This window comes from Labrus mixtus, chromosome 11, assembly GCF_963584025.1.
Source record: "Labrus mixtus chromosome 11, fLabMix1.1, whole genome shotgun sequence".
NCBI lineage: Eukaryota > Metazoa > Chordata > Actinopteri > Labriformes > Labridae > Labrus > Labrus mixtus.
Genome location: NC_083622.1, coordinates 21,388,472 through 21,528,105, shown reverse-complemented (window position 1 = coordinate 21,528,105; position 139,634 = coordinate 21,388,472). Strand labels below are relative to the sequence as shown.

General features: G+C 40.3%; 17 protein-coding genes across 21 annotated transcripts in view; 3 read left to right on the top strand and 14 right to left on the bottom strand.

Annotated features, from left to right (window-relative positions):
• si:dkey-34d22.1 (discoidin, CUB and LCCL domain-containing protein 1) overlaps positions 1-9,166 on the top strand; it is an 11,487-nt gene extending 2,321 nt beyond the window's left edge. The window contains exons 2-15 of one of the 2 annotated variants that reach the window (XM_061050896.1): positions 432-656; positions 1,259-1,396; positions 2,403-2,454; positions 2,544-2,616; positions 2,710-2,843; positions 2,986-3,023; positions 3,935-4,126; positions 4,618-4,730; positions 5,968-6,142; positions 6,242-6,334; positions 6,499-6,592; positions 6,796-6,833; positions 6,913-7,020; positions 8,283-9,166. In XM_061050896.1, coding sequence (XP_060906879.1) covers positions 432-656; positions 1,259-1,396; positions 2,403-2,454; positions 2,544-2,616; positions 2,710-2,843; positions 2,986-3,023; positions 3,935-4,126; positions 4,618-4,730; positions 5,968-6,142; positions 6,242-6,334; positions 6,499-6,592; positions 6,796-6,833; positions 6,913-7,020; positions 8,283-8,677 — 1,868 coding nt within the window. In that variant the 3' untranslated portion in view covers positions 8,678-9,166. Of the gene's footprint in view, positions 1-431; positions 657-1,258; positions 1,397-2,402; positions 2,455-2,543; positions 2,617-2,709; positions 2,844-2,985; positions 3,024-3,934; positions 4,127-4,617; positions 4,731-5,967; positions 6,143-6,241; positions 6,335-6,498; positions 6,593-6,795; positions 6,834-6,909; positions 7,021-8,282 lie in introns of both variants that reach the window. The other variant, XM_061050895.1, reaches the window with a different exon arrangement.
• si:ch211-79k12.2 (uncharacterized protein LOC568844 homolog) lies at positions 8,967-12,347 on the bottom strand. Its single transcript, XM_061050897.1, has 3 exons — positions 12,140-12,347; positions 11,720-11,975; positions 8,967-11,637 (listed from the first exon to the last, which is right to left on the bottom strand). Exons 1-3 carry the CDS (start codon positions 12,161-12,163, stop codon positions 10,148-10,150), a joined length of 1,770 nt encoding a protein of 589 aa, XP_060906880.1. The 5' UTR covers positions 12,164-12,347; the 3' UTR covers positions 8,967-10,147.
• A 548-nt stretch (positions 12,348-12,895) lies between these two features.
• wu:fe05a04 (zinc finger protein 236) lies at positions 12,896-18,650 on the bottom strand. The gene is made up of 4 exons (XM_061050863.1): positions 18,268-18,650; positions 17,577-18,126; positions 16,295-17,256; positions 12,896-15,848 (listed from the first exon to the last, which is right to left on the bottom strand). The coding sequence occupies exons 1-4, from the start codon at positions 18,358-18,360 to the stop codon at positions 15,087-15,089; spliced, it is 2,367 nt and encodes a 788-aa protein (XP_060906846.1). The 5' UTR covers positions 18,361-18,650; the 3' UTR covers positions 12,896-15,086.
• A 519-nt stretch (positions 18,651-19,169) lies between these two features.
• Positions 19,170-23,794, bottom strand: znf576.2 (zinc finger protein 576, tandem duplicate 2). Its single transcript, XM_061050862.1, has 5 exons — positions 23,637-23,794; positions 22,518-22,709; positions 22,313-22,428; positions 21,473-21,616; positions 19,170-20,982 (listed from the first exon to the last, which is right to left on the bottom strand). The coding sequence occupies exons 2-5, from the start codon at positions 22,672-22,674 to the stop codon at positions 20,140-20,142; spliced, it is 1,260 nt and encodes a 419-aa protein (XP_060906845.1). The 5' UTR covers positions 22,675-22,709; positions 23,637-23,794; the 3' UTR covers positions 19,170-20,139.
• Positions 23,795-24,603: 809 nt separating this feature from the next.
• On the bottom strand, positions 24,604-35,201 carry LOC132984166 (uncharacterized). The gene is made up of 9 exons (XM_061050855.1): positions 34,661-35,201; positions 33,567-34,070; positions 28,921-32,579; positions 28,562-28,832; positions 27,556-27,738; positions 27,363-27,455; positions 27,093-27,279; positions 26,372-26,579; positions 24,604-26,278 (listed from the first exon to the last, which is right to left on the bottom strand). The coding sequence occupies exons 1-9, from the start codon at positions 35,151-35,153 to the stop codon at positions 24,998-25,000; spliced, it is 6,879 nt and encodes a 2,292-aa protein (XP_060906838.1). The 5' UTR covers positions 35,154-35,201; the 3' UTR covers positions 24,604-24,997.
• A 2,275-nt stretch (positions 35,202-37,476) lies between these two features.
• Positions 37,477-47,941, bottom strand: si:ch211-261d7.6 (zinc finger protein 501). Of its 3 annotated transcripts, XM_061050853.1 has the most exons (3): positions 47,555-47,939; positions 43,705-45,270; positions 37,477-39,118 (listed from the first exon to the last, which is right to left on the bottom strand). In XM_061050853.1, the coding sequence occupies exons 1-3, from the start codon at positions 47,670-47,672 to the stop codon at positions 37,845-37,847; spliced, it is 2,958 nt and encodes a 985-aa protein (XP_060906836.1). In that variant the 5' UTR covers positions 47,673-47,939; the 3' UTR covers positions 37,477-37,844. The 3 variants fall into 3 exon arrangements, with proteins under 3 accessions (XP_060906836.1, XP_060906837.1, XP_060906835.1); XM_061050854.1 differs by lacking the exon at positions 43,705-45,270 and having other exon boundaries at positions 37,478-39,118; positions 47,555-47,937; XM_061050852.1 differs by lacking the exon at positions 37,477-39,118 and having other exon boundaries at positions 39,950-45,270; positions 47,555-47,941.
• Positions 47,942-48,469: 528 nt separating this feature from the next.
• On the bottom strand, positions 48,470-54,175 carry zgc:66448 (uncharacterized protein LOC327401 homolog). Its single transcript, XM_061050850.1, has 2 exons — positions 53,739-54,175; positions 48,470-53,462 (listed from the first exon to the last, which is right to left on the bottom strand). The coding sequence occupies exons 1-2, from the start codon at positions 54,127-54,129 to the stop codon at positions 49,891-49,893; spliced, it is 3,963 nt and encodes a 1,320-aa protein (XP_060906833.1). The 5' UTR covers positions 54,130-54,175; the 3' UTR covers positions 48,470-49,890.
• Positions 54,176-54,423: 248 nt separating this feature from the next.
• On the bottom strand, positions 54,424-58,834 carry si:ch211-261d7.3 (uncharacterized). Its single transcript, XM_061050851.1, has 3 exons — positions 57,710-58,834; positions 56,981-57,406; positions 54,424-56,878 (listed from the first exon to the last, which is right to left on the bottom strand). The coding sequence occupies exons 1-3, from the start codon at positions 57,963-57,965 to the stop codon at positions 56,019-56,021; spliced, it is 1,542 nt and encodes a 513-aa protein (XP_060906834.1). The 5' UTR covers positions 57,966-58,834; the 3' UTR covers positions 54,424-56,018.
• Positions 58,835-60,612: 1,778 nt separating this feature from the next.
• Positions 60,613-61,923, top strand: LOC132984161 (trypsin-3). Its single transcript, XM_061050849.1, has 5 exons — positions 60,613-60,707; positions 60,849-61,005; positions 61,131-61,384; positions 61,459-61,595; positions 61,694-61,923. Exons 1-5 carry the CDS (start codon positions 60,668-60,670, stop codon positions 61,841-61,843), a joined length of 738 nt encoding a protein of 245 aa, XP_060906832.1. The 5' UTR covers positions 60,613-60,667; the 3' UTR covers positions 61,844-61,923.
• A 2,911-nt stretch (positions 61,924-64,834) lies between these two features.
• On the top strand, positions 64,835-66,155 carry LOC132984160 (trypsin-3). Its single transcript, XM_061050848.1, has 5 exons — positions 64,835-64,974; positions 65,116-65,272; positions 65,398-65,651; positions 65,726-65,862; positions 65,961-66,155. The coding sequence occupies exons 1-5, from the start codon at positions 64,935-64,937 to the stop codon at positions 66,108-66,110; spliced, it is 738 nt and encodes a 245-aa protein (XP_060906831.1). The 5' UTR covers positions 64,835-64,934; the 3' UTR covers positions 66,111-66,155.
• Positions 66,156-66,454: 299 nt separating this feature from the next.
• Positions 66,455-73,241, bottom strand: si:dkeyp-84f3.9 (zinc finger protein 184). The gene is made up of 3 exons (XM_061050847.1): positions 72,967-73,241; positions 71,468-71,592; positions 66,455-70,955 (listed from the first exon to the last, which is right to left on the bottom strand). Exons 1-3 carry the CDS (start codon positions 73,004-73,006, stop codon positions 67,671-67,673), a joined length of 3,450 nt encoding a protein of 1,149 aa, XP_060906830.1. The 5' UTR covers positions 73,007-73,241; the 3' UTR covers positions 66,455-67,670.
• A 1,122-nt stretch (positions 73,242-74,363) lies between these two features.
• On the bottom strand, positions 74,364-76,762 carry LOC132984158 (uncharacterized). The gene is made up of 2 exons (XM_061050846.1): positions 76,558-76,762; positions 74,364-76,089 (listed from the first exon to the last, which is right to left on the bottom strand). The coding sequence occupies exon 2, from the start codon at positions 76,029-76,031 to the stop codon at positions 74,418-74,420; it is 1,614 nt and encodes a 537-aa protein (XP_060906829.1). The 5' UTR covers positions 76,032-76,089; positions 76,558-76,762; the 3' UTR covers positions 74,364-74,417.
• A 2,676-nt stretch (positions 76,763-79,438) lies between these two features.
• Positions 79,439-85,536, bottom strand: im:7147486 (zinc finger protein Xfin). 2 transcript variants are annotated; one of them, XM_061050843.1, is made up of 3 exons: positions 85,301-85,536; positions 83,912-83,973; positions 79,439-83,013 (listed from the first exon to the last, which is right to left on the bottom strand). In XM_061050843.1, the coding sequence occupies exon 3, from the start codon at positions 82,958-82,960 to the stop codon at positions 79,964-79,966; it is 2,997 nt and encodes a 998-aa protein (XP_060906826.1). In that variant the 5' UTR covers positions 82,961-83,013; positions 83,912-83,973; positions 85,301-85,536; the 3' UTR covers positions 79,439-79,963. The 2 variants fall into 2 exon arrangements, with proteins under 2 accessions (XP_060906826.1, XP_060906827.1); XM_061050844.1 differs by lacking the exon at positions 83,912-83,973.
• A 2,596-nt stretch (positions 85,537-88,132) lies between these two features.
• Positions 88,133-97,033, bottom strand: znf1035 (zinc finger protein 1035). The gene has a single exon (XM_061050842.1). The coding sequence runs from the start codon at positions 97,007-97,009 to the stop codon at positions 88,820-88,822; it is 8,190 nt and encodes a 2,729-aa protein (XP_060906825.1). The 5' UTR covers positions 97,010-97,033; the 3' UTR covers positions 88,133-88,819.
• Positions 97,034-112,672: 15,639 nt separating this feature from the next.
• On the bottom strand, positions 112,673-122,512 carry si:dkeyp-84f3.5 (uncharacterized protein LOC334144 homolog). Its single transcript, XM_061050841.1, has 2 exons — positions 122,385-122,512; positions 112,673-114,828 (listed from the first exon to the last, which is right to left on the bottom strand). The coding sequence occupies exon 2, from the start codon at positions 114,704-114,706 to the stop codon at positions 112,796-112,798; it is 1,911 nt and encodes a 636-aa protein (XP_060906824.1). The 5' UTR covers positions 114,707-114,828; positions 122,385-122,512; the 3' UTR covers positions 112,673-112,795.
• Positions 122,513-124,207: 1,695 nt separating this feature from the next.
• Positions 124,208-128,275, bottom strand: LOC132984153 (chemerin-like receptor 1). Its single transcript, XM_061050840.1, has 3 exons — positions 128,212-128,275; positions 126,930-127,002; positions 124,208-126,583 (listed from the first exon to the last, which is right to left on the bottom strand). Exon 3 carries the CDS (start codon positions 126,567-126,569, stop codon positions 125,481-125,483), a length of 1,089 nt encoding a protein of 362 aa, XP_060906823.1. The 5' UTR covers positions 126,570-126,583; positions 126,930-127,002; positions 128,212-128,275; the 3' UTR covers positions 124,208-125,480.
• Positions 128,276-130,141: 1,866 nt separating this feature from the next.
• Positions 130,142-133,567, bottom strand: fpr1 (formyl peptide receptor 1). Its single transcript, XM_061050839.1, has 2 exons — positions 133,449-133,567; positions 130,142-132,799 (listed from the first exon to the last, which is right to left on the bottom strand). The coding sequence occupies exon 2, from the start codon at positions 132,786-132,788 to the stop codon at positions 131,646-131,648; it is 1,143 nt and encodes a 380-aa protein (XP_060906822.1). The 5' UTR covers positions 132,789-132,799; positions 133,449-133,567; the 3' UTR covers positions 130,142-131,645.
• Between the last annotated feature and the right edge of the window lie 6,067 nt (positions 133,568-139,634).

Here is a 139,634-nt window from a genome sequence, read left to right as displayed (position 1 = left end):
GGATTCGAACCCGGGCTGCACGCTTGGAGGACTATAGCCTCCGTATACGGAGCGCGCGCACTTACTACTACACCACCAGCGCCCAGTTAGTACCTTTTTAACAGGATTGCTACAATCTGGCAACTGAAACAATCAGGCAACTAGTTCAAATTTATTTTTGAATAATTATAATCATTTCAGTGATTAAACTTCAACAACACTTAAAACTCAACATTTTGTTTCTCTAAAAGTTTAAGCCAGCACAAAAAAACTCATGAAGAAGTTTATTAGGTGATTCTGGACAAACATGACCCATCGCTTCAACTCTATGAGCCATTGCATGTTCATAAGAACGTGGTGTTGATCTAACTCTATAACAAACCTACCCCTAAAAACATCTCCTGATGATTTACTTTGTGAACTGTCGGCTTGTTGTCCTTGCATTGTTTCAGGTAATGGCTGTGGACACACAGTGCTGGGCACAGAGTCTGGCACGCTGGCCTCTCAGAACTACCCAGGCACATACCCCAGTAACACCTGGTGTATGTGGAGGCTCCGTGTGCCAGAGGGGCGAATGCTGCGACTGCTGTTTGGGGATTTTGACATCGAGAACAGTCCGGGGTGCAGAAACGGCTCTCTTGTGATCACAGACAAGAACAGAGGGGAACAGATTCTGGGTAAGCTGAATGTTAAACTAAAGTTTGTGTCTCCTCTTATGTTAATCCTTTTCTAAAACAGCCCTGAATTTTTGTCTAATGCTATATTTAATTCTTGCCATGATTGTGGAATACACACTATGCATGCCTTTCCATTGACACAGGCAAACCCGTTTTATGCAAGAGATATGTGCATCACTTCCAACCAGGTGTATCAAGTTGTGCCTTGAGGGCATACAATTCTGACATCGCACTAAATTAAGTGTTGAGAAATGCAGGCATTACAAATGTTCTTTTTGGCTGCCTTTGTGTCCATTATCACATTCCACTGATCCTGGCTCAAGGTTCTTTTTATTCAGTTTTCTCTGATGAGAAGCTGTTCCTACATGCAGATTTTCAATATTATAGTATATATAGCTTTACAGACCAATATAGCTTTGCTCTTTTCTATACAGCTGTTATGGGTTACAAACAAATCAGGAAATGATTGTCATGGTAACTTAGCCTTCAGTCATCCACATCTGTTGATACATGTTAGCTTGCAGTTCATGCAGATGTCTGTTTAAATGTTTTTGTGTGCTCTTATGGATGTAGATTGTGGGTGTGGGTGTGTGTGTTTACAGGCCCAGTGTGCGGGAGGCTCGATGCATCGCAGAGGAATGTGACACTTAGGAGCAATGAAGTGATGATTACCTTCAGGTCAGGCCCACACCTCTCAGGACGAGGATTTCTACTGTCGTATGCCACAGACCAGTACCCAGGTATGATATTTAGAGCCGGTTAGTATTCTTTTGAAAGTTTCACATGCTCATAATTTTGTCTCTCGTCACATCAGCAGTTCAGTTATAAACATCCAGAATGTAGCTTGACTTACTTGTAGTTTGACTTGAACTTCAAAAATATTGTTAAACACACACTGACTGTGTGAACATTTTCCAGTGTGTGTTGTGTGTGAGTCACTTCTTATTGGCATTCATTCTCCATCGCTATCTCTGCCGTGGTGGGGTTGCTCAGAAAGCCAGAGACAGGCTCCTTCTTCGAGGGCTGAATGGAGTGAGGCCTCAGGCCTCGGTCTATCCCATGTAGGGGCTGGATTTCTTTTCTCAGCCCACAAACACCCCCCCACTCCCCCCCATTTCATCAGCACAACAGCTCCAGTCCAAGACTATTACACATTTACTCGAACCGAGAGGCTGATAATTTAGCATTAGTTTCTGCTCAATTTAACTTTTTTTTTTTAGAGCTCACATACATTTGTTTAGGGGTTGAAACTTCAACATTTTAGAATAGTGAACTTAAATAACAATAAGGTTCTTCCTGTGTATCATTTTCATAACCATGTGGGCTTGTTTTGTCTGAATACTGGTCTATATTTAGAGATAGCTTCCTTTTGGCTGAAGTCGTCTAGTACAATATGTATCATAGTTTCCTGTTTTTACCGAGTTGTTTATGAAATCTGGCGGTGTCTAGGTGTCTGGAGCTAAGCCCATGTCCAGACGCACAAACCACTGTCTGTTAACTCTGATCGCACGAGAACCATCCACTGTACTCGTGAACTGTGACAAAATCACAGAAACAAAGGGCTTAGTCACATGAACAGTGACGACCGCTCATCCCCCAATATAGAACACATAGAACATGCTAGACTGTCTCACACAGAGTCTGATTGTGTGATGTTTGGTGAATGCAGGGGGAATAATGTAAGCTTGGGATGCATGATATGAGTTCAAATTCTGTGGAGTAATATTTTTTTTTCATCTGTAACAGATCTCATTTCTTGTTTACAACGAGGATCTCATTTTAGCTGGCAGCATTTTAGGTAAGTGGTTGACCTCTAGATATGTTGTAATAAAATCAGTTTCAGTAGAGCAGTGAGTGTTACTTACATGTCAATCTGCTGTTTCTTAGCATGTACTGCCCTGCTGGATGTAAGGATGTCACGGGAGATGTTTGGGGGAACTCTGAGCAGGGTTACAGAGATGTAAGTAATCCACATTTCATTTATACCGAGCTTTCTCCTAAAGCATTTTTTCAATAATGTCTAAAAGTGCTCCATATGTTCCCTCTGCTGCAGACCTCAGTCTTGTGCAAGGCTGCTGTCCATGCTGGAGCTGTGGCTGATAGTCTGGGAGGTCATGTCACAGTGAAGCGTGAGAAAAGTCTCAGACTCTATGAATCCACCTTCGCCAACGGAATCCTTTCAATAATGTGAGTTTGCTTTTATTTTGTTTCTAAAGCCATAATGTGATCAAGTCAATGCCATTGTGAGTGTCTTAGAGTGCAAAAAAAAGGGTTTTAATTGATTTTTTGTTTTTGGTGTACTGACCTTTTAACTGTCCTCCATTGACAGGGGATCAATATCTGAGAAGAAGCTGCTCTTTAGTCAAGGTACAAGTACGACATTACCTTATCACTACATGTTACACTTTTTGAAAGGACAGACCCAGTGTTTAGAATATTTGAACACATTTACTATAAGAAGCATGATTATTTTCAGTCCCGCTGTCAGGTTCTTAAGGGCGCACTCACACTAGGCAAAGTTGTCCTGTACCGGGTTTAACCACGATTTAACCCCCCCCTCTTCATTCTCCCGCTGGCCTGCACTCACACTGCTCCAGGACTAACCGGGCCTGAGCACACTTGTACATAACGTTGTAATACAACACATGAATGGCTTTATGTATTTATGAAGCATGCTTAGTTTACCAGACAGGCGGACTCGAAACTGAAAAATAAAAGGGACGTGCGGTCGAGTCCACATCGGAGAACAACACAGAGAACATGACAGCTACTTTACTGACTTTGTGTCTTATTTTGAGTCATTTTAGTCAGATACAGCCAAAACACTCATTAATGAAGGCTGTCAACGTTGTGTACGCGTGCTTGTGCTCGTGAATGAACTGTACCGTGCCGAAGCACATCTCTTCCAAGCGTGCCAGGGCCAAGGAAGTGTACCTTACCTGAGCACAGATCTAAGCACTCACACTATCAAAGGAACTGGACTTTAGGGGTGCAGCGTGCTTAGGCACATTATGGATTGCCTAATGTGAGTGTGCCCTAAGAAATACTCAGACCGGCATTCCTTTTACGATGTTTGAAAAAAACAAAAAACATCCTGATTGATGCAATTCCTTTGGAAATGTCCAGCCCTAAAGGAGCAACATGTCACTCTGACACATAGCGTTTCAAATGGCTACTTCAGTAGATGTCTTACCTTTAAATATTAATGTTAAATTTGAATAGAAAACTTTCTGGGTTAACTTGTATATGTCTGTCTTTTTCCTCTGGTCCACAAACAGAATGCAAAAACATCCTGAGTGTTTCTGGTTTGAATGCCTCGTCTTTCCGTGATAAGCAGAGCCAAGAGGGAACAACGTTCTGGTCCTCCAGAAACATGGGTACCGGCCATGAGGCCCTAACCTGGGTTGCAGACAGTAATGATCCAGACCCGTGGGTGGAGCTGGAGATAAGTGATCGAAGCACTATCACAGGTAAATAAAAATAATATCATTTTTTATTTTATTTTACAAAACATGCTGATTTCTTTTTTTCAGGAGTGTTTATGCTGTGTTAAAGGATAGGTCAGGTGTTTTTCTGGATATATTTCATTGTCAATAAATCCTTCTACATTAGTGAATGGATCAGAACAGATAACAAGTATTGTATTCTTATTTTAAAAAGGGTTATTTCTCTTTGCCACTGACCTCCATCATTGTCCAAAAGCTATTACTACACATCAGTGAGTGAAAGTTGTACTGGTTGGCATTTGAGTGTAGAGAGGTCAAACAGTATAGACAGGTGGCCCCACACGTCTTGGTCTGTTTAAGAGATTATTTGAAAGAGAGAAACTGAAACACAATTTACTCAGATAATATTGAAATTGTTTATCAGTTTGTTAATTCAGATATTTACTTCATTATTATGTGAAACTATCATCAAATGTTGAGCGACAAACTAAAAACAGCGTTCTCTTTTGTTTCAGGAATAATTACAATAGGATCAAACGAGTACTACATCGAGTCCTTCATTCTTCTCTTCAGCAAGGACAGAAAAAATTGGAAGCTTTACAAAGGCGCCCTCAGCAAAGAAAAAAAGGTGCTCATTGTTCTGCATTCACTGATGTTAGCTTTTTGGTTCTTATTCAGTCAAAAAGAAAAGGGGCCTTTCTCAAACTACTCCCTACACCCTCTCCATGCACACACCCCTCCCTTTGTTTCACTGAGGGCAGTCCAAAACATCTGACGGTGAAGTGAGAGTGGCTTGTTAATCCCTCCAATAACGAGGCTGCATGATGATGGCTTACAGAACAGGTGTATGTTAGATTGGATGGTATTAATAACCAAAGCAATACAAAATAAGAAAACAAACAATTAAATAAAACACTTAATGAAGCATATTTATTTGTCAAACCAAACTGAATGTTGACATTAGCTGATAAACATATCAAATAAAAAAACAACCCAAATATTCAAATAATGGAAAAAATAAAGGAGTTTCACCTTATTGTTGAGGGAGGAAGTGACGCTCACTCACAGTGTAACACACCATCGTTGTCATGGGAGACGCTCCATACAGAAAAATTCTGCATTATCAGCAGAACAAATTTACACACCTTCCAAAAAGATAAAAATAGTCAAATTATATAAATGTGTAAATTAAAAAAGTTAACATTATACTTCGGATCTTTTTCTAGTCTTAAAGAACGGTTCATGTGTTTATTTGACAGTGAAGTGTTTTGTTTACAGGGAGTTACAAAAACTGAGCATTTGATAAACAGCAGATTGAAATTATGTTAAAATTAGAAACCCCACCAAATATGTAGGATTGAATTCTGTCTCGAATTGTTGAGTGGTTTGAATGAGTCTGCTTGATATTTATTTAGACAACTTATTATTTGAGTTACATAAAATCATGGTTGTCTAAAGTTCCTGTTTCCATGGGAGTGAGGGGAGTTCTTCCCAAACCTTGACGAAGGGTACTTCATTCAGCTGATGGCGTGACGTCAGATGTTAAATCGGTGCTGGAGTGTGAGTGGAGAGGAAGCAGTTTGAAAAAAGGCCTCTGCTGTGCAAACTGAATGAACACTAAAATAAAAACAAGATACCAGTGTACACAGTAGACAAATATCTGTTGATATGCCTAATTATTTGTTTTATTTAACGTTGATTTGTGTCGTTGTTTTGACTGTTTTTTGCTTAATTTAATTTAATTGTAAAGGCACTTTGTAACTTGTATTTGAACAGTGCTTTATAAATACAGTTGTTATTATTATTGTTGTTAGTACTTCCTGGTGTTCTCTGGGATGATATAACCTGGTTGTTGTGGTCCCCAGGTGTTTAAGGCCTACACTGATGGCCACCTCAGGGTTCTCAACAGCCTCTTTCCTCCTGTGGTGGCTCGGTTTGTCCGTTTACAGCCGCTGAGCTGGCATGGCCGAGCCTCGACTCAGGTCCAAGTCTTGGGCTGTCCTGTTGCCAAGGTCACCCCAAGGTCACGCTCAGGCATTGGTTTGTAGTCCCACCTTCTTATCCCCCCAAAATCTCTTGACAGTATCGATGTCCTTGTGAAGAGAAGTCTGTGCTCATGATATTGTGATGTGAAAACAGAATCTCCATCCATCAAAGTGAACATGGATACACCACGACCCAGCCCCACTCCTGCCACCACTAAGGGCCCAGTGTTAGTGGAGACGAGACTAAGTGTGTACCTTTTATAGCTCCTAAGCTCTGTGTGTTCATTAACTTTTAATATCAAGATACATGTCAAATGAGTAAAACCTTTGCAACATGTAACGTCAATAAACTGCATTCCTTCCTCACATTTGTACAACTTTTTGCTCACTCTGTCACTTCCTGTCCTGCAGGCTCCAGTCAGCCCGTCATCGTGGCAGTGGGAGTGGTCCTGGCCCTGATAATGTGCGGCAGCTGTTTGTTGGCTGGAGTCTGGTGGAAACGAAGGTACCACATTTGAAATAGATTCTCATTTTCTCAAGTATCATGCTCAGATAATCTTTTGAGTCATTCATTACTGAGACAGGCACAAATACATTTTTCTGTCAACCATTAAATCCACTAATCATTGTCGCTCCTCTAGTGATCGCACACTTAAGAAACTATGTCCAGCTCCTCAATGCTTTCTGTCCATCTCTTTATCTGTGCAGGAAAAAAGAATCACAAATGAAGTACTCTCTCCCCACAAGTAAGTCGAGTGCTCTTAAACCATGTTCCTTTTTTCAAATGTGAAATCCTCTACATCTGTATGCTTATGTGTCAAGTAGGTTGTCAGAGTTTCCAGGCAAAGAGTCTCCCCTGCCCTCAGTCAGAGCTCATCTCCTACCCTCTGGAAAGAAATGTTCACGATGCTCTACCAAGCCCTCCTCTTAACGGTGAGTTTTCATTCTTAACTACTCTCTATTTGCTGACATTTTCATCAGCCATTCAGAGTTTACTGGTGATCCAAAGTTTTGAGCCCTGCCTTCCCTCCTCCATGTTTCCTGCCCTAACACTCTTGGCTTCAGTGGTCAGTTTGAGAAGCTCCTACCAGGCCTAACAGGCAAACAGTCCTCTCCACGGGTGCTCCATTCTTTCACCCCAGCTCAGCCCATCAGCCAGCCACAGTATAAACATTCCTTTCTTTGGTCCACAGAGCCTCTCTGAAAGAGACCCTTTAATTGGAGCTCGATAAAGGGCGCTCAGCCTACTCCCTGCCCACCACCACCAGTTTCCCGCCCTCCCCTGCCTCCTCCATCCCCTCCCCCAGCAAGGGGGCCCTTCACTGAGAGGTGCACTGATAAACAGGACAGAGGGTCAAAGCTAAGACAATCAAGCCCTCACTACAGCCTGTCTAATTAAAATAGTTCTGGTTCTGTTTAGCACAAAATTCAAAACTCCACCAACTCATTTAGTTCCACCATTTAACTGAAACTGGACTATTGTAAAGCAACCCTAACATTCTCCTGCGCTCTTGCTACTCTCTTCGTTTCCATGGTTCCCGTATACAAGCTACTTTGTAGTATGGACATGTACTCATATGTTTAAAGAAATTAATTTATCATGAAACCAGTGAAATGTACTTACTCCACATCCACTCCATATCCTTACCCTGTGGATATGGTGCTCAAGATAAGAGTTTGAGAGTTACTTTAATCCTGGTTAATTAGTTAGTTAGAAAGTTAGTTGTGAATGGTTATATTGATTGATTTAATCGTTTATGTACAGAGGAATTTCTCAGAATATATAGTAAGAAGAGTTATTCTTGTGGCTGGCAGCTTTTTGTAGCAAAAAGAAAAGAGTAGAAAATCAACCTGACAGCACATCTTCGATTCACACATTATTTGTTTGTTTGAACTGAAAAAAAATGTTGGTGTAAAAGAAGGTTTATTGGCCACTTTACGAGGGGTTGTTTGTTTTTGGCTGAGACCAGTAACTTCTTGTATTCTACACTGGTTGCCCAGCAACTGTTCAGAGCTGTCAGTGCCTACAGAAGTGACGTGGACATGGAAGTGAAAAATACTACAATGAATACTAAACAGATCAATACTGGAAACTGAAATGTTTTTTTTTAGCTGAAACCAATGCCAATATTTCTTTAATCTCAAATCACTATCATGCTGGTTTTGACTCGTTTTCTGTTTGCTCATCTTTTCAGACTATGCTGAGCCCGCTGTCGGACAGAAAGTCGGGTCAACATTTAGACCCTCCTCGGATGAGGGCTACACCACCCCGTTCTCTTTCAGCCATTATGACACTCCTGGGAGCCTGCCAGAGTACGCAGAGCCTCTTCCCCCGGAGCCCGAATACGCCACCCCGTTCAGCGAGCAGCCCTCTGAGTCACATGGACCTCCTGTACCAGCACTCAGCGCTGGTACCAGGACGATACCCAGCCGTTCCCAGTATGACTGCCCCTCACACAGGATGCTGTCGAATGGCTACTGCACGCCCGCTCTACACACCAACGGCCCACGCCCAATCAGTGTGGTCTACGCTGAGCCCAAGTCATGTGACTCGTTACTACAGAAGCACACATATGAGGAGCCTTTGTAAGCAGCTTAGACATAAAGAACAAGACTCTTATGAGATCAAATGTGGCGGGACCAGAGGGTGAGCTCAACTGGACACAAAGCTGGACAGTGTTGTCCAAAGTGTGCTCATGCTGACAGAGCTGCACTCCAGTGGTGAGCCAAAAGTCTACAAGTAACAGCGAACTACTTTGCATATATAGTTCACTGATCTGAGAGACATATGGATGCAAATATTTCCTTTACACGTTGTACAACGGAAATATCCTGTGATGCACTGAAAAAAACAAACATGTTCAGTGGTGCCTCAGAGACAGTTTATTAATGAAATGTTTTATCACAAGCTGCACTTTCAGAAAACATACACGTATGTTTTGACCTACTTAACAGTTAAGTGAAAAAAGAAAACCTACTGAATATGTTACTTGTCCTCACAAAACATTGTATTTATAATGTATAATTTCAACATATTAAAACAAAACTTTTATAAAGCACTATAAATGGTACAAAGTAACTAAGTGGTTGTAATTGTTTCAGAGGTTGTGCATGACCACTAGGGGGCTCTCTTGAGATGTATACCTGTCACAGTAATGCCATTATTTGTCTGCTGATTCTAATTCTTTAGATCATTTTCATCTAATTTAACATAACAAATATTGTTTTAAAAAAAAGACAGCAGACAAGGTGAAGCTGTGTACACGGCGAAGGACTTTCCTTCATATGGAACAAAGCTCCTGGGATTCAGACCACTGCAGTATCCTTGAAGTATCCTACAAGACACACATACCTCAACAAACCTCAGAGCTGTTCTTGCCATCAGTATGGAAAAGGGAGATAATTGTGTAAAATCAACTTTTAAAAACAATTCTAGTGTGTGGCAGTCATGTTATTTTTTAGGCCTTTGCCACTTTACTTTCTATTACTCCATTCAAGGTTGTGTGATTTCTTTTTTTAATTACAGGTCTTGAACACATAAAATCCCTAAAAAAAACAGTAGTAATGAAGAACTGGTGTTGTTTACACTGATTCTTAAAAATGTAAATACTAAAAGGAATATTTGAGAAGACAAACGATTGTAATTTTTTCTATTACAAGGCCTTTTGTTACATCTATAAATGTTACGAAAAGACCCTCAAAAATTTGTATCTTCTAAAAATCCTTCATGATGTCACATTTGTTCCATGTTCTCCACGGCTGAATACAGCACAATAAAACAACTTTGATAACAAACTGAAGTTTGACTGCGGCAGTAGGGTAGTCAGGTCATTATCAAATGGACTAAAAGACAGGTAGTGATGTATTTTCAAAAACAGGCCGTTTGTAATGGGGGGGAAAACTGAAGAACAACTTTTAAAAAAAAATAACATCAAAGCTTTTTCAACTTGAAAGGAGCCTAAATACAGAATATATATTTTTACACAGGTAGTTTACAACACAGTTAATGTTTTAAGCAATGATTCTGGTTTATTCCTAAATTCAGCTTTTTGTAATGATTTCACTCTCCACTGTTAGCGCAGACCCTCTCATTTGTGCTGAAGTCCTTCCTCTGCCCCTCCTCCTCCTCCTCCTCATCTCTGCCCTCGGAGGAGTAGTGCATCAGAGTCTGGTGTCTGTTCCTGGAAGGTGCATCCTTAAAACGCAGGCCACAATCTTCACATGTGTACAGGAGCGCCTCTCGGTTACTGCCTGGGTCTGACGATCTCTCTGACTGAGATTTGCTCCCGTTCCCGACAAGAGGGGCCAGACCGGGACGACCAGGGGAATCTGTGATATTTGAAGCTGCATGCATGTTGCAACCTAGGTTGTTGGGGGTATTTAGGCCAATGGTGGCTTGAGGAAAAGTCTTTGGACGCCCAAGAGGAAAACCATGACCAGGTCCAGCTTCTCCAGCATGTTCAGGTGCCAGTCCGTGGACTGTGCGGTAGTGGAAGCGGATCCCAGAGCGGTTGGAAAAGCCCTTACCACAGAGGCTGCAGATAAAGGGCCTCTCTCCTGTGTGGATACGGGTGTGGATCTTAAGAGCTCCTGACTGAGTGAAGCATTTCCCACAATGGCTACAGCGGTAGGGTTTCTCTCCTGTGTGGGTCCTCTGATGGGCACGGACCCCTGCAAGATGGGGGAAACCCCTGCCACAAAATCGACAGGAATATGGCCTTTCACCTGTGTGAATCCGCCTGTGGATCTTCAGAGCCCCCGACTGGCTGAAACTCTTCCCGCAGTCAGAGCAGGAGTACGGCCGGGCTCCAGTGTGCACATTGAGGTGAATGCGGAGGTTGCTGTGCGAGTTAAAGGCCCTGCCGCACTCTGTGCAAAGGAAGCCAGATTGTTTGTGGGCGTGCTCAGCGCGCTGATGCTGCAGCAACTGTGATGGTCTGGAAAAGGAGGCAGGGCAGTGCATACAGGGATGCTGTGAAAACATGGTTGACACTGCCCCGCCTCTTTCCTCCTGTTGTTGACTGTGAGTTTGTCTGTGCTGATGGTTGCTCAACTGAGAACAGGTAGGAAAGGAGCGCTGGCAAGACAGGCATGGAAAAGGGCTAGAGAGCTGAGGGCAGGGTAAACAAGAGGTTAATGGACAGTGGTGATGGTGAAAATGATGATGGGCATGGGTGTGAGAAAATGGAGAATCTACTGAGCCTTCATGGTGGCTCAGTACCTTGCTGCAGGTTTGGAGGCTGTGATGGCAACACAGACAGGGAAACATGGAGAAGTGGGATGAGGAGCCAGGGTCAGCTCTAGTGGGAGGTAAGTCTGAGGATGTTGCTGGATGTTCTTTGTCTGCCTCCTTTCTGTTGGGGCGGCAGGATGGTCTGGTCTCTAGCTCGGACATAGAGGTGCTGCTTGGTTCAGTGTCTGGTAAGTGAATACTGAGGCTCATTGGAGCAGAGCTGCTAGAGGCCAAAGATTGTCTGGCTTTTAATGTCTCAGATGAAAGTGGAGAAGTGGAGTATGGGCAGCCAGGGCAGGTGCAGGCAGAATGCACATCTAAAGGAAACATGAAAAACAGTTGGATAATGTAAAAAAAATAAGAAAAAAAATGAAGATTAAATTGATGTCAGGCTCTTACCTTTTCTAATAAGTCTCGTCTCTCCTTTGTTCTGTGATGCTGCAGTCTGGATCTCTTTAACAGGCTCTGTCTCTGGCTTCTCTTGAGTTGGTTTAAGTCCAAGTAAAGGACCCCTGAACCCCACTGCCTCACTGGCGCCCTCAGCACCGACGTCGACACCGCCCCATGCTGCGCTCAGCACATCAGGCTGATTCTTCGTGCTGTTTCCAGATGAGACAAGGTCACCGATGAAGTGATGCATCTCCATCCAGGAGGACTGACCAGAAAGTAACGAGGCATTTTTACAGAGAGGGGAAAAGTTTTGTTTAAAAAGTAAAAAAATAAAAACTATAACTCATGTGTTTCATAGTCATAAAGTGAGCTATATTCATGGGTTACCCTACAAATCGCAAGATGAAAATAAAGGGGTTGTGTACTTACAACGTCGCTCTTGCCTTTCTCCATGAATGTAAACAAACGCTGCTGTTGTATCCTGGTCGATCGATTTACTTCATCGATTACTTTTATAAGATTGTACAGAACTATGTTAACTACAGAAAATAAGCATTTTCTTTATTTCATGATTACATCGCTACAGTTGCACACTCCTGTCAGGTCATCTCGTTCCCTAGCATACATTGTGTTTCCGGGTTCCACGATCACGTGACATGAGTTGCTTTTTTTGTTGTTGTTTCCCTCCTATTTGCCCTTGAATGTATTGTTTGGATGAAACTGAATAGCTATGCTACCGTACTATGAAAAACGACATCGTATTTTATTTTATTTTATCAAAAGAAAAACTAAAAATAGGTCGTTATTTAATAAACAAGTAAAAAAAAAAAAAGGTACATTTTTAAATATTAAAAAACATTAATAATTACACTTCTCGTTTCCAGTTAAAGGAATACCAAGAGTATTAGATGGTTACCGAGAGAAAACTGAAAAATTTACAATAAATCCAGGAACAAAAGCACAAGTGTTAAAGACTGAGTAGTCAAGTCAAACTATCTGTGTGAAGTATGCTGATTATACTGAAAGTTTTAATGATCACTAAAGCACCTTAATATTTTTTTATTTCCTGTAAAATAATATCATTACACCTACATTTTGGATCTATGTAAGTGTTTATTTACCTTAAGAAAAAATGTAAAGATATCCGCGGACAGCAAAGGATCACAAACAGAAGAGGACACAATGTCATGTTATTGATCACCATCCTTATTTGCATGTACACAATAATCCATCAATCATGTTTACAGCCGTATAACCATAAATCCAGTGTTTCTTTAAACTTAATACATATAAATAAAACCAAGGAACCAAGTATATATTGCTGAGAGACATCCTGCTGAGAGAAATATTGCATGGACAGGACGTCTATCATCACAAACATTTTTGCTCCAGTGAGAGTTACAAACGTTCGTCAAAATGCAAACAAAGCAGAAACTGGAACTTGGAATGTATTCATTGGACAATTTATATGAAAAAAAGTTCATACTCAATAACCAAAAGCCACACAGTCAACGGTTATGTCAATTTATAATTGTAAAAAGAGTGGGAAAAAAACATCATCATATAGAAGTACAATGGTGGACAAACAGACAAGTTATACTGCAAACCTAAACTGATACAGAGGATGCTGCATTCAGGGCCCAGTTGTTCAAAAAATGTAATCTAGTAAATTATCTACTTGGGAATTCACTTTTCTGCTATCTGTGATAAGTAAATCCATACGACATACATCTCTGTTTTTCAAAGAACTGGTTTGGATCAACCATATCCAGATACAGTACTGACTTTAAAACCTTATGGACTACACAAAACACTTTGCACCACAGACCCAAAATCCACACAAACTAAAAGTTCCTCAATTCCGTTACATTAAACATTTAGATTGATACTACTTTTATGATGGTAAAATCATTCTAATTTTGTTCAACCAATCTGTAAAAGGGTTGCATTTTACTTAAATGTTTTCTGACATTTTGCCTTGAGATCCAGCCTGAACACAACTCTCTGCTTCGATCAGGATACTCTATTTTTGATTTTTTGGATGAAAGTTTTTCAACACAAACTGGAGGTTTAAACCCCCCCCCCCCCCCCAAAAAAAAACTGATTTAATACAATGAATAATTCTGACTTTATTATCATTATTTTTTCTCTCTTGAATGGATCCGATTCAATAACTTCAATCCAAGCAGTTCACTCTTGAACAACTAGGCCCACTGTTTGTTTGCTTCTGCTAACAACCACACTAGAATTTTACACAACAGATCAGCCATACAACTAATAACTGATGATGCTTGGTCCCATATTACTGCCAAACGCCTTTGTCAATGGAAGTATTGCAGTAAGAAAACTGATTAGGCTAGAGTCGTTTTCTTCTTTTTAATTATGGGACTGTGTCAGAAAAATGTTCAGCTGTACTATGGAAGAGCTGAACGTGGATGAAGTACCGAGAGAAATATAATCAATCCAAATAAAAAGTGTAACAAAATAAAGATTTATATGTACAAATAAATCAGATAATAAAAAATGAAACATTGGTCCCAACATAAGCATCCTGAGCTGCGCCTATACCCGCTCATGCATCTTGGCCTCCAGTCCCTCAGGGAATGGTCCGCTCCCCCCAGTTGTTCTTATTTATGTAAAATACATTGACTTACAAATTTGAACAAATTTTATTTATTTTTCCTCTATTGCCTTACATGCAGCAAAAGATCAGTTCTTTATGTTAATGCTATTTTATAATTGCTGTTCTTCATAGCTACCTGAGTAGGGAAGGTGGAACACCATAGCTTCATTTGGAAGATGAGTGAAATGATGCGTCATGTCCACTGTTTTAAGAAACGGTTGTAACCCTGTCATTGAAACCCCTTTTTTTCTGATTGAGTTTTTGTCCTACCAGCTAACGAAGGAAAGCCTGAGTATGTGGTGTTGTAGTCAAGACCACAGTAACCAAGACCAAGTATACCCGAGACCAGAGTGCTTAAGGACCAAGACTTTTAGGGATCAAGACTGAGACCGAGACAAGACCATAAATATCAATGAAAAATCCTCCTCGTGTGTGCAGTGTGTCACACTTTTAAAGCGAAACACCGGGAAGGTTGTAGCTGTGAACTGGGGGGGGATCAAAACTACAAATGTTGTTTAAGAAAGGGTTGTTTGCCTTCTAAAAACAGTAATGACGTGGAAAAATTGCCAATCAGTGGTGGTCTTGACCGCCGGTATTAAATAAAAATCAGGAGTCTGCCGAGTCTGAGGATAAGAAAAGACAGAGTAAAAATTCTTTCAATTCCAAGACAAGACATTCAAAAAGTTGTCTCGAGACCAAGACCCATCTCAAGAACTACAACACTACGATTATGTCACGTTTGTAGTAGGTCTCTCAGGTCTCCTTCTTAATGTCCTTTATCAGTCCAGTGGAAGTTGACAGATCCAAAGGGTCCATTTTGCAGTTCTTCACGTCAGTGTAAGTATCATTTTTGATGTTTTTCAATGCACAGCCTTGAAAGCTATAAGCCTCTGCTGAGATATTAGATTCTTCAGGCTCATTTTTAACAGAAAGGAGAGGAACAGCACTCAGAGCAGACCTTTTCGACAAATCAAATGGTGCTACATAATTTGGAAACTTCTTAATCTCTGTAAACAAATCCATAGGGGCATTCAGCGGCTCTCCAATGGCACCCACTGCCCTGTGTTCATTTGAAACAAGCGGGAAAGCTACTTGAGGCTGGACTATCACAGCTGGAGCTGGAGGTGTTCGACTTTCCGAAGAGGGGAGTGGCAGGCCATCGGTTGGTGTTGTGCAGACAGGAAGAAGCAAAACAAGTTCAGCAGCTGGAAGAAGAGGTTTGTCAAGAGTTAGCTTCCACAATCCATCTGCTGTATTTGAACCAGCAGACACACCCTCAAGCACAAGTCCAGGGTTATGAGACACTGGCACCGATGCAAAAAAGCTGTCTGAAACATCAGCAGTTGCTCTACTAGTTTTACGACCTGATGATTTAGGTCTTGAAGTGCGCCTTTTCATTATTTTTTTTTCGCCTTCTTGAAATGGAGTCGGTGAGTGTGGATTTGAATTGACTGTCTCGGGCATTGTGGTCTCGGATGAAGAGCTCTCTGGGGCTGGGCGTTTCTTGGCAGAACTCTTAAATGAGAAACAACAGATACATCAGTCATTTTAATAAATTATACAAAACATAAGTGAGACAGGTCAGTATAATCAGGGTGGAGAACACCAGAAACTGCCATTTAACGTCAAACCAGACATCCTAAGTCTGCCAAAAAACATCATAAACACTTATTGTTTTCATTAAGACCTTGATTTGGTGTTTCCAGCAAACAGTAAAACCTGAAGGAATCTGACTCTTAAAAAACAAGCCTGGGCCTTCACACATTTTTTAAGCTACCGTTTTAAAATGTCTTTGTCAAAGATGACAACTCAAACCACTCAAAAACCACAGTCCTCACATTCCTTGTTCAGGGTGGTTGTGGTCAGATGTTTAATACTGCTCGTCAGCCTGGAAGTTTTACTTGGCAGATTTAAGGTGTTGAATTTAAGGGAAGGCAAATCATTGAATGCCTCACACTCACCTTAGGCTGAGGTGCTTGTCCACAGGTCTTAAGGTGGCTGTCATAGTTCTGCTGGTGGGGAAAGCCTAGTCCACAGCTTTGACAAAGGCAGGGTGAGTTTCCAGCATGACCACCCATGTGGGACATTAAGAGCAATGCCGATCGGAATCCCTTTCCACACTCAGCACATTTCAGCACCCTCTGGTGAGCCCCGGCATGCTGCTTTAGCTCTTCCGACGTGTCAAATCTCTGTCCACACTGCAAACATCTGATCTGATCCCCTTTTGGCTCCTGATTGCCCCAGCAGCCCGTGTCCTTTTTGTGCTGCTCAAAGTCCTTCTGACTGAGAAACTCCCTCAGACATGCCACGCAGTGAATGCGTTCAGGTTCACACTTGTGTTGCAGGTACAGTTTTGCCAGGCGGAAGTGGCAGCGGCATCGGACGCAGGTGTAAGGCAACAAACCAAGATGGGAGAAGCTGTGTTTCAGGAGGGCATTCTTCTTGGTAAAGGACTCCTTGCAATCAGTGCATCTGAAATTGCGATTGCAGGTCTTCTTCCTGTGGCGAACAAGCTGCTTTGTAGAGGAGAAACTGCGGCCACATAATTCACATCCGATTTTCTGCATACATGCACGCTGCTTCACATGATATGCACACGCCTCCAAGGAAGCGAACACGCGTTTGCACAGGTCACACTCGTAATATTGATCCTGAAAGTGATTAATGGCCAAGTGATGTTTCAAATCCTCCTGGTGTGAGAAACCCCTGCGACAAATACGACACTGAAAGCTCTCCGCTCTGGTCTGGGCATGGGTGCGCAGATGGGCACGGTAGCTGCTAATCTGGCAGAAGCGCTTTCCGCATTCAGCACAGCAGTAGGGGCGGGCTCCGGTGTGCAGGTTCATGTGGTCTTGAAGTTTGAATTTGGAAGTCAGCTGGAGACCGCATACGCTGCAGCTGAAGTCACCTGACTGACTCGTGTCTGCAGAAGGGAGAAGGAAATGTAAAGTTTAAACCAGTGGTAAAAGTTCAACCCATTAACGATGTACACTCGGCATCAGCAGAGAAACCAAAAGGCATTATTACAATGCCCTAATCCAGCAACGGTGACCTGTCATTGTGTTTGTTTTTTTTTATAGATTTTGGGAATAAAAGATGTTTCTGGCATAGGAAAACAAGCTGTGCAATTGTTATGACACTTTGAAAGTGTAGTACAGAAATTCCCCACAACTCAAAGTGCTTAAAACATTGTGAATAATACTCCACTGTAGGCTAACAAGTGTACAGGTGATTGAGTCATACCACTGTTTAGTTCATCTTCTTCCTCCTCGTCCTCCTCTTCCTCACACACTTCTGAAACATCACTATCAGAGTCATTCTCTTCGTCGTGTTGCTCTTCTGTCAAACCCTCGGGCTTTCCGTCGTCGACAACTTGCTGTTTACTGTGACTCTGTTCAGTTGTCGGCTGCTCTGGTCCAGAGTTGAGATGGTCTGAAGGAGACGCAGGTTGTTCAGGAAGTCCTCCGTCTTCTTCAGCTTGTACATTTTGTGCAGGAGTTAGGTTTACCACAGGTGGAACTAAACCCACTGCATTTTGTTCCAAACTTGAGGTCTGTTTGACTGAACCTGCGTCTGTCCCATCGTAAGACTGATGGCCCGTGACCAGTAGCCTCTGTTTGAGTGTGGTTGAACGAGTAATAGGAGGGTGACTGGGTGGTAACGACTCATTAGATGATGTGGAGCGGATGGGTGCTTCTCCAACCGAAGTGTCCCGGACATGTAGGGTGTCAGCCGGAAATCCCAACTCAGTTAGCTGGATATCAATGGTGTATTCAATGGACATGACTGCAGGCTGAGGACACATGAAAGATAGCGATGAGCAGGTGCGGAATAAACATTCGGTACTGAAAATTATTTAACAGTTTATGAAAAAATACGCAACTTTTTATGAACACATTGAAGACATTTTCACGTTTAGTGTAATTTGACTTACCTGTCGGGAGACTGCATCTGTGGCTGTGCTCCTGTGTCGTCGTTTTACTTCTCTTTGTTCTTTGTTAAAGAGCTTGGCAATCAAGATGTGCATGCAAATCCACCTGGGACATGCCTCACTGTGCTGTTTCTACCTCGCACACCTGGAAGAGAATGAACTGTGGTGGCAATGCGTCGCTTTGCTTCAGACAGTAAGCTTTACCCTCGGATTTATCCTTTTATCCATGGCAATATTGCTGGCACATTTGATAAGACACAGGAAAAGATTCACCAACTCAACGTGCAAAATGAATGACGACGGATAAGCGTTTTGCAGGCTACAAACTCTCACACGACACAATGGTTAAGGGGAAAGGAAAACACAAATGAGCGTCGCAAGAGGAAGTGGCTGTCGGCACTCGAGCACACCCCGTGTCTTGGGGCGGTATTACAAGGCTTGACCAGCAAGTCAAATTTACACTAACTTGCTGTTTCTGTGGTTTTTTCTTCACGTTTTGTCAAGTCTGCCCGTTTATACTTCTATGCTCAATTTGAACGGGGTAAATTGTACCTTTACTATAGAAGAATTATCAATATACATATTGTTATACTGAAAATGCATGAACATAATCACATCTAGAAACCTTAATTGATGCACATTAGTTTCAAGTAAATATTCCTTAAGTAGATCTAATACAAAAAGGATTTACTGGTGCTTAAGTAATGTATCAACCAGATCGTATCAGAGACTAAACATCTGACATATTTTATATATATATATATATATATTAAGCACAATTAAAACACAATTAGCCACACATACAGCCCTGGTTTATAGATTATAACCTTGTGATTCCTGCTCTGTATGTTCTTCACATTTCAGGTGTGGTCCCAGCATTAAAAATATGACAAAGACAAATAATACAGCTTATATCTTCAGCAGCCTCCCTTAGAATAGCATGGTTTATTACATGTTTTGCAGTGTCCAGACACATTGCAGTGGGAAGAGAAACAATCAGATCAGTGAATAACACATGATATACACAGTTCCCTATGGGACTTTTAGGCATTAAAGGGCCATGAGTTCCATTGAAGAAATGTCTAAGACACAAAATAGTTCTAATGAATAAAAAAAATAACAGGACATTTGATTGTAAGACAAATCAGTTTTATAATGGATGATTTCTGCCCATGGGCAAAACACTCCACACGTTCATCTGAAACAATTGTTTAAAAATTAATTTTAAGCAGAGGTAAATCATATTATTTTAAAATTATTCCCCAATCTGACTTAATTTAGAAATAAACATCAAAGTATTAAATGTAAAAAAAAAAATGCAAAAATGTGGCCCAGAAGCTGTACAGTACAATTCTCTTTTGACAAATTTTCTAAACATTCAAACATAGTATCTCTATTTTTAATAATTGGCTTCAAAATGTTTACTTACCAATCTGTAATGAAAAATAGAAAAAAAAAAAAATGTTTCCACAAGTTTTAAAACTCAAAACACCGAGTAATAAATTCACACCACACGCATTCCAAACTGTAAAAAAAACTGAAAGAAATTATTTTAAAAAGGTTAATTAAAACATTTTTTTTGTTTTTACAAATAAACTACGCGTTGTGACAAAGGGTGAAATAGATGGATTCAGCAACATCTGGTTAGTCAATTTAGGAATTTTTTTTTATCTCCGTCCATAATTTCAACAGCTCGAGATCAAAACTCAACTTTAAATACAAAACTTGCTAAAATGTCACTCTCGAAACCATCTCATCTGAAAAGCATCATCTATCATCTGTAGCACCCGATCTCTAATGTTAAAAGAAAAGGGACATGTCATGACTAAAATCTTCAAAAACAACAGCACTTTCTGCAAGGTCCCCAAGTCTCAATTATCTCTTGGCACTTGGGTTTTCAGGCTTCTCCTCTGGGTGGCTTTTCTCATGATTTTTTAAGGTGCGCTCACGGCCAAAGCTCTTCCCGCAGGTTGCACAGGCAAAGCGACCCACAACGTGAGCTCTTGACATGTGGGCATCCAGCTGCTCAGGACGGGCAAAGCTCTCCTCACATTCTTCACAGGGATGGGCTTTCCGCGGGGTGTGTTTCTCCTTCTTGTGGGCTCGGAGCTGGATCAAGCTGGGGAGGGTGAGGTCACATTCAGGACAGGGGTGCTGACGGGCTGGAGCAGGAACTTCTTTAGGTTTCTTCTCTTTTGCAGAAGCCTCACTTTCATCCTCAGGACTCTTCTTATCTTCTGTTTCTGATTTTGCTGCAGCTTTAGCTGGACGGCCACGCTTTGCTGCACCTGCTTTTCCTTTTTCCTCAGCCAACGGAGCTGCTGACTCGGATGTGCTGCTGGCCTTCACCTCCTCCTCAGGCACATCTGCTTCGTCCTTCTTTTTCCGCTTTCCCTTCTTCTCAGTGCCCGCAGGGTCTTCAGTTTTGGAGGGCCGCCCACGTTTCTTGACAGATGGAGCACTACCGTTGCATTGCTGACCTTCAGGATACTTTTCCTGGTGTGCCACCAACTCCGGCTCTGTTTCAAAGCCCTGGCCACACTTAGCACAGCGGTGGGTTTTTGTATGGTCCTCTGGCTGTTCTGCAGGTTCGACGTCTGGGCGCGGATGCTGGGTAAGGCGATGAGTACGCAGCAGTCCAGCACTTCTGAAGATTTCATTACAATCTTTACATACCAACTGTTTCTCTGGACACACCTGTCTTCTATGGGCAGTCAGCTGCGTTGGTGAAAAGTACAAAAACAACACTTAGTATTAGCTACAATGTGCTAAATATTAATTCATTCATTTTTTTAATGTAATGTTTCTGTATTTCTTTTTAAATATTATCTAATATTTTGATATTGAATCTTCACTGTGGTTGTTAATTGTTTGTTTTGGTGATTTTTAAATTGTCTATTTGAATTTTGCTTTTCCCTTTGTCTTGATGCTTTTGATGTCTTGCGTAAAGCACTTTGAATTGCCTTGTTGCTGAAGTGTGCTATCTGAATAAACTTTACTTTTAATAATTATTTTGGCGTGTGTGTCCCTGATTTACTACTCTATCTACTGTCCTCTCAAAAAAAAGGTATGGAGATTGGAGAATGACATGCAGGAGAGGAGCGAGGGGTCGGACATGCGACCTACCTGCTAGGACTCCAGCACCACTGATGTTTTATTTGAATGCATCCAGTGACAACCATTGTAAGTATAAAAACATTTTACTCACCTCAGAAAAGGTTTTAAAGCTCTCCTTGCAGTGAACGCATTTGAAGGGCTTGTCGTCCTTGCTATGTGTTGGCTGGTGCTGTGTCAGCTCCTCAGAGGACGGAAATGTTCGATCACACACGTAGCAGGTGAACAAGGTGTTTCCCTGTAGTAAAATAAAAAACAAGATTAGAGGGACATGGGTAAATTAGGTCCAGATTTAGACCCCCCACTATAGTTTTTAATGTTAAATCCACGTTTAAGGGAATTGAGTTTATTTTCTGAAGAGATATTGAGTTTTTAAACTGACAAAGTAACAATGAAAACAAACGTATAAGCTGTGAATATAATGTGCTTCATCTTGAGTAAAACATCATTCCCAATAAATCTTTTATACAAAATAAATATTAAATTCACAATAAATCCAACAAGATATAACAAAAAAATGTGCTTGTTAGCTGTCTTTGGGTTTGGCCATTTATTTTCCCAGTTATTATAATGGGCAACAAGTTTAAAAAGAAAGGATAAAAGATCACAGATGAAAGTTACAGAATGATACAGATGGTTCATTTAAACTTTATCAGGGAGAATGATTGAAAAATAATGTGTGCCTATTGCTTAAGAGACACACTTTCACAACTGGTTGAGGACTATTAGGCACAGATATAAGAAAGGTGAGAAAAGATATGAACACTGCAACTCAGTGACAGTAAGGATGAAAACTAATTGTTCTTATGACATCTCCAAATAAATTTGCGTCAAAGTGTTGATACTTGAGTGTTCCCAGAATGTATTTCATCCACATGGGATTGACCTTTACAAACACAAAAAGAAACATTCTAGTGAACTGTGTGAAGCTTACCTGCTGAAGCTGTTGCTTGTACTCTTCTCTGTGACTTTTCTTCATATGTCTTTCCTTGGCTTTGGCACTGCAGAAAGTGATGAAGCACTGGAAACACTGCAGATTCTCATGCTGGTCTGGAGGGACATAAGAAAATTAGAGATCGGGGTGAGACAATGTTAGTTGTTCAGCTTCATCGAAAAGCTGTGACCACGATCATACTTACAGGGTTGAACAGTTGATGCAGGAGGTCCATTCAGAGTGATGGGCTTGGGCTTGGGCTTGTATGGTTCAACAGGCTTTTCTGGGGGGACCTCTGGGGGTGGATCTGGCAGTCCCCGTCCCATCACTATCTCCTCTATGTTCAAAATTTCAGAGTCCATCCTGGCACTCTACGCAAGCCTTCACAACAACTTTCCTAGATGAAATTTAAAAACAAGATAAAATTGAAGAAAGCATACATAAATAAGGTTCTCAACATTTTCGTTTTAAAACAATAAAATCTGTTTTTTTAATGATCAATAGTAACTTAAAGTACTAACACTCAAAGAAGATACGATAATATTTGAATGATCCCCAGAAGGGAAATGCAGATTTTGCAGCAGCGCAAAAACAAGTAGTAAATACGTAACAGAATAGATGAGATAAATAAAACGTTTATAATCAGATGTATACACAACTGGAATATAAAGGAGAGCACATAAAAGTGTTAGAACCACTGTGACATTTTACCGCAATAATAACTTATATTCAACAGATGAAAACGTCAATTTCAATAATAACTTGTTTGTATTTGCTAGCTGTTATAAAAAACATGTTGTAAGGAAAGCACAGCGCACACAGCCTGTGGGATGTTTAAGTGTTTACCTTCAGTTTGCCTGAAGTAAAACTCAAGTTTCAGCTAAATGTGGCTGACGTTACGTTACTGTCTGTTAAGGCCGCTAGCTAATGCTAAGCTAACTAGCTCAGTGCAAGCTTACGAGCATCCGGCATTCCGTTTTCTGGTAAAAATGTATAAACTGCTCTGTCTTGGGAACTGGAAACGTTTACAGAAATTGCAACTGTCTAAGTGCGACATCTGTGTACGTAGCTAACAATACTAATAAAAAGGATCACAAGATTCTGAGTTAGCAAACGCTGGCTAGCTTGCTACTGGTTAGCGCTAACAACACTGGCTGCCATTCAAAAAGAAAGAATACTTTTTGAGGCTTTTCCCAACACCATGTTTTAACTCGTTGTTTTGGTGCTTGTATGCATCTATGATATATTTAAATATGATGGAAGTAATGTAGTGTACATATATGAAAGGTTTATAATAACATGAATACTGAACATGCTACGTTACCTCTGCCCGCTCTTTGAACGTAGTTACTGAGAGAGTTGACCCCACAGAAACACAACGGATAGATCGGACACTTCCTGGTGTACGGTCGTGAGAGCGGCTGCTACAAATAAGATGGCTGCCGGGGGACTGCTCGGTACTGTGTTATTATTTAATGTTTAGATGGAAAAAAAATATCCATTCATCAAATACCACACTATAATAACTACAAAAATATCCAAACAAAAAAAGTATGCTTTCTTTGTGGATTTGTACTTGCCTCCTTTTCTATTCAATCCGAATCTATGGCTGATTTCCGTCACGTGACCCAGACCAATTTAGTGAAAAGTGTTAATTGTAGTTTCCGTACTGTAATTGTTTTGTTGTGTTCCCTGCATCCCTTTCTATAAAATCTTAAATTGCATGGTAACCCACAAAAACCAACTAGATGGTCCGTTTCTATCTTATAGGCACTTGTCCCATCAATATTATTCTATATTTTGCATATTCAAATATTTATTTTTAAATTTTACACTATATTTCTACATTACTGTATATATGTGTATTAGCAATTTGAGTGTTATTGCATGGCCTTGCGGAACAGTCTTTACATTTCACTGCACATCTGTATGAGCATGTGACAAATAAAAATCTTGAATCTTGAATTCGTATCACAATGTTCAAATAATGTGTAATTTAAAAATAAATTCTAAGCCTGCATTATACCTAGTTCAGGAGTCTGAATACAGATAGTAAATTCACATTATTATTATTTTCAATTTAATCAATGATCAATGATAACCAATGATGATTGAATAATATTTTGCTGCCTTTGTCTCAGAATGCTGCTACTACAGATTCTTGTTCAGCTTATATTACATAGGCTATATGACCAAACCATAACCAATGTAGTAGCACTTAGCAGCCATGTTTTTCCTACTGTAATGAGTCAAAATAGCTGCTTGAGAAGGGTCTTTAAAAACAAGCAATGAATTTTTCAAAGTATTTTATTGTTTTGTTTAAATCACATAAATTACGTTTTCAATTCATAGAGCCAAATGAAAAGCTCAGTATGAAATGCAAATGAGGTCAGTTCAGTAACACAAAAAACATGGTCATTGCAAAATCAAATACTTAAATTACACCATTTCTGCAGCACAAAATTCATGGTTATGAGCCATTTTATCACATTTCCTTTCGAAGGCAAATTCATTTTTAAACATGCTCACAGAACAAAGCATGTTTTTTGAAACTGCAGCACAATTATTCATCAATACAATGACAAGGACAGTGAAAGGCATTGTGGAAAAGTTTTAAAGACATAAAAGGTAATACCATTTTTTGATACACTGGGTTTTTGTACACCAAAAGCACAGATGTTGAAACTACTTTTCTCCCAACCCCTCTTGACTATGAAAATTCAAAAAGCAGTTGTGGTTTCGCGAGATACAAAGAAATACACAGCACTTAAGGCATAGCACTCGAGATGTTCTCTGACAGTCCCCGTAACGACATCTTCCCCCTTCTCCCTCGACAAGTTGCTCTGGCCAGTGGCCTGAACCGTCGTACCGCGTGGCTGCATCTGGGAGAGGATTTTCTTCCACCAGGCCAAGATTTGTGGTTTCATGTGTTGCATGGACTTTCTCTACAGGGGGTTGAGGAGGAACTGAATCCTGGGTATCAGAGTCGCTAGATAGGATGAAATCCTTGGACACCTCCAACCTAAAGGCCATGAAAGACAAAGGTGCAGAGGCCGCCACGTGATCCTGTCTGTAAAGGAGCCAGGAGTTGACCAAAGCCATATCTGTCAGGTACCAGAGCACAGCTTGAGGCCAGCAGGTTGAAGCGGAGGCAGTGAGGGGGATGGAGTAAAGCTTCAGCAGGTCTCTGTTGAGATGAGTCGACATCTGGGCCTTCTCAAAGTTGTCAATGAGAGAAGCCATGTTCCTTTGGCCATTCCCCGCAGTAGAAAGTATGAAGCCGCAGTGTGATCTACGCAACATCAGCTTCCCATCTGAGCTCACAAACTCATCTCCAATCTGTCCTCGTGCCCCTCCCACCCTGCCTGCACCATGTACCCCAGCAACTAACAGACGCTCCAGCATGGCAGGGGTGGAGAGTTCCTGTTTGCAAAGAAACACCGTACTGCCCTTTGGAACCATTTTTTCAACAGCATCTTCTTTGCCAGACGGACCCAATTTAAGATCCACATGTAAGAGCAAACCACTGAATCCAACTAATGTAGTGCAGTGGAGAGAGAGTTTCTTATTGTGCTTCTTCCCAGTCAAAGGTAATGGATATTGGTCAACTGCATACCCGCCATCATGTCTCAAAGACTGGCACCCAGCTATAAATCGACAAAGTATTGGCTGCACTTTCCCCAGGGGATCAGTTTGGGTTTTAGAACCGTTAGAGTCATTTGGTGTGTGAACTTGCCTCTGATCATCACTGGATGGATAAATATCACTTTGCTTGCTTGAGAGTGTTTTACTGTGATGTAAATCACTATCATGTGTTCTTTGTTGAACGTTTCTGTCAAGTGGATCCCTTTCAGGAGAAGCAAGCTTCAACATACGAGACAGCTCAAGGAAACGAGAAAGGGGCATCGCTTCAGCAATCAAGGGCACCTTTGTCAAGTCCTCCCAGTAGAGCCTCAGACTGGGAAACTGGAGAAGAGCAAGAGACAAAGTTAACTTCAGTTTGACAAAAAAAAAAATGGAAAGGACTCAAGAAAAAATAGTTGACCAATCAGCACAAACCTTTAAAGTTCCCATCGCAATGTGGATCCCAACAAACTGTGCAACCGCTCTGGCTGTAACAGGATTGGTCGTGTTGGAAAGTTTATTTGTGCAATTTGCAATTTCTACCCAGGTTTCCCAACCAAAATACTTGGAAAAGTAATCAATGGGCCTTCTGGTCCGTTCTCCCTCTTTATGTGCCTGAGAATGGACCTCTGAATCTGGAAAACTAAGAGAGAAGAATAAAAATTACATCATATGCAAGGGTAAAACAATTATCATTTCATAACAAATACAATTACATGAGTGGGTTTTAATACATAAAACCTTGAGTTCATCTTTTGTTGTCCAATTAAAGATCACAATAAACTATTATACACACTATCCATTCATCCATTATCTATTCAGCGTATCTCGTTTGATCCCAGCTTTGACTGGGTGAGAGGTACGGTTCACCCTGGACTGGTGGCCAGTCAATCACATACACATAGACAAGCAACCCCTCACTCTCACATCCACACCTCACTATGTCTTTGGACTGTAGGAGGAAGCCTGAGTACCCAGAGCAGTCAAGCAAGCATGTGGGAGAAGATGCATAACTCCCCACAGAAAGGCCCTGTTGATACGATGATACTAATCTAAAACCTTCTTGCTTTGAGTATTATTTAATGTTTAAACAACATTAGTAAAATGTATATTTTTTTGAAGGGTTTCAGACTAAAAGAAGTCAAGTGTTTCGTACTTTTTTGATGTTTCATCTGGCCGTTGTGCGCTGTTTGTGTGGTTCTTGTTGAAATAGGACATCACTTCTGCCTCTGAGTCAAGCTGAGGGTCAGCCAGTTCAAATCCAACCGTATCCTCCTCATCGGAGCTCTGGAGGAGAAAGTCCTGGACGTCTGGAGTATGCTGCCATTCAGCGTCTGTCTCAGCTGAAAGTTAAGATACAGATAAGTCAGCTTTTGGTTGTCAATAAAAATACCTATATGTAATGGTCATTTTTAAATAGGCAAACCTTGTCCGTCTGCAAAGTCACTCTCTCGAGTATCTGACAACAGATGTCTAACTCTCTTTTTCTGGTGGTCTGGTGCAGAATGGCGCCCTCCATCTGGTGGATACATATTCAACATTACAACAAAGCTCTTCCTTTGAATGTTGGTTCACAACAACTATCACTGAACATCACATTGACTCACTTAAATTACTACCTGTTGCTTGAAGTTCTGTCTGCTGGGTTTCACTGGACGACCCTGTAGATAAATCTTCATTGTTGGTCTGAGCAGCACCCACAAGAACCTCCCTCTCCTCTTCCTTCACTGGGTAGAAGATACACTGGTTGGTGCTGAACTCAGGGGTGACGTGAACATCTCTCGTTTCCCCTCTATTCATTACTGAAAAGAAAACACCATAGACATGCATCTCTTTAAATACAAAACACTCACACGGCCAGCTTTCCAAGCAGGAGCAAGGGGATGAATAGCTTTGCTCAATTCTATCTCTAATACTGTATATATCATTGCTCTTAGTGTAAAAATCATGTTGTTTTTTTTCAAAGGTAGGTACATGGTGTAAAAAAGGTAAATTATCTGTACTTGTTATCTGCATGTTTGCTGCATGCTTCCTTTATGGTGACCTTTCTGTGTTCAAATCTCTACAACAAGTATAAGGACGGTGCTGTGGTACAAACACAATAGTTTGAAAACGTAACACTGGCAACTGTGGCAAGCAGTAAGAAGTTTAAGCTACAAACTCTGCTAAACATCAACAAAGTCATCATCCCATCACCCCACCCACTTGCTTACAGTGAAGCTTCCAGTCCAGGCATAATTATAGGGTTAATACATTTGTCCATTTGTAATGTCTTTCATTTAAAGGGGTGCATTTGTGTTATGAGCTCAAGACTCAGAAAGTGACATCCTTCCCTTAAATTAGAACTCTTGTTGTGCTTTTTTGTCAAATTAAATGTATGAGATACAATGTTGACGTGCAAGTTCAAGGTCTGAGATAATATCTAAACTCTGGAGAAGCCTAAGCTAGCGCTTTACCCATCCTTCCACTTGTGTTGAAATTAACAATTAACACAAAATCCCTTAAATACTATACAGTAACACAGGCTAATCTCCTTCTGGATATAGCTCCATTCACAATGTACATTAATTCCTCCCAAGTCAAAGACACACAAAGGGGTCATATGCAGTGTGGTCTAATACTTACCAGGACTGGAGGTGTTTACAGCACTGACTGGCTCCACATTCCAACAGATGCTGCTGCTGCCCTGTGTGGCCTGAGTCTCATTCAGTACAAGGCTGCACTCCTCTTTCACCAGGACGGTCCTTATATCAAAGTGATGCTGGGGTTGCATACTTGCACTTTGTCTGTTTTGGCAGACCGATCCTGCCAGTGAGGGATCTGAAATAATCTCTTCAACCTTGATCTCCTGGCTCCCAAAGACCTGTACTTCATTCTCAGCCAACCTGTCCAAAACCTGGAAAGAGGAAACTTGTTGATTAGCCAAGTTAGATCCTTTATTGATTTTAGATGTACAACATTTGTTGGTGCAGTTAGCATCTCACCTTTCTTTGACTGTTTCTTGCTGTCATCAGGTATGGCTCCTTGTCAGCAGTCCCTTTTGGTGTAGAGGTGACAACCTTCTCAAGTATGATACCTGGAGAGCTGTCTCTGCCGCATTCCTCTCCTTCGTGCATTTCCTTTTCATTCACTATCCCCTCTATTCTTGTCGGAACCGACTCTGGCCCATTAGGAGATTCCTCTGATGTGCAGGGCATGGATATCAAAGACATGGCAGATGTAGTAGCATTGTCTTCCTTCAATTCGGGATTGGTCCCACCTTCTTCATTTATTTCTGAATCAGAGGTGATAGGCTGGGTTTCGTAAACTACCTGACATTCACCCTGTTCTTTTTTTGACTCTGATTCTCTGACAGCATCTCCAGCAAAAACTCTCTTCGAGACCACATCCCCTTTAAGACCCCCTTTTCCTCTTCCCCTACTTTTTGAAGCATTCCTCACAACAATCCCTTTCACTCCTTTCTTCTTCTGGACTAATACTTCTTCCTCCTCTTTTTTGATTTCCCCTTGATGGGTGGAGCATGACACAGTCTGACAAGTTTGAGGTTTTTCACATGCTTCATTAGTAGCCTGCCCAAAATGTCTGTTAGTGCTTCTAACCTCAGAGTTGCAGGAAGCATTTGATTCACTTTGGCGAACTGTGTCTTTGATGGAAGCTGAGTCATCTCTCTCATTCTTTTCCCCTAAGGTAACTAAATCTTCCTCAAAAAGTAAATCCTTCTTGATATTTTCATCCAAAGTTCCATGGCCTTCAGGTTCTAAGCTTGGATTCTTCGGGGTAACTTCTTCTCGCTTAGCCTCATCTGACGCCAAAGGCTTTCCTGTTTCTGACCTCTGTGTCAGAGTAGAGGCACTTAAAGATGATTCAGGTGGGATATTGGGATGGGTATCACTGTTTATTATTTGATCATATGGTGACTGGCTATCTGGTTCTATTTTACTCCCATCTTTATCTTCATAAGCCCTTATTTCAACATCTGAGGGTGGAACAGGTAAAGAAGGCGACGGAATCAAAGCTGGGAAAGAGACATTTCGCTCTCTATCTTCTAATACAAACTCTCCCATCTCAGGCTCAGTATCCCATCCCGTAGCAGCATTCATCAACCCAAGAGCCTTATTGTGCTGTATTGGAAGCTGGTAAAGATCCAACCTGGAGACGCCTTCAAATATGTTCCCATTGGTGTAAGTAAGACCAGGGCTCTCTATGACATGAACCATGGTCTTGTGCTTCTGAAGGGACGAGACGTCACTGAATCTTTCCCCACAGTCCTTGCACTCTAAGGCGGGCTTTGTATGAGAAGAAGTTATTACTCCTTCAGTTTCCACTTTCGGAGAGGCTTTACGTTTCCTGGTGGTCTTTGACTTGTTTGGCACTGTCTCAAGTGGATCACGGGAAACCTTTAATGAGGACAACAGTGAAAGGGCTTTCTGGTTCTTTTTGACTCTCCCTCCCTTTTTCTTACCCTCTGATGTGGGATAAATTGTAGACTCACTTGCTGGACGTTTCAGATTGTTGTTTTTACTCTGTGAGGACATTTTTTGGGACTCATTAGGTAGATCCTCCTTTTTGTTGCTGGATGCTTTAGAAGGGTCTAACTTGTATACTTTCAACTGGGGCTGTTTATGACCTTTCAGTAAAAGAAGAGAGTCTTCCATTATGAGTGGATCTGTTATGTCTGCTGAAGTTGCGCTTGTTTTTGTCTTGTCTAGTTGCTTAGCTGCCAAATTTCTTTTCCCCTTGCCCCCCTTTGCAATCTTGGGCTGATCTCTTTGCATCATTTTTACCTGTTTTTTCTTAGAAACTGTTGAGGCAATAGTATTTTGGTCACCTATGTTATTTACATGCTTTGTGGCTACTTCTTTTTTCCTTTTCTTTTTTCTTGTATCCTCTTTATTTTGTTGAACCTGTGGGTCTTTGATTGATGAAGGTGACTTTATTTCAGCTGTAGAAACCAAATGTCCCACTATCTTGCCCTTCTTACCCTTTCTCGCCTTCTTTTGTGAGGATACTTTTTTCTTTGAGAGATGCACTGGTGTTGGTGATATACTCGTTAACACTTCTTCCTGTGTTGTCCGATGCGGCTGTGATGGCTTTTTCTGTTTCTTGTTCTTTTTCTCTTTGCTTTGTGGGACAAATTTAACAACAAGATGAGACTTTTTTCGTCTTTGGCGTTTGGCAGGGGCCGCATCAATTTGGAAATCGTCGTTGTATAAGGATCCAGTCAGGTCTTGCATATATCCTTGAAAAAGAAACGCCTTTGCAGATTTTCTTTTCCGCACTTTCACCAGCTCTTGAGCAGACATTATATTTACAGGTAACTCTGAAATCTGTGATACCTTTTTGGCCTCTGATTGTGGCTGATCCTCTTCTGTAGCAGATGGAGTCTCCATTTCAGACAGGTTCTCCACCTTCTCCTCTCCCTCTTTGCTTTCAGCCATCAAGTTTTTGGACCGTTCTTGTTGAGATTGATCTTGTTTAGATGGTTCTTGTTTACATGGTTCTTGTTCAGATGGTTCTTGTTCAGATGGTTCTTGATCAGCCTTTTCCTGTGTGCCTTGAGGCAAAGCTTTATCCAGGACAGGAAGGATCTGATCTTGACTCACTGTTTGCATTTGTGTATCAACCTCTGCTTTGGGATTTGTTTCAGATTCATTTGGAGTTTGTGTTAGTGCGTCTGCTATGACAATTTCCTGATAACCATTTTGTAAAGGTGTCAACTCCAACTCAACAGTAAGAGATGAGACGGACAGGCTGGGATCAGCTTCGTCTATTACCATCTGATCTGGAGCCTGATGTGGAGTTTCCTCAAGTTCAGTAGTTGTTACCAGAGTGGATGACGAGATTTCATTTAGACTCACAGTTTGGGATTGCTCCAGCTCCTCAGTTGGTATCAAGGCGGGGGTAAGTTCTAATATGACTGTTTGCTCTAAGTTTTGTTCATTTTGACAAACCATTTGATCTAAATTATCACACTGAATAGCACTAATATCAGGCTGTTGAAGAATTTGATGCATCCCATCTCCCTCTGGTCTCTCTCTTTGTTCAGTCTGAACAAGTGTCAGTTGAATACTTTCATCAACTGCTGCTATGTGGGAACCTAGTTCTGAGAAAGATGGGTTTTCTAGCTGTCCATCCGGCGTAATGGGCTCCAGTATAATGGTTTGTTCCATTGGGTCACAGGGGTTGTTTAAAGAGTCCAATTCAACAGTCCCACATTGAGGCTGTTTCAAACCCATGAAATCTATATGGAGTGGATTGAGATTCAAATTCATAGTTTCAGACTGTTGTGATATCTGCTGAACTTCCAGGGGTGGGGCATGAGGGGGCACCTGCCCCAATATGACAACTTGGTTCACTCTCTGCACATTTCCCAAAGATTCAATGAGTCTGCGAATCTGATCTGTGTCAATATTGCAATCAACTTTTTGCAGAGGTCCATTGGCCTCCAGCTGTAGCAGTACAGGTTGGGAGATAGATATTGGAGTTATGATAGGTGTACTAGGCTTCACTTGGTGTCCGGCAGGGAGGGCCTTACTGGCTGCAGCAGGCAGCAAAGTGTGCTTAGTTTTCATGTGATGTAGCTTTGTCTTGGTACTTTTGAAGGGGGCATTGCATACAGAACAAGGATAGTTTTTAGGAATACCTAAAGATAAAAGGAAAAAGTTATTGCAGAGCAATATTTTCTAGATCCTGAAAGACAAAAGTGTTTTACATTTTTTTTATTTTTTTTTAGGATGGAATGTAATCAAATTTTAAGGTTGATAACAAAAATCCATCAATATTTGTTTGTTTTGGATGATACCAATGCAAACAAATATCGTTCAAATTTTACAAGATGACAAATGTGAAAGAGCATGAAAAAGATTTTATAAGTGACAGGTTTAATCACCAATATTATAAAAGGTCTTTACTACCCTGTGATAGAGATAGACAAATTGCTCATGGGTGTCATAATTATCATCTGAAATTCCATAACTGTTTTAAAATTGTATAAATTATTAGTAAAATATACTGTAGGCCCTGTACATACCCTGTATCCCTTATCATTTTGGTTCAGAGAATGTGGCCGAGCCTTAACATTTCAAAACCATTCATGAGTGGCTAAGAGGGCCTGTAAACTAAATGCTAGAATTAGTATGAATACTGTTTACTATGTTAATGTGTTCAGTGTGCTTGTCAATGTGCTTACATTTGTATGCTTAACAGGACAAGTCTAGATTCGGCTGATATGATATAATTACTTTGCTCCGAAACTAAATATTGGACGTATTACATTGTGACCTTTTAATTTGAAAAAAGGTGTCAGGTTACAGGACCACCAAAAAGATTCAAATGTGTCTTCATAGAGATATGGACGTCTGTGCCATATAATGGTAATTTGTTCAAAATGTGTTGAATAATTCCCCTCAAATAAATGTAAACGTGATCTTAGTACTATAAGCAAGTCAAGGGATCAACAAAGTCCTTTTTTTATGCTTTTGAAAACATGAATGTCTGAACAAACGTTCATAGTAACAACTTTAAAGTCGTACTCAAATTTCAGTCTGAGTCAAAGAGTGTCACTTGCTATGCATGTTAAAATCTGAATGGCTAACATGAAAACCTCTCTCTAACATGGAAATGTTCTTACCCTCATCTGTCTTCAGCTGTGCTTTGTCTGCTCCATCTTCCTCGGCTCCATCCTGCATGTGGGACAGTACATGTTTCTGCAGAGCTTTGGACATGTTGAATCTCCTTCCGCACTCCTTGCAGATATAGGGCCTCTCTCCAGTGTGTGTGCGGCGGTGATACTTCAGCAATGTCATTGTTTTACAAGCTTTGCCACAGTCTGTGCATGCGTAGCCACCCTGGCCAAAATGAATTTTCTTATGAATGGTGAGCTCTGACGATTTGTTGAAGGCCTCGCCACAGATCGGACACTTGAAGGGTTTCCTCTCCACGTGGGCCTTCTGGTGGACCATGAGCTCTGTGGAGTTTGTGAAGTGGCGGTCACAAACATAGCAGGCAAAAAGGGCATTCCTCAGTATTGATTGTTCATATTCTGCTGGGTGGCTCAGCTTCAGATGACGCTCTTTACTCTTGTGATCACTGAAGATTATGTGGCACTCGAGACACTGCAGGGAGAGCTGAGATGCTAGAGGGAGGAAGGAGAGAAGATTAAAAATAACATTAAAAAAACAGACCAATATTGAAAGAAAGAATAAAGGCTTGCAAAAACCTTAACGTTAACTTTAGAAACAATATTCATCCTGGCCCAACTATTGAACGGAGACTCTACCCAGTTTAGGTTAAAGACCCATCTGTTTAGACTTGCCTGTAACTGCTTTTAATGTCTTCGCTTTTTGTAATATTGTTATTTTTCTTGAAAAATTCTATATAATTAAACTTTACTGACTTAGTATTTTATACTTTCTCTCTAGTTTACAAACGCATACAGTATATCTTCATAACACTATCTTTACAATATGTATATGAAATGTTATTGGCCCATCCATAACAGTGGTCTAGTTCCAACTTTTTTTATCTGCTCCTGAATGTCAGAAACTAACAGTACATGTCTATCTAAATGTGAGACTGTATCTGTCGAACATAGAAGTATTTTTAAATAATAGTATCTTTAGGAATACACAGTAAAAATTACTGTAATTTCCCCAATAATGTTAATTGAACGAAGACAGTTCACAACGTCTAGAATGACACACACATATAAAGTTAAATACTCACATGTGAGAGGATTAAGTAACGGCTTGGACATGTCCATCTTCAGTGGATCAATCATTGCTTTCTTCGAGGGGACATATTTCCTTCCATCCCGGACAACTTGATCTTTTTTCTTTGAACTCTGCCCATCAGACTCCAGAGTTTTATTTCCATCAGATACAGGTTCAGTTGGGGCACTTGGCTTTGAAGCTGGCTCAGTCGCCATCCTTTCAGTATTTTCTGTGGGCTCAGTGAGTGAATGAACAGCGGGTTCATTGGGCTCTGTTTGTGCCCGTGTCACACCTGCAGATTTTTCTGCAGTTTGCACACCTGACCTGTTTTCCTGTGGAGGGACTGGTGTTTCAGTCTCAGAGGGAGCAGTGGATCTCTTCTCCTCCTCTTGTGCATCTGTTCTACTTTGTGCTGGCTGAGCTTCAGTCTGGATGTCCAGTTGGGGCTCTGCGGTTGCTGTGGTCACAGGGTTTTGTCCACTGTTCGCCTGGGTTGGACTCTGCATGGCTCTCTCTGCAGATTCTTAAATGCACTGTTAATATGAGTCTTTGTAACATCTGGGAATTAAATAAAAAAAAAAGATGTAATTATATATTACATCAATTATTATATAATAATTCAACTACCTTAAATAAAAAGTTGTTTTTGCCTTAAATACATCTGTTAGTCAATATTGCGACTGCTGGGAGCCTAAAGAAGGAATGGGTTTAAAACATTTGTATTATGAAAAAAGACCAAAGGACGTGGGGACAGCCTTTTGGGCAAATATAACGATAACTATAACATAAATTAAGCAATTTTATTAGCATGAACCGAGACTTTTCCCAAGACAGGCTTATCATTTGCTGAACTAATTTCTCCATAATAATCACGGATACATTGATAATAATAGCCCAGTGCTAGCTTCCTCTGATATGCGGTTATAAGAGCGAATATAAACATTTCCGAGCTGTTGATGAGCCAATTAAGCTAAATATTATCTCATCTCGACGGACCCGGTTACACAGACACACGTACAGCTTTATGGATGCAGGAGTGTGTACATTTTACGTTACCTATGCTGACTCGTCGGCCCAAGCATCTTCGCGTCGCTTAGCACAAAGCGTATACAGAGCAGCTGCAGACACCGTGACGTCACGTCTGACGTATCCCGCAAATGGTTCATGGGAAGTGTGGTTTGACCACAGGGGTTTGATGTTTGATCGGTTTGATAAGATTGACAAGAGCAGTCTTCTTCTTCTTTAAATCGCTACCAGGAGGAGCATTATCGCCACCTACTGTATCAGTCAAGAATTATGTAGAAAAGCTAAAATGGGTTTCACAGTAGTTGTCGTGCATATTTTACACACTAAGTAAAATTAAAATCTTGTGTGGTTCATAATTATTAAGGTTATCTTTATAAGCAACCACACAATGAATACTTTGTGCAAAACGTTGTTTGTTTTCCTTAATAAAAACGAGGTTCTGGTGCGGGTAGAAAATAAGTTCAGTCTCCTTGCAAAAGTACAATTAATATCCAGTTGGCGGTGCTATTGCAGTTTGTGATGTAAATAATCCTTCACAGTGATGGACACACTCAACTCGTAACATTGACGTACATACGCTTGTACACAAAAACCTTTCTCTAAATCCCAAAATAAAAAGGTTCATGGGCACACAGTACTACACTGGTGATTTTACAAAACATTCAATTAGGCTATTTGTAAGAGTCATTCTACTGCTTGAACATGATATGTAGGCTATCATTCTCTTGTATGTCACTGTACAGTTCTCGTGAACCAGTCATTGTATGTAGTGTTAAAACTGCTCAGTATGGTAAGCTGATCAACCAGTCATAAACTCATAACAAATGTCTATTATGATTTAAGGGAATGTATGGAAGTGTCCACCTACACCAGCTTTCAATGTTTTAATAGCTCAGCCTTTACTTTGAAAACTGTAATCTACACTTCTAACAGCTTATTTTGGTAGACTTATTTTGCAACCACATGTAAACATTTAGTTACATTACTTACTGTCTGTGTTCTCAGTCATCCAGGTCATGGTAAATTAAAGGCTTGGGTGTTCCCTTTGTGCTTCAGATGTAAGTGGACAGCAGAATACTGTCCTGAAGAGCTGGCGATCCTATGCTCTGTCATGTGTTTGTGTTTTATCAAGTTTTTCGGATAGTCCAGACAAGTATGGAATTGCAATTGAAACATCTTAGGGAAGCACTTAAGACATGTGGTTAGCCGAATTGGGCCTTCATCAAGACTTTCAAAAACCAGAGCTCCAACCAGAAAGAGGAGAAAAACCAACATCACAGCAGTGTAATTCCATACTTGTCTGGACTTTCCTAAAAACTCAAGAGGATATTTCACAGACGCAACATCCTGGTGCCCTTCAAACCATCCCAGCACCTTGAAGCAGAAGTTGGTCTATCCCAAGGACAAAACTCCCAGGCATAAAGAAAGCAATGTTGTTTTGCTATCCAGTGCATAAGAGAGCCAGCTCTTCAGGACATGATTCTACTGTCTCCTTTCATCTGAAGGACAAAGGACACCCCTTTGAATATGACAAAGTGCACATCCTGGCCAGGGAGGACCATTGGTTTTAACAATGTTTTGATTAAGATTTTCAAGTTTAAAGCATAGAGTCAGACAGAAAAAATAAACAAAAACAATACAGGGCTTACAAATGTCCACTTTGGAACATGTGACCCCAACAACCCTCAGATGACCGGTATGGTTAACGACTCTAGGCGGAACATAGTCACCTCTATGCTATGCATATTTACCTCCCAAATATCCCGTCAGTTGCTTAAAAGTCTCCATTTGACCAATGCACAAGCAAACCCACAGAATTTTTTTAATGCATTTTATTAGGTTTTAAAAATAGAGGGAGGTAGCTTTACTACCAATTATGTCACTTTGATCATGAAAATATCCTCCGTTTAAAATACAAAAATGAAAATAATGTAATTGCTTTATGCTGTTCAGTCTTCCTCTGCTGAACACACCAATACATTATTATCAATCATTACGTACATATTTTGGTGCAAGAAGATATATCAAAATTGAAAGAAACTGCAAGTTACAAAAATAATAAACTCACTAGATACACAATGTTTGAAAATGAGTCAAATACCATCTTTACATTGTGTTTCTTAGCCCGAGGCACCTGTGTGAAAAAAAAATTCTACTGTCAGCTTTCAACCCTAGAAATCTTCATGTGGTATCGGCACCTCCCCAGTAGCATGTTTTATATAATGCATGTGCAGCTTCCCTACTTCATCAAAGCCCATATCACATACACAACACTCCCACTCCCACTCCTCATGCTCTCTGTACATGATTGTGTTTTCTGTCTCAATCTCTTCCAGTTGCTGTCCCGTTTGTAGCTCTGAAGTTTCTGATCCCATCTCATCGTGTCCATCAGATCCAGGCGACTTGGATACATATGGCTTTTTGACACTGCTTTCCTCAGTGTAATCTTCCTTTCCTGGCAGCTCATCCGTGTTTGTATCCATTTTCTCATCGACACTATTGAGACGAAGTCTCTGCTTTTTAACCCCTAGCTTTTTGGCAACAATAGCAGATTTCTTTATACCAACAGGCATCCCACTGGATCCAGCGTAAACTCTAACGTGCTTTTTTCGATGTGAAACAAGATTTCCAGGATGGGAGAAGGCTTTCCCGCAAATTGTGCACTGGAAAGGTTTTGCTCCAGAGTGGGTGTTGTAGTGATGCTTAAGCTCTGTATGCAGGCGGAAGCTCTTGTTGCAAATATTGCATGCATATTTCTTAAGACTGTGATTCTGCAGGTGTTTTTCCAGCGCCTCTTCGTTAAAAAACCCTTTGGTGCAACTTAAACACCAAAACGGTTTTAGTTCATGGAGCTCAAGGTGAGCCATCCATGACTTTTCAGACTTGAAGTTTTTGTTACACTGATCACATTTGAGATATTCCGATTTTAACAGTATACTTGACCTGTGAATCCTCATGTGACCCTGTAGCCGCACTTTCCTGAGAAATGCCATCCCACATTCTGGACACTCATACTTAGTTAAGTTCGGGACACTTGTATTTACAGTAACCTTTTTGTTATGAATCTGTTGGTGTTTCTTGAATGACGAGAGGTATTTATAAACCTTACCGCAAACAGAACAAGAATTAACATTCCTGCGTTTCTTCTTCTTTGAGACAGCGGCAACTGCAACGCCTGGTGTTGAGTCGGAGGGGTTTGTTTGCAATGAAGTGCTTATGTAAGAGCTATTTTCATCACAACCTTTGTCTTTATCAGTGTTTTCACCGTCTACCACTCTCTCAAAGTCCAGTTGTGCCTCATGGATCCTGTTCTCGCCCTTCCCGACTTTCTCCTCCTCCTCCTCCCCCTCCTCTTCCAGGGCATGCTGGTGCAGGTGATTTTTGAAAACCTTTCGGTCTGCAAACTTCAGTCCACAATCGATACAAGCAAGGCTGCTCGGTTTGACTACAAAAGAAGGGGGAAAAACAATTTAGATCATTTACAAGTTAAAATCTCAACATGTCATATGCTGTATTTTCTTCATCAAGACTTTGTATTTAAATTAAGCAAGCAGACAGCTTAATTTATGAAGGACATTTTTTCTACAATCTTCTTGCAAAAATGATTCAATCTTGTCACTACTGGTTAAGTTACCAAAGTTTAACTGCAGCAGGTGAATCTTACAAGACATCCGCCTCTTCTCTTTGTACAAATATTGGGTGACAGGGATAGTGGGCAATAAAACATCTAAGTCCTGTTTTGCCTCATTTAATGAAAGTCGAGTATTTATGAAGAATCTCCCAAGACTTGAACTCATAATTATGGCAGCACAATTGCTACTTGGGTTCAATTTATTTTGAGATAGTTTGCATTTGTTTAAAAAGAGTCAATTAAAGCAATCTGAAACTGTTCATTTCAAAATCAAATCAGTAAACAGACCAACCTTAAATGTTTCATGATCAGAAGACATTTGAATAAACTTAAATATTGATTTGTTTGAGTACTTTTACGATTCTTTTGCTACTTTACTGTGAAATACTTAAAAAGGATAAAAAAGAAAATACAACCATTATTTTCCTGTAATAAAATGTAAGATTTAAAATGTTTTGAAGGCTGTTAACTTTTTAATTGTTTTACACTTGAAAACACTTCTATCTATTCTGGATGCACACGATAAAGAAAACAGGCTGGAGTCATTAATCAGGAAATGTAAATATATTATAATAACTAGATTGATAATTATGAAATCACATAGATTGACGTAACTGACACAGAATTAATCAAGCAACCCAAAAGTTCAGGAGAAATTAGTCAATTTATTTGAACTTTCAAGAGAACGTTTTCATCTTTGTTTCATAAACAAGTTAAACAGGTAGTCTAATGGGACATGTTAGTCACCTAGAGAAATCCTATTAATATAACATCTCTGCTACAATGTAAATACTTCTTTCCATCTTACAACTTATTAACAACCACTCGACATGAAAGCATCATTTAGTTTTAGTAATCAATAATCTTTCCAGGAGGAGGAAGCTACCACTGGAGCTTTTACAACAGTTAATGCTAAACATCTCGTACACATCACACGATTACTTGATTGTGAAATTGGATTTCTAGTAGTTATTGGCTGTAATCTTCAAAATCACTTCTTCGACCAGTTCACCATAAAAATGCAGATTATTGAATTTCATGTCTTCTCTCGTTACTGGGCAGAGAATATATTGTTCTGCAAACCCTCAGTAAAAGTGATCACAACAGTTACACACGAGTGTTTTCAGTATCTTCAAAAGCTTTGTTATAAGTAGTTTGCCACATTCATTTTTGCAAGATTTAGGTTACATGCACAAATGTTGCAGAATTTTTTTTACTACATCTAGATATGAAGTACCATACATATAGCATATCATATAACCAGGAGGAGAAAAACCAGGGCAAAGAGATCAAACAGATGAAAATCAAATGGTTAAATTTAACTATCCTTTTATGCGATCTAAACACAACTTTACAGAGGTTCTCTTTAACATTTAAACATGTACTATTCCAGTGTAAATAACAGCCCAGGTAAAGGAATTTAACCTCAAGAACTTTACAACATAAAGAATCTTAAATATACAATCAAAACGGGAAAGCTTTTGTCTACCTCAGCAAAACAAAATAGTCTTAGTCTCTAGTCAAAAAAGTCTCTTGCAGTGTCTTCAACTCATCTTAGTCCTTTTCAGGTAGTTCAGTCTAACACGCTTTCCGGGCGTGTTCAGTATAGTGCTGGTGCAAATCAGTTTCTAGGCAAAAAGTAGTCCCACATTCGAGGCAAGGAAGGCCATTGGTATCTCCAGATGAGACAGCAGCAGGTGCATCACTCTGCTTTCTGTAACCACCGATACATTCCTGGTGATGATCAATAAGGTCCTGTATTTCACTGAAGGTCCTGGGGCAAATAGAGCAGTGATACGAGTCATTGTTACAGTGCTGAGTTTCGTGTTTCTGTAACGCAGATGGTGAAAGGAAGGTTTTGCCACATTGTTGGCACTTGTGGCTGTTTTGTGACAGGCTTTCTGGTTTCACTGAAAAGGATGGATAGGACTTTCCTTTGGTGTCAGCAGAGGGCATTATTGGTTTAAGAGGCCTAGAGCTCAAAGCAGCGCTGAGCCTAAAGCGGACTTCGTTCGGGAGACGACACCGGACTTCATCGTGCCAGGCGAGATGTTGCTGCAGCTGATTCTCAGTCCAAAAGCCTTGGCAGCACAGGGCACAACAATATGGCCGGCTCTTTGCCTTGGTCTTATGACTTCCTAGTTGTTCCTCTGTTTGGAAAGCTTTCCCACACTTATCACACTTGAAGAGGCATTTGGCTGCATGCTCAGACAAGCGGCTAAGAGATTGTGAACTGTCTGCGGATGTGTCAGGAGATTGGATCCCTTCATTAGGCTCATGTTTTACCTCCAGGTACGCTTTCTTCTGGTCTAAGCGGGTGCCTGCAGGACTGCACTGCTCTCCACTGTCATGGCATGAATTCAATTTCACAGGCGAGGGGTCCAATCTAGTTTTCTTCTCTTCGCTGTCGACGGAGCTGTTTTTCACTGCTGACATAGCATTTTCTATAACTGATGAATCCTCCTTCTCTTCAAGGTCCCTACTTGAGGCAATGGGTGCCTTTTTGCTCAAAATAATCATTTTCTTGCTTTTTTTGCTGTTCGAGTGAACCTGCCATCTGTGTGCACGCAGACCTCTTGCTTTAGCAAAAGTCATAGAGCAGAGGGGACATTGGTGCACTTTGTGCTTCAGAGTTGATGACATGGACTCACTCTTATTAGAGTTCACATCCACCTGCTGGGGGAGCTGGTCAACCAAGATGGGACCGTCCTCTTGAAGGTGTGCAGCCGTGCAAGTATTACCATGCTCATTTTCAAAGTGAGCAGCAAGAAGTGAGTGCTTCACAAATGTTTTTTTACATTCTGGGCATGACAACTCAGGATTTTTCAGTGTGCTGCTGCTCATGGTACTTCTGTCTGCATCAGGCTCTGGCTCAGTTTTGGTTTGACACTGATGATTAAACATCTGGTGGCGCTGAAGAACACGATGGTTAAAGAACTGTTTGCCGCATTGGTTGCAATGAAAAGGTCCACCTTCGGTCTTCTGGCTGACAGATTTGAAATCATCATCTTTTAGCAAAGCCCGTGAAATTTTCTTTTCTTTGTGCCATCTTTTGTGGGAGCCAAGGGCTGAGTTTGACATGAATCGCCTCCCACATTCTGAGCAGTGAAATAGTCCTTTACTGGAGTCTTCCTGTTTAAATTTATTTATAACCGACATGGACAATTTTGTTTTTACTACAGGTTTGTAACCCTCTACATGAATTCGTTTATGCAAATTTAATGCTCCAATCACTGAAAAGCTTCTGTCACACTTTTTGCATTTATATTTCAAATTGGTTGTTCTTGAGTTTTTTAAGTTGCCTGTTTCATTTCCCATCTTTTGCTCCTCACTACCAATTTCATGTGTAAAGGACTTTTGCTTAGACGTTTCCTGTGTCCTAGCCTCCATATTATTCTGGTTATCATTCTCTCGGGGCTCAACCTTATAATCAACAGCTTGAACTTCTCTTTTCTTGCAAAGTTTCTGATGAGCCCTCAAAGAGGCCTTGTTGTTGAAATGTGCAAGACATGTTGCACACTGGAGATCCTCCAGAGCAACAGAGGATCTGGGCGACGATGGCGAGTGTGAGGTCTCGTAGCCGTGGCTCTTCATGTGAAACTGAAGAGCTTTGGCCCGGGAAAAAAGCTTCCCGCAGTCAGGACAGCTGTATGTGTTCTTTTTTAACTGCTCAACCTGATGCTGAAAAGACTTAATGGGCGGTGGGAGTAACTGGTCATTATGAACTACCTGGTGTCTGAGGAGGCTGGAAAAAAGACGAAACGACCTGTTGCACAGTTCACATTTGTGATTTCCGTTTTCGTGTTTTCGCATGTGTAATGCCATGATGCCCTTGTGACGGAACTTCATACCGCACACTGGACAAGCGACCTTAACACTGGAGCGAGGGTGTCTATTAACTGAGTGTAAAGAACCTGAAACTCCTTTTCTTAGCCTTAAATCTACACATTGAGTTGGATTTTGCTTGTGATGGGAGTAAGCTCCCAGAGACCAAAAACCCTTCCCGCACTGTTCACAATGATAAATCTTTGGGCCTAAAAGGGTTTTCTTTGGATTGTACTCTTTTTTAGTGACAGAAATGTTCTCTTTCTTCTGTGCAGAACAGTTTTTCATATGGTTAAATAAGCTCGCAGCATAGGAGTAAGACATCATGCAATCAGGGCATTGGAATTGTTTTTTTTTGGGATGGTGCAACTGATGAGAGACTAAAGCAGATAATCGCGAGAAGCCTTTACCACACTCATTGCATGCCAAATGTTTCTTTTCTGATCCCTCTGTTTGATACATTAAGTCATCATTTGTGTTTTGATTATTGTGTTGATGAATGTGACTGTAGTGTGCTGCAAAGCTACTGGCTTCGTGGCCGTACGTGTCGTTTGTGTGAACTGACGCTGACTGACCTTGAGGCTGTTGTCTTCTCTTACGGATGCTGTGCCACATTCTGTGAACACGCAGTGATGAAGCACTAGTAAACCAACGGTAACAATCTGGGCAATCAAATCTTTCCCCAGTCGTGTAATTCGCCGGCTCGCTCTCAATCGGTGCACTCTGCATGTCAGATGGTTCAAAGTCAATTTGTACAATTTTCAAATCCATCTCTGGTTTTGAAAAGATTCTGCTGTGGAGGTTTCCAGTGTCACAATCATCTCTTTGTTCATGATCTGATTCGCACAGAAGCTCCAGATCAGGATTCAAGTCTTGGGCTGGTTCGTCCTCAGATTCACTTGCACTTATCACCTGTACATTAAAGTCCCCAGGTTCATAGCTCTCAGCATCTTCATCCATCTCAACTACATCCAAGTCTTCTTCTGACACACTGGTAGGAATCACATTCTCTGATTCCTTTTGTTCCTGCTCAGTGTCTTTTCTCTCACTTTCTGGACTGTTCTGTTGGGGAGGAAGGGAGATATTGCCCCCCTTCTCTGTTTCTCTAAAATTTTCTGTGTGATGGATCTGATGGGAGTGAAGTGCTGAAGCCCTGGAGAATTTAAGCCCACAATCTTTACATTCAAATGCTTTCTTTTGTAGCTGACACACTTGATGAAGAAAAGACTTTGCAGGGGTCTCATCACTGTGCGCCATGCGCTGATGTCTGTTGTAGAATGTTAGAGTCATAAATACTTTTCCACATAATTCACATGGAAACCTTTTTGCAGGATCATTTGAGATATTAGAATGCCATCGCTGATGATTGAAGAGGGCTATATGACTATGAAAAGCCTTATTACACTCACTACAGTGAAACTCACTGCAGATTTTCTTTGGTTTTTCTCTCATTTCCTCTGGAGAGCATAGCATGTTGCGGCTGAATCTTTGATGTGTTTTAAGACGCACCAGAGCAGGAAATGCTTTTCCACATGAACACTTGAAAGGTTTTTCCGGAGTGTTGTTGGTCTGGTCTATAGTGGGCTTGGCTTCAACCGTTGACTCATCAACGGGTAATGAATCTCCTGAACTCCTGTTGCGTGCCTTTACTAGCTTTTCCTCGTGACAACGACGATGTGCATCAAGAGCTGAGGCACGTGAATAACTCCGGCCACAGGACTCACACTGAAATGACTTCTTCTTCAAATGTTCAAGGTCATGAAAAACGGATTTTGAGGCTAGCGTGTGTGATCGCTGATGGTTGAGAAAGTGTCCGAGCACACCATAACATTTCCCGCAGTCACTACATTCATATGTGTGTTGATTTGTTTTCCCAGTGTTTAGTTCAACACTGGAGTCCCTTTGGGAGCTTCCACCATGTTCCTTCTCCATGTGCAAGTGCAACTCATTTAATTCAACAAATGAGATTGAACATAAAGTGCAGAAATGAGCCGTGTCTCTGTCCTTTTCTGCATCATGAAAACCATCAAATGGTTTGTCTAAATATTTTTTTTCTTGCAGGTGCAGATGCTGATGCTCCAAGTAGGCAGCCTCTTCTCTGAAGGCTTCTCCACAATCCCCACAGGAGAAAACCCCAACCCCTGAAAACAGAGAGGGGAAAGAAGGAAGTCAAAGCCACTCCCGTTTCCAGTGAAAGACAGACCAACAGATCAAAAAACAAAACAGAAAAAAAATCCAACATAAATTACAATAAATAACTAAAAAACATAAAAACAACCACAAATACAATGAGGCAAATTAAGTATTTATTTTAAAATATGAGTAGAGATTACAGTTTTATCAGAAGCCTTGGTATTAATTGCAGAGGGGCTAACAACTCAGTGCATAAGCCAAATGACTTTTTTAAGTTCAAGCAAGGCAAGCGTTCAGTTACTTGAAAGGATTGCAACAGAACCTGTTGCATTTTTACAAAGGCCCCAACGGTAATAATGTGTGGTACTGCACAGTTGAGTTGTAAAAGACTGTGATTTTCTTAACTGAGATACTTCAAAAGAGAGAATCATATCATTAAAGCAAATTATATTAACTATTATTATCGGCAGGTCATTAACCGCATGGCAGCACATGTAGAAAGGCTGAACCAGTATGTAGAAGAAAACACAACAAACAAAACACTGATGCTGACTGCAAGTGGCATTGACACTCATTACACAAAAAGAAAGGCAACTAATATTGTTTACGTGCAAGCAGTTAAAGCAGTAACCCAACTAACAACAAAAATAGATTGTACAAAAGCCCCTTACTGTACTCTCTACAACAGCAGCACACAACTTTTAGATCTTCTTGCATTTCTTTTTCCTACAAAATGCAGATTAACTCCCTCATTGTTCGTTACATTATTGAGAACATGTCAATTAACTTAAAAACTATCAGAATGTTCAAATTTATAGACATTATTGACTTTTTAGTAAAGCTGTGTTTTCTCAAAAACCTCAATTTAATTGGATTTTGATTCTTTGGGTCAAGATTTCATTCAATATTCTCTATTGACCAATATAAGATATCAATATCAATATGCATTGATATTGAGTCAATCATACACACAGATGACAGAAAATCTGAATATGAATGACTGTACCTTCTGATAGTTGTTATACAATAATGTGTGCATTACTTGTATTGGTTTGGAATGAAGTGAGTCCAAAAAATATTTTACGTATGTGTAGTCAAGTGGGTCTTGTGTGCAACACAAATGAGGATTGGACTTCATTACAATTGAAATAACTGCTTTCAGGATTTTCGGAATTTAAATTGAATCGAGAAAATAAACATTGATTGATGTTTCGATTTTTTTTTTAACTCAGCAACTAGTTTTAAGGCTGTACACATCCCTTGGCTTTTCACATCTTAATTGAGGAATTAGCCTCAAATGATGTATTGTATGATAATTTTGCTTACAAAAGATCTGCGTGGTTACAGTTTAAGCACTTTCAAGAAAAAAAACTACTTTAAAAGACACTTTAGTCTTCCACAAAAATGTTCTTGTACTCTTTATCTACACTCCCTGCAAATGTCACTTAATGTTTATGAAACCCTAATGAAGTTTGAACCCTATTTTTATTTTTTTTTACCTACTGCAATTGCACTTTATAACGACTCCCCTTTAAGTAAGGACAGAAGACATTTAAACTTTTAAACTTTAGCCTGAGCTGCATATATCAAACTGTATTTTGCACCTGTGTATGTGCACACTTGACTGCTTTTTTATAATAATTATTTATTTATCTATCATACTATGCACTGGCAGAGCTAGTATTTTGTACTGTTATCTATGAGTAACAGCTACTTATGCACATGGACCATCCATACTACTTTTTTTATCCTGGCTATGTATTGTGGGCTCATGTTTTTTAGTATGGGTGGGATATGTATGTATATATGTGTTGTGTTGTGTGTTTGTATGTATGCTGGCTGCTGGAACACCTACATTTCCCTGCTGGGATGAATAAAGTATATCTTATCTTTTATCTTACATGGGAAACAAATCTGTTTCAAAATATCTGAAAAAATAACAAGGCTAAATGAAGCTGCTTAAATATTTTAGGGTCATGGTAACTTGTACATTTAAACATTGACAGACTATTCCTTGTATAATGCATAGATGCAAACGAGCTTTTTCAATATTGACTTTTGACCAATTGAAAACCAAACGTTCTGACTAAATGGGGCGAAATAAAAGCAACATTATATTAAGTACAATTATTAATACATATAAAATCGATATGGGTATTCTGGGTATGTTTAATGCTGATTGTTCTCGTCCAGAAGTGTTTTTTTAATCCCTCAGTGAGGTCGATGCGCCTGAACACGTTTTATTAAATGATTATTAGGTTTACTTTTAATTGACCGTGCCTGGATACTTACTTTCAGCAGTGTCCTCAGCCGATGCACACACACTGTTTTCAGATGCTGAGTCTCCCTTGTGGTGTTTCTTCTCAGTTCCGTCCTCTCTGACCGCAGCAGCCGCAGCAGCTCCGTCCATCTTGGCTCTGTTTGTTACTGCTAGCTCACTTTAGCCTGCTCTCGTTAGCATCACGCCACCGCTGTTTATTTTTTATTTTTTTTAACTGCAGTCACCCGATTCAATACGGGAAAAAACATAAATACGCCTGCAGAGCTAGTAGCGTAGTTATGTTAAATTCTTAAATTAATAAAAGATAAACTGTAGGCTATGGTTAGCTGCCTCACGCACACTTTGCGTTAGGTAGCAGCTCGACCGTCACCGGAAGTGGATTCTTCTTCGGCTGTTACTTTTCAATCAATGAAATACATGACTGGAGGTTAATCAACTGATAATGATCTGAATCAAAAACACACAATTTCAATTTGATTAATACCAAATTATTTATCTGGCGGAAGCTTCCATCCCATCAGATTGGCTACTTCTATAAATGTGTGAAATGTGACCCCACACATTCGACTAACACATTATTATTTCCCCACACTACTTTTTTCAGGCGTGGCTCATTCAGAATTACACCTGGACACCACTTCTGATAAAATCAAATACAGAGGAAACTGTCAATGGGATTTTGGGATATGTTTTAATGATTACCATTAGGAGTTTCCATCTTCCAATCAACCAGTTAAATTAATTACTTATTGCATGTATTTCTGCTTTAAGTATAATATTAAAAGAGGAAACGAGTGAAAATTAAATTTTTCTCTTCACGATTTGCCTTCATTGATCTTAATGAATTCTGCAAACTAAGACTTTATATTTTAACAAATTCTAAACCTTAAATCAGATTAACCTCACAAGTAAAGTGCAACACAAAATTATAATCAAAGGCAAGTTTTATTAATTACAATATGTAGACATCATGGGAAATTTCTATTTCTTTCCATGCTTAAACAGTGGATAGAGGTAGAAGGACACATGTTTTTTAACCTTCAGACTCTAAAGGTCAAGACACAAAGGGACAGTTTTCTTTAACAAATTGACCATGTGTTTATTTTACAGTAGAAATTAAGATTTTCAGTCAGTTTTTGGGCAACCGAAGCTACTCAACGGCCCGTTGTTGTAAGAGGAGACGGGATCGTGTACTAAATCTACAGTTATGGAATGAAGTCATTCAGTATTCACAAAAAACACAATGAATTGTACTCAAAAGCAGACATTGTTTTATAAACATGGATCAATTCCAATCTGAAATACTCATTCTGTTAAGAGATGCACAATGCATCTGATTCGCACAGTGCCAAATAGTGCCGCCCAGAATCACTTTGACATAGAAATGTCAAGTACACATCATCTGAAAATGGACTGATGATATCATATCATCCACTTTATAACATCAGTTTATGTTCGTTTTGCCATATTTAATATATTAATGACAAATCCTCACATATAGCCAAAGTCAATTTAAATAGAAAAATCACAATTTAACAATAGTGTCATCAATCATGTTTTAAAGCAACTTTCTCCCTTTTTCTTATAATCTTAAGAGTAACATTTGTACTGAGAAAGGATGTAAACATCAGATTTGTTTACACATTATTTTGTTCTTTCCAAATTTACCATGATGTGAACTTTACTTGAGATATTTGGACATTGGCCCTGTGAATAAAAGTGCTTCCTAACAAGGCTGTACTGTATGCAGTCAGCTTTTCATTGTTTTTCTGACGCATGTAATCTTTGGGCCCAACAATCCATCCCCCCCTCCTCAAAAGCAAAAACTAACAATTCCTTACAGGATGTTGGAAAAAGTTTGTGTTCTGGGAGTGAGGTCACATTGTTGAGTCTACTTTAAGCACAAACTAGGCCTAGAATATCAAGACAGCAGACATGCAGACTGTACTCATAAAAGGCACACAGTATACTGTACATGAAGAAACAGTTTCAGAGACATATGAACAGAGCTAAAAAAAATACTATTATATCTAAATCTAAACGTCATAGACAATAAATGAAATGAAGAGTGTAAGACCTCAACTATCTGCACCCCCTGGAGTTGTTTAAACCAGGTAAGTATTTGTATTACTTTAATACATATTAAAAGATGGTGAAAGTAATTAAATGGCACATATATGCATCAATCTTAACAAATTGTCATAAATCAAGTTTCACTTTTATATTTTCTTTCTAATGCCCAGCCACTTGACTGGCCAAACAACACAACTAAGGGTCAAATAAATGAGGTCCCACTGGGGTAAAAAACATTTTGAAAAAACTAAGTTTTGTTGCTAGTGTAGAAATGTCATATCTCTCCTTGTGCATGTTGCAAGTAATGCATTTGCAGATCCAGCTCCCGTGGTAGAGAGCACCCACATATCATGCACTGGAGGAGCCGTTCTGGGGCAAAAGGCAAACGGGGTCCAAGTTTGTGAGGCTCTGTCGGAGGGGCAAGCTGAGGTAGGGCTAGAGTCTGTGGCATGTGTGACCTCTCGCTCATGACTGCCTGTGGCGTGAAAAAAATATTTGGGTGTGGCGGCCTTGAAAGAGCACCAACTGTGACAGAGTGAAGAGGGTGAGAGCCAGGCAAAGCTAGAGGAGGGGGGAGTGGAGCAAGTGGAGAGGAGAAAAAGGGGGAAGGCTGATTTATGATTATTTGAGTTCCTGATACCATTGGCTGTTGCTGCAGCTCCTGTCCATTCCCTTGTTTGAGTTGCCCAGTGAGCAGCGTTGCAGGACCAACAGGATTACTTTGGAAGCCCCATACTGGTGTTCCCATCCCCTGGCTGAAACGATGAGGCTCGTATTGAATGGAGATAGGAACCTTCTGTGATGTCTGGCTTTGTACGTTGGCCCAGCCAGACAACACCTGCTTTTGCTGCAGCTGAAAATCTTGATTATTTACTAATTTCTCAGAGTTTATGGTCTTTGGAATACCCGGTGGTGTTTGTATATCCCACAAGGTGCTACCTACCCCGTGAGAAACAGGAGTTGAAATTGGCATTGCACTGCTTTGGTCTATTTGAGCTGATGTCGATGCACCTGTTAAGCCTGGAGCCCACTGCTTTTGCAGCTCACAGCCGTTCCATGGCTTCTCGTGCTGGCTAACAGTCGATGGTATAACCTGAGGGTTACTCAGGTCCCACACTCTACTGTCCTCTTTTTTAGGAGGTGTGGACGGCTCCTTTTGTGTTGACACTGGGGCACCTGACCATCTTGGCAGCTGAAGCTCCGGACAAAACTTTGGCGAGCTGTGTGAATTTGCCAACAGTGCAGGTCTGATACTCCACAGTGCTGCCGCATCGATATATGACGGAATAGAAAAATCATGCTGCAAAGAGCTTGTGGAAGCTAAAACTGTGGATGTGGGTGGGCTACTCCAAGTAACAGGTTTGAGCTGCCTCTGCTGCTCCATCTCGCTCACTCCTAACGGGCTGGATTTTTGTGGTACAGCTGCCAGGAAGGAGCCGACAACAGAAGCGGGACTTTCTTTCATTTGTGATGATTCGGAGCTCTGAGCAGATGTGGAGCCTGACTGAGATATCGAAGGGCTGTCAGCCCAGCCTGGACTCCTCTGGTGGTGCTGCTGTAGGCCTGAAAGTGGCGGGCTCTCGAACTGTGTTTGCTGTGGAGCTGCGAGCTGCTGCTGTGATGATGGGACAGGCATTACCTCATCACCGTCGACCTTCCACTGCACCGGTTGAGGTTGAAGGTCAGGCAGCCACGGCTCTTTCTGCTGTCTGCTTTGTAAATCTATGCGAGACTGGAGCATGGAGGATTGTGTCTGGATTGCCCTTCTGTGCAACTCAGCATCTCTCAGTGCAGAAACTGGATAAGGAGATGCCTGAGAACTAGCCATCCCTGAGCCCCCTAATTGTCTAGACCAGCCCCACCTCTCCCCTCTCCTCCCCCTGCTGCCCCTGCCTCTCATCCTCGTAGCCATGGGGAAAGAATTATACTGGCTGAAACCCTGCCGCTTGCGATTGTGGATTTTCTGGTGCACAAGAAGGCTGCTAAACCAGGAAAAAGATTTATTACACTCATTGCAGTGATGGGGTCTCTCCCCTGTGTGTGTGTTCATGTGATCCCGGAGCAGATAGGCCAATCCAAAGCTCTTATCACACTGGTCACACTTGTGAGGTTTGTCGCCGTTGTGTGATAACATATGTTGCTGCAGTTGGGTTTCATCGCTGTAGCCTTTGCGGCAACTCGTGCAGCGAAACGGTTTTTCCTGATGCAGCTTCTGGTGTGTTTTCATGTTCTGCATAAAGGCAAAGTCCTTCCCACAGTCGGGACACTTGTATGGCTTTTTGCCTGTATGGATGATGAGATGCTGCTGTAAGTAGCTACTGAACCTAAAGCCCTTGCCACACACTTTGCACTGGTAAGGCTTGTCCTTGGAATGTATGCGCATATGCAGCTCTAACACTGAGCGGTGGCGGAAAGTCTTGGCACACTCAGAACATTTGTAAGACTTCAGACCTTCGCTTCTCCACTTTCCCTGCACAGTTCCGCTGCTTATGGGAATAATTTGTTTTTTAGGCGGGGCTTGTACCTCTTCAGCAAATTGTGTTACAGACTTGTGGACACTTAACAGATGTACATTTAAAGCAGATTCTTCACGAAAAACACTTGGGCAGTGGGGGCAGGTGAGTCCTTTCTCCCAGACCTTGTTAATCTCAGTCGGGGGTCTGGGTGTTCTCTCCAGCTTCTCATACTCAGCTTCGTGAATTAGCATGTGAGCTCTCAAGTTGGCCGGCGCCAAGTACGTTTGGGGACAAAGGGGGCAGTTAAATGTACGTTTGGCTTCCTCAATCTGGTGCGTGTTCTCTTTTCCCACCCCTCTAACTGCCACATGCGGGGCCACAGGGGCCTGCTCAGTGGCTAAGTTTGTTTGCCGACGTCTATGCTGGCGACAGTGTGCCTTCATGTTCTGGGCGAAGGCAAATTTCTTGCCACATTCAGGGCAGCGGAAGGGTTTCTGGCCCGTGTGCAGGTACTGATGCTGATGGAGGAGGCTGCTGTATTTGAAGGCCTTACCGCAGATGTTGCACAGGTGGGAGCGTGTGTTGTCTGTGTGCTTGCGACGGTGGTCTTCCATGACCGAGTAGTGTTTGAAGACCATGCCGCATTCAGGGCACTCGTAGGGTTTCAGGGCCGTGTGACATCGCTGGTGGTAGCGCAGGACCATGACGTTTGGGAACGTTTGACTGCACTCTTGGCATGTAAATTTTCTCTCCTGGGAGTGTGTCATCATGTGCTTAGTGACAGACGCCCTAAACTGGAACTCTTGGCGGCACAGGGGGCAGTGGTAAGGCTTTTCTACTGTTTTGAAGCAGTTATGGTCTCTCAGCTTATCCACCGTAGCGAAGATCTTCTCGCACTCCGCACATTCAAAGCTACCCACTTCCATGGTTTGCGTTTCCTTCTTGGGAACGAGAAGCTGCTCCTCCTTTTCTTTGTGCTCGTTCCTGTGTTTAATGAGGCTGCTGCGGTGCTGAAAGGTAAGGCCGCATTCTTTACAGGTGAGAGGCGTGAGCTCGTCCCCGTGTGCGTGAAAGTGGCGGTGAAGATTGAACATCTCGCGCCGGGGGAACCTCTCGCCGCACTCCTTGCACACCAAACGGCACTTCTTCTGCTTGGCCGTCGGATCCGTACCCTCCCCTCTGTCTGCCTCGTCGTCGTCTTCGGCTACGTCCTCCATCCCGTCAACATCGCCCACCAGCTCCTCGGCGTCCAGCTGCCTCTTGGCGCCCTTCACATCTCTGGGAGAGCTCCCCACCTCGTCAATTATCTCATCTGCATCGTCTGTACTTTCTTCGTCAACATGTGTATCTCGCTGCACCTCCTCAGCACTTCCCGTTACATTATTGAGGTCTGAAAGGGGGAAAGCACATCACACTGACGACTAAGCAAACAGATATAAACAGTGTATAGACAAGAACATTCTCACAAAATAAAGCCATAATCACACCTATCCGTCTCAAATATACATGAAAATGTATAAAGCATGATGACTGCTATAGTCTGTCCAGGAAATGATCACAGGCATGGTTGACACTTTGTTATGATAAAATAGTGAGAGATAGCTACAGCTCAGGTTAGCCTTGAGGCTAACGCTAACTATTATATACATTAACAACGTTAGCATACCAAACTTATCGTTTTCCTGCTTGTCGTTTTGCGCCTCTTCGTTGTCGTCTTCGGTTTCCGACCAGTCGAAATCCCGCTTGTCGCCGCCGGGAGCCTCGGTGTTTTTTCCGGTCGTTGTTGGGTTTTCCGGTGAATTGCATGTCGTTTTATCTGCTCCAGCACCGGACTCGACACCAACCTCGGAATGGCTGGCAACACTTGCACCTTCGTCGCCAGGACTGCTCCCCTGCACTCCGCCGGGGCTCTGTGTGGTTTCATGAGCAGTTGTTTCATCGGTCTCATTGAGGCTGCGTCCCGTCTCCGTCGCCTCGGTCTCCCCCCCACATGCTCCCACCTCCTCTGCAGGAGATTTCTGTCGTTTTGGAGACTCCGACGGGTCTACGGCGGCCATGTTTCCCCATGCACCCCCTTGTCCAGAAGAACACACAGGATCGCGCTAAACACACTGAGCATGGGACGAGACTTCCGGTGCATGTTTTCAAAATAAAACCTTTGTTGTCAACAATTAGCTGTAGAACAGAATTTCAGTGAGTGAATTAATTTGAAATCGTCCCCTTCCACTACCCCTGTGGAGCCATGTGAATACACATCATGCACGCTTTCACAACTTCATTAATTCAATATAAACAACAATAAATAAAACAACTTTTAACATGCTACGTGAAAAATACATTGTTCAGCTGGATTTATTTACAGTCCATGTCTGATTTTTATTAAGGTTTAGTTACATTTCAATGGAACAGTAGTTATCTACAAAATATAGCTTTTGTAAAACTACTTAGATGGCCATATTATTTTTCTTTTTATCATCTACAAACACATCCAGTATACTGCATGCAAGATTATACTAGCCCCTACATACTTATGTAGGCTTTGAAATCCCACTGGAAACATATGATGTACAGTCTGAAACGGCTGTGATGTTAATCTCTGAATATTGTTTGTTTTTCAAAACACCAAAAAACTGTTTTTTTTTTTTTAATGTATATATTTTCATCTGAAAACACATCAAACAGAACACAGTCTAACTTTATTGTCCAACCAAAGCTGGAAACGTTTCATGAAACCATTAAAAAAAAAAAAACAGAATCCCGCAAGGCTCAGGCAAGAAATACAAATGTAAAAAAAAAAAAAAAAATCTAGGGCTGGGAGCATTAACTAGTTAGTCGTGATTAACTAAGGTCTGAAATTAATGCATCATTTTGTTTGTTAATCGCAATTAATTGCATGCTATTTTGTCCCTTTAGGCGAACTGTGGATACGCCTCCACAGTGTCTCCCTTTTAGCTGTTCGATTTAGTTTTTGATCCCAAACGAGTTTCTGTCTGTGGTTAAGTTAATGTCATAACCTTCAATCGACCAGAAGGTCCTTCCTTTATTTCAAAATAAAAGCAGGGTTGAATTCAAACAGTAAAGTACTCTCAGCTCAAGACAGTACAAACATTCAAAGCAAAAGCCTTACAATTTATACTTTTAAATGTGATATGATGGAACTTCTAACATGCGATTAAAAATGTGATTAATTGGGATTAACTATTATAATTAAGCGATTAATTGCAATAAAAAAATTTAATTGTTTGACAGCCCTGAAAAAACTCCAAAATCCATTCCCATAGATGCAAAATCTGTGTGCACAGATTTGTAAACAGTGCGAACAGATTTGCAAATTGCTTTTTATTCTTCTTTTTTTTATCTGAGCCTTGAGGGGCTCAGTAAAAAAGCACAAGCATACAGTAGCAGGTAATTACATTAGCTGTAGAACTACAATATGGGGTAACAACTGCAGATTACAGGTACTTTACGACAATGTAGTCAGAGGGTCAGAAGAATTGAGACTGAGACTGAATTGAGTACTGAACTAGAGAGAGCATCATGATCTTTGCTGCTCAGCTGCTAGACTTTTACAGTGACATGCAGTGACACCATCAAACATCAGCACCTACAGTTTGGTGTTATCAGGGCCAAAAAATCTCATGAGTGCATCATGAGCAACGTGTTTCAGAAAGTGTTAGCACATTATATACATATATGTATATACTTAGGAACCAAGCATATGTTAAGGCCACCCTATTATGTAATTTGTTTAATCTGCTGATCTACTTCAGTACTTTCTGAATACATACGTAAGTGCAATATGAATTACTGATTTGGAGTGTTATGTAACACTCAAAATAAGTCAGTTTATTTTTCATAAAAATTCTTCCAAAAGAAAAAAAATCACAACTTCTTGTCACATTTGTAGACACTGAATATGCATGATGTCCGCATATGTACTTCTACTTTAGCGTCGTCTCCTGCGCCTGTGATCAACAGCTTTCCCTCGCCTTGGCCTCGTCACAGTCCCATTTGTGTCTGTGGGTGGATCAGGGGGAACAGTGCCATGTAAGTCAGGGGACAATGGTGAAGGCAACGATGCTACCGCTGACTGATTATTTGAAAGCTGGGCGACCACAGGCTGCTGTTGATGATTTGTTTTAATTTCTGTTTGCAGTGGTGTTTCAAACTGCTGTTGTTGTTGTTGTTGTTGTTGTTGCTGCTGTGGTTCGATGTGTTGTAGCTGCTGCTGCTGAGCTGGCTGAGGTTGTAAGTGCTGTTGAGATGTTTGTGTTTGGTGTGCTTGTTGTACACGATGCGGCTGTGGTTGTGGTTGTTGCTGGGCTTCAAGCACTCCAAGCAGCCTTTGCAACAGGACATTGTTTTGTTGTAGACTGACTGCTAATGTCTCTTGAGAAGCAACAAGTGTCTGCATGTCCTGTCTGAAACCTTCCCCAAACTCCTGCAAACTCTTTTCTACCCGATTTCCCAGTTGAATGGCTGCTTCTCCCAACCCTCGTAGCTCGTCTTCCAGCCAGGAGCTGCGTGGGGGGGCTTCCAGAGGACCCTGATGTGCTCCAAGCGATGGCTGAGGACTGCTGGGTTGGGGGCTGCCATTTAAGAAAGGAGCACTGTAAAGGGGGGAAGGAGGAAGCCATCGTTCTGAAGAAGGTGGCGGTCCTATGCCCAAACCCAGTCCTAATCCCAATTTGTCCTCCATGCTGTTCTCGCCTGGTTCACACTCAGGTTCTCCCATGTCTCTGTCGTGCTCAGGATTGTCCTCATCTTTCTCCAAACCATCTCTTTCTGATCCTTCCATTCCTACAACTGCAAAAAAAAGAATTGTCAGTAAATATTAGTAACGCCTGTAAATTGTTTTAGGACTCGCAGCTGCGCATTCAGAACTGACAACTGTTTCATTTATTTTACCTGTATCTGAGTCAGGGAAGCATGGAAAACTGGGCTTTGGTCTGGTGCTTTGTTTTTGCCTGGCATGTTGAAGCCTGGGGCTTGTCTGGGAGGGACGGCCAAGCATCGAGGCCCCTCTGCTGGATGGCAGATAACAGCTGCGGTGGCGAGCATCTGCTAGTCTGCCTCCATTGCGTCTCTTCAAGTCGTCCCAGCGCTTCTTCACCTCTCGAAGGGTGCGCGGCACTCTCGAAACAGCGTTGACTCTCTCTAGGATTCCTGCCCAGATGCGCTCTCTCTCTCGTCGCCTGAGCCTTCCCGCGGGACCAAAGAGCTCTCCTTCACACCGAGTGACTTCTGACACCAACACCTCCAGCTCTGCGCCACTGAAACGACTCTTTCTTTTCCCTGCACCACCAGCAGCCAATGCAGCTGACATAGCTCTGTCTGCAGTGGAAAGTTAAGAAGACAGCACATTAGAGAACGGAAAAATATCAAGTTGTGTGAGGAGGAGAAATGTACCATGACAGAGCCCGACATGTTTACACTCTGCCAAGCGAAAACATACTGAACCATGACTATTTATAACAAGACATGATACATGAAGATCAGACTAAAAATATATATATATTACTGTATAACAACTGCTGATTAAAGCAATAGTTTCATTTACACATACACCTGAATCTTGTTTATTCACTGTTCCTTTAAGCAGGCACACACTATGTGGAAATGAACATTCAGGCTTACTTTGTTCGATTGACAAGAGGTCGTCTGAGGACATGCCAGGTGCCATAATGTTCGGATGCACCACTACCACATTGAAGGGAAGCCCACCAGGTAATCCACTATTTTGGTCACAGCTGCCCTCCGAGTCCTCATCCTCCCTGGGGAAGCCGTTTTCTGAGGCTCCCCCTCCAAAGGGTCCCTCTGGAGACTCCACCTTGATGTGCATGGGAGGTGATTGCTCGTACAGCAGCCCCCCTTCCTCGTAGTACTCAGTCATGGGTCACACCTGATTCACAGCAGAACTGACTGGCGGGCCAATTCTGATACTGGCGGCTGCTGCCCCATTAACACAAGTTCAAGGTGAAACTAAACCTCCAACTGAATACATTTCAACTTCCAAATGTTGCATCAGATAATCATAAACCAGCTTTGGGGAGAACAACCACACATAGCATTGGTTGATATTATAGGAAATATAGAGTTGAAGAATTCTTATTTAGAATAACAACACTCCTTTTTAAATAAATCAACATATAACCGTGTTTGAGTGAGGGATCTTATTGTATGATTAGAAATAAGAGAGACTGAACTCCTATCGTAGCAGTCCCTTCAATCTCGACATCCTTCACATTCAGCTGATATATAAAAGATATAAAACAACACCGCAGACTGTAGCTGAGAGCTAAACACACACACAAGCTGTCACACTGTGAGATGCTTCATCCAGGCAGAGGATCGCACCCAGAGCTGAAATACAATAACAAAACATAACACTGCTTAAAACTCTTCATTTTCAGAAAGCTTTCTCTGTTCTCTTTAGTTATGTTGACTTCTGTATTCTGTCGCATTGATGCGCAATTTTGTCTGCACCACATCCGCAATGGTTGCGCATTTCGCATACATTAGGTGCTGATCCTGCAATGGAGCTAGCTGCAAGCTAACAGGCTAGCTCTGTATTCAGGTGCAGAAGCAGCCTGGACAGCCGGCGACGACTGAGCAGAATCGATGACAAGGCCGACGCTGTTGTGTGTCTTACCTCATGATAAGTGCACATGACAGGCAAAACAAAACCAAAACACAACTGGAGCAGCTGTAAGCTCGGCAGCCGACACAAACCGAGGTCAGTCGCGTACCTTTGACGTCATTAAGGAGGTGTGTTCAGGAGCAATCAACGTTTGGACATCGTGGAGACGGACAACATAACTAATGTGAAATTACACAGATGAGGACGTAAAAACAGGTTTCTGTTATATAAAATGTATTTCTTTATAGAGCAGTGTTATAGGTAGGACAGATAGATTATATTGCAATTTAAATCTATTATAACCTGTTTTCACTTTAATTGGAGAGTCACAGATGCCTAGTCGAGAATGCCAGACTGTTGATAGTCATATTTATGTTGACAATCAACAGATAGTCAACTACAAATTAGTACTTAATCTATTGATAGTCAATGAATCTAATCTAACCTGTTTACATCTGTTAGTCCGATCACTGTCCACTTATATCTACTCTTTTTATATTTTGTATTTTTAAGTTAAGTTTAAGCTTTAAGTTGTATTTAAATTGACACTTTATATTTAGGTTAAAATGTTTCGTACTTGCATTGTTGTTAATTTACTGCTCTGTGTGCCTTTGAATTGCCCCCCGGGGACAAATAAAGTTTTTTGAATTTAATTTAATTGAATAATCTGTAGTTGACAATCAACAGAGTATCAACAGAGAGTTGACTAGTCAGTCATTTGATGAATGAGGAGGTCATACTATCATGCTCTTGATCATGTGTTGACATCATACTGTTGACTTTCTCTGTGTGTGTCGTATCAGGGAGACTCTGGTGGCCCTGTGGTGTGCAATGGTCAGCTGCAGGGTGTGGTGTCTTGGGGTTACGGCTGTGCCCAGAGGAACAAGCCCGGAGTCTACGCCAAGGTCTGCAACTACAACTCCTGGATCCGCAACACCATGTCCTCCAACTAAAGACAGTCTATTGGAGCGATAAAGATCAAAGTCATCTCCGACAATGACATCAGTTTCAAGAGAATAAATGATTTACACCACTCTCTGTCACTGCTTATTTTATTTCTGTGTGATTTATTTGATTTAAATCAGAATATACATCATTATTATCAAAAGCTCAAAGAATAAAACAATTAGGATTGTTGTTTTTATTTGTTAGAGATTTATATCCTTAACATTGATTTTGTCCGGATGTCACTGGCCTTGAAGTGGACACCACAGGGGGTACTTCCTGTTTGGTGATCCTCCTGCTATGATTTATGACATCACAAATATCTTCAGCCCCACAGTCAGAGAACATTACAGTAATGTGAAGGCTGTATCTATGCGTTACATTAACGCACACTGGACTTAGTATTTTTTCTGTTTACACTGCAAGCAATCTTGAACATACCTGCACAGCTCCTCGACTGCACATTTTGTATTTTTACATTTTATATTCTATTATAAATGATCTAATAGCCTTAATATTTGTACCTTATTCTATTTATGCTGTCAGCAAGAGCTCTGCTGTTTTTATATTTCCTTGTTAATTGTTTTGCCCCAAAAAAACAAGTCAAATTCCTTGTATGAGTAAATGTACTTGGCAATAAACACCGATTCAGGTTAAACTCTGGTTAGGAGGTAACTTCAGAGTATCTATTAAAACATAGTTATATAATATATGTATCCATAGGGGTTAAATAGTTCAGATTTTTTGTACATTTCAACAATTTTACAGAAACAATGTGTTTCAGGGTTAATGCAAACACACGTGTTTCAGGTGTTGCTGGGACCAAAAGACATATTATCAATAACTTGGCATGAGTCCTCCAGATGTGTTTTCACACACACAACTCAGCGAAAAAAGGGCTGAAAATGGAAATTTGTGTCCTTGGCCGATCAGATAACAGAAGGACACAGTGGGTTTAAAAAGGGCTTCAGGGCAGCTGAGTCGACACCGAGGCTCCTACAGGTACTACCATGAAGGCTTTCATTCTTTTGGCTCTCTGCGCAGTGGCATGTGAGTATGAGTTTACTTTGAGGGAAGTTTAAAAGTATTTTTGTACATTCAAAGGGTATGCGTGGAAACTCATTTACTTTGACATGTCTCTGAATATTGCTTTCCTGCGAAGTTTATATTCTTTTAAACTCTTCATATCAGATGCTGCTCCCATTGAGGATGACAAGATTGTAGGAGGCTATGAGTGCAGAAAGAACTCTGTGCCCTACCAGGTCTCTCTGAACAGTGGCTACCACTTCTGTGGAGCTTCTCTGATCTCCAGCACCTGGGTGGTGTCTGCTGCTCACTGCTACAAGTCGTAAGTACAGATATTGAAACGTGATGTTCTGTTGCATTCATCTGCTGCTCCCCTGATTCTTTCTCTCTCTAACCCATGTGCGTTGTCACAGTTCTAAGATGCAATCTTCATGTCTATCTCTGCAGCCGCGTCCAGGTGCGTCTTGGTGAGCACAACATTGCCGTCAACGAGGGCACAGAGCAGTTCATCAACTCTGCCAAGGTCATCCGTCACCCCAACTACAGCAGCCGCAACCTGGACAATGACATCATGCTGATCAAGCTGAGCACCCCCGCCACCCTGAACAGCAACGTCCGAACCGTGTCCCTGCCCTCCAGCTGTGCCAGCTCTGGAACCCGCTGTCTCATCTCTGGATGGGGCAACATGAGCGGCTCTGGAAGTCAGTAAAATACTACAAGTCAATCTGAGAAATAGTTCTGGGAATGAGTTTGTTCATGTACTATCTTTTAATAGACAACTACCCTGATCGTCTCAGATGCCTTGATGTCCCCATCCTGAGCGACAGCACATGTAGGTCCTCTTACCCTGGACAGATCACCTACAACATGTTCTGTGCTGGATTCCTCAATGGAGGCAAGGACTCCTGCCAGGTACCAGCACAAACCTTCACCACTGCTTCTCAAGTGTTCAAATCAAACTTCAGAACATCTCTGCTTACATGTTATCCTCTCTGTGTGTGTCGTATCAGGGAGACTCTGGTGGCCCTGTGGTGTGCAATGGTCAGCTGCAGGGTGTGGTGTCTTGGGGTTACGGCTGTGCCCAGAGGAACAAGCCCGGAGTCTACGCCAAGGTCTGCAACTACAACTCCTGGATCCGCAACACCATGTCCTCCAACTAAAGACAGTCTATTGGAGCGATAAAGATCAAAGTCCTCTCTGACAATGACATCAGTTTAAAGAGAATAAATGATTTACACCACTCTCTGTCACTGCTTATTTTATTTCTGTGTGATTTATTTGATTTAAATCAGAATATACATCATTATTATCAAAAGCTTTAAAGGTATTCTTTTAAAACACAAATAAAACAGACAACATAAAAAGAAAGCAGAGCTCAGGTTTCCTGCCTTTTATGAAGGGAGTACTGTATAGAATAATTCATGATGAGGTAACAGAAACAAAATAATTTTCAGTTTTGATGGCATGTGAGTCTTTCAGAAATATGTACAAATATTTATGTCAGTCTAATGGATAATAAATACTGTTGGATCAGAAATTGATTCGATTTTTTCCCCCTGAGCAATATGTGCATCTTGTTTGCTTCTCTTTAGCAGGGTAACAACATTCAATAATATTTAATATTGTATTTAAAGACTTTATTTCATATTGAGAATCAGTTTATATGTCAGAACAACATCAACTGTTTAAAAGCTTTGCAAACAAACCTTAGGATATATTAGAGACCAAATGTTGTTTCAACTAAAAACTCTTGGGTTTGCTAAATATGAATGTAGAATTAAATTATTATGTTGTAGTAACTGCATTAAAGAAAGTTGTTGTAGATTCACATTTAGACTGAATTTAAATATTTATTTTAAGAATCAAACACTTTAAGCAAATCCATAAATACATCTGCGTCATAACCATTAGAGTAAGTGACTTTAGCTGGGACTTGAGATTTTGTTATCAATAAGCTCTCCAGGTGTGTTTTCACACAGGTTACTCAAGAGGACAGAGCATGTGTCAACATATTGTTATACAGGGACCAAGCATAAACATGAGCGAGTCTGTGGTGAGCTAGGTTCACCTTCTAATGCGATCATCTAACAAAGAGACAAGGTCTGTTATCAGGTGTTTAGTCTGCATAGCCTATGTTATATTTGCATGCACCAAATGCACAGCTACAATTTTATGTGCTAAAAGTGAGACGTATCAGCTTCTGTACCTAGAACTTCATCACTAAAATGTAAAGGTCAATATAGAATCTGCCTGAAGCTTTTCATCCAAAGCTTTAATACTGATATTAAAATAAACATTCTACTATCATGCCTAAACAATGATGTATTAACACAAGGGTTATTTTTGCAGGGACAAGACTAAATCCAATTTTATTTTTCTTTCAAATAATTATTTTTGGGCTTTTTGTTGCTTTATTGGTGATATAGGACAGTGGATAGAGTCAGAAATCAGGGAGAGAGAGAGTTGGGAATGACATGAGGGAAAGGAGCCACGGGCCGGATTTGAACCCGGGCCGCCCGTCTGAAGGACTACAGCCTCCATACATGGGGTGCGCGCTCTAATCGCTGCGCCACTAACACCCCGACTAAATCCAATTTTAACAACAGGATGTAAAAATGGTTATCTATTGCACATTTTGAAATAAAGCTCATACATAACACGTGGATAGAAGTTTTTTCATATGGTACATTGATAAATGTGCCATGCTATATTAGATATCATTGTGACTAAATTCTAGTTATTTGACTTAGCTAGCTTATTGTAAGTTAAACAGTAAGCTAGCCTAGTGGCAAATAATGACAATGTTTTGAATCCTAATCTATAACCTGAAACAGTTGCTGCATCACAAGATTAAAAAGTGAAAAAAAATTGCAGGACATTTCCAAAATGCAGTTTCCCAACTAAATAACATAGTATATAATGTCCCACATTAGTCAAAGCATGCTGTCCCACTTTAAAATCAACCTTTCCTAAAGTGGGACGACTAAAGATTGCTCTTAATAAAAAATAATCTCAACACATTAGTACAATATTACTGCATCATTTGATACACAAATACATCACTGAGATCATTTGAAAACAATTAGTATTGTTTTTATTTGTGAGAGATTTATATCCTCAACATTGATTTTGTCCGGATGTCACTGGCCTTGAAGTGGACACCACAGGGGGTACTTCCTGTTTGGTGATCCTCCTGCTATGATTTATGACATCACATCAGAAAGGTCATGTGATTTCAATAACATGAGATGAGATGAGATGAGATGAGATTCAACTTTATTGTCATTACACATATACAAGTATAGAGTAACAAAATGAGGTTTGTCATCTCACCAGAAGTGCAAATAAGCAGAAAGTGCAAGAATCTGTGCTATGTACAAGTAATTACAAAATTTACAGATGTAGACTAAAAAAAAGTGAAATATTGGGTATATATGGCTGGATTAATGGGATGCTATAAATATAAATAAATGCTATAAATATAAGTATATTCTTAGGATTATAATATACAGATTAAGGTGCAGTGAGCATGCTATACTAGTTTACAGATAATATACAGAATATGGACATATATTGACATATATGATACCCCTTCTTGGACTCAACACCTATCATGTTTCTTCACGTTGTCAAAAAAAGGGATTAATGCACTCAAGCTTGGGTGTCCCACATGAGTCAGTGTCTCACATTATACTACTCAATCTATGTAACATATTTCATCCAAACTACAACATTATTTCCATCTGAACCAAGAGATTTTTAAGTGTGTTTGCTTATTCATAGGTGTTGATTTTAGCATAATGATAACTCTGTCTAACACTGGTTGGAGGGAAAAGCAATAAAAAAATGAAAAAATAATTCCAGTTGTTTCACGTCACAAACTTTTTTTTTATCAATAACTGACCATAGTTTAAAATTATAGATGTTTTAAAACATCACATAATATATGCATCCATGGGGGATAATGTTCCTGATTATTTGTACATTTTAACAATTTTACAGAAACAAATGCACCTGTGTTTCAGGGTTAATGCAAACACACGTGTTTCAGGTGTTGCTGGGACCAAAGGATGCATTATCAATAACTTGGCATGAGTCCTCCAGATGTGTTTTCACACACACAACTCAGCGAAAAAAAGGCTGAAAATGGAAATTTGTGTCCTTGGCTGATCAGATAACAGAGGGACACAGTGGGTTTAAAAGGGGCTTCAGGGCAGCTGAGTCGACACCGAGGCTCCTACAGGTACTACCATGAAGGCTTTCATTCTTTTGGCCCTCTGCGCAGTGGCATGTGAGTATGAGTTTACTTTGAGGGAAGTTTAAAAGTCTTTTTGTACATTCAAAGGGTATGAGTGGAAACTCATTTACTTTGACATGTCTCTGAATATTGCGTTCCTGCGAAGTTTATATTCTTTTAAACTCTTCATATCAGATGCTGCTCCCATTGAGGATGACAAGATTGTAGGAGGCTATGAGTGCAGAAAGAACTCTGTGCCCTACCAGGTCTCTCTGAACAGTGGCTACCACTTCTGTGGAGCTTCTCTGATCTCCAGCACCTGGGTGGTGTCTGCTGCTCACTGCTACAAGTCGTAAGTACAGATATTGAAACGTGATGTTCTGTTGCATTCATCTGCTGCTCCCCTGATTCTTTCTCTCTCTAACCCATGTGCGTTGTCACAGTTCTAAGATGCAATCTTCATGTCTATCTCTGCAGCCGCGTCCAGGTGCGTCTTGGTGAGCACAACATTGCCGTCAACGAGGGCACAGAGCAGTTCATCAACTCTGCCAAGGTCATCCGTCACCCCAACTACAGCAGCCGCAACCTGGACAATGACATCATGCTGATCAAGCTGAGCACCCCCGCCACCCTGAACAGCAACGTCCGCACTGTGTCCCTGCCCTCCAGCTGTGCCAGCTCTGGAACCCGCTGTCTCATCTCTGGATGGGGCAACATGAGCGGCTCTGGAAGTCAGTAAAATACTACAAGTCAATCTGAGAAATAGTTCTGGGAATGAGTTTGTTCATGTACTATCTTTTCATAGACAACTACCCTGATCGTCTGAGATGCCTTGATGTCCCCATCCTGAGCGACAGCACATGTAGGTCCTCTTACCCTGGACAGATCACCTACAACATGTTCTGTGCTGGATTCCTCAATGGAGGCAAGGACTCCTGCCAGGTACCAGCACAAACCTTCACCACTGCTTCTCAAGTGTTCAAATCAAACTTCAGAACATCTCTGCTTACATGTTATCCTCTCTGTGTGTGTCGTATCAGGGAGACTCTGGTGGCCCTGTGGTGTGCAATGGTCAGCTGCAGGGTGTGGTGTCTTGGGGTTACGGCTGTGCCCAGAGGAACAAGCCCGGAGTCTACGCCAAGGTCTGCAACTACAACTCCTGGATCCGCAACACCATGTCCTCCAACTAAAGACACTTCACAGTTATTTGTTTTACGAAAGGAAAAAAATAAAAATCAATAATACCTCACCTTCTTGTCCTATTGCCTGGCAGTACACCTTTGTACTCATTTGCATCATTTCAGATATGTTTTCTTCAACATCCTACCAGTAGATTTTGCGTGTATTAAATTGCGAGGATATGTCACTTTATTCAAAAATCATGTCTCTTGGTGATAATAGTGACAAGCGCGTCGAAGCCTCAGCATCACATTATCACTGGAAATATTTCTTCAGTTATCCTGAACAAAGAGTTGCATAGTCTATTTCCATGTAAGCAAGACATTTAGCCCTAAAAAAGACAAAAGTGATTACATTTCATACAAAATTGACCTTTATTGATTGAGGACAAACTAAAGCATCATATCATACATACATCATGTCATCAACTGTATACAACAGGAAAACATCTTTAATAATGTTCACAACTCCAACAAATCAAGTCAGACCCTTCAAGCTTGAGAATGTAGTTTTTCAATAGCAGTAAACAATAAATGATGTTCAACAACACTCCTGTAGCACTTCAAGAACATTCTGCATCACTTGATTTCAGCATTCACGTTACCTTTGGACAACAGAGACAACTTGTTAACAAAACGTGCGAGAGAAAAGCTGATATTGACTCAGATTGATTTCAGATACAATGAGATGATACATGCCATTGTTGGAGACCAGGAGAAAGTAATTCTTGAATAACAGTCTTTATGATTTAGAGTTTTATTTTAAAGATTGAAATTCAAATATTCAGTTATTTAAGTGATTGATGATACTACTTAGTGACAAAACAAGAATTTGTCTTTCTCTGCCCGGATGTCCAAACTCAATTGTTCACAGTATTGAGCAGATTTTAATCTCAACCTCCCGAGACTTTCTTCTTCACGATCAGTTGTTGAATGTATTTTTTCACCAACTTCAAAATAAAAAAATGCCATGAGCTAGACAGCAATGAGGACAAACAAGGGCTTGAATTGTTCGCTGTTTTTTTCAGGCAGAAGTATATTTCAGTCCATGATCAGTCATTTACAGTAAGATACATTTCTTTTTCAATTTCTTATTTGGGAGAAAAGTATGTAACATTGTCCCTGGGCTGACTCTAGCTTGGCATCAATGTGCTCAACATACAAAATGTTTCCATATCTCGATCACATAAAGTCAAGAGCCCCTTTGTTAATCCACATCAATCAAATCTAAAATGTACTCAGCCTGTCTGTTCTTTTGAATTGAAAGAAGCCTAGTTATAAAGATTAAGGAGCAACTGATGGCTTCTGTTTGAAGTTGAATAATGAAATGGATGAGTTTAGGCTTTCCTTACATTCAGTGTGCAATTTTGAGTCTGAAAACTGAGGCATGACGGATTGAACACATGATTGTGAGCAAACCATATCCTTTTTTTAAGTCATTTAAATGTCTCAAACTTTTTTTCAGGTATGAAACAAACAATGTTTATACTTTTTTCTCATGTATACAAGACCCTTGTGTTAATTTAAAATGTGACTAGATATTGGCTTGGTAAAGTATGAACATTTCAGTCATTACACCTGACATCGAGCATGCTGCAAATAATGTTGATAAAGGTCTGAAATGGCAGGATATGTGTTACCACAAACAGCACACTTAAAGCCATCCGACGAGCCTTCATTTGATATGCTGGGGTTGTGGGTCTGGTACCTTTTCACAGTTCTCAGGGGCGTAATGGGTTTTCCAAGTGCATTTTCGTCTGATCTGTCATGACAGGTTTCTCTTGATTGAATAGTTTTACCTGAATCAACACCCTGATTATGAACAGAGGAAACCATGTCCCCTCTGGGTGACTCTTGAATAACTGGGTCTGGATATTTAGAACAGGTGGTCAGAGGAGAGTGGTTGTTCTCATGTTCTGTATGTAAAACAATGTTGGTGTTAGTCGAGGGAGGTTTAAACACTTTCCTGCTCGACTGCGCGTGATCATTCATGGATAAATCAATGTCAGAGACCTTGTGCGTGTCTTGTGTTGAGGAATGGCAAATCTGGTGACTAAAGAGCAAATCCAGGGTCTTGAAGCTGCAGCTGCACTGCTCACACTGATAAGGCAGAGACACTTTCTTTGGTCTGACCTGAACCCACTGGAACTCCGGGTGATTGCTCATGTGTTGCTTGTATGTCTCCACAAACCGAAAGCCTTGCCCACACAAGGGACAAGTGAAGCGGCCGCGCCTATGTCGATGGATTCTCTGGTGATGCCACAGTTTCTTCCAGTTTTCTAGAGTCTTACCACAGCAGGCACAGGTGTAGCTTTGTGCCGGGGCGTGAGTGAGCATGTGGGCTCGGAGTCTGCCCATGTGTCTGAAGAGTCTCCCACAGCTTGGACATAAATACTTCCTGGGGTCAGAGCGGTTATCTAGTTTGTTTAACTTTGAAACAAGGTGTGAGTGATGGTGAGCAGGTATGATAGTTGACTGGAACGGTTTCTTTAAGTTAGCAGCGTATTTCTTGCGTTTTTTCTGTATTTCACTATTTGCAGCTATGAGTGTAGAAGCTGAAGGATGTCCAGAGGAACACCTGACTGCAGGCACTGCATACTGTACTGATGTCACCATCTCTTCCTCTTTTATCGCAGAGCTGGAGGCGCCTCTGCACAAACTGCGATGGGCATTGTACTCCGACAGCACACCAAACAGCTTGTCACAATACACGCAGCGATACAACTTTGCACCAGAGTGGGCTTTCATGTGGCTGTTGAACGCCTGCAGATGATTCGACACATTCTTGCAGATGTGGCACGTGTATGTAAGGGAAGGCCTTACGCGTCTGTCACTTCTTTCCTCTATACAAGTGTGATTTTTTGCATTACTGTAATGAGTGAAGGACTTCTCGCATCGTGTGCAGTTGTAACGCTTCACAGACCAGTGTGTCAGCTCGTGCACACGCAGGAAATAGGCCTGACCGAAAGCTTTGCCACAAATGTCACATTTATAAGGCTTCTCTCCCGTGTGGACACGCACATGTCTAAGGAGGGCAGACTGAAATGGGAATGTTTTGCCACAGTACTGACACGTCTTTTGTTCTCTCTTTTCTTTGGGGACTGGTACCTGGAGTCCAGGGCTGTTCTCATAGTCGGGCTCTCGGATGCTTTCTTCAGATTTGTCGTCGTCAGGCTCCAGGTGCAGCCTTTTTGCATGAGTATTTATATGTGTAGCATACTCAGCGAATGACAACTTGATCTGGCAGTATGGACACTTTCGATATAATTTATTCCTCATGTGCACCTTGAGGTGAAGATTTAAGTTAGAATTTTTGCTAAAACCTTTGCCACATTCTGTGCATTTGTACGGTCTCTCTCCTGTATGTATGCGTTGATGGATGACAAACTGAGACATAAATTTACAAATCTGCCCACAGTAACCACATTTATAAAGAGTTTTCCCCCCTCTTTTAGTGATGATTACATTTGGAATGGCATTCGAGTTAGCTTGCTTGTCCACCTCGCTAGAGTCTTCTTTTTCTTGAGGGGCTTCGCTGGCTTCGCTGGCTTCGCTGCCTTCACGGTTCTCTGCAAGCTCCGTTTTGGGTAACAAAACATTATTTATTCTCCTCCTTCTCTTGGCACCTTTTTTGCGTCTTAAGAACTTTCCCTGACTATTTGGACCCTCAGATTTAATGTTGGAGTAGGGATTGAGTCGGGTATTTGACTGTAGCACAGGAGTCAAACAATCCAGCTCTATCTCTGTGTTTTCAGTTTTCAATGCAGGGAGGCCCCCGATAGGTTTAGGTAATCGTTCAGAGGACGTTAAGACATCTGCGCTGGAGGGCCTGGTGTCCCGCAAGCTTGTGTTCTCTGTAGATTCAAGCATGCTGTTTGATTGTGACATCTGGATGCCACTCATGTCTGAAGGCTGTTTTATTTGATCACTGTGAGAGGGACCTACCAAGTTTCTACTGCTGAAACTCTCTAAGGGAATCACTTTGGACTCCGCTGATGGCTTGGTGGATGGCTGCAAATGTCTTTGTGGCTTTGCAGCTTCCTCTTGTTTTGTCTGCAGCTCTTGCCCTATCCCAGACTTCAGGGATACTTGTCTTCCATTTTCATCTGTATCAGTCTCATGTTGTTCAGTGTTTAATTTCACCTGCTTATCTGTCTCTTCCTTCTTCAAACAGCATGCGTCATTGCCCAACACCGCCGACGCCTCCTGGGAAACATCCAGTCTGGATACTTTGGATGGAACTTGCTGGTCAGCCAGTTCAGCCCCTCGTCTTTTAATATCTTGAAAGTTAAATGTATCGCTACTTTCTATGAGAGTCTCTTCAGTTTGCTTGGAGTCTTCCTTGATGTCAGACTCAGTCTTTCCATCCTGTGTCAAAGGCTGTTGTTCTCCTCTACTCCTCAGTATCCGTGCAGGAAAGCTTGTATTAATGACCCTTTTAACAGCAGCTTTAGGAACCTGTGTTGTGACAATTTTAACGTCAGTTTTTTTTGGCCTACCTCTTCTTCTTTTTGTAGTGCTGACCTCCTCATCTTGAACTGCACCAATATTCAAATTTTTTTTTTTACAAGGTCGCCCTCTTTTTTTGCGGACCTCCACAGGCTGTTCATAGCTGTGTGATGTAGAGCTACACACAGTCGCAGAGGTCATTTCAGAGTTAGCGTCTTTCCCTACCTTTGTTGATGTGTGCTTTTTGTATTGACAGTCTGTTCTGTCTTCTGTTTCACAGTTAACCAGGCTATCTGAGAGTCTTGACGAGTGGGACATGGGGGCAGGTTCAGTCAGTCCTGTTGCTTTCATTTCCTCCTCCCTGCTGGTGTCCAGGTCTTCTTCACTGCATATCTTGTCTTCAGGTATCTGTCGAGGGAAAGAATATGCATCTGTTTGTCAAAACATGGTAATGGTTTGCAGAACATATCTTCTTAAAATCATCAATAAAACTGTTAATGGCTTAAAAATTCACCTATGGTATTATCAGCTTTTAACTTAACTCTATTTAGTAAAGTCCAATTAATACATACTAATCAAACTAAATGTAAACATAGACATTGAATACAAATAGAAAACTCACATGTTGATGAATAAAGATATTTCTAAAATTAGAATAAAACAGTACAATTGAGTATGAGAAGTATTTTCAGCTTTAAGAGATAGTTCTTCTTTCATTTGTTTTACATAAGACCAACAAAATCATGAAAAATTAAGTCAACGCACACTTAAAGGTATGACGATATATTATATATTTTTAATATTCAGACACATAAGGACAGGGTTTCGATTTTTTACACAGAGAAATAATAATTTTCCATAGCAATCTACTCCACAAACTGAGTTATAGCAAATGTCTATTTGTCGTTTTCAAAACCTACCTGCTTGCAGTCAGGAGTGGCATGTATGGAGTTTTGCAGCTGGGATGTCACAGAGGATAACTCAGAGACTGTGTTTTGGTCACCGTGTCCTCTGCCGAAGGACATTTTACTCCCCATGTCCAGATCTGTGGATTAAACAGTGATAAAAGAACTCATTCATCACTGAGGTGGATTAGTACAGTAAAATGTAAGAACGTCACAATAGCTAGGCCTGGGAGGTAAAACTGTAATATAAATATAACAAATGATTCATAAATGTAAACTTATAATTAAACCAGAATACATATCAGGCTAAAAAGGGGCAACACCACAAACCTTTTCCACCATTTGCCTTTTCATTTGAAATAATTAATGATTTGACATTTATCATGAAAATGACCGATATCGACTGATATGACATTTTTTTAACACGATAAAATGTTTTATCATATTGCCCAGCCCTAGAAATAGCCACAACAGACTTATTGTTGCAGGTCTCCAAAAACAAATGTACAAAGAACATATCTATCACAGTTGTGATTGAACCTCCCGATGTGCTTATTTGTCACAATTACTTAAAAAGGTGGCTAACCTCGTTGTCATCCCAGGATATCCAGCAACTATTTGGGGGGGGGGGGCAACAACTTCTTTACATGAAAATATGATTTGAGAACACTAACATTTACAAACGATTAAATAACAGATTGTAGGCCAGTTTATTACTTGACTCAAAACTGAGCCAGACTCTAAATGAAAACAATAAAAACACTTTCAATGAACTCAAAATCAAACCTGCTTGAAAGAAAACAGCCATGAAGCAGATTTTGTGAAAGAGTGTGAAGTTAAACTGGTTAGTCTTTCCTATCTTTCACCACCTGACAGTAACAGAGTAAGTTCCCTTTTAAAACACATATTTGCTGAACTATAAGAAGGAAAGACATTTGACATACTCCATAAGAATATATACATTAAGTTTACTTGTACTTTTTGAGAAACCTCACAACTGTTTTATCTCCAGAATGACTCAGTTTGTTATAAACAGCATGAATACAACTTCTTAGCCTTTGACTGGTTCAGAACTTGAGGATAAAGCAATGGATAAAACATGTCCTTTGTGGTTTCTAATGTTGTCTTGTCTTTCATCTTCCTCTCAGGTATGAGTGTTTCTAATGAAAAGGAAACACATGGATTGTGTTTGTGGTTACCTATCGACACACATACACACACTGAACCTAAAATCTGTCTTTACGGGTCACTAAACATTTATTTCAAACAGCAGTGACGGACAGGACAGCCACAGCATTCAGTAATTAAAAGATAACAGCATGCCAAACAATGAAGGCGTTATCTCTGCTAGGCCAAATGGCTACCTCTTGTTATTTCACATTACAGGCCACACGAACTGAGCCGTGAACTACCATGTCAATCCACTTTATTTAATGATATAACCGCTTTTACTTGTTACTTCTCAATCTTGGCTGCGAAATAAGATAGGTGGTAGTGAACAAAAACCTGCTTGCCTGCGTGGGAGAGAGACAACACTGGTCTCCGCGTAGCCATGCACTGACCGCTGTTCAACTAGCGAGCTAGCACTGGCTAGCTCGAGGCTAACATCTGCTATGCTGTTGCTTGACACTTTTTAAAACATTGGTCTGTGCGCTTTGATTTTTTTTTTTTTGTGAGGATCTGGTTTTCTCCTTTTTTTCAGGGCAGTTTGCAGTAGTGAGCCACTCGATATCCAAGTACAAAGCAACCCGAAAAAAAAAATGTCAATCACGCCGAGCAAGCGCACATATTGGGTGGATACTTCAAGCGCTGTGGAGCATTTTGGAATATTTGATTTCAACTTCTCACTATTGAATTGTAAGATTCAGTGTTACTCAGTGTCGATCAGTTCAAGTCATGACATTAACCACTAACAATTATATTTGTCCAAATATGTTGTTTATCCTACCTTAAGGTGAAAACTTTTTACTCCTTCCAAGAAAACAAGCTTCCAAACAGCACTTGAACGCAGCATCCATTCTTTTGGATGTATTTACCTCATCAAAAATGGACGCACAACATCCTTTTCTATGAAATAGGTCCCTCTGCTGGACTAAAGGATATTGCTTGCAACTGTAACAAAATTGAACAATTCGTATTTTCCTAATTCCACCACACCTAACACCCTACAATAAAGAGCAATAAATAGAGGACCTCATGACCTTGATACAAAAATGCAGTTTTATGTTAATCAGACTCAAACCATCAGATCAGAAAAATTATTTTCTTAAGCTGCAATGACATTGTTATATGAACTACCAACAATTAAATATAAACAGTGACCTAATGTTAAAATCACTGTACATTGTCTATGTATCTAGTGATAAACCTTTTATAAATTGTACTTGCTGCCGATTACACAAGGCTCTTCATTTCCAACAAAGGTCAAACACATTGTCAGTTTAAAAATATAGTTTAATACAACATACTGTATTCTATAAGTGTGACAAAGCTGGTAAGAACACTGGGTATTATGGTAAATTCCAACAGCCTCACAAAACATTCTGATCATACTAGGGTATATTTAAAAACATATTTAAAAAACACAAAACAACTATTCAGCTGTAACTGCTTATCCCAGCACGGGTAAACCATGAACATACATTTTCATCATATAATCAACTGTTACATCTTCTAAGATCATTGCAGTACAACCACCATCGACCATTGGGAAGGATATATTTAAATGTTTACTGACAAAAAATAAATCCAGCTTAATAAAGATGCATGTTTGAAGTCACTTTTTGTTATAATTGTCTTTATCTTGTAACGTAGTGCGGAGAAAGCCAGGAAGCAGTGTAATGCTGTGCCATTAACCTGATCAGTTAAGATGCTTCAACCAGAAGCTGCCGTCTTTTTGCACTTGGTCCTATTTTTATTTTTTTTAATTGACATGCACGGTTGATGGGCCTCTCCACTCAGCTAATCAGGTCTTAATAGGAACAGATGAGGTGACTTGGTAAATCATCTCAGCAGGTTTGTCTGGACCCTTTTCCACGATATAGCAGTCATCATCATCCATATCCACTTCGGTTCCGCCGTTCACAGGAGCCACCCCCTGCGCCTTTTCTAGATTGACAGACATGACTTGGTGTATCTTAATGTTGCCGGATGCTGGAACCCCGAGTATTATCTCACCATTCATCTGAACCGGATGTTGGCCTGCCACTGGTGTCCCCATCTTAAATTTGTGGTTCTTCCTGCTACCTCGCAGTGCCATGAACTCCTGCGCTTTGACACACTTGTGCCTCTGTAGGAGCTGAGGAGTTTCAAAGGGAACATAACAGACTCGACATGTGAATTCATTTGGTCTTGAGGATGCCTGCGTGGGTCTACTTTGTAAACTAAATAAGACCGTTGGGGGCCTCTTGGTCTGTCCAGAGGGGGTCACAAGACGCCCTTGGCTGCCTTTGATGGATGCACTAGGATTTCCGTTGTAGGTCTTGTGTGGCAGGGAGACGAATGGTTTGTTTGGATTTGTATTCTGTCTCCTAAACTGCTGCGATGGAGAGACATGAAGCCCCTGGTTGCTTTGATTGTATGTTCTGATATTCAAGTTTTTCAACTGAAGGGTTGAATTGCCAAGGGTTGTCTGACTTCCATTGCTGCCTGCACTGGGATTCTGGCTTTTTAAATTTAGGAATGAAGTGACCTCTGGCTCCTGAGGAGGACGAGGAGCCAGATTCAGACTCCTGACAGGCCCTGCTTCATTTGGCACCTTGTAACCTGCCGGTCTTGCAGTAATGAGTTTGAATTTGGTAGTATTGCTAGGTGCGTTACAAACATGGAAGCGAGGCACTATCTTTTTGCTGGAGAGCAGCAGCCCACATCCTATACAGCCTGAAACTTTAAATAGAGCATGCGAACTGTGATGGGATATAAGGGCCGTCTTTGAAGTAAAACACTGCCCACATTTACTGCAGGAGAACATTCTTTTCTTGCTAAACGTGCGTACTGTTTGCAACAACACTACTGGCTGGTAAATTGTCCAAAGATCCACTGTCGGTGCACCTACGCCAGCAAAAATATTCTTCATGTCTGATGTTGAAGAGACAGGATTTTGGAGCATAGTTGCCTCTGACATTGAAGGGTACAACTCAGGCACTTGTGACGTCAGCGCAGACTGCATGGGAACTTGAGGCATAAGAGCTGAAGTCATGGGTACCTGCTTCACTGGCAAAGAAATTGATGGCATGTTTCCTAATTTAGGTGCTTTCCAAACAACTTCACCCGTCTGTAATCTCTTCAGCTGTGCTTCCTCTGCAATGCGCTTCTCGTTCCTGCGCTTCCTTATTGTTTCATGATCAAGCACTTGGTGTCCTGGTTCATGTGTAGTACTGTGCTCCAGCATGTCATGGTATTCAGTAAACTCGGTTCCGCAGGAGCAAATGTGACTTGCAGCAGAACACATGTGTTCCTCAAGGCATCTTCGATCTGCAAATATCTGCTCACAGCTGAAACAAAACCGCCCGGCGTTCTTCAACTCTTGTCCTAAACCATCCTCCAGGATGTTGTGCAGTTTTTGCCTCCCTCTCTCCATGTTCACGTTGGACACGGATGTGTTCACTGTTGAAACGGAGCAGACTTAGGCACCTAACCTGTTATAAGACAAATATTTTAAATCAAACAGGGCATCAGTAAATTAACAAAATACTGAATATATCATACTGTATTTATATGACTAGAAAGAACTTATCGTGCTAAATGCTACTTAATGCTACATACAAAAATGAAATGCTTTCTAGGGTAAGCACTGACAGCTGCACTAACTAAAAGTCATAAATAATATCTAAACATTTTCAGAGTATTTGCTGCTGTTTGAATGTGAACACAACATCTGAACTCTATACAGATATAAAACATGTTCCCTGTCGACACACCATATACAATCATTCAGGCTTTACGTTTTTATGTTAACTATTAAAACTGAATATCTGTATGACTATGTAGGAGAGTTACCTTTTATTCTTTTATTGTCATTTTGTTGAAAGGCGCGCTTGCCTTGCTATTAGCCTACAATGCTATCGATAGCCTCTGCTAGCTAACGTAATGTAAAGATGGCTTACCTTCACATTAAATTACTTCAAATTCAGCTGTCTCGGTAGTCGGGTATACGGCTGAAACAATCCACCGATAGCGTGTCGATCGTCTTTTTCAGACATTCACACACTGGAAGCCGGTGTTTAATAATAGCAGATAGCCTGTTAGCCACATAAAACCAGAGGAGGAAGTGTCCACCCTCTTCTTCTGTGTATGGCGCGCTTTGACAGGCAGAAGAAGTCGTGTAGTGTTCTCCTACTCTATGCTGACACCTACCGACTGGAGGTCCTCTTAATACTACCTGGATCCAAATGTTTTGTTTGGCTGTTCACATAACTTCAGATCTGTGGGAATCTAATATCAGAATTGGATCAAAATCGTTTTTTTTAATTGCCAAGTACATTTACATTTTGTCTTGGTGTAGCCTATTTGTTGCAGATCCTACTTCAAGCCTAGTCTGAACCAATCAGGCCACACCTGCAGCAGGCCATGCTCACTCCTGTTGTTTGCTTCACACTGCCTGACAGGCTGCTGACAATTCTATTGTGACTCTGATAGATGCATTATTTAAGTGAGTACTTGATGTGTAAATATATGATTTTGTGCATTTATGAGATTGTTTAGTTAGTACATAATTTGATTTATTGGTGTGGCCCTGATTATTGTTTTCCTTTTTCTTTAAGAGTTAAATCATCTGACTACTATGCCTGTCACAAGTGGAATGAAGTTTGTTGAGAAATAAAGCATGAAGAAACTCTCCTCTGGTCCCTGCACTTTAATTGGTGTACCACTGCAGAAGCTCTAGTTTTGAACTGGTTTTACATACACTTTCTACACTATTGGTGCAAAAAAAACAGTAAACAAAGGAAATAAGGCAAACATAGCAAGAACTTAAATAATAAAATATGAAAGCAATTACAATATAAAATATACAATTTAAAATATAAGAAACACAAAATGTGCAATGGAGGATCTGTGCAGTTGACAATGAAACAAATCTGGAAGTGGGCAAAATGTTATTTGAAAGGATCAGATTTCTTGTGACCTGTGTTGTTTCACATTGTCATAAATAAACCAATTGTGAGTCATATAGGAGCATTAAAAAAAATCAGATTAAGGTGAATTTTACTTGCAGTGTGAATGCAGCTGTATGCAGTCCACTGCAAGCCTTAATGATTCATTCCAATTTTTGGCTCTGATTTGATTGTATAGTTTGGATGTTCACATGACTTTTAAAAGTCTGCTCTGTATTAGATTCCTGTGTGAACTGGTCATGGCCCTGAAGTGACCCACATACATTAAAACAACCACAAACACCTCACACGCAGCACAGGAGAGAGATTATTACACAATAGGAAAAACTGATGTTCATCAACCACTTGCAGAGGGCCGACCTTTACAGGTATTAAGGTAACTTTGTTTCTAAAAAAAAAAAAATGGTTCACTTATTAGGACACATCACCATGGTTATTAATGCTGTTCAGATAATGTTCAAAATAATAAAACAACCTGTATGAAACTCAGTTTACTATCTAATTAGATCTCTTGAGAGGGGAAGAGAGAGACCAACACATTCTTTTAGTTTCCTGTTATTGATTCTTTGGTTGTCATCCTACAAGATAGCCTGAAAAACTGAAGCCTTCTACTTTTTGTACATATAAGATTTCAAATTAGTGTAGTTACTGCTTTCCAACATTTTAAAATATTAAGCATACCCCACTGTATTTTAAACTTTTAGACATGCCACATATGACTAAATAACAAATTCAAGGAGAGAAAAGGGTTAATATAGATCTATTGTGCATTAAGTGACATAAGCATTGATTTGCACATTCACAATCAGTAGGTTTTTATTTACTGCTCTTCCTGCATGTGTCGCAGCAGCTGTGGGTTTTTTTTGGGATTATGTGTTTATCTTTTTCATATTGTTTAATATCATAGTTTTCTCTGAGTTCAATATGATCTGCGGACGGTAGACATGTCCATGATTGTGAAAGCCTGCGTTTGTTGAACAATGGGTTTGTTACGTGAGCTTGACTGGTAACTCTTGACCTTGGAAATCAAGAGATCAAGATCAAAACAATCCTCAGTCTGATCACAAGCAAGCTAGTGGCCTCTAAACACCAGGATCCCCTAGAGGTAAAGCAAGACATCTTGCATTTCAGCTGTGTGCACTTTGGAAGAGTAAATAGGATTATTTGTGATCAACCTACTGGTGTTAATTATGGTGAACATACTGGCTTCCACCACTCGAATCCACCCTTACCGTCATCTGGTCCATGCTACCACTGCCAAGGATGAGGGGATTCCACTGAAAGGGTTCCTCCAGGATCCTGACATGTGCAGGAGAGATGATGGACAACTACCAAGGCATCATCACAAAGGCCCGATCCCCCAACTGACATCCACTTTTTTTTTTTTTAAATCTTCACATCTGACTCATGAACGCATTACATTTTTAGACTCTGCATTATTCATTATTCTATGGACATTTAAACACCCCTGAATCAATATCATGTTACAGCATGTTATTAGTTGGACTCCACAGAAGTCCTTGTATGTGAATAACTACTTGGTATAATATCTATGTATCTATCTATCTATCTAGCCTGGCTGTAGCATTATTACCATAAGTACTGAGCTGCTATCTTATTAATAATCTAGCCTCAACAGAAATTAGCTTGCATTATCCCGTACATAACCAAAAAGTAAATGCACCCCACTACATCTCAATAAAAAAACACTTAACTCTTATTAACATAAAATAAATGTCAACAATTTGTATCTGGTATACTCAATGGGTACTCTAAATACACCACATTATCATCAATAGTGGAACAAAGACCCAGTTATAAAATGTATTAATTCAGTTTACAGATTTCATATTACGCACACTCTTCACTACAATTTATTTTACTTCAGGTTTCATTTATGATTGACTTAACACTTGGTCAATTTTGATAGCGATATTAAAATATGTTCTAAATAATCTCAATAGTGTTTCTCTATGACAACATTTTTGCCATTTGACAAAACAAAACTTTTTTTTTTTTTTTACACACTAGTATCTTTATTAACACCACAAACAACAAGCTACATCACATTCTTGTGATAAAGTTTGATTACCAAACACTCATTTACACACTAAGTAGGCTGTGCGATAAAATTAAGTTGATTAAACAAAATGTACATTGTAGCAAAGCTTTCTTTATACTGTGAAGCTACTAAAACACTCGTAGAGTTGAATTTTAAAAAGTCTTAAAAAATGGCTGTACAATGTCATCATCTCCGGACAGTAGGAAAAAAATAATCAACAAACAAAAAAACTAAATTAGAAATGAGCCTATGGGAAGAGCATAGCATAATAACATTTCATTTTTTTTCCTCAATGCACAACCTTCAGGTTAAGGTTTTTGAAAAGATGAAATGACATTAAGAAGCTAGTTGTTCTTGTGGTTTTCGATTAGTGTCTCCAGCCATGATGCGATGAATCCTTCTGCGATGGTTTTTCAGTGACTTTAGGCTTGGATATGTACCCTGGCAAACATCACAACGATATGATTCAGACTGTTTGTGGGTAAGCAGGTGTTTCTGCAAACTTTCTACAGTGCCAAACCAGCGAAGGCAAACAGGGCAACGCACAGGCTTTATGGACGGCTTTATGGGCGGCTTGCAAGCCCCGCTCCTCTGGTGAAACAAAAGACTGATTGTGTTTGGGAAGTCAGAGTTGCAATGTGAACAGTGATAGGTTTTGGGCAGGTTTAGGGACGGGTTCGTAGCTCGCGCACCTTTGCATCGATTCCAGGTTAAATGCCTTCGAAGGGAACAACGAGTGGCAAAGGTGTTGCCACATCGTGTGCAAACAAGCCGTTGCTGTTTTAAGGATGGATTTGGATGCTGCACTGCTTTGACAGTTTGCTTTGGTGCAGGCTGATGCACTGAGGGAGGTGACTGCTGTGGAGGCCTCTGTTGCTGAAATCGAAGCAGAAGAGGTTGTGATCTTTGTGGCTGTAATCCTTTCAGCAGTTGGTGATGAGGATGCATATGAATCTGCAAATGTACTTCATAGTCTGCCCAAGAGCTGACAGTCTCTCCACAAGATGGACATGTGTATGATTCCTGTGCATGCTTCTGCAAATGCTCTAGGAGAAGCCGAGGTGACGTAAATCCAACACCACACTCGCATGTCACTCTCCTTGGAAGTACTGAGGGCAATGACATAATACCCCAGTTGCCTCCATCATCCGCCTGGGTTTGACTGTCTGCTGCATGGCCTGTTGCACTCTGTTGAACAGTCCCGTCTACAGCATTTGATATTGTTCGTTGCAACTGGCACTTCTTTCTGTGAACCATCATGTTATCTTTGCGGTTAAAGACCCTGCCACAAACAAAACAAGGAAACATCGGTCTATTGTTGTTGGAATTTGGTTGCTTGGCACCCTGAGGACCACCCTGTGCTACAACACTTAGTCCCCGTGGCCTAAACCCACACAGCCGTAGATGGCGCCTCAAAGTAGCAGGCCGACTGTAGGTTTTCTGGCACCTGGTACAAGGGTAACGTTTTACACCATCTCTGACAAAATAGCGTAGGCTAGGGGTTGCTGTCTCTGCGTGTTGGACTAACGGAGATTTCTTCCCCTCAGCACCTTTATCAGCTTTCTCTGCAGGGCTAAGAACCTCCATTTCATCATCCAGGGGCATTGTCCACTGCTCTTCATCACTGCCTTCTTTATCACCTGCTGATGAATCCCAGCAACCCTTTCCTTCTTCTTTCTGTTGCAAAACTCCACACAAAGCAGCATCCTTACTCAGCTCCATCATAGAAGATTTGGGATAAAATGGGGAAAAGCTCTTTGCTGGATGAGCCCAGGCCAGCTGTGAAACTGCAGACTGATCGGAATCTGGAGAGGTAAACTCTACCTTGATATGACTATTGACTTCAGTGCCCACAGCAACACTCTTGGCAATTTGAGCTCCAGCAATAAACTCGTCTGTTTTGACCTTACTGTTTGATCTAAGTATTAGCATTTTCTGATCAGGGGAATTGGCCAGTCCAGGGGGCGCTGACCTCGGGCCCTGGCACTTGTGCATTTTTAAGTTCCATCTCCGTGCATAGCTGTGCTTGCACAACGGACAAAAGAACACTTTTCTTGCATTGTTTTGACTATGGAATGGCATTATTTTAGGAGAAATTGCTGACTTGTTTTTGAAAGAGCTTGACAGCTGTGTCTTGTTTCCCACTTGGGGGCATACATGATTGTCATTTAACGGTACACGCCCAATGATCAGTTGTTTGCAGCGACGGCAACATTTAATCCTCTCTTTTTTGTGCAAGAAATGATGCTCTGTCAGTCTGTCCAAGTTTTGAAAGACCCTACGACAGCGGCCACATTGATATCTCCCATACATGCTATTATTGCCAGGGTCCTTAAGCTTTTGACGAGTTTCAAGTACCACAACAGGCGAGAAAGTCTTAGTCAGAGAGACAACTCGCTTTTTACTGGACTCAAGAACTTTGCTGATGGATGGAGCTTTTGTCTTTATACCAGGTGTTGAAAGCAGACGCCTCAACTGGGCAATTGAAAGATCATTTACTGGGGAATCCTCAGTTTTTGCTCCTGGTGTTACGTCAACTTGGACCACTTCTTCCTTTGGGGTTACAGTGTTATCAATCTCATTCGGGGGTTGAGAAGCTGGAGAACACTTCCTGTATGCTGACGCTAGCATCTTCATGAGGGCATTATTGTTGGGTAAACTCTCACTATTTTCAAAGGTATGCACTGAATTTGTTGTGTCCTGGAAATGCGTGTCCTCTACAGTGTCTGGCATTTGCTCTGATTTGGCTGACATGTTCTCAAGTAGTTTGTCACTTTCATCTTGTGGGGGTGTACACTGGCCTTGAGGAAGGGTTACTATGGCAATACCATCTTCCAAGCTTACATCTTCTTTACTGTGTGTTAATGGGGATAGTTCAACAGCTGGGGGCCTTGAGGTAGAAGGACAACTAAGGACCAAATCATTTTGGTTGGTCAGAGATTTAGCACACCCAGTTCCAGAGAGAGTACTGCTATTATCGACGGGGGGCATTTGCTGTGGTTGAGAAACACAAGAAACATGAGATTGCTTATGCTCGAGCATAAGACTAAAGTCCTGAAATTCCTCTCCACAATCACAAATATAAAAAGAAGGTAAAGGGCTCTCAGGAATAAGTGTGGATGGACTTGGTTGCTCAGTGGATGAGTCTCTACTTGAAACCAGCGTTTCATGTGGGCTGCTGCTAGGCTGTGGAGGAGCAGGGGCCTTGGGGAGTTCACTCGCATGGGTTGCCTGATGTACTAGCAAGGAGGCCAATCCTGTGAAGGTGGCAGAACATGCCACACAACGAAACACTTTTGATGATGAAGTACTTCCCTGTAACCCGAGCATCATGGCAGCCAAACACACAAGGCAATCCAGGCGTTGATTTCATGCAATCGAGCTTCCTGTAAATCACACAAAACAAACAGAATGTCACGGTTTAACATTTACAAATAATATTTTTTCAATAATAGTCTTTCTAGTCGTTCTACCTAAGTAAACCGAAGACACTTTCCTCTAATTAAGTCTTAATGGTTTACCCTTTTCTGAACTTACATTTATATATATATTTTTTAAAGATTTATTTTTGGGCTTTTTGTGCCTTTAATGGAGAGATAGGACAGTGGAGAGAGTCGGAAACCAGGGAGAGAGAGAGTGGGGAACGACATGCGGGAGGGAGGCCACAGGCGGGATGCGAACCCAGGCCGCCCGCTTGAGACGACAGCCTCAATGCATGGGGCGCGCGCCCTAACCATTGCACCACCAGCGCGCCCAAACTTACATTTATATTGATGCAAAACAAATGAAATGTAAGTAAAGGAAAACTAGATTATTATTTTTTAAATATGGTCATTAAAGAAAGTCTCTCCCATATTCTTACTCCACAGAGCATCTAATGAATGCCCTTGATTGCAACATGAAGAGACAAAGAACTGCCTTCAAATCTATCAGGTCTTCTGCAGAAATGGGAACACCTCCAACAGCTACAGATTCATGCCCCATTTCCAACAGCTTTGTATAGCATGCTGTATATTTGCATCCCATCAATTGCAGAAGGCAAAGGTGATGCAGACCTGTGATATTGACTTTGAGAAAAGGGCTAAACCATGACAGTCTTACTGAGCTGGAACCCAATTTGAAGTCATGTTTGGTCCCAAATACAAGTTACCAGAAATCTGACATCCTTGTATGGAAGAAAACAAAGTTAATGTAACAGATGTTCAGGTCTAAATAAAGTAAACAAATAATTAATATGACACACACATCATCAGAGAGTCAGTGTGCTTTGCAAAATTTACTCACAAGGCACAAGGTCCTAGAGTCACTTTACTCAGTTGATTTTGTTGGAGTACCCCCAGCAGCAACTGTTCCAGGTAAAAAGAATACAATCAATAAATCAATGATGTTTTTCTATTGCATACGCCTCATGGAATCTCCATTAAATAAAAAAGCAACAATTTAGCATTTTTTTTGATTGCAAATAAATATTTGAATTCATTATTTTCTGACAACATCACAGCATTGCCAAACCAGGAACCTATTCACGGTGCTTGGACTGTTAAATGGTCTACCCGTCCAATATTTGCAGCATTTCAAAGTCTAGGAGTGTTGAAATGAATCGCTTCTACGATGCAACCCGGTGCGGATGTGAACGATTCTGCATTGATGCAGTGACAGAACATAATCGATTATTGCAAACTGACATTACTTGTGGATTTGACAGAAACAGCTGGACCTATAAGATTGATTTATTTTTTGGGTAAACAATGTTGATCAACAATCAGATTGACATTGTTTTCGAAGTCCTCTCAATAACAAAAAGGGGAATTCCTATTAATCTGCTTTCATCCAAGACGACTGCTTGTCTTTATGGATGAATAAGTAGCCATCATGTACACAATTATCCACAATAACCACCAAGTACAATCCTTTTTAATGTTCTAAGATCATTCTAGCAGTGTTATGTAGTTTTCATACTTGGGTAACAATTAAGCTACTACCACAATTTACCACTTCATGATCTCAGATTTTTCAAAATGTTGTAGCAGTCTGATGGCTGCTTGGCTCTATCTGAAGATGTTAATCATCCTGAGATGTTGGGTTGCTGTCTTTGTGTTTATTGACGTTTATACATGGGGGGGGGGGGGGGGGGGGGAGCTTTGGGTAATACATAAAAAGACCACAACATAATCTCTGACCTTTAATGCAAAGTTGACGGGGATTGAAGCCTTATAGCACCTTACTTTATCCGACTGAGAAAATGAAGACAAGCTCAACAAGCCTCCAAATTGAGGTGAACATAAACAAAACAACACAGAGAGGACCATTGCTCTCAACACAACATATCTGGGGTGCAGCGCTAGTATTGTTAGCTTGCTATTGCTGATGAGCATACTAAAGTTGTTTTCCAAAAGGCGTTACTGTTAAACGCATAAAGCATTACAGTTTGAATGACTTACACGTGTATGCAAATAAGACTTTCACACGAATTGTATTAATGTGAAGCGTTTGAAGCTTTGCACCTCACATAAACAGACACAAACATCTCAGATGGGTTGCTAGTGCAAGCTAACCAGGGGGAGGTGGCCGACCACGTTCATGAAGAAGGCCGGAGAACTGAAAAACTGACATGGATATGTGGACCAGCTTCTGCACTACAATACTCAACCATCTTCATTTTCATGTACTTACCAACCACAGGAGCCAAGACCTTATCCCTCGAAGCGAAGCAATAATGGCTGGGCATGAAGAAGAAATGGCTCAACAGACATCTGGTCATGCAGAGACCATGAACTCTCAAGGGAAACGCTTTCGGTGCAGCTCTTCGGTGGAAAAAAAAAAAAAACGTGATACTCCGCCAAGAGGTTGAGCGGCGAGCTGAGAAGGTTGAGTGCTGCAGCTTCGATAGGCGCGGATCGGAAAGACACAAGAGGTTGTTCCGCGCATGCGCAGTCCACAGCCCACTACAGAAAGGAGAGTGAAGTGCCTACCGGTAGTTTTGCACCATGGCCTCTATGCGATTTGTCGCTGTGGCTGCAATTGAAATGGCAGAATGTGATTATTCTGGCTGAAAGAATTTGCGAATAGAAAAAAAAAAGTTAAAGCCAGACAAATGAGAGGACTTCATTTCCCAGCAATGGGTCCACGGTGCACAAATTCACTATAAATATCCATTTGATTCTAGTTTATCTTATGCATTGCATTTGTATTATTTATTAGGCCCTATTGCACTTTTGGGCTTGACTAGAAGTTAATACAGTATGACTAGTGTCACCTCAAGGGCTGCAAGCACACAGTATCCACCTTTAATACAGCCTGTTCAAAACGTATGGTTACACTGTTATACAGCTTTACTGTTGTACATGAATCCTACAGTGGAAGCAGTAACAGGTGGAAATGTTTGTGTAGATGATGGAACCAGCAGGACACAACAAGACCATGTGCACGTAAAGCTGAAGCTGTACGTAAACATGCTGTCCCTAAGCCAATCTAAGTTCTTGGTAAATTTCAAGTCAATAATTGAGGACCTGAGTACTTTCTTTCAGAGAAAAACTAGGATCAAGTTGTTGCATAATCACCTGGTCATGATTTGGGGGCAGGTGAGATCTTGACAGTTGACACAGATTTTGCACACACTGCGATGATGAAAAAGTTTTGTTTTTTTAATGAATTGTACTATAATCTTCACTTTATCCCTTGTTGTCTTATGTGCAGTGTTAAAAAAAAAAAAGAAGAGTAAAGGAAGAATAATTTGCAAACTTGGCCAAACAAATATTTCAAAGTTGCAAGGCGATAATGTTAATGGGAGACTTGGTTAACACCTAAGATTTAAGTTCCCATTCTTCTGTTGGCCAGAAGCTTAATTTCTTCATATCAGTAACATGTATACATTATACCAATGATTTATATAATTTAGCTTCGTAGGATTTATACACCGAGAAGATAGTTCCCTGATATTCTTAGTAAATGTATAAAATGATTAATAGTAAGAGGAGGTCCATCTTCTCTCTCCAAGTTCTGGTTGAAGATGTGACGCCATTCCTTGAAGCCCTCTTCTGGTTGATAAGAAAGCTGAGTAGTCATTGGGATGGGCTGTGAAGATAGTTACTTACCAGTAGCTTGACCTTCAGAGGACAGCTTAGAAAAGATCCAGGCAAACAAAGACAGGCAGACCTGTTGCAAAGAGGTATTAAAGGCTTGAATCTTTTCTGTGGTGCAGCCAGGCCCACGTCACTGAATCTGTCTCCCAAGATTTTTCGCATGTCAGTTCTGAGGTCATCCAAGAATTGAAGGGTCTTCTGCAGTTTCCATTTACAATATTGAAGTCTCATGTCTTGTGTTTGACTACTCATGTTCAGTAAAGCAAACGACGACTCTAGAACTACCTAATCTTAATGTTACTATACCCCTGTTTAATTTGAAGAAAAAGTGGATCACTTCATCTGAAGTTAATTTATTACCAAATCTAGGATTTTCCATAGTCCAGAGCACCATGACTTTGCTGTCTGTAGCCTGAACTAACACTTGGTTGATTCTGTCACCAGCACACTAAGTGTTTGATCTTGGGTCTAACTTATTCATTTAAATAATAGATCTGTCACCAGTTTAGTAAATGGAATCCACTACATTTGTTATGTAATTGAGTACTTAGTTTATTAGAACAGTGTTGGGCTGGCTAGTGATTAAACTGCATACCCAAGTTAAGTCCTGAGAGAAGTCTCAGCCTGTTAAAAAACATGTAAATGCAGATTCAGTTAAGTTTTAGATTTTCTTGATAATACATTCTGGGTAATAGAAATATCTCCTGTGTAGACAACCATCATTTATTTATCTTTGTCATATACTGTCCTGAAAATTAGAAATGTAGTCGACATAATCCCATTTAGACAAAGTGTTTTCTGCTCATGCACTCCCTCTTATTGTGCATTTTTTTGTATGTCAGAACACAAATATTTTTTTTTTTTACTTTTTCTTATTATGAAATTAGATTTCCCCTTATCAGATAAAGTCTAGATGTGTTTCTTATCACAAACTTGCCAGTAACTTTAGATGTAGTTCTAAATTTATTATGGTTGTCTTCCTTAAATAATTTTAATTCATTTTGAAAAAGAAAAGACTCAATCTAGACAATCCTAGACCATGTGCTTTGGGAATTTCCACAATTAAACCTGCTACTAAACAGAAATCTGTTTCACACTTTAAAAACAAGACCTAGCTATAAATTTGACTGACATACATTTACATTTCATTAAATATCTTTAGTCCTTTTTGAGGAATCAAATAGACACACAGGCAGTAGGTAGAAAAGACACAGAGAAAGGCCCCAGTCCTCAGGTCCGTGAGGTTTCTTTAGCCATCTTGATTCTCACAACCAGCTTTCAAACTTGTTATCTCTACCTGGGAGGGTGCCAATTCTAATATATAAATAAATGGCCTTTTCATACCAAGCCAATGGATGCTTAGCTTGCTTTCTAGCTTTTCCTGAAGTGCCCCAAAAAATTAAAAACAAGACCATCAAAAAACATTTTCAGTAGACTTTACTCGATATTTGAATCAATCAACCCAAATTTCTCTAAAAAGTTACACTGTTAGTTTATGAAAGGATAATTCCGTATGAATGTCTCAAACCTCTGTACATGATCATATCAAAAACATGACTCATAGGGGGGGAAAAAACAGAAGAAAATGTAACAGAACATTTCTCAAGTAACTTTAGTCCATCCATGAGCAGTCATAAAAAATATGAAGATAGAACTGACGTTTGAAATTTCACATTTGTCAAAAATAAGGACTAAAAACTATAAAAAAAAAAAAAAAAAAGTAAAACATAAAGATGACCATGCTTGATCAAAAACTTGAGTCTTTATCAAAGACATTTTATAAACATTAAATCCAATCATGTTTGTATATATCTTTGATTCAGAATATCAATCAACTTTACACAATTTACAAACAATGTCAAGAAAACATGTGGTTACTTAAATGTATACAAAGTAACTTATTAAAACTTATGACTATACACAATGTAAAAGGGAACTTAGGAGAATATGCCCCGTCAAAATGACATGAGCCAAGAGCTTGTAAGTATATAAGGGCCAAAAATACAAATTGGATATCAGATGTAAGGCATGAAAAAAGAATTCAAGTAACTTTAGTTTCTTGTGTTTCAAAGGAAACACAAGATAAATGGTATATATAACAACCCATTTTCTACTGAGAGGACCCGGCATGAGTCTGTTGATGTTCCTCCAATAAGTGAGGGAAAGCAAAGGCTTTGTCACATTCTGTGCATTCGTATACAACTTCGCCAACATGACTCTCTTGGTGCTGCTTAAGTAAAGAACCCTGGCTGAAAGACTTGTAGCACATATCACAGCGGTACTCTCCACCTTCTTTTTCAGCATGCAGTCTCATATGCAAAGATAGATCCTCCGCTGAATCGAACTCAATCCGGCACTGGGTACATTTGAGTTTGTTTTCTGCCCACTTATCACTACTTTGAGTGGTAAACTTTTCACTGTGCCTTCGCTCGTGCTGTTTAAGGTACCTTCTCAGGGCAAACCTTTTTCCACAAAGCTCACATTTGAACGGCTTGTTTTCTGCGTGTTGTTCATTTTGATGCTCCAAAAGACTTCTCTTTGAGGAGAATTGCATTGAGCAAACAACGCAATCATGTACATCCTCTCCGGTGACATCAACCTCCTCTTCCTCTCCTGCTGCTTGATGGTAGTTCATAGTGGATGTCATAGCGGATGGATTTGAGTCATTAGTCTGCTTCCCTCTTTGTTGCTGATGGGAACATTGGTGCTGGAGGAAAGCATTGCTTTCCAAAAAGCTCTTGTCACATTTTGTGCATTCAAATCCAGTGGCTGATGTCCGATGACTGCTCTCATGCTCTTTTAGCTTACTCTCAGAGGTAAAAGACATTTTACAAATTTTGCATTCAAATGTACCATCAGGATGCATGGGAAAATGATGAATCAATTCGGTGGCACTGGCAAAACACTGGTGACACACAGGACAAATGAAACCATGTGGACCGCCATCTTTCACTTCAATGCTGTGATCACTTTCTGCTGCAGTATTAACATGGCTCTTAGCATGGCTAAGGAAGTCCTTTGATGAAGAAAAACTGCTGTTGCATTGATTACATGGATATTCACAACTAGACCATGATATTTTATGGGTGGCCCTGTGCTTTTTCAGGTGTGATGCATGGAGAAAATGTCTGTCGCATTCTGAACAAGAGTATTGTCGCTCTTTGGCTGCAATGCAACCATGCTCTGAAAGCTCCTCTGGGTCTCTGAAACGCTCACTGCAGACACCACAGCGGTATTTGAGTTCAGCAAGTGACACAGACTTTTCTTTTTCTTCCCTTGAGACTGAAGGTACTTGAAGCGCTCTTGACTTAGAATGGCTTTTTCGATGCTCAGCTCTACTGCTCTTGGAGGGAAACACACGATTGCATATGTCACATGGGAAACTTTCTTCACGATGGGTGGTCATGTGTTCAGCCAACTGTGAGGGTCCTGTGAAGCTCAGGTGACACTTGGAACAACGGTATGGTCGGCTCTTTCCATGGGTATGCTTGTGTTTACGCAATGCAAAGAGAGATACAAAACCCCTGCCGCATAACTGACACTGAAATTCAGACTTGTGCATTCGTTGATGTTGCTGCAACTGGGTTGCCTGAAAAAAACATCTACCACACTCTGCGCATTCATGTGGTTTTTCACCCAGGTGACAACGCTGATGATCCTCAAGACTTTCTGATGTTGGGAAAGTCTTTCCGCACACATGGCACGGAAAGTATGGCGCAGAGTCTGAGTCACCGTCTTCACAGCTGTTATTTTCATCCAAATCACTTCCGGCAGGTGTGCTAAGTTGATTGCTGGGTTGTTTTTCATTACAGCTTTTGTTCTGTACATTACTCTCATGATCCTTCAGCTCTTTTTGATGCCATGCTTTGTAATGTCTTGCCAATGATTTTTTGGCTGCATAGGCCTTGTTACAGAAACGACAAGTGTATGCATCCTCTGGATGGTCGTCTTTGTAATGACTACACAAAGATTGTCTCGTCAAAAATCTTTGATTACATAATTTGCAAGAATAACGTCTATTGGGGTCGTGACATTTTCTGTGGATTTCAAGCTCAGACTGGGAGTTAAGAGCCATGGAGCAGTCAGGGCAAGAATAATTCTTCGTAGTGCCAAGATGGATCCTCATGTGTTTTTGGAGATTTCCTTGACTAGAGCACATCTTCCCACATTTAGTACATGCATTGCGCTTTTTCTCTTGCTCCTGTCTTCCGTGGTCTTCGAGGTGACTGATAAGCATTAAGCCATCTGAGAAGCTCTGATCACACTCTGAACATTGGTACTGCACAGTTTTCTTATCTTGACCCGAGTTGCCTTTAACCTGGTTTTCTTCTGATTTTTTCTGGGAGTCATCTATCAAGTCTTCTTGACAGGAGGAGTGGGTCTGTAAAACGCCAGTGCCAGTTGATTTGGAGAAATCTTTAAACACTAGAACAGAGTCATCAGGTGCAAAATCCATCTTTGCTTTCACGGGGACTTCCAGCTGCCTTATGGAATTACTCCCTGAAATATGTGCAATTCTACATTTCCTGTAGTGATTGCGATGAAGGTTTTTATTCCAGAACCCTCTTTTACATATTTTACAGTTAAAAGGAAGCTCTGTCTTATGCACACGCTGATGAGCACTTAGTCCATTTTTACATGAAAATGACATGTCACACTCAGAGCATGAATATTGGTTGGACACCTCCAAATCAAGAGCTGCATCTAGTTTACAGATAACATTAGCACCATCACTTAACCCTTTGTCATAACTATCATCCAAAGGCTCTTCTTTGATGTTTGGAATATTTGACAGATGATGTTGTAGGGGAGCAGTAGACACTGGGGGTACTATTGTTTCCATCTTGTGTGCATTTAAAAAATGTTCTTGGAGCTGTGAAAATAGCAGAAAACGGGAATTACAATATGCACAGGAAAAGCCTTTTGGTTGGCTGTGAGAGGTTGACTGTTTGCTTTGGCCAACTGTTGACTCTGAAAAGGTTGGCTTTAGAGAGCAATGTTTTTTGTGATTTTCAAGTTTAACATGAGAGAAAAACCCTCCACATCCATCACAAAGCACTTTATTTTGGCCATGTTTCTTGCTGCACTTTGGGTAATGACGCTTCACATAATCCTTCCTTATAAATCTCTCACCACAATAAAGACAGGCATATGGCTTCTCTCCTGTGTGCAGGCGAGTGTGCATGTCTAACTGCGAAATGCATGCAAAAGCCCGGGGACAGTAACTACACATATGTCTGTTCCTTTTGTCAAAATATGGTTGGAACCTCTTAAGAACTCTAGTCTGCACCTCGAGTGGGGGGATTGTCAAGTTTTCAGTGGATGAATTAGTGCCCAGTGAAAATAAGACTTGTTTTGCTCTGGAGACTTTTCTGCATTTTCTCATCTTCAGATGCTTTTTCAAGGTTTTTGCATGAGAAAAAGCTGTGCAACAGTTCGGGCACTTGAATAATTTTGTGATATGGTACATAGTGTTATGTCGGGAAAGTTTAGACTGAGTTGGGAAGCTCCTTGAACAGACTGTGCAATCAAATGTCTCCTGCTTTTCAGCCAAAACAATGCCAAACTTATTTTGCCAACCCTTGCCAATATCATTTAAGCTGACTTTGGGAATACGGACTTCCAATCGCTGCTTTTTCCCTCTGCAACGACTCTGATGCACTTTCAGATGATCGTACCTTGAATAGCAACTGTCGCAGGCTCTACAGCGATATGGTTTCACGTCATTGTGTGTCAAAATGTGACGTCTCAGGTTTCGTGGTTTCATGAAGGTCTTTGTGCAGAATTTGCACTTCAATTCAGTTTCAGCTTCTGCTTCTGCTTGGGGCTTCTGTGCTGTCTCTCTGAGAGTAGGAATGCTTAATGATTTTGTTGCAGCAACACTTTTCGTCTCAGACCGCACCTTATCTCGAGTGCCATCACACAGAGCTTCATGCAGTGAGCACGGTTTACGACCTCGAAATCCTTTGCCGCAGAGTGAACATAAAAAGGGTTGCACACCGGTATGTGAGTAAAGGTGTCTTAAGAGTAAAGATCTGTATCTGAACATCTGTGCACAGTGGGAGCACTTAAAGGGAAGCATCTTGTTTGCACGGGTCTGCAAAGGCCTTTTCTGGACATTCTGGACTGTCTGTGTGATGCTTTTACTTGGAGAGGAAAAGACAGCACTGGTCTTTGTAGTATTCTCACAATTGTTCTTATGTCGTGTTAATTTTCTTGATTCAAAGTATTTCCCACATCTAGAGCATGGAGCAAGAGAGTCTGTCTTGTGGCCACTGTGATGTTTTATCAGGCGGGAATTGTCTTTTAGCACCCGTGGACAATAGTCACACTGAAGAGATACCTTTGTTTTACTGCAAGGATCCATTGAGACACGAAGTCTGGTTGGAGCTGGCAAACACGTTTTATGGTGAACTGTAAGGGTGAATTTATGGAAAAACTCTTTCCCACAGTTTGTGCAGGAAAAGGGTTTGTCACCAGTATGTATGACCATATGGCGCAGCAAATAGCGGCGATGATTGAAATTACGCTTGCACAATGGACACTGGGTTGAAGAGGACATATGTATTAAGAAATGTTTTCTTAGCAGGTTGGCATCATTAAATAGTTCTCTGCATAAGGAGCACTGTAGCTGTTTTGAAAGACTCTTCTCTTTCATGGAGTCCTGGGACAGCTGTGGTTTTATCAGCGATCTTTCTTCAAGCTGAGTTGTCTTTCCTTCTTGTTTTTTGTGGGTGCGTAGATGTTTCAGGAGATGTGCAGGATACTGGAACTCCATAGTGCAGTCTGGACATTTAAGCATTCCTCTTTTAATATGTGTGCTTCTGTGTTGGATCAGTTCCCCAATAGTTGGTAGAATCTTTCTGCAGACAGTGCACTGTATCCTTCTCTGGTGAACAGCTTTGTGACCGATCAGATAGGCATGCTTTTTGAATTTTTTTCCACATTCAAGACAGTGGTATGGTCTTTCACCTCTGTGAATGCGCTCATGATTCTTTAGTGACTGCAATGAGCTGAAAGATTTTCCACAAAAATTACAGCTCAGGGCAAGACTGCTCATGGTTTCAGTTGATTTCAAGTCATTTTTATTGTCTTCGTTCTTTGGACTACTTGAATTTGCTGGTTTGGACATGGTAGAAAACACAGATTTTCTGTACTTGGTATCTTTGCCTGTGAGTTTAGACAATTCATGTTTCTTCATGTGCTTGTACTTTCCAGAAGGATGAAAAAAAAATGCTGGACAAAGGCTACATTTGTAACCAGGCTTCTGTTCAATTTCCATTGACAGTGTTTTGGCATTGGACTGCTCAGTCTCCTTTTGCCTCGACATAGTCTCTTTTGAAAGCTGACTGAGATAGTCTCTGAGGCAAAATGAATTTATATGTCTGTACCGGTTTGATGATAAAGTGAAGGTAGCGTGGCACAAGGGACATCGGAATTTACCATCAATTTTACCCTTGCCACCAAATACAGAATCTTTGACACATTGACGTAAATGTCGATTCCTGTTGTATGTATACTTGAAAAGCCGTGGGCAAAGAGGACATTTGAAGTCCTTGCTAGTCTCACTCTTCTGTATTTGGCTTTTCTCAACATTGAGTGTTGTGGTACAAAGACTTGACAAAACTTCAAATTTCTGCCTCCTGTGTTTGCTGAAGAAGTGTTTTCTGACCTGCTGTGGAGTCGAGAATGCTTTACCACATAATCTACACAGATTGTGTTTGTAAATGTCAACAAGCTTTACAAAACATTTGCGCAGTTTTGCAGATAGCTCCTCCTGTGCCAAAGTCTTTGATGCTGATGATATAGTTGTGCCGATAACTGCATCTGAACTTTTCACTGGCAATTGTGGCATCCTGTATCTGCAGTTTCTTCGCCTGTGTCTTTGTAGGGTACATGACTGTGAAAAATATGTTCCACATTCATTACACTTATAAGGTGTTTTGCCAGTGTGAGAGCGCATGTGTGAAATGTAATGAAGTCGTTTTGAAAACTTTAGTTGGCACCTATTGCATTTGAGAATGCCTTTTTTTCTGTCCTTCTGTAAACTTGAATCAGAGGAGAGCCCAGGGTTATCTGAAACACTTGTGCTTTTAGTTTCACCACACGAGTGCTTTTCTACTTGTTCATTTGTCATCAGGTAGAGGTTGCAAGTCTGGCAAACCTGAAAATCTTGCCCTGAATGGCAACAATGGTGGTGTTCTATTAGATGATCCACATTGTAGGTTGTGTGCTGGCAACTTGCACAATGAAAGGAGTTAACCTTTCCATTGGGTGACTCTGACGTCTTCAATATTACAACAGGCTGCAGTTTTCTCTTTTGTGAAGAGGATTTAAGTTGAAGCACTTGTCCTTCAAAATGATTCATGTTGTTACCGTCAAGTCTGGCCAAAGCTGGGTCTCCATACTGACTGATGTCAAGTTTTGTTTCATCGGTGTCACATGACGAGTCCTCTCTTGACAGGGGTTCACCATACAACATTCCAAGCACTGGTGGTTCTTTTGTAGATGTATCCAACCCTTGCAAGGATTCAGCAACATCTGCAATAAGACTTTCTGGTGCAGGTGCCACTGGCATGTGATCTAGAGACTGATGCTCATGACAAGCAGCTGTAATTGTTTTCTCTGTTGCACTTGTCCTTTCCTCTTCAAGACAGGGAGCAATGTCTGTTTTTGAGTTGTTTTTCTGTACACCTAAATCTATGCTATTAGAATCACCTTTTCTTAATTTGTCACCAATTTCAACCGATAGGCTGTCACAAGTGACACCAGCATTATTGTCATCTGGATCCAGAGGAGTATTAGTATTTGTCCTCACTGCAGCACTTTCCTCTGTGCTGGCGCTACTTGACTGTGAGCAGAATTCTGTGTGACTTGCAATTGATTTCTCAACCTTTTCACTTACATGGCTAAACTGATTATCTGCCATTACAGTACAGCTCCCACAATCATTTTCCTCTGCTCTACTGTTAGACTCATGCTCAGAATGCTGCAAACAGGATTTGGTATTGCTTTTCAAATAACTGGTGCATTTCCTCACTTCATGAGTAAAATCTTGAGAATCAGGCACCTCCATGTCTGCTAGATCTAAAGATTGGGAGGTATTTGACTTGATGTCTTTGTCCTCACAGTTGGTCTCCTGGTTTTCATCTTGACCATCCTTGGAGTTAGGATTTGAGCATGTCTGCTCCTCAAAAATCCCAGTTTCCAATCTAACAGGTTTTTTCCTTTCCTCCCTTGGGACTTCACTTTCATGTAGCTGCTTCTCTGCCATGTCTCTATCTTGTCCCTTTGTGAGGTGGGTATTGTCCAATCCCACATTTTCTTGGCAGAGTGATTGCTTTGTTCCATTTTCATTTTCAGAAGCAGTCATGCTACTTAAAGAACTTGCTGGGATCTGCTCTTCAATTTTGCCATCTGGGTAATCCTTATTTCCATGAGTTGTGTTTTCAATGGCACTCATCCGGATGTGTGCCGTTTCCTCTTGTTTTTTCTCAATTTCATTCATTAGTTTTTGACAACAATCATTATCATTTCCATCCTCTACAGGCTCACCTCCTTTATTTGACATGTCCAAAGGAGAGGGCTTATCTTTTGATGCATGATTTTTAATTTTGTCTAAACTACTGATCTTGTCATGTGCATTCTGAACCGTTTGTTCTACTGTCTTCATGTTTGAAGGGCTTTTCCCATTGTTATTAGCTCCAGACATATGAGGATACTGACTGTCATCCGGGATAGTCATATTTTCAGTATGAGGGAAAAGCCATTCGGATGAGCGGTGTTTACCAGCCATGCCAATTTTAGGTTTTGGAACTGAACTACTTGTCACAAATTTACAAGAGGGCTTTGTTTCAATGTTATCTGCATCTGAGCAGCTACTAACATCTGAAAAGTTCTCAAAAAATGGTGTAGCTAGCATTCCACAGTCCTGGTTTATTCCTTGTATGTCTGTTGCCACGGATGAAGGAAAAGATCCAGATGTTGACAGTCCATCTGTGATGTCACTATTTGGCAAGTAATCTTTCTCCATTTGTCCGACATCAGCTTTCCACTGAGGTTCTTTGTAGCATCTTTGAAAAACACAGTCTGAACCAGAATTTGAGTAACAGTTTGTGTTGAAGTTCGAGTTTGTTGCAGGGGCTTCATGTAAAGCCACTGTTCTAGAGAAGTCATGGTGTCCAAGGAAGTTTTCTATAGCCTCTGAAGGACTTCTTTCAGACTCTGTCCTCCTCAAAGTGGTTGCATCTGATGCTAAAGGTGGAGGATTATGGAAGTATGAATCCCACCCATTAGCCATTTTTGCTCAAAGCTAGATCTTATTTTACACGATCCTGAAAACAAATAAAAGCACAGAATTATGTGAAATATACTGTCCACATTATCAAACAAACAATTATACAGAAATTGCAAAAATAATCTGACCTTTTCTTTGAGCAAAATCTTTCTAGGATGATGTGGGTTACATTGGAAAGGAAACCTAGAGAAAAATATGGATTAGTTGTATTATTGTTATGCGGCAAAAATATCTATTTTAAAGCAATTATTTCCAATATTTATTTGCCACAAATTAGCAATTTATCATTCTGTTGTATTTATGTGGAAAGTTTGTCCCTAAAAATCTCAAAGCCATGGTGTCAGATTCACCAGTTCTTGATAGGCTTCACCAAGCAACAATTGATTCCAGAAAAAGGGTAAAACAATCTTGGATCAAGTCATTGCAAAGGAGCATGCAGGTGAGCACTTTGTGGCAAATTTGAAGCTTGATCCAAAGGCAATTGGACTGGTTGAAGATCTTGAAGATGCTTCACCTCTCCTCCGAAAAGCTGCTTCAGTTCTAAAATATTTGGTGGACGGAGCTGGCCAGGGAAGACTGTTTGTTTGAAAGGGGTGTTAAATAAGCCATCTATGTTAAGGTCAAAAAACCATCCCTTAACCAAGGTGGTAGTCTGAGACACCATATTTCACCACACTACAATGCTATTTTGAATTCTCTCCCAAAACAACTGAAGCCCCAGTCCCACCTTGGAACATGTGACTCCAACGACCCACAGACGACTGGGGTGTTAACGACGCTAGGCAAAACTAGGTTAACAACTCAGCTAAGAACTCTGATGTGAGTCATCTTGAGGACCCAGGAGGCTTAAATTTCTAGCTCGGCACAACAGATGTTTTAGAACTACAGAAGCCTTTCGAAGGAGAGGTGAAACATTTACAAGATCTACAACCAGTCTAATTGCCTTTGGATCAAGATTCTAATTTACCATGACCTGGATGACTGAGAACCTACTAAAGCCCCGTTTCCACCAAGCTGTTCAGTTCGGTTCGTCCCGGTATGGCACGCATTTTGTGGTGTTTCCACTATCAAAAGTTGGGAAAGGTCCCCAAATTACAGTCCTGTACCATCCTACTTTTAGCTACCCTTTTGTTGGGTGCCAAGTCTACCGATCCAACCCTAAAAACTGGAGCTTCCGGCATCCGGCTTACACGCCGCCTACCAAAAAATAAAAGAGTACGGTAACTACGGTTGGGTATGGAAAAGCAAACAGGATCAGGCTTTACTGAACCAAACCGTACTGATCCATACTGGACCGTTTGGTGGAAACGGGGCTTAAGACACTTTGTGGCAAAATATGCACTTATGAGACATTGTCATGCAAGGCCTAACAGATCAACATGGAGCTACGTCTCCAAAAGAAAGGCACATGGATTTGGTAATATGCCTGCAAGAGAAGGCTTGGTGCATTGAACCTAGCTATTGGAACCAAATCTTATACATAGAAGAGACTGGAGACTGTCTACCAGCCTTCTAGGAGACTTCAGATGCAGTCCTTTAGGAACTACAGTTTGTTTGGAACTAGCTGCATAGCTGAGAGATGGTTGTGGCCAGAGTGAGCCATTAGTTCAAGAATTTCTAGGTACAAGAACATCATAGACAAAAGATTGATAATTGACTTAGTAGTTGTTCAATTAAATCTGGGGCTTGACAGTATATGTCTTGGAACTTGTGTGAAGAATGAAACACAGCTCTCACCTAGTCACCACCTAGTATTTGTCTGAGTGGTCCTTTGTGAGCAAATGAGCTGGATGGTCTTAGGTAATTTTTGCTAGGCAGTAGTGGCAGTGTGACGTGGACTACCTACTGCAAAGTTCATATCCTACACTATCCACTGTCCTGTCAAACAAAGGCATAAAGCCCAGCAACGGTCATGCTGGATGATGCTACAGGCACCATAATATGTGAAGAGAACAGGCACCAATGGCAGACAAGCAAATTCTGGTGTTCTCTGGCAAATGCCAATTGAGCTGAATGGTGCTGGGCTGTGAGCACAGGTCCCACTACAAGATGAAGGGCCGTCATACCCTCATAGAGTCTGTTTCTGACAGTTTGGTCTGAAACATGCACACCAGTAGCCTGCAAGATGTCATTTTTTAGGGCTCTGGTAGTGCTTTCCTGTTCTTCCTTGCACAAAGAAGCAGATATTGGCCCTACTGCTTGGTTGATGCCCTTCTACGGCCATACTAACTCTCTTTGTATAGCTGCTGATCCCCTTGTTTCCCCTTTATTCTCTTGAGACAAAGTAAGGCTTCTTGCAACCACCCATACCAATGTGTCATCCTTGAGGAGCTGGACTACCTGTGCAACTTGATTGCCTTATGCAACCAGTAACAATGAAGACACTAGCAGATCACAAAGCTAGAGAAGAATCAGTCATAAAGTATAAGGAGAGACCAATTGTATGTGGCCACTACATGAAAAACCTTGTACTCTCTAAACGGACAAATTGACTTTTAAGGTTTACCTGACTTGGTGTTATACAACCATGATTTAGGCAGTGTTCACACTTGACTTCTTTTTTCAACTGCCAGCGCCTTTTTTACATACAACCCTATGGAAAAAGGAAAAATGACGACGACTGTTTGAAAAGCTGGCACCTTTTCAAAAAGCGCTGTGCCTGACGCCTTTCTGACAGCTGACCAATCAGAACAAGTCGAGTAGGTGTGCATGTACCTTCCCTAGTAACCTACGTCCCTAGTTACCGGTGCCCAAAAAGATGAATGCACCCATAAACAGCGCATTGGTTGTTCAGGGGCATCCTCCTCCTCAAACGCCAATGCAAATGGTTACACTGTATTTGCCATTTTACCAGCCAATGTCATCGGTAGAAAGCTATCTGGTGGACCACCCAAACTTCCACTAGATATGTATGCATACTGCGTTCTCAGTCCGCAGCACGGAGAGCACAGCCGGACAACTGGAGTATGGAGACAAAGGAATTCCCGCTGTAATTTTACAGATTCACTCACAACAACGTGAGATAACACGATGTTTGTGGTATAAAACTATAAACCATATTAACACTATAAACAAACACACATACAGTTGTTTTTCTGAACCATCAAAACGAAGTGGTTTATTCTGAAAATAAACCGGATGTTTTAATTTTGTATCAGTGTCTGACTTCTCATCCCGCTGGTTCTTTTCCGTGCTAAATTGAAGCGTCTGCTCTGGCACGGTTGCACCGTAGGGTAGATCCCGTTGTTAAGGTTACAGAACACTTGCACAGAAGCGCTCAAAGGGTGCTGAAGGCAGCTCTTTTTTCTTGAAATAAGAAGTCAAGTGTGAACACTTCCTTAGTGATCCTTTGATTTTTTTTTTGAGCAGTACATAATTCATTGCCATGGGGCCAGTCTGGCATCTCAAACCTTCAAATTCTAAGGATTTTCAAAATATATTTTACTCATTGGACTGACTGGATTATATTTTGGGCCTCACCAGTATCAAAAGCAAATCCTTACCAATGCAGGAATCTTAATAATTTAAATGGTTACTTATGGCCATAATTGCTTGGATCTATTTTGTAAAAACAGGCTCACTCAGCAAAGGCAAACCTATTTAAACTCCAAGCTAGTATAGATAGTGGCAATTATTTAAAATTGAGAAATGTGCAATAATCTTGGAGCCCCTGTATTTTGTCATCATTTGATTCAGTGACTTTACAGTAGAATGGTTTCTGAGTAGTTAAATAGCTAGCAGGGAAAAAAATGAGCTCCAGATTTTAATTTTACTGGATGAATCCTTCATACATTTCTCTAGTTTCCCTTTAAACAAGCATTGCTTAAGAAGGAAAACCAGATAATACACAGCAATTAAGTCATATTTAAAATATTTACCTGGTGTTCAAATGTCTGCTGGTAGCTAAATCTTCAAAGACATCAGTTCAGGTTACCTTTAAAATGGAGAGAAATTCTTATCAGTACAATAGGAACTTATTTTGGGGTTTTCCCAGCAATATATATTTTTTAAAGCATCAGAAGATATTGCATCAGCCTACACAGAAATCAAGACGTAAGCCCATTAAATACTTGCAACACAAGTAAACCCATTCAAGCATGGTCTTTAGAGCTTGACAATCTGCACGGAAAAATCATAGACTTAAATTTGAAGCACATAATGGTATTGGTAATTTAGTTTACTGCTTATGTCAAAAGCCCTCATTCAATTCTGTCTCATCAATTCATTCACACCTACAAACATACCGGAGACATCAATATGGTGAGTTACCATTAGAGATGGTGGAACAAAATCAATTGAAATGTAAGAATCAAGATTCTTATCTTCTTAGATTATAAATAGATTCATTACTTTCATTTTTTTTTTTTTTTTCAAAACGCCCTCCGTAGAGCAAGCTACTGGCTAATCAGCCACTCAAGTGCTAAGGCTGGGTCTTTCACTCAGTAGAATGCCAAATGGAGTAGCAATACATGCGGCAAGTTGCACAGATGACTGAAGACGATAATTATCGCGCCAAAAATGTTTTCTCAACATAAAGTTCGATAGTTTTAAAGCCTTAAATTATACTATCCAACCACTGGGAAACGGGGGCGCTAAGGCGCCTTGAACGATAGTTGCCACCTGACAGTAAAGGGGACATATTATGAAAAAATAATATGAACATATATTAGGGTAACCTGAGTGTCTACCGACCCACAAATTGTGAAATAAACCCATCCAGTCCTTTGTGTGTGGTCTGCATTGTCTTACAACACAAAGAAAAGAGCTCCATTTCAAATTTGCTCAACTTAACAATAAATATAAATCCCCTACCATCCTCTGGTATCTCCACCTATGGACTCAACCCCCAGCCTAGAACAAAACTTTTGCACAGGTCTGCCACTTTTATTCTTGCTACAGAGGAGTGATGTCTACCGGGAAAACTTTGGGGGGGGGGGCATTGCATTTAAAGAGACACACACACCAAAACGGTGCTTTCTGACAAAGCTGGTTTACAGGGTCACAAACCTCTGTAGCTCGATTCATGTTATATTTTGACCAAAGCACAATGTTTCATTTACACCACAGGAGACTGTTTTAAAAGGTAGAAAAGGGGTATAATGTCCTCTTTAGAGAGAAGAAAAAGACGAACAACAGCCAATCATGTCACAGGGATATGAGTAGGCGGGCTTACAGACGTTTGGAGCAGAATGGAAACACAGCCAAAATTTGCGACAGCGACACTGAAGGAAACGTTGAGTGTACCGGCTCAAAGCAGGAGAAAACATTGTCGACAAGATGACAAGAAAGGACACTCCATTTCCGGAGTTTAGAGACATTTTGGCTATTTACAGTCTGACAAAAAAACAGAGTAAAGTACTCTGTTAACTTTGCTGAAAACACCACAAACATTTCCCCCCGTTTGAAACAATATGACCTGTTAGAACACACCGAAGGAAAGATATGACCAAACGTCCTAAACGAGTATGCCGACTGCATTATTATTAACAATCTATGGCGTGGAACCTCAGTAAGCACCGGGCCAGTAAGTGTGCCTCCACAGCAGCAAACTGTCATAGCGTTCTCCAGCTCCGTGCACTGAGCTTATGATGGTGAAATGTCCATGTTTAATTATAGTTTGTCATGTTCTGATAAAGAATAATGATTGACAATTATCATGATTATTATCGATATTACATTTTTTATCGTGATAACATTTTATGTCATATCTTCCAGGCCTAGCACAAAACATGTGTAAAAATTATAATTTTATATTTTTCATACTCTGGTTATTTGCTGTGAAACTGAATGGCTGTTATAGTATATTGACCATTGTCATTTTCTATGATAGAGCAGCTTTTAGAAGCCACCTCTCGTGTTTTTGCTTAACAGAACACAGGTTTCGAGTTAGTTTTTTCCTCGAAAGTCCAAACCAGATAATGAATATTATACAACTATCAGGTTTTGCAACTCGATTCACCATTAAGGATTAATAGATGTTGGCTACAGGGGGCCTACTTGAATGTTGAAGAATTCTAAACTTAAGCATACACTTGTCAAGCTGTTTCTGTTATATGGAACACCAACCAATTTGTTCCCATGATCTGGGACCTTCTCAACATGAAGCCATAAGTAACAGCAGTAATCTTAAGACATTAAGCAGTAAATTCATGCCTCAGGAGTACCTGTAAGAAGGCCAATCTATGCCCCTGACTCTCCCAGCATGAACTACTTAAAAAAAAAAAAAAAAAAAAAACAAGGTTTCATTGCTGTATTGAAAAAAGAAAAACAAGATGGACTGTACTTCATTCAGAACAGCAATAGTATGTGAAAATAATCCAAGCTATGATGTAGCAGAACTGTGTCTGTACACCTAGCAACCTCCTTCTGTCATCTGAGCCTTTAAACCAGGCAGCACCTTCTTCTTTTGTATATTTGTGAGTAAATTATTCCATAGTTACTAAGTCAGTGTTTCCCATTAATTAACTAGACTTTGTACTTTTTCCTGCTCCTCTCTCTGCTGTCATGACTGTGAGCATCGCGGGACACGCTGAGCTACACCAACATACAGTACATTGCTGCAAACACACACACACACTGGAGCGCCAGCCACCACGTGCACCTTTTCACTTTTAGTGCAACAGAACAAAGTTGATCCGTACGGACCATAGACCGTACATATTAGGTACGGACACACACGTGATCCGGTCAGACGGTCGGCTCAACTTTACTCTGTTCCCTCTCACCGTGTCTGCTGCTAACTTAACAATAGCAACATCATCTCACAGCCTGCTGAATTAATGTAGAGGGGAAAAAACAGATTTGATACAAACGTAATATTAAAATCTGACTATTATTACTACTGAAGGAAGAAGCCATACGGAGGAAAATGAGGAGAAAATGAAGCAGTAGGCAGAGAGAGTGTTTTCTGCAGCTGGACTTAAACTGCGCACACGACTCAGTCCTGATCACTATGTGCTCATTTAAAAAAAAAAAAAGACCACACCTACACTATGGTGAGTAGAATATTTTATGCACTCACAACTCACTCCTGGACATGCAGATATGCCACAAAGCAAGTAAATGGTTTTATTACACTTAAATACAGAACTTTATCTTGATTTTAAAAAGGAGTTTCATCTAGTCAGCATTGTTAGTCTAGAAACAGCAGTAGCACCTGAGTGGCATTGTTTCGTTAGCAGCGCCATTAAATAAGGACAGTTACACGTTTAAAAGAGAGAGAGCCTTGTTGTCTTATTAGTTCCAACTGATTGTATTTAATGAATTAATGTTTCAAGAAACTATTGTTCTGCTTTAGTGGTTTCAATAAAATGTTCAACTATCGGTTAAGAAAAATGACTGAAAATGGCAATCCTAGCGTGAAGCCATGTTTCGTCAATTTGTAAACACTGCAGATAATCAGGAAAATTCACCACAACCACGCAGGTGGGAGTGATGACATTAAGGCCGGAGATATACTTGTTTTTAACAAGTCGCGTTCAGGTGTGCTCTGACGCATACGGCGATGACGCACGTACATTGGTAACCGTGGTCAGACCCAGTTGGGCCTGCCACCTTCTGCTTGAATGTGGATGCCGAATGACTATGACTGTTCACATTGACATTTTCATTGTCTGGCTCTGAATCAACTCTTCTTACAGTCTTCTCATTTTGAACTCAATCTTAATTAGTGGTTTGGAATAAGACGATCTTGTAAAACGAGAGATTGTTTAGGATTAGAAAGTGATGATAATCTGCCAAAGCAGAAAGATTGTGGAATCAGGCTACAGTGTTCATTTATATTATGATGAAGTTTATGCTCCCACAAAGACGCTCCCCCCTCTCCTTTTGCTTCGCAGTGGAGCGGGATTCATCGTTAAAAATCAAAACAAAACTTGAGTTAGTCGGTAAGAACTTCATTCGGTTGTATGCAACTGTTTTGAGATTTATCTAAACCAACCAGGGTGCAAGAAATGGTTATTTACAACGTTTGCATAGTTAATAAGATTTGCACTTTGGATGGCAATACAACATGGGCCCGAGAGACAGAGTGAGACAGATCAGAAAACAGTCAGTGAGGGGAGATAAAATCCTGTTGTTTAAACTGTTGCTGTTTTTCTGCTCTTGCTTTGTTTTTACAAGTTACTAACAAGCCTCTCCACTCGAAGCTCACCGGTTCTGATAACGGAAGGGAGAATCAAACGACGTTATGAAAAGGAGGTAGTTGATCATATCAGGCCGGTCCGGACCTCGATTGTTGTTTTATTTTTTTTTTAATAGTACAATCGTTTACTTCCATACATTGATTTTCATGCATGCTGCTTTAAGTGATGTCAGTCAGCAGCTCTTTTTTTCCTCTCGTTCAGTATAGCAGGCAGGTGAGAGTGAGTAACCATGGTGACTGTCTGTCAATAAACATTGTCCCGTCCCCTCTATTCTACTATTCTTCTTAAATTTAGATTGAAAGATACAAAGCGTTGCAGAAAACCCTCAAATTGTCCATAAAGCATTGATCAGAATGTAGTGAAAGACATTTCTGGTGCTAAAAATGTTCTGGGGGAGACCTCCAGACCCCCAACAAAGACATTTATTAAATAGACTAAACTTATTAGCACAGTGTGGTGCATTTAAAAACAATAATACAGGGAAATAAAAAGTACAAGTAAGGGCTTTTGCCTTCATCAGATAGGACAGCCAGAGACAGACGCATTCTGCTCTCTCCTCTCAACAAAGTCCCGAGGCTAGATTTGAAACTCGCGGCCACTGCGATGAGGGCTAATCTAATAGCCTTCGTACATGGGGGTGTGTGAAATGACTGGTGCCAAGAAAGTGCCAGGTGCAAAACCCATACACTTCAGACACTTTTAGTAACAAAAAAGTCGTCCAAGGTCGAGGCTCTATTACAAATGTTAAAGAAGTTATGTTTAGCATTGGGGAGTATCACTTCCACATTAGCACTGTAAGGAAGCTCCACCACAGAATCAAACAACTGTATATATGTCCCAGCCTAGTGCATGATTTTACATAAGGATGCCAGTGACTGTGCTTTGTTTCAGCACCAGGTACTGTCTGCAGCGCTGCTTGCACATTTCCATGGTGAGAATGTTTGTGTCTGTCACTGATTGTCACAGCATTGTTGTTAAGAAATACAATTTACAATCAAAATAAACTTGCAGGCCAGTTACTGTTTGTTAGGTGAGACGTCAAATTGGACGCGTTTACTCTTTTCCCAGGGGTCTTTTTGGCACAGATTTGACAATTTGCATCATCTAAATGTTCTAAATTTAGCCAAAAAAGTTCCTAAAGGAGGTACGTTATATTCAGTGTAGGTACCAGTGCAGTTGCCCTCATGCTCCACGGTTGGCTTGTTGATACTGCTGGAACTCATTTTCGTGGTTACAACGGCAGCCCTACCATACAAACACATCAAAACACACACAATGCTTTCCCAATTTGTTGTCACCCAATTTACGCAGACATTTGGACTCTTACCTGTTCTTAACTTTGCAGCTGTTACAATTCTGCCTGCTCACTTTAAATGTAATATTTCAAAACGGTGGAATAGTAACAGTCAAGCTTTGAACAAGCTGCGTAAGTGCATGCAGGCACTGATGAAATTTGGCTCCATACTGTTGAGAAGCATTTATGTACAGAGGAAAGAGTTTCTGGATTATTATGAGAAGAGTTTGTGTATCACTAATGAGAGAGACTGTCCACGATATGCACAGTTTTTTCTTACCACTGTAACTTTTGCTGCTTTGCTAAAGTGCTCATGATGGATAGGCCGGATCTTTGTAACATAGCAATAAGTAAGGTCCTTTACCTGCTTCTTGTAAAGTGTCTCAAGATAACGCTTGTTATGAGTTGACGCTAGATAAATAAAAATGGATTGATTGATATGGGGGAGGGGGGTTCTTAGGAATTAAAATGTTTTGTTTTTTTCCTATCTACAGGATGACAAGGAATGCACATTTTTGATGCAACTCAAACACACATCGCTTCATACTAGGCAACAGCATCCTTTTGTGACACACTATTAGATAGGTGAGCTAATAAAACAAATGGATGAAGATGTGAATTTGTTGATTTTACACTGGATTGGGAGATTGTTAGTACTTTAACATGGGGTAATAACTTTTAGTGTTTAGTTTCATGAGAACACTGTTAAAATAATTTGATATAATTAAGGCTCCACATCAATAGACACGGTCACTTCCAGATGTTTTACACAGGACGAGGATAATAATGATCACTGTTTTATACACTGTGTGACCACCTGGATGATGCTTGTTTGTGTGGTCTTCATTGTGTGTTTATAAGGTGTTGCAGCCTGCACAGAGGACAAATAGGAAACGCCAGGATCAGCTTGACAAATCACAAACATAACCCTGCGGAACTTTGTGTGGTTACTGACTCGAACCACGTGTGACATTTTTACCCTGACGTGGATCGTTATTTTGTATTAAACTAGCTAGCTGGCTACCCTACTCACTATCACAATGCTAGCTAGCACTTAAACCCGACAGCTAATGGCTTCCCTTCAGCCGGTTAAGAAGGATTTCTTACCAGTTCAGTGCTCCGTGTTTCCCTTCCGTCCTTCCCCGCAAGATTGGGCTTTACGGGTTATCAGCTACATGGTCTTGGTTTGATTAATCACGTAGCAGACTGAAAGCCTCAGGTTTCTCTACAGTAGTCTTCACGATGGCTTCCGCCTTCCTTGGGAGACCTCCTTTCTTTCTGGAGTCTGGACTCCTAGTCTTAGGTAGTCCTGGTTTTATCCTACAAGCCACAAAGCCTGTTGTTGTACTCCGGATACTGGCGCTGGGTTTTGTCCCCTCCCCATCACGCTAATATTACTTTGCGCATTTCACACATTGTGCCCCGAATTGTACGTCCGTCATACAGCGGGTGTAATAATTACAACCAATAAGACGGAGCGGTGAATCCGAGAGAGCCCGCCCCTCCGCGCGTTGTGAGCGCTGTTCCTGTCAGAGTCGAGCTTGTGCGGTGCGGTAGGACGACTGCTTCCGGCCGACTGCACCGCGGTTGCCTCCTTGCTGCTGCAGCTGCTCCTGCCCTCCCTGTGTGCTGTGGTAGGCAGGTGCACTACTTGTGCCGACAGAAACCAGGTTGATCATGACAGTTCTCAGTGGGGAAGTGCTCCCATATGCAGTTTCAGTACAACTGTGCTGATCTTCACAATCAACATTACCGGGGAACTCAATCAAAACCTGCTAGACAAAGTGGACTCAATGTATTTGGTCCTTGAAGGGTTAATAGGTTTCTCACAACCATTTTGTGGACAGTATTTGCTACAAAATGGCGCCCTCCCTTTTTGTGCAGACCAACTGCAAGCCCCTTAGGCTAGGAGAAACCAATTCTTATGGGAAAAAAATCACAGACATAGTTCTATAAGGAACAAACATAAATGTGGACATAATGAGCACAAATGACCTACTGACTTCACTGAAGTTATTAAATCTAAATTATTATCTTACTTCTTATACCCCCCACCCACTTTCATGCATTACTGGCTTCAAAAAACTAAATAATAATAATAAGCAAATAACTCCCAAGTTTGCTTCATTGGGGCACTTCCCAGATATAGGCTGTACTTAAAGGATGTTGTCCCTGCAAGTTCACATATCAATGGCCAGGTTATGACTGAAAGACTTTTTGAGGATGTGCCATTAGACCATGTTCAAGGTAAAAATGTGTAGGGATGTTCTTATCAGCCACACTTCTGGGCAACACAAGAACCTTGCTGTCCTATGGCACTGTGATATGCTAAGTGGAAGTACAAGGATACACTTTTGAAACTCCAGAAAGACCTTTGTGTGGTAATGCACTTAGTGCAGACAGAAGGTAGTGGATGTGTTCATGTGGAACGTGAAAAAAGAGAATTTGGAAAGAAACTCAAAACCTGCCTTTCTTCCCTCCCTATGTCTGACAATTGCTTCTTTAGGGCTGACATTGGTTTCATAAAGATAGTTTTGATGGGATAAAGAGTTCAGTTCAGAGGATGATGCTCATAGTTCTACCAAATTAAAATGTGGGATAGAGGTTGGGCTGGGGTCATCCTAACAGCTCTGACAAACATTCTGACACCTTGAAGGTTGGACATGTGATTCTTGAGAAATTTTGGCTATATTCAGACATTCCCAAAAATACATCCAATAACTCCCCTCCCTTCAGAAGCTCCACCCCCAAATTCCTGAAATGATTATTGCTAGGGTAAAAACGCATTGGTAGCTAGCACAATTACGGAAAAGGGAGTTTACAGGATCATAAGTCCAATGGGTTAATAAGTCCCATAGGAGAAGCATTTTCTGATTTTAATCATGAACGTTTCTTTTTCAGAGAAGCTTTCCAAGACAGAAATCTGAGTATTACATGTTGCTTGAATTGTGCTGTGCGGCTTGGTATTTTCACACATATACAAAACAAAATACTTCTGAAATTGTCCTGGTGTGCTGCATGTGTGAATGCAACTGGCCAAATTGTTTCCCTGATTTTACCGGTAATTTTTCCTGCCAGCTCCCTTGTACATGTGAAAGTCAGAGTGAGCTGATGCAGCAGGAAATATTCAAGTATTCACCACAAGCAAGCGTGTGTAAGTGTGTGATGCGTATATCAGGGAATGGTTTGCAACTGACCGTCACAATCATTGTGCACCTTTGTACATAAATAAGTCCAACTACAACTACCATACTGTTTTGCTTCATCAAACATTTCCACACCATCCATTTTAAGTCATGTCCTGCCCCCCCCCATCGGATGTTGAAAGTCTAGTGATATGTGCATGTGCAGTTGTATGTGTGACCAGGCAAGACAGGATGACCTTAGGGACATCCTGCCCTGAAAGTTCCATGAAATTTTTGGACTTGCATTTGAGCAAAAGGCGAATTAATTCATGCCCGTGAACAAAGCCAGGGAGTGTACAAACACCAGACTGCTTTAAGGCCCACACAAATCAGTTAGGAGATATTTGCTGAGTTTGCCTTTGACAGCAGTCAAGGACCAATTGGTTACCATATGATCATGTTTTTATGTAGATTTATTACAGCACCAGATTGAGGAGTGATGTGGCAATTTTCAATGGAATGAATGGTTCAACATCTTGGAACATGGTTCACCAATTTCATCAACTTGTGTTTAATCAGTATTGCCACCTATTAAGCCTATAATGGTGCTGCTTCATTGTTTTCATGACCAAACCAAGTGCTCTTGTCAAATGAACCCTTGAATATTCAGCTGAGGACCTTGCTGACAGTTCATACTGATCCCAGGGGATCAGCCAATAAAAGAGGCAACTGCTAAAAAAAAACATGTAAAATTTTCTTAAACCTGGTTTCAGCCTTTAAAGTGAGCCCTTACCATGCTAATTGATGTCCAAGTTTTTATATTTCTGAAAGTTTCCCATGAATTAGTTATTTAATGCAAAAAGAAAAAGAAAAAAAATGATTAACAGTGTAGAGGAGGAATGACTAGAGGAAAGGGGGACGAAGAGTTGAGTTTCTCTAACCATGAGTGTTTGCTTCAGACCAACATTATATTCTCTGCTTTCAACTGACCAGAGGGATCTTTATCGTTTTGTTGGCAAGTTGTGTGTTTTGGTTGCGGGGTGATTGGACTACAGTGATTGGATGCGATTGACAGATCATAAGACAGGTCCCTTGGTTAGTTTTAACCATCCAGTAGTAACAGTTGCATCAAGGGAGGCACGTGGTCTTCTACACCAACTTAAGTAAGCAGTTAACCAGTGTTACTGGTTTTAGCCAGGGCATTTGAACTAGTAGTTAACTGAAGTCAAAGTGTGTGCAACTGCCTGCATAAGCAGCACAACTAAAAATAACTGCTTGATTATTTTGGAACCCATGTTGGCAAGTTACTCAACTGACCTTCACAAATCATGTCCACACACACAGGATGAATGCTAATGGGGGATATCAGAATATATAAAATGTAATTTGTATAAAGATCCACTGGGATCTCCACTGTTCTGGTAAACAAAAAAAAAAAAAATCTGGTGATTTGTTGGTAACCACTTGAATCTTCATCTATTACCACCAACATGGCAAATCTTAGTCAGGGGAATACACTACCCTAAGGTTTAGCAAGGTCCTAGGCTCAAATGCCCAAATTTCCTGGAAGAGTCCCCACACTGCACCATTAAAGCCTTACTGACTTACAATGCTAAGCATTTAAAAATTGTATGCCTATGTGCCCCTTGAACCGCTATGTCAAGTAATCCATTATTAAAGTAACGCAGCTATGGCCCCAAGACCATACCTTCACCAGCTACTTAACCATGTCTAGAATGAATTAAGCTAACAAAATCCTTTCTATCTAAAATACCATGACTGTGTCTGCATCAGTAAGGCAGCAAGTGCAGTACATTTCTTTGGTTTTCCAAGAATCATTTTTGATTGAAAACCCATACAGCCACAAGAGAGGACGGCTCTTCAATATCACCAATTAATGCATTAACATTTTTTCTACCAATTTGTTTTCCGAGCTTAATTCTTGCTATAACCCCATGACTTTTCAGAATTATACAAACATCCAAAACAAGTCAGGAACGCATTATTAGAACACTCTCGCAAGCGTTAATCCCAGTACTGGTTTACAAAAAAGAGCTATGTTCCGAGTCCGTGCTTTCATATAAAATCTGGAATGAGGTCTCATTATACAGTATCAGGACAACAACCTCAGTTATGCATTTCAAGCAGGCATATAGACACCACCTAATGAATGGACAAACTTGCAATGACTGCTGTAACTAATGTTAATTTCAAGATATTTAGCCCCTTTGATTGTCTGTGTTGCTGTTAAGTCTGATGTTTTGTCCTCTATTGGTCATGTCTTTTTTCTGATGTGATATTTGTTTTTTATGTGCTGCAGAACATGAATGGTGAACATGAACGCTTGTGAACCAGTTTTAACTGTATAACTCTCACTTTTGAAATGTTACTTTTAATATTTTCCTGTATGAAAAATAAATAAATTAAATGAATGTCCATGTCATTGAGTACACATACAAAGCCATCCATGTAGGACACGTTGCTTCAATTCAACAGTATTTTCACCCTGAAGCATTAGATAGCAGTACATTGTGGAGTGTCACACTGTCTCACTGATACAAAGTCTCCACAGACAGAACTTTTTAATAAAGGCTTTAAGAACCAATATTGAAACATCACAGATATGGTTTCATAATTGTACTAAAAACAATATCCCAAGAAACATTTTAAGTACCCAATTCAATTCAATTAAAAGTTTTTTTGCTGCCAAATAGCATAAAGTTAATCAAAGCAAAACTGATGGAAAATAATGGAAATTCTACTTACTTTTAATGGCACAATTACAAAACATGTCAGTTACAATACTGTCTCTTCAAAAAGTAAGATATACACATAGGTGACCCCATATTGAAGAAAATGTTCAAAATCACATTAGCATGTAAAACAATGTAAAAACATACAAAAAACAATGCAAAGCATTAAATTTGAGATCCAACTGTAGCCTGTGTGAGAAGAATAGGATTTCCTGTCATTTGTATGTTGTTTTCTTTTGTTTTTTTCCATTTTAAAATACCTACCCACCTATCCATCATTCCTCTTATATCGACTTAATATTTACTCATGCAATAAAATAAATGAAAAAAATGTGAGTAGTGAATCAACATAATCACAAATGGTATCATAATCTTCGAAGTTGTACAAAAATCTTTGCAATCAAAACAATCAAAAATGCTCATCTTCTTCAACATGATTGTTGGCAAAAGCAGTAACAGGTTAGATACGATAGTTACCCATTGTTTTCAGAGCCATGAGAAGTTTGGTGCTGAAGGAATGTCTCCAAGCATAAGAACGTCTCAGTGCACTCAGTGCATTCATAAAGGGCCTCAGATGAATTAGCTTTATCATTTTGTGTAGTATCCATATCATCCTCAATGTCCTCTTGGTTACCCTTTAGAACAGCATGGACCCCTCTGGAATCAGTGCCATGACATGTTTCACCAACAGCATTTGCTTCCCCAGTGCTTGGGTGATTTTGAAGGTGAAGTTCAAGGGATGAAGAATTCATGAATTGAGCTGGACACCTGGGGCACTTACAAGGTTCCTTTTTGTGGTAACGCAAGTGACGTTGGTACACGCATAACAGCCCAAACCTCTTTCCACATTCCTCACACTTGTAGTTACCACGACCTGCTTTGCCAGATGGTTTGCCCAATGGATGCTGCTCTTGTGATGCAGTTTGTTCATTAGCAGAGGGACTCTTAGCTTTCTGTTGAGGGGATCTTGTGATTTTCTCACCATTAAGAGAATTTGGCTCAGGCCCATTTTGTGGATTTGTATAAAGCTGTTTCAAACCAGGTTTCTTTTCCAATTCAGCTTTGTGGTACATGGCTATATGTCGCCTCAAATCGCAGCGCTGTGGAAAGTGTCTACCACAAAATACGCATGTGTGCATTGTACCCTTGTGGTATCTCATGTGCCGAGAGAGACTACTAGAATGATTAAAAACACGGTGACAGTGTTTGCAAGGATGCAATTTTCCATTTGGATTACTTGATCTTCTACGCCTGCCTTTTGTTGGTATTTTCCGTTTGAAAGTTCTTTGTGATTCTTGACTCAGTTGATCTATTTCCTCCTGTGTTTGATGTGTGCGATGATGTTCCTTAAGAGCTGTTAACCTTTGGAAACGATCCCCACATAAACCACATCTGTATGGTGTGATAGAGTGATCAAGGGCATTTTTTTCACTAGTATCCCTAAAGACTTTAACATCCCCATTCTTTATGTTGATGGACTTGCCATTGTAGCAGTTTTCAAGTGGTGTGTCTCTGTTCTTAGAATGAACTTCAATTTCAGATGAAAAAGTAGCTGTAGGCTCTTTTCCTTTGCAGTGGTACAGAGAATGTGCCTGATAATCTGACATCCAGAAAAAACTTAACTTGCACTTCCTACAAGGATAAGATTTCTCCAACTTGTTTCCTTGTTTGCTCTCAGATTTACCTAATGCTGAAGCTTTGGTATTGGCATGTTTTTCTTTGTGATGAGTATTCAATGCATCCACTTTGAGGAATCGCTTACCACAATGACCACAGCAGTGAAACCTGTCATTGGTGTGGTCGTGGAGGTGTTTCTTCAGGTCCTGCCTACCTTCAAAAATCTTACAGCACAAAGTACACTTGTAACCCAGCTCTGTATTTCGATACTGCTGGTGACGATGTAAACTTTGCAGGCTGTTAAATGATCTACTACATATTTCACAGCGGTAATGGCCCTGACGAGATTTGTCCATGTTCAAGTCTGGTGGTCTTGGTCGGATCACATCTCTTTGAGCAATAGGCTGTGGCCTTAGAGTTGGAGACACTGGTTTGGGGGGGTAGGGAAAATGCGATGGCAGAACTCCAGGAGATGAAGGTTTTATAGGTGAATGTGACTGCACAAAGCCATTCACAACTGTCAGTGTCCCATTTTCTTGTAACACATATTCTCGAGGAATTTCAAATCCATTGGATGAGCCATCAAAGGAAAATGATTCCAAAGGTCCATGAATGGCCATGTGCACCAGCAAACTAGAGTACTGGCGGAATCCATCACCACACTCGGTGCAGATAAAAGTACTTGATTCTCCAACCAACTGTGCTGAAGCAACAGCAGATTTCGGCTTTTCCATGATGCAATTAATTTGTCCATATGCTGATGGCATCCCTTTTCAATCTGCAATTATGAGCACAGCTCTAGCCAGATGTAGGAATAGTTTATTATCCTTGCAAGTTGAATTTTCACCTATTTGCTGAGATGTTCCAGGTTTCCATGTTGTGTCAGCACCTGAAGGGACAAAAAAGGAGAAATACAATCATTTTACAATATTCAGAAGTGTATTTTGCATTAATATCAAAGAAAAGGGTTGGAAAGGGGTTTCAGCTTAAATATGGTCATGATCAGTTAAAGACAGGTGTCACTACATCGTAAAAGTTTGCCATATAAGATCAATAAACTATCTGCATTTCTAAGTGCCACAAATGTTTGTCATAGTTGAAAGCTGATGGCAACAGTCCCCTTAGCCAACTCACTACACTCTGATTGTACACTTGGATACTAGGCTTGGGCGGTATCCGTTTTTTCATAATACCATACCGTCTTGCCATTTTACCGCGGTATGCGGTATATGGGGGGGGGGGGGGGGGGGGGGGGGGGAGTACACTTTAAAAAATAATTGCTACTGTTGTTGTAGCAATCACATTCACAGTTCATAACCTGGTTGCCGACCTAGGTTTTCCTTTAGCTAACTTTCCTGTTCTCATAAATTAATGTCATTTTCTATTTTGCTTTTACATCAAATAAGGACACAGGTAGCCTACAACTTCTGTTTCAAATAACATAACGAAATTGCACACTCTAATCATCAAGGTTTATTGCCAAGGAGATAATCACATCTACATTGTTTTTAGTTAGGAGCGTTGTGGTGTGACTGTGTTTCCAGCTGTGCTCTGATGCTGCACTTAAACACAGATGCAGAGTTTTTTACAGTCCACATATCACAACAATAGCAGGCGAGTTTCATTTACCGTAAAATCCGGAATATAAGTCGCAACGGTATAAGGCGCACCTTGTTTTTTAAGGTCTTTTATGGAGAAAAAAAAAAGTCTGTCTTCCTGCGTGTCGATTTCTATTGTGTTCAGTAACGTCAACAACAACAAGCAGTTTGTGTGCAGTTGCGTCTCTCTTTTGGTTCCGTTGGTTTTTGGGAGTTTGCACTCCTACTAGCTACAGTACAATAGTTGAGCTCTCAGCCTGCAGTGAAAGTTGTGAAGCAGAGGCACAGACTCTTTAATATAGGAATCTTTCAATCAAAAGAGCACTCAACAAGGTTTATTTACGGAACACTATGTCCCCGTTTTCTGTAACTGCACGAATATGACCTCTTGAGGAAGAAAAGATGTGAAAAAGTCTCCCTCCTCCACTCTGATGTTAGCCGGTTAGCTTTCCAGCAGGGCTATCAGCTCTGTAGTAATAGAGGCCACGGTAACAGGGGTCTACATATGAGCTGACCATGCTGGCACATGCTGTGCACTACAACCTCTCACCTCAATACATAATATACTACATAATATTTTAGTGAGTTTAACAGAAAAAGTAGCGTTTGTGTTTTCGCCGGTATTAAAAGTCATACCGTCGGGATTTTTAAATACCGTGGTATACAGTAATACCGCCCAAGCCAATTGGATACGGATGGTAGTTGGGGTTTTCGCTCATAAACTAGAATGGCAAAATGTTTTTGAAACCAGTGGTTCCCAGTAGACCTGGGCAATATGATAAAAAATTAATATCAGTCGAAACCGATAATTATCACGATAAATGTTAAATCATTATTTCTTTCAAATTTAAAGGCAGATTTTTGCTCCTGAGTGAAAGTTGAAGAGACCGGATGGTTAATGGTTATACTTTATTATCAGAACATGAAAAACTATAATTAAATAGGAACATTTCCCCATCAAAGCTCAGTGCACAGAGCTGGATAACGCTAATATGACAGTTTGCTGGGCAGTAACATTAAGCCTACTTTCCTGGACATTTATTTCCTTCAGTGTGTTTTAACAGGTCATATTGTTTCAAACGGTGGAAAAGGTTTGTTGTGTTGCACGTTTTAGCTGCACTTGTCCGCACAGTTAACAGAGCATGTTACTCGTTTTTGTCTGACTGTAAATAGCCAAAATGTCTCTAAACTCCGGATGTTGAGTGGCCTTTCTTGTTGACGATGTTTTCTCCGTGCTTTGAGCTGGTAAGATCATTGTTTTCTTCAGTGTCGCTATCGCTCATTTCAGATGTGTTTTCATTCAAACGTCTGTAAGCCTGCCTACCCATATCCCTGCAACATGATTGGCCGTTCGTCATCTTATTCTTCTTCTCTTTAATGTCGGGTGGCAAGAGGCAAGAGTCTTTCTAGCCTTTTAGAGATGAAACGAAGCAGCCAGGAATTTGTGGGCTGTACCTTCTAGCAGAATATAAGCAACACTGTGAAGATAAAGACTTTGCCAATGTTTGTCAATGATTGCAAGCGATTGTGAGATCTTGGTCAGCATGGGTCAGCCATGGTCTGCACTTTGTCAGCCATATGTGTTGTGTTTCTGTGTTGTTGACCATGGCTGAATAAATCTAAGATGAGCCACAGTCTGTTTCACGATTTCATCATTGTTCATCTACTATAGAAACAACCCCCACCTAACAGCTAGTGTTCTTGTCACTACTGTTAGCAAAAGCAATACAGCCCTATCAGGTTGCACAGGCAGACCAGCACCTCCAGGATGGCACATCCGTGCACACACAAGAAGGTTTGCTGTGTCTCCCACTCTCGAGATTCCCCAAAAGGGGAATGGTCTTGCATATGTTGGCAGCAGACCGTAGTTCTTTCCTTAAGCAGCCCAATCAAGTTGTACAGGTTGTCCAGCTCCTCCAGGATAGCTTTACCAGGAGTCCGGCAGTAACATGAGGAGAATTGGACAGGTCATCAACCCATCAGCAAAGCCAGTATCCGCTCCTTTGGGCTAGCTGGAACACGAATAGCACTGCCATTGCTCTACAAAATGACCTGCAGGTTAGTGGTGGTAAATGGTATGGACTTGCACTTTCTAGTCTTTTGTCTACACAATTTGCTTTTTACACCGCAGATCACACTTTCACCCATTCAAACAGTGATGGCAACTGCTGCTATGTTAAGTGTAATCAGTAGTAACATATCACATTCACACGAGCAATTTGGGGTTCAGAGTTTTGCCTGGAGACAGGCGGCTGTGGCTCAGTTGGTAGAGTCGTCGCCTCTCAAACGGAAGGTTGAGGATTCGATCCCCAGCTGAGCAACATGTGTTGCTTGTTCATATGTGTCCTTGGGCCAGACGCTGCTTCGGTGGCGCTGTATAAATGGATTAGTATTGTAATTACTCTCTGATGTACGTCGCTTTGGATAAAAGCGTCTGCTAACTGAATTGTAGAATTGTAGACAGATCAACATTTGGGGAGTTAAGATAAGACCCACTCTACCACTGTTCCACAGCAGCCCCATGCGTTCAGTTTTTGACAAAATTCTTGGAAACAGACGCATGAAGGCCCGATGTCCTCTGCTCACAGCCCAGCACTGTGCAGCTCACAAAAGTTAACAGAGCCGCCATCGGTGCCTCTTTCTCTTCACAGATGAGAGCAGGTTCACACTGCGTGACAGACATACAGGAAATGCCATAGTGAACATTATGCAGCTTGTAACATCATCCAGCATGACCGGTTTGGCAGTGGGTCAGAATCAAATTGAGAACCATTGGTAAGGTATCTGTGAATCCAACGTCAAGTACCGCCAGACTGTCGAAAAGCTTTGGGGAGATCTTCCAGGACACAATCTACCGACTAATTAGGAGCATGCTCATATGTTGTCTGGAGTGCATACAGTGTATAGACATGCAGGGGCCATACACTCTCCTGAGTCACATTGTGTCTTGCTGTGATAAAATTTGCACAAGTTGGATCAGCATTACATTTTTAGTGATAAAGTGATCAAATAATTTTTCGATGAGATTTTGAATCTAGGCCTCAGTCAATCAAAGATTTTAGTTTCCATCTACGTCATTTTGTGAAACAAATCATAGAATAAACAGTTACTTTAGATTTCAAAGTGAATCATTTGTTCATCATGATCTTTTGTGCGTTTTTAGCAGTGTTTAAATTGACTGAAAGGGTAACCATGGAGTGACCATGTAACTGGTGTAACCATTCATATGGGGCGGGACTTGTCACCAAGGTAACAAAATAAATAGATGCTTGCCAGATTATCATCACAAAAAAAGTGAATTTGTGGGAACAGACCACCTGGAAATTGCACCTGAGGGTTTGATAGATAGCAAAAAACAAACAAATACATGATAAAAAGATAATACAAGTAAGGACTGACTTACAGGATGTGCATTGATTTTGGAAGCAATACTCGTGATATTGTACTCTGGTCTCCTATCGAAAGATTCAACTTTTCTTTAAAAGGAATAGCAAATCCCAAGACTTTTCTTATCGCAATACAAATTTAATCAGGGTGAGAATTGATTAATGACGTAATGAAGTATTTTCCACTCTGCTATGGTAGGCGGCAACATACCCTCTTTCAGCCAGTTACCATTGGACTGGCTTTCTGTTGATCTTGCTAACAAGTTAGCATAGCAAACTGGTTGTATATTGAATGGTGAAAAAATTGACAACTTTAAAGCTCTGTACATTTCATATACTCTACACTATTGGATTTGTTAAACCAATTCAAGTTATCCCTCTAGCTTACGCGACTTTAAATAGAAAGACGACAAACAGCCAATCATGTTGCAGGGATATGGGGGTAGGGTTTCAAATTTCAGTCATTTTTCTTAACTAATAACCGATTAATCTTTAATTATTCATGAGCTACAAAATGCACGTCTTTTTTCTCAGTTTAGGTATTATTGAAACCATTTTAGTAGCAAATGAGTTACTTGAAAGATTAATTCATCGAATACAAACAGATCCAAAATACAAACTAACAAAACAACAAGGCTCTGGCTTGTGCACAGTCTATTCACGGTAAGTCCAGGTGCAGAAAACACTCGCAGCTGACCGCTTTTTTAGATACTTTTCTCAAAATGGCTTCTTCCTTTACTAGTTACTTAGTTATTACTAGTAATAACAGCAGTCAGTTAATACATTATAATACGTTAACATCCCTAGTAGGCGGGCTCAAAGACATTTGGAGCGGAATGGAAACACAATCGAAATTAGCGACAGCAACACAGAAGAAAACACTGAGCCTACCAAGCGAAAACATCGTCAACAAGAAAGGATGCTCAGCTGCAGGAGTTTTGAGATATTTTGGCTATTTACAGTCCAACAACAAAAAAACAGATTATCGTGATCTGTAAACTGTGCCGAAGACAAGTGCAGCACAAATGGGCAAAACCACACAGACCTTTACCCCCATTTGAAACAATATCACCTGCTAGAACACAGATAAATCAAGAAATGACCGTCCCAAATGAGTGTTAGTGGACTATCAGCAAGCAGTGGCGCAGTAATAAATGTTACTGCCCAGCAGCAAACTGTAATATCAACGTTTTCCAGCTCTGTGCTTATTGTGACATATTCCTCTGTTCAAGTAGTTTGTCATATTTTACAGTAAGGAAGGTTAACCACAATTAACCATCTTGTTTCAGATAATGATTAGCCATTTATCTTGACAATTATGGCTATCGACTGATATGATTTTTTTTTTAATCGTGATAACATTTTTAGTCATATCATCCAGGCCAAAGCTGGCAAGCCACCAGTTAGAGTATATCTGGCCTGCACATTCTTCTTTATTGTGAATTTTATCATTTAATTTTTTTAACAACAACACCGTGACAATCAGTGACAGACACATTCACACCACGGATCAGAGTGCGAGCAGCACTGCAGACAGTGGACAGCGCCTGATGCTGAAAAAAGCACAGTCATGGCAGCAGCAGCAGCAATCACCAAAATCACCCTGTATTTATCTTTTTGCCCACATATAAAGTGCAAGACAGTGTGTTTGATTTAAACCTGTATAGAACAATTTGGCTATATAATACATGACGTGATAAGAGAGTGTGAAGGAGAGAGAGAAGCCCTTTTCAGACTGAGTTTCCGCAAAAGCACCGTCACTAAGCTCAGCAGCCATTGATTCCGCAATGACGTTCATTTCTTGTCCCAGTAATATGTGAATTTACATTGCGTTTCAGCTCCATGTACACACACAATTAGACATGCACAAACACACAGCGCTGTGCTTCCCTTCTTGGCTCAGCTGTTCCTGTGTCTCACCCATGTAACAACTCTGACCGTACATGGGGGGGGGGGGGGGGATCACTTCGTCCCCGCATTATGCATCCGCAACATTCACATTAAAGGCAGTTTAAATACCACTACAGCTGCCATTGTTTCCGTCTGAACATGAGATTGGGTTTAGGTGATGCTATGTGCGGTTGTGATGGTGGCCTAGCATTCTCCGCGGTTGGCTTGTTGTTAATATCGTGGTAATTAATTTTTTGTGGCTACAAAACAGCCTTAGGTATCATCACAGCAATGTGTGCTAACAAGATTAACAAATGTTGTGAAGTGTGACTGCCTGTTGTCTGTCTCAGCTGGTTTCTACTTGTGCTTAAAGCTCATGTGGTTAATGTAGTTAAACATCAAAGCATTTCTATGACATGTTTTTGCTGAACTGTTTACAGGTCTTCCTCTGTTTTGTTTATCCCTTCTTGTCTTACCTTACTTCTCAGAAATTTCAATTATGACGTTGATTATTGTAAATGGGGTCTTTGTTTACAACTGCTTTAAAACTCAATACAAATTGTTGATTTTAAAAAAGAATAAACTGTTATGACAACTGCATAGTTCTGTGTGCTAACTATCTGCCAAGTGCACACAAATGATGAGGGTACAGAAGTGTTACGACACTATCACAGTTGCTTGAAATACATTTGCCGCTTTTACAGAAACTAGAAACTATCCAACATCAGAACGCCATGCCGTCATGAGCAAACCTGTCTAAACCTGCCCATTCATAATACAACACAACAAGTCTGACGCATCTCTCTTAACAAATAGGAAGAAAAACAGTAAATCAAATCACTCAATCAAAAAACAACCACAAACTATCAGTGTCCCTTCAGAAAAACAGCTGTGATGCAGCCTGTTTTCTTCATGCAGAAAATCAACCTTTCATAAGAGCTGTTTCACTGTACAGTACACATGCAACAAAATAGTAACGTTTTTAACATGACCACACGGGATGTGATGTTAGTGTAGTTATTACAATCAAAATATGTTAAATACAAAACATTACCACAGGTGTAAATGACTATTACTCTGGAGAAATAATGCCAACAAAATAGCTTTGACAGGAATACCCCAACGTTGACCATGTATGCTACAAAGATCGAAGTCTGCACTCACGATTTGATGATTATCACAGACATCCCTTTATGTTTTGAAAAAGCATGTTTGTAGACAGTGGGCGACTGAAAACCTACTCAATACATGTATATTGTAGTTACCCAGCTGTTTAGCATTAGCTTACTTAAAGCTAAAGTAGATTTAAGAAAACGCCCTGCGGATGTCTCTTTGAAGGATTTAGACCTAAGCACACGTATAATGTATGCACAGACGACAAACTTTATAAGCTAAATGTGAAGTTGTGTTCAAATCTTGTGATCGGAAGAAACCTTACGTTAGCTTCTTCTAGCTTAGGCTATCGTTATTACTTTCCATTGTGGGAAAGAAACGTCAATGACATAACCTATATAATCAGTCATTTATGAATCAGTCGCTACGTGCTTTAAGTCAGTTGTGGCTTAACTTACCGCTAAAGGCTGGTGTGTCTCAGAATACAGTGAATTTAGTAACTCGCGTCTCGCTTTGAAGACTCCATGCTACTTAACTAGCTAGCCTTGCTGCTGCAGGCCGAGGCTGTGCTGTGTTTCTCTCCCAGAGCTTTTTTGCGATAGTAACGTCAATGACATCATGACGCACGCTTCAAACGTAGACGACGCTTTTCGACAATTCCGACAGTAATAAAATAACACAACAGGTAATGTTTTCTGGATTTATTTTATTATTCTGAAAAAGTGGAGTCACACTGCATATTTATTTCTGGACTTTTATAAAGGTTTTGATAAGAGCAGACACCCATTTACATTTTTTAAAGCTCGTGGGCTTGTTTATTTTTGTGTTATAAGTGTTATACCTCTAAGAACATTAAGAGGAACTTTGCTATTTAACCCCAAATATGGAATGACTCGAACATTATATAAATTAATTGTTTTCCATAAGAAAACTTGTCAGCTACTTTTTGTATATGTTAAATAAATAAAAGAAGTTTCCAAAAAATACTAAACATAATATATAAACTAATATTATTATTTTACTCAATACAGCATTGCTTTGGTCTCAGAACTCATTGATTTAGGAAAATTAATAATTGAAAAAAAAAAATGTATTAGCTAATGAAGACATAAAGGAAAGCAAAAGAAATTGGAAAACAAATGTACAAAGTTTGTCAAACATTTATATCCAAGCTTTATTTCAAATAAATGATACACTGTTAATCATTCATGCTGTCAAAATAATCAGAATAAAATAAAAAGATATTTGCATTATAATTATCAATAGTGTTTCATTCACTAGAAGTATACTTTAACTTGCTAAACAGTGCCCTCTGGTGTTTAAGGGATATTACGAAGAAAGTCGATAATGATAAAACAAGTAGGTTACGTCAAATATTTACAAATAAAAATGTCCATGTATTATTTAGCTTCAAGTAAGAAGTTCAAGTAAGAATAAAAAATGAACACATCCATTAAAGAATGTGGAATGTACAAATTGTTTTCGAGTTGAGTTTATTTAACTATGTAAACAAACAATGTAAATCAGTCTAAATCAAAGACACCCATGGGCACCATGAGAAGAAATCATTTCATGAATTACCATGTGAAAACTGCTACAGACCAAAACAGGAAATTTCAACACTAGACATATAAACGAAGTAGTCATGGTCAACCAAGAGATGGTGGTTGGTTGGACTGTCAAAAGTGCATTTTTCTTTAAGACTTGACTTTAGGGAAAGGTAGGTATAAGAATTTGATAAAGAAGAAAGTAAAGTATCAAAAGCCTGTTTGTGTGGGGGTTCAGGGGAGAAAGAAACACTGCTGATTAAGATCTCATGATCTCATTCGTGTTACTTAGTCTTCTGTATTCAAAGACAGAAAGCTATCACTTATAATACGTCATTACTTTTGCCAGCCTCTTGAATGAAGGCTAATTCTGAAAATTAAAAAACTTTCTTTGGATCAGTCGTATTTCTCAAAATAGTTGTACATTCTCATCATTGTCTTTCTTATCATGGACAGTCTTATGCAGGATTAAAAGCTGACCTCTCTTTACTCTGACATAGTTTTCACTGTTTTAATGATAGTGTCAGAGCCCAACATGAAAATAAACTGACCTTTGATTAGAAGGCAATAGTTTAATATTGGTCCTGGAAGGGCTAGAATGTATAATACTTAAGCTATAAATCCACCCTTAAAAAAGAAAAAAAGTGGAGCTACTTCCATTTGTAGATATGTGTTCATTTGTATTCACTAATTTGACAATTAGGTGAAGCATCCTTTATGGAAATTAATGACAGTAAAGTAATGAAGTAAAGTTTATTTATATAGCACTTTTCACAGACAAAGGTTACAAAGTGCTTTACATAAAAAAAAAATACAATGCACATGTAATAAAAACAGGAACAAACGAATACTTCATGGACTGACATTATCAAGTCCTGCTATGACCAGGAACAATAATTGGCACAGTAAAACATCAATAGGTAGACTGGGTGGACATGGTTACCCATAGGCCTGTTTAAACATCAACGTTTCAGCTGCTTTTTAAAAGACTCAACGGAGTCAGAAGAACGTTAAGACATGAGCAGGGAGTTACAAAGGTCTGGTGCAATGTCCTCAAACGCATGATCACCACAAATCTTAAAATGTGTCTATGGGACAGACAGGTAGACAGATAGATGTTGATCAAAATGATTTCTTTTTAAGAGTGATTCCGATGTGCTCGTCCTTTGTATAGAAGAAACACATTTCTTTGACCATTTACCAGCTTTAGTTTATGCCTCATTTGATCATTTTCACTTTCTACATTCATATTGAAGCAGCAACAATCAATACAATGGGAACAGAACAAGGCATATAGAAAGATGACGTCATAACTACTGAATGAAACACTATTTATTGACTTTATTTTTTGTTCACTTATTTAAATAAGTTCAATGGTCTTTTTATTTGTCGAAAAGGAAAGCATGCAGTGAAGTTGATGTTTTAATGTGATTAAATGGACAGTATTTTATTTATTTACTTTGATAACTGTACTTCCTGGTGATCTCATCTTTTTCACAACTTTAAAGGTATAAAAAATAAACTGGTAAATGAAATAATTTCATAATTTCAACAGCTATAATTAAGTCAAGCTATTGTTTTGTTATTTATAAAAAATCAGATCAAATAAATTAGAATTAACTTCTAAATTGTGTAGCATGACTATAATATACATATAAGATGACAGCCGGGTGGTCTCTATAGCACAAGAAATACACATTTTAAGATTATATACAGGGCCCCAAAAATATCTAGCACAAGGGCTATTTTAAGAAAAGGCGCTTCAAACCCTGTTGGGATGAAATAATTCTATAAACCGAATCCCTCAATATATTTTATTTGTAATTTGAATATTACATCTACGTATGTCTTAATGGGGATACATTATAAATACTCATTGAATAAACTACTACTACTACTAAGTTGAAAAATGTTTACAGTTCGACTCAAATTCGTAAGAGACAAGTAACTATAAAAACAAGTTATCGATCAATTTAGATTTTTGTAATGTTTATGTTATGAAAAGTCTTACAACTCAGTATTATGGATTTGCATTTCTTTGCTGTGACTGGTGTTCACTGTAGTTGAGTTGGTGTGAGAGCCAGAATCATCCTCCTGGAAGGCAGTCTCCAGTACTGTGAGGATGGATTTACGGATTTTGTCCCTGAAATCTTGGCCCACAAAAACATAGAGCAGTGGGTTCAGGCAGCTGTTTAAAAAGGCCAGGCTGGTTGCTATTGGGATCCCAATGGTGATGACATAGTCTAGTGCTTCATTCGCAAAATTATTTGTATGATGAACCAGGTCAATCAGAGTGAAGATGTGAAAGGGGGCCCAGCAGAAGAAAAAGGTGGTAATGACTGCAGCAATGATCTTAAATGGGCGACTTGACTTGCTGGCCAGGGTGCGGTTTCTTCTGAGACGATGGATTATCACAGCATAACAGGACACAATGACAGTGAAGGGGAAAACAAATGCCAGGAGGAAGCGGGTGATGGTCATGGCCTTAAAACGAAACAGTGCCAGAGAATAGTTGCCAGAAAGGGCAAAATTGTTGAAGCAGACGATGACCTCTACATTATTAAAGGCTGGCCCAGTGTCCCTAAAAACAAAGTACGGTATGCTGAGAATCAGAGCCAGAACCCAAACACCCAGACTCACAAGGGATGCCTTGCGTACATTACGATGGTTCTGTGTCCAGATGGGCCACACAACAGAAACATATCTGTCCGCACTGATCACCACCAGAATGTAGACACTGGCAAAAATGTTAAGGGAATTCAATGTGCTGTTGAGTTTGCACATGAACTTGCCAAAAGGCCAGTGGAAATCTAACGCCAGGTATGTCACAGACAGAGGCAGAGATATAATTAAGAGGAAGTCGGCCAGAGCGAGGTTGAGGAACCAAACTGAGTTAACTGTTTTCTTCATCTTAAACCCCGTCACCCAGATAACCATTCCGTTACCGAGCACACCAAGAACAAAGGCCAGGCAGTAAACAATGAGAGACATGATGTGAAGAGACTGTCTCAGCTCAGCATACGGGTCTAGATATGTTCCATTTTTAGACATAGCTGTCGTATTGATGTTATATGAAGAGATTGTGGTCATCTCCATTGTTGTTCAGAGCCCTGCAATGACAATGGAAGAAACAATATGAATTGCTTTCTTTTTCTATTATTTTCCCGATACAGATGACAATGATTAAATTAGACATTGGCCTTATAAATATACACGTTTGTATAAAAGCATTTCAGATACTTTTATTGTATTACTTACTTTACTTTGCTTAATATTTAATGATCTAATAATGCTACATTCAGTTCAATACTTCTATGCATTTATAAAAGCAGAATTCCCGAGCTTAAGTAAAATAACTGTATTCAGGTTTATAATTTGTCTATAGGAATCTAATAATAACCAACAAGTGCTGTGAAGGCAGGAAGGTATAGGACCCCGGCGAAGATGGTTACTTACTGGCAGGTTTTTGTAGATACTGTATGTAGGCAGGAAGACTGGTTACAACAAACAGGCAGGTAGGAAGGCAGGTCTGGGAAACAAATGGGAAAAATCTCAACATAACAAGGCTTTACCACAAAGCAGAGGAGGCCTAATTAGCAATAGAGTTACACAGAAGAGTAAAGAAAATGAACTAGACAAGACAAACATTAGGTTCACAACAATGGCAAAAACCTGCAACCATTACGAACGGGTTTATAAATAATTATTTTGGGCGCACATACACTTTTAGTATGGATTCTACGAACTGTTTTATAAATGAGACCCTAGGAGAATTAGGCATAATTAGGCTTTAATCAAAATAACAGTAGGCTATATTAAACGTTTAAAATGTGTTCTGATTATAAATCTTAATAACATTTTTCTCGTTGTAGATAGGCTACGATAGAACAGCAACACGCATATTTCAGCCTACTGACAATAACTAGGTCTTTACGGCTGATAAAAACAGTTGTGTATGAAGATTATAAAAGCTTTACAAAAGCTTGGTTAAGCTAAGCGTTATTTTTTTTTGTTTTTGCAAGCGCTCATAACGCGTTTATTAAGGTTATAGGCCTACAAGTGCCTCTGAATGCGTTATCATCCAACAATTGACATATTTCAGAAACTTTTGTCGTCACCTTAAAAACCTGCATTAGCCTATCACAAAACAGAGCCTACGGTCGGTATATTGGTGGAATGGATGGTTGGCTAAATAGGCTTATAGGTGTTTTTAAATAGCCTATCTACCAGTTTAACCATTTATCGGCTCATCCGGGCGGTGGCAGTAGTTTGGCCTATTTACCAAAACGAACGAGTGCAGAAAGGGAAGACGAATATTTTTAAAGAAAAAAAAAAGGAGAAAAAAAGAATAACCAATGTGATTAATTATTTCCACCTTTTGAAAGTGATGCCAGGATAAAAAAATATATATTTATTGCAGCAACATATGGCATTCTATCCTCTTTCCAACTAAACTATTAACAGGGCGTAGCCTTGGACTGAAATTCACAACTTTAGAGGGAAGTATGAAAAAGGAGGAACTCGATATTATGATCAAAACTTTTTGCAGTGATCCGTTTTAAAGTCGCCAAACTTTTTCATTTCAAAAAAGTTTTAGGCCCACATAATTAATTGCTTTAGGCTATTATTAAATTCAGCGTATAAATTACGGACTATTTCCTTTTTTTAACAATCCTGAATGATTTATCTTGTGTGTAAACGTATTTTACATTGTTTAAAAAAGTATGACGTAGCCTACCTTTCCAAAAGTTTTCAAGTCTTCTCTGGACAAATCAGTGGTTGAAGTTATCAAGCTGTCAGATAAATATAGACCTGGGCTGTTATGCGTGAAGTGCGTCATCGTCACTTAGAGGCGGTACCACATCAGCATGCAAAAAAAGACAATACTAAAATATATTGAATCTTGCTTGTGAATAGACTAGTTCATGCTCTGTATTTGGAAGTGAATTGCCATTTACTGCACTTAAATAAACATGTCAGTTCTAGCAGGATTGTACCAAAACTGAGGATTGCTTTCTTTTTTTTTAAAGCAACCAGCTCCCTCTGTGACACTGTGCTGCTATGCACACAAACTATGCTGCCTCTGTGTATCCATCCCAGTAAGCAAAATATATTTAAAATGAAAAGATGTATTTTTCTCACATGTTATTTGGACATTGTAGGGGGAAATATGCAAGTTTAGGATTTCTGCATTACATTTCATCCTGTCAACATCCCGTTTAGTCCCCTGAAGATTTGGTCAGAACATTTTGACACCTATGCCACTGTCAACACATATTGCCAACTTTTTTTAACCTCTAAATTAAGAAATAAGTTTATGCAAGCACACAATTTTCCACAAAGAGTGCTGGCAACACTCAGCAGCTCAGTCACATCAAATAGCACCATGCAGTAAGACAAACACTGTATCATTTCATGTATTCTCCACTTTGATCGTTTTTTCTAAGCTGATAGAAGAAGTGCATCGTTTCTGTTTAAAAACTGTTTACCAACAAGCAGCACAACATTAATTCACTACGGAGCCCTGTTAACTTTGGACTTTTGACATTTCATCGAAGGTATAATGGAATCCACTTTTATGAGCTTGGCTGTGACTTTAGGTACTCAGTCAGAGTTCTGGTTGACCACTCTCGTTTCTTAACAGCACACTGGTCGGCAGATTCCTTCTTCTAAGTTCACAACGAACATCAACTAAAGACTGATCATTACAGAGAAAGTGATGTGTAAACATCATTCATGTTATGTTTTGAAAAGATACGATGGCATAGGTTTTCGTGTATGTTCACATACCAAGATTGTTAAATGGAAATTAACTAATATGACATAGTTTTTTATGCTTTTATAATCATGTCCATACTATTTAACTAAAAAAGTGTATAAACGAATCATATATTCAACCCAACTAGTTTAACAGAATAATACAACATGTTGCACAAACAATTAATATTAACGTAGCCTATTCTAGCAAAATGAGTACTCAGAAAATGTATAGACTTGTGATTTCCTGACTACACCACCTGACTCGCATGCAAAAAATAACTGCAACACAGTGATTCATGCAGCAATTAATAGTGCAAACAGATTTGTAGCACTGTTTCCACAACTAAAAGCTGAAAATCAGTCACTGCTAAAGCATGTTTTCCACTGCTCTTGTTTGTTCTTACATGACTTCTTAAGTGCATCGAAAATAAAAAAATAAAAACATCCAAAGAGATCAAAAGTCCAGATAATTGTGGTGTCAATCGCATTCCTCAGAGTCATCAAGAAACACAAAGTACATTTAAACCCTAATCTGAGAAGCACACGGGAAACAGCGCCTTCTACTGGCCATGTAAGTAATAACAAGGATAAAGCAACTATTAAAAGTCCTTTTATTAAAAGGATTGGTACACTAAGGGTGACTGCTCCATGTTTTGAAAAGTTATTTGACATAAGACTAAAAGGCTTAAATTCAGATAATATTGAAATTATGGGGCTGATGGTTACGACAACCACAAAAACAATCATCATCATTATCATCATTTATTGACTCCCACTATAACTTAAAAAGTAAAGAAACAGCAACAAAATCCTTAATTTTTTCTTTTTTTTATTACATTTTATGAGAATAAGTATATTTTATATCAACAAGCTGTATACTGAAGTCATACTGTAAGTGTGACACAATGTTTTGGTAGATAAACACAATAGTTGTTTATTAATCCATTGGTTACAGCTTTTTAAATGGTTTTATGTTATGGTTTAACCATGTTTTTTTTCATTAAACTGGAAATATTTCCTGTTTTCTGCTGTTCCAAACAAAAGTCAGTTTGATTGATAATGAAAAAAAAACCTGGTTTCAGCTTTTAAATAAAAAGATGAAATAAAACAAACAAAAAAAGAGATAAATTAAAGCTGTCAGTTTATTTACATAAGATGCATTCACTGTTGGATGGGATCACAGACATACCCTAAAACCTCCAACAATGATAAAAAATATCACACTTAGCCAAGTATACCATGCAAATAACTTTCTAAGCAAAGTAATCCCATATTGACTTTCATAAGTATCAAAAAGCTTACATAAAGCTTACACTGGCCTGTGCTTGCGTTGAATGACAGATGTAAATAGCTTGTTTATCAAGCATGCAACAGTCTGTTAAATACATTTCTTTGTTTTAGTCATAAAGCTGTGCAAGAAATAAACATTACATATTGGGTTAATTAATACAGACTAATATACAGAAAAAAAACATTTTATTTCACTTCAACTTGTATGCATGCAGAGATGACCTTTGTGGCCGCTGGTTGGTGGCTGGCTGGAGTCCAGTGTGAGGGAGAAGTTGGGTAACTAATTTGCTGAAAACTTGTTTTTGCAAAAAAGAATTTGAAATAAACACAAGGTACTTGTGCCCTTATCAAAGGATAAGCGCTCAGTGAAGACATCCCTTATCTCAATTATGTCCCGATGCCCTACTGATAAGTTACATAACCTACCCTATGGCCCTTAGTTGCCACTTTGTCCAAAACAGCATTGCCACATTCAAGCTCAAGCTGTGTTAATGCCTCCCACTTGGCCCCTTCAACAACTCAACTGTGTAGGCTAATGGTCAGCAAGAGCCAGGACATCATTGGGGTACCTCATCTGGGAACCTCCGTTAAGAGGATGAAGATACCATTGTGGGTCAAAGTGCAGCCAAAAACAGGACTGTATAGCAAAGAATAACCATTGATACCTAACAGACACATCCAGCCTCTTGCTTTTCTGTAATTGAATGGGGGTAAATGTATTTGTTTATGTTTCCTTTCATTTCAACTGATGTAAAGCACTCAAACCTCTGCTTCTGGTAAACACTGCATAGAAATAATTATTTTCATCATTTTAAACATTCATACGTTCCATCACTATGCACTGCTGATGGACCACAAGTCATTTTACAGTATTGCCATCCTTCTCATCCAGCATATTAGAAGAACTGAAGGTGGTGCTGAGAAACTGAATGATTTTCTAGACCTCAATAGTTAGCCAATCATAAAACCTATTTCAGTAAAACTGTAACAGGTCAAATGTTCCAACTAATATAGCCTATATATCTGCTGTTTTGGTTTCTTATTAGAAAAGTAACAAAAGCTTCAAAATATATGTTTTATGTTACAGTTAAAGTATTTGTGTTTTCATGTCATGGACAAACCTTATACTTCAGCATCAGAAACAGACTTTTCTTTGCTCCGACTAGTGATCATTGAGTTTGTGCAGGTGTAAGATCGAGAAACCTCTTCCTGAAAGGCAGTCTCCAGAACATTCAGAATGGATTTGCGGACTTTATCTTTGAAATCTTGGCCCATGAACACATAGAGCAGTGGGTTTAAGCAGCTGTTGAGGAAGGCCAGGCTGGTGGCTATAGGGACTCCGATAGTGGTGACATGGTCCAGTGTTTCACTTGCATGATTAGCCATGTGATTCACCAACTCAATTAGAGCCATGATGTGATAAGGAGCCCAACACAGGAAAAAAATAGTGATTACTGCAGCGATGATCTTAAAGGGCCTGCTCGACTTGCTGGCCAGGGTGCGGTTTCTTCTGAGACGATGGATAATCACAGTATAACAGGACACAATGACAGTGAACGGGACAACAAATCCCAGGAGGAAGCGGGTGATGGTCATGGCCTGGTGACGAAACTGTCGCAGCTGATTCACAGACGGAGTTTCATAGTCGTCAGAAAATGCAAAGTTGTTGAAGCAGTTGATGATGTCGTCATTATTATATGATGATCCAATATCTCTAAAGATGAAGTATGGTGCACTGAGAGTCAGAGCCAGCACCCAAACACCCAGACTCACACAGGACGCCTTACGTACACTCCTGTGGTTCTGGGCCCAGACGGGCCACACCACAGACACACATCTGTCCACACTGATCACCACCAGAATGTAGACACTGGCAAACATGTTCAAGAAGCTTATTGTACTGTTCAATTTACACATGAACTTGCCAAAAGGCCAGTGGAAATCCATGGCTGTGTATGTCACACTCAGGGGCAGGAATGCAGTGAAGAGGAAGTCGGCCACAGCGAGGTTGAGGAACCAAATTGTGTTAACTGTTTTCTTCATCTTAAACCCCGTCACCCAGATAACCACTCCGTTACCGAGCACACCAAGAACAAAGGCCAGGCAGTAAACAATGAGAGACATGATGTTAAGAGACTGTCTCAGCTCAGCATGCTCGTCCTTATAGTCATACTCTTCATCATCTTCATACATTGAGCCATTTCTTCCAGTGGCATCTGTTGTGTTGATGTGGTAGAAAGGGGTGGTGGTCAATAGATCCATCATTGTCTTGAGAGCTGCAGTAAGAACAAAACAAAAGTTAACCCTTTCAGATTTGACCAAGTCTCTTATCATTCTTGAGATTAAAGATTTCGATTATTATGTCCATTCCATTACAAACAACCATTTACAGTGTACAATCTTTTCATGGCAACCAAGACAACTCTTGCAATTTTTGCAGACAATTTAAAAATGAATGAATGCCTTTTTGAGAATATCTAATAATGCTTATTAGATAAGATCTAATAATGCAAGAAAATAAAAACCTTAAACTTCTAAATTAAAATGTTTAAGTCCTGCCAAACATGCGTGCAAATTGTGCAACAATTCTACTGCTGAAGTAGCACGTAAAATGGGGAACCAAAATTGATGAACATGTGGTTTTGGAAAGATATCTAAAAGCCACACCTCACCACCAGTGTCAAAACCAATCTATTGCATCAACAAAACTATTTTTACGCACTGGAACCATATAGGCTGTGGTTCATTTACAGTTCGTCCTGAAAGATCAAGAATACGTAAAAAAAAGAAGAAAAAAAGAAACCTCACTGAAACGAAGCAGTTCAAATCCATACAATTTTACAGTGGAAGTTTTTCCCTAATTTAAAGGTCCCCCCCCCCCACCCCCTTTTAGTTCCGTGGGATAACAAAGGTAGGCTACAGTACCTCTCTCAAAGCGCCAGTCCGATGAGGATGTATCCGCTGCAAAAGCAAATCTGAACGCAGTTTGCTCAGTCTGCAGGATTATTGGAGTTCTGTTCCCTGGCTCCTTAAATATGTGACGTCATCACCCACATCGAGGCGGGACCTCGGGCGCTCTCGCTCTCATTAGGAGACCATAAAGTTTTGCGCTGTAGGCTGTATCTTTTGGGCTATATGATTGTAGAACATTTTTTGAAAATTTGTTCAAAGAAACTTAACTGCAGCTTCATTGATAGACGGGCTACATTAATGCACACAGTAGGCTATAGCCTATCTAGACTGAATTCACAGACACGCAATTATCCCCATTTACTGACAGAGTAAAACACACAAACAAACAAAGCTCTGTTGTGTTAACCTGAAGTCTGACGCAAAATCTTGCCAAGACTCGTCTGCCTCGGAAAGCAGCATGATTTAGCTGGGAAACTCCAAAAGCGAAAACACCAAGAAACCAAACAATTATGCCTGCATATGCACAAGTTGTGGGTTTGTTGAGATGACCTGAGATGGAGTTAGTTGTGACTTATCATGTGCACCAGGGATCCTGCTGTGTAATGTGTTTTTCACCAAGTCGACTGAGGTCATGTTTTGTTGCGGTTTTAAGTGTAATGGCTCTGTGTTTGTCTAGTGAATGGTTATCTGGGGGTTACACGATTGTCATATTTTTGATGTCCCCTCTCTTCACCCTGCACTGTGTTGCACCTTTCTGTTTTTTTGTAAATTAAATATCAGGCTACTCCCACTGTGCCCGTGTCCATTTAAAACTGGGCAAACAACTGTGGAGCCACTCACACTTCAGAAATAATTACTTTTTTCACATTATTGTTGTGCTTATACAAAAGTGTATGTCACTAAACAGAATGGTCTTCTTAGGCAGCATCCCTTCTTGACATTAAACATCTATCTGTATTTGAACATGGACATTTTTGCAAGCAAACACTACTAAACAGTATACAGTTTTCTTTTTTAATTTTACTTTTGCAACTAATTTTGTGTTAAAAAATGAGCTCCAAAGTTAAAAAAGAAACATCTTGGTACAGGATGGGATGATTTTGGTCACTGGAGAATACTTGTCACTCATTAAACTGCACCCTGCATTCCTGAAGAATGTGACATCTAAACTATACGCTAAAAGGTGAACAAGTTTTACTACAGAACGCTGTTAGCAAACAACCGCAACCCTGATTGCTAACTTAAAAACAAAAGAGAATTCATACGCACACCCTGGAGCGAATTCAAGCTGTAATTGCTGGCAATTTCATCTTTTAAACCTGCCTGGCACATTCCTGTTAATGTTGTAGCCTACTTAAAAAATATCCCAGTACAGATCTCTGTGCCTGAAAATTGGAACTGAAATCTATCCCAGACCTTGCAATAACATGAACCAAAAGATCAGCTGCATGATTAACAGAGTTCAAAACTATATAACAAATGACCTTCCTGATTACTGCTCCATGCTTGCATGAAGAATGTGTCTATATGCACAATATCCTATCAATCATACAGACACAACAGGAAGAGACAAATAACATTGGACATATATTAATAAGAACAAGATGCAGGCATGAACATGTGGGTGTATTGGCTGCAGAGACTGAAAGTTAGGCTTATGTCTCCAGAGTGCAGCCCTACCTTTCATTTTGAGAAAATAATGTCTCATCTGAGTTTGACTTCATGGTCATATTTCCTCCCACATGGCTCTTCTTTACTCTGCTGCCCCATTGCACTACCCACACATTTGTTCATCTGTATGATGAGGTTGGGAGTTGTTCCTTTTTTAAGCATTAAAAATGAGTGGAAAATTACAGAAGTCATTTTATCCAGAACCCCATTACTTGTTCCACATTTTCAGACTAAAGAAGAAGTAAAATATACCTGTGTACAAGATGAAATCCTTGTAAAAAAGCCCTTTGCTGTTGCTCAGTTTGGCATCGTTGAGCAGCAACTTTATCAACAGCTTGGGAAATGACGTTGCAAACCACAAGGATTAAAATCAACGTTTTTTCCTCCTAACTACTATCACAAGCTAAAGTTTTTTTTTTAACTTGTGAAACAGTCAAAATGTTTTCGCTTTTGACCTCTAAAGGCAAATAAGAACATTTGCTAGATGACTGAACATGTTTGCAACATAACTTATCTAATTTATAACCACCTAGGTGTCAGACAAAGATAGTTACTTCACCGTTCAGAATGAGTCTTTTTTTTTATACATAGAATCACTGAAATATAACTGACTGTTAAAAGAAAGCAGGATCAGACTTTTCACCAGAAAACAACACTCATACATGTACACGGTGAGATAAGCAAAGAGGCTAAGTGGTTCTCCCTTGTATGCTTGGGGTGCAGAAATCAACCCCAACCAACAGTTCCCTTCAAATAACTGATAACTGGTATACATTTGGAAACTGCAGTTCATTGTGAGTTACATTTAAAGAATTTCAACTTTTAAACATTTCTCTTAAAATAATATTATCAAAATTAAAACTCACAGATATATTACTTCTTTAAATAAAATATTTGCACCACTAAAAAAATGGACGATAAAAGCTTGAAATCTCAATCCGATGTCTTAAATGTTTGATATTAACGATCCGATCAACCAGACAAAGAAACATCTTAGTGGCTTTTATGAGCTGAGTTTAAACAATGAGCCTCAAAATCTTAAAGTGATCAGACTTGCATGGTGTGATCTGCTAAAAGCTGCCCAACCCTAAAATGCTGAACCCCCTTGCTAATGTACACACACCCCACACAGGAACTGTGTTCTGCCAATACTCCAGATGTGAGGGGGAGGAAGGAAAGAGAGAGAGTGAGAGAGACTGTACATCTGTGTGAGCGTGTCCGGGTATAGACTCCTTTAGTCCCTGCATGGGTTCACAGCAACACCCTCATTTCTGTGTGTAGGAGGACACACGTCTGTTATCATTGCCTTTTTTCTTCGGATACATAAATATTCACAATCTGAATGTTTCTCCCCACTGAGCGATATTCTACACCGGCACCAAAAACAATTCCCTCTAACTACAGGAAACACTTTGAAATAAGCTGACCCATGCAGTTAACTTTTCTCATTGCTTCCCAACTACATTTTTAGCTCCATTTGTTGCACAAATTACATTTCCATTTTAGCTTAAGTCTAAACCGTACAGCTACTCTCTGTAATCCAGTCACAACCCTCTTGAGCAACACATCCTCCACTTTTCCTTTCTGTGCTTAAATGGGTTTTTTGAATTGTTTGCTGCAAAGTTTTGTAACAGAGCAGTGAAGGCAGAGCGTGTTGCTGCTGTCTGTAGGGGATATTAATAGTCATCGCAGGGCTATAGTTTGAGGGAAGCCTTCAGAGGCTCGGGCTTGCCAGAGTTCTTGATTTACCAACCAAACCTGCAATTATGTGTATGCCGCACAAATACCAATTTGGGTGTGTAAAACAACTAGTGGAGGTTTAAAAGGAGTTTAGTTTTAGCAGAGGGTGATATATGCAGTTAGAGTTTGGGGGATTATTTTTCACTTACACACCTGGGAGAGTGGGGGTTGGGGGGGACAACCAGAATTGCACAACTAACTGCATCTAAGTTTTTGTATCTGTATGTGTGAGACAGCGCATCACTAATGACACACTCTCACTCCCTGCATCACTTATATACACCCAGTAGTTTTCTCCTCTGCTGTGTGCAAAACACTGAGCTCACAACATTTCTAAATCCACAAGTTCTTTTTTATGAAATGTGTGGCATACTGACTGTTGTGTGTTGAAACTTCAAGACGTGAGCTGTGCAGTCACAAAGACACAAAATGTGGGATACTGCTTCGTCCTGAAACCTCAAAGGTTTGTTGATCTTGTTGCGGTGCTGACTGGAAATCAAACCCTTGTCACACGGCTGCGGAGAGGTCAGGAATTTTGTTTTTCAGGGCAAACCCCCGGTGCCAACTGCTCTAGCCCCGATAGCTCACTGACAATTTTTTCCATGAAAAAAAAAACACACACAGAGGAAAAAAGCTGAACCTCAATAACCACAACCACTTCCTTACATTCGTTCTTACTTTGGACCACAGCGCCCGGTCCCCCTCAGCAGGCCTGAGGGATATGAATAATAAGCCTGGGCTCTGTCTGACAGCAAACAAGCCTGGCAGAGCATAACCCATGCAGATGTGTGACACAGTGCTCTCTCTATGTCCGAGGGTATTTTGAGGGACAGTGAAATGGGGTTAGGGGTACATGTTAAACAGGGCAAACAGATGGTGAACTCAATGGACGATCTGAGCCTTTTTTATTGTGTAACAAAGGGTTAAAAAAGGCAATGGTACTTTTCATTAGTGAAGGCCAAATGCAGTTTTAGATTGCAGGGAGAGAAGTATTTATGTTTTTTCTAAATCCAGCTGATCACATCCTGGATGCTGTTTTGCAGATGTGCAACCCAACAGGCATCTGTGTGTCACATGTGTGTTTATCAAAGTAATTTCTGCCCAATTATCTGACTCTTTCAACCATTTGAAAGTGTGTTGAACCACACTTCAACCATTTTGGCAATTTAGTTTTCTCTAATAAATATCCTGTAGCCTTGTTTTTCCTAGTGAAAACTTAATGAAAATGTATCCCAACAGTGAACCTGCAATGTTTTTTTAAGGGTTGAAGTCTCTCAGAATAACATGCCAAGTTGTCACACAACTCAGCACAGGGCGACTGGGGCAGACGCTGTGTATGCCACATATAATGAGGAGGGGAGAACCTGCCTGTGCTGGATGGGAATGCGTTATATCTTAACCTTAAGTGTATAATCACAGGGTTTGCTTAAATGTAGCCTCACATTTAGATGTTTTCCTGTCTGCTGCTGATGAAAACACCTTTGCTCACACATGAGTAACAGAGTCCTGTACCTCTCAGTACGCCTCTCTGTTGAAACATTAACCCAGCAGTGACAAGCAGTCTGGCAATTTCCAAACAGTGAAGTGGTCATTTCCTTGATAACACTTTATATTAAGGTGCTTGTAATAAGCATTAATTAATAAATAGGTAATAAGTCACTTATAAGAGCTTATTAGATTCTTACTAACAAAAACAAGTCTATATAAGTATTAATAGAGGCATAATTAACATATTTATAATTTATTATAAAACACTTATAGGCTCATATTAGAAACTTATTTACAGTTTATATACCATCATAAACATTGATAAGATGTTTATTAACATTAATAAGAGTGTTAATTATACTATAAATTCATTCATAATTGGCTTGTAAGATATTCATTATCACAAAGAAACTTGTTTATAGACCACTTATCAACGTCCAAAAGATGAATAAGACTTAATTAGGTTCATATTAATGCCTTAAAAAGATGAATAAATCCTTTATTATGCACTTATTAATAGTTAATAAAGCTCCTTCGCAGCTACTGACGCAGCTCTGTAAGTGTTTCTGGGAGATGCAGGGTTTCTGTAGTAAATGTTAAATCGGCATGTTTTCTGACGTTTCATAGTCAAAGACAAATCAGTATTTTGCACATTTTTTACTTTTTCAACAATATTAATTAATTTACCGATAAACTTTTTCTTGAGTAATGTTGAGTTATCTTTGATTGTTGTTGGTCTGTAGCACTGCATTTCTGTTTAGTTGGGTTTTTTTTTAGCTACTGACGTTAACAGGAAACAACATTATGGAAACATTTGGTGTGTCATAGCTACCAACATATCTGATCAACTGTAGGGAAAATTTGATCAGATATGTTGGTAGCTATGACCCACTCAATGGGAAATTTGATCAGATATGTTGGTAGCTATGACACACCAAATGTTTTCATATGCTGTTTTCACACTAACAGAAATGTCCTGAAAAACTCTGGATATTTCCAGGAGGAGCTGTATGTGTGAACGCAAAAGGCCAAATTTTTCACTTGGACATAACCCAGAGTTTCTCCTGCTAGACCCCTAGTATTTTGTCTGCTGCAAGTCCGAGTGGGCTGATGTGAGAACGCAGCAGGATATTCTCCGGAGTATTCAGCTCGAGCCAATAGGAGGGGGGGGGGGTTATCTTTCTATACTGTAACTGCTGCACAGTGCAAGTGTTTGCACACAACCACTACGATCTCCGTGCACATAACAGCTGCGTCATGTTTTCTGTTCGCCAGTATGTTGTTCTCCGCTCTTTTGTG

Bases quoted from the DNA above. Each gene is read 5' to 3' on its own strand.
- im:7147486 (XM_061050843.1), bottom strand. From the start codon at position 82,960: ATGATGCTCGGGTTACAGGGAAGTACTTCATCATCAAAAGTGTTTCGT.
- wu:fe05a04 (XM_061050863.1), bottom strand. From the start codon at position 18,360: ATGCACATCTTGATTGCCAAGCTCTTTAACAAAGAACAAAGAGAAGTA. The intron at 18,127-18,267 runs GTAAGTCAAATT...ATGTGTCCTCAG, and splicing joins CAGATGCAGTCTCCCGACAG to CCTGCAGTCATGTCCATTGA. The intron at 17,257-17,576 runs GTATGACTCAAT...TCCCTTCTGCAG, and splicing joins AGAAGATGAACTAAACAGTG to ACACGAGTCAGTCAGGTGAC.
- si:ch211-79k12.2 (XM_061050897.1), bottom strand. From the start codon at position 12,163: ATGGAGAAAGGCAAGAGCGACGTT. The intron at 11,976-12,139 runs GTAAGTACACAA...CTTTCTGGTCAG, and splicing joins AGAAAGGCAAGAGCGACGTT to TCCTCCTGGATGGAGATGCA. The intron at 11,638-11,719 runs GTAAGAGCCTGA...TGTTTCCTTTAG, and splicing joins GACGAGACTTATTAGAAAAG to ATGTGCATTCTGCCTGCACC.
- si:ch211-261d7.3 (XM_061050851.1), bottom strand. From the start codon at position 57,965: ATGACTGAGTACTACGAGGAAGGGGGGCTGCTGTACGAGCAATCACCT. The intron at 57,407-57,709 runs GTAAGCCTGAAT...TTTCCACTGCAG, and splicing joins CCTCTTGTCAATCGAACAAA to ACAGAGCTATGTCAGCTGCA. The intron at 56,879-56,980 runs GTAAAATAAATG...TTTTTTTTGCAG, and splicing joins CTTCCCTGACTCAGATACAG to TTGTAGGAATGGAAGGATCA.
- znf576.2 (XM_061050862.1), bottom strand. From the start codon at position 22,674: ATGGACTCTGAAATTTTGAACATAGAGGAGATAGTGATGGGACGGGGA. The intron at 21,617-22,312 runs GTAAGCTTCACA...ATTTTACTACAG, and splicing joins ACAAGCAACAGCTTCAGCAG to GGAAACACCTTGTTCACCTG. The intron at 20,983-21,472 runs GTGAGTAAAATG...TCACCAACGCAG, and splicing joins GCTTTAAAACCTTTTCTGAG to CTGACTGCCCATAGAAGACA.
- LOC132984166 (XM_061050855.1), bottom strand. From the start codon at position 35,153: ATGCAGAGTCCAACCCAGGCGAACAGTGGACAAAACCCTGTGACCACA. The intron at 34,071-34,660 runs GTGAGTATTTAA...TCCTCCCTCTAG, and splicing joins GTTACTTAATCCTCTCACAT to CATCTCAGCTCTCCCTGCAG. The intron at 32,580-33,566 runs GTAAGAACATTT...TTTTATCTTTAG, and splicing joins ACAGCTGAAGACAGATGAGG to GTATTCCTAAAAACTATCCT.
- LOC132984158 (XM_061050846.1), bottom strand. From the start codon at position 76,031: ATGGAGAGAGGGAGGCAAAAACTGCACAACATCCTGGAGGATGGTTTA.
- zgc:66448 (XM_061050850.1), bottom strand. From the start codon at position 54,129: ATGGCCGCCGTAGACCCGTCGGAGTCTCCAAAACGACAGAAATCTCCT. The intron at 53,463-53,738 runs GTATGCTAACGT...TCCCCCTTTCAG, and splicing joins GCAGGAAAACGATAAGTTTG to ACCTCAATAATGTAACGGGA.
- fpr1 (XM_061050839.1), bottom strand. From the start codon at position 132,788: ATGATGGATCTATTGACCACCACCCCTTTCTACCACATCAACACAACA.
- LOC132984153 (XM_061050840.1), bottom strand. From the start codon at position 126,569: ATGGAGATGACCACAATCTCTTCATATAACATCAATACGACAGCTATG.
- LOC132984160 (XM_061050848.1), top strand. From the start codon at position 64,935: ATGAAGGCTTTCATTCTTTTGGCCCTCTGCGCAGTGGCAT. The intron at 64,975-65,115 runs GTGAGTATGAGT...TCTTCATATCAG, and splicing joins GGCCCTCTGCGCAGTGGCAT to ATGCTGCTCCCATTGAGGAT. The intron at 65,863-65,960 runs GTACCAGCACAA...GTGTCGTATCAG, and splicing joins GAGGCAAGGACTCCTGCCAG to GGAGACTCTGGTGGCCCTGT.
- LOC132984161 (XM_061050849.1), top strand. From the start codon at position 60,668: ATGAAGGCTTTCATTCTTTTGGCTCTCTGCGCAGTGGCAT. The intron at 60,708-60,848 runs GTGAGTATGAGT...TCTTCATATCAG, and splicing joins GGCTCTCTGCGCAGTGGCAT to ATGCTGCTCCCATTGAGGAT. The intron at 61,596-61,693 runs GTACCAGCACAA...GTGTCGTATCAG, and splicing joins GAGGCAAGGACTCCTGCCAG to GGAGACTCTGGTGGCCCTGT.
- si:dkeyp-84f3.9 (XM_061050847.1), bottom strand. From the start codon at position 73,006: ATGGCTACGCGGAGACCAGTGTTGTCTCTCTCCCACGCAG. The intron at 71,593-72,966 runs GCAAGCAGGTTT...TTTAATCCACAG, and splicing joins GTTGTCTCTCTCCCACGCAG to ATCTGGACATGGGGAGTAAA. The intron at 70,956-71,467 runs GTAGGTTTTGAA...TTCCCTCGACAG, and splicing joins CCACTCCTGACTGCAAGCAG to ATACCTGAAGACAAGATATG.
- znf1035 (XM_061050842.1), bottom strand. From the start codon at position 97,009: ATGGCTAATGGGTGGGATTCATACTTCCATAATCCTCCACCTTTAGCA.
- si:dkeyp-84f3.5 (XM_061050841.1), bottom strand. From the start codon at position 114,706: ATGCCATCAGCATATGGACAAATTAATTGCATCATGGAAAAGCCGAAA.
- si:ch211-261d7.6 (XM_061050852.1), bottom strand. From the start codon at position 47,672: ATGGACGGAGCTGCTGCGGCTGCTGCGGTCAGAGAGGACGGAACTGAG. The intron at 45,271-47,554 runs GTAAGTATCCAG...CTCTGTTTTCAG, and splicing joins GGCTGAGGACACTGCTGAAA to GGGTTGGGGTTTTCTCCTGT.